The sequence below is a fragment of the Neofelis nebulosa genome, chromosome 7 (assembly GCF_028018385.1).
Source record: "Neofelis nebulosa isolate mNeoNeb1 chromosome 7, mNeoNeb1.pri, whole genome shotgun sequence".
Taxonomy (NCBI): Eukaryota; Metazoa; Chordata; class Mammalia; order Carnivora; family Felidae; genus Neofelis; species Neofelis nebulosa.
In genome coordinates this window covers 63412597-63552854 of record NC_080788.1, presented here as the reverse complement: position 1 = coordinate 63552854, position 140258 = coordinate 63412597, and the positions used below count along the sequence as shown (strand labels likewise).

The following is a 140258-nucleotide window of genomic DNA, read 5'->3' as shown; positions in this document are numbered from 1 at the left end:
TGTTCCTTTTTATTACTGAGCAGTATTTCATTTGTTTATCCATTTATTAATTGATGGACATTCGATTCTTTACTGTTTTGTGCTTCATGAATAAAGCTATTGGGGACATTCTTGTACAAGGATTTTTGTGGACATAGATTTTCATTTCTCTTAGAACTGTTGGGGGATGCTTGGGTGGCTCAGTCGTTTAAGAGTCTGACTTTGGCTCAGGTCACGATCTCGCAGTTTGTGAGTTCGAGCCCCTCATCAGGCTTGCAACTGTCAGCACAGAGCCTGCTTCGGATCCTCTGTCCCTCTCCCCCCTGCCCCCCTGCCCCTTCTCTGCATGCAGCTCTCTCTCAAAAATAAACATTAAAGGGCGCCTGGGTGGCTCAGTCAGTTAAGCAACTGACTTCAGCTCAGGTCATGATCTCACGGTTCGTGGGTTCGAGCCCCACATTGGGCTCTGTGCTGACAGCTCAGAGCCTGGAGCCTGCTTCAGATTCTGTCTCCCTTTCTCTCTGCCCCTCCCCCACTTGTGCTCTGTCTCTCTCTCTATCTATCTCTCTCAAAAATAAATAAAATGTAAAAAAAAAATTAAAAAAAAAAATAAATAAATAGACATTAAAAAAAAAAAAGCATAGAACTGAAACTGATGGGTCATATAAATATGTTTAACTTTTTGGGGCACCTGGGTTCCTCAGCTGGTTAAGCATTGGACTTCGGCTCACGTCATGATCTGGAGGTTCATAGGTTTGAGCCCCACATCAGGCTCTGCGCTGACAGCATGGAGCCTGCTTGGGAGTCTCTCTCTCTCTGCCCCTCCCCCATATGCCTGCACTCTCACTCTCAAAAATAAGCTTAAAAAAATAAAATGAATGTATAACTTTTTAAGAAACTGGCAGTTTTCCAAAGAGATTATAACATCTTACACTTCTGTCAGCTATGTATGAGAGTTTGCCTTCTCCAAATCTACTTCAGTATTTTGGTGGTGCCAGTCTTTCATTTTAGCCATTTTGGTGGGTATGTAATAATATTATGGTTTTACTTGTGATTTCCCTGGTGATTAATGATGGTGAGCACTTTTTCTCATGGTTACTGGCCTTTTTTTTTTTTATTAATAGATCATAGATTTTACTCTTTTTTTCTTTCTTTCTAGAGAATGCATGCATGACTGGGGGAGAGGGGCAGAGGGAAAGAGAGAGAGATGCTTAAGCTCTACACTGAGCATGGAGCCTGACACAGGGGCTCTATCCCACAACACTGGGATCCTGACCTGAATCGAAATTAAGAGTCTGACGCTCAACCAACTGAGCCACCCAGGCACCCAGTTATTGGCCTTTTAAATCTCTTTTGTGGTGTATTTGTTTAGACATTCTGCCCAGTTTTAAAATTGGATTGCAGGAGACCTTTACCTAGTCTGTGTACAAGACTTCTATCAAATAATGTGTTGCAAACATTTTCTTCCAGTTCATGGTTGCCTGTTTTCTCAGTGGTGTTTTTTGATGAGCAGACATTTTTCATTTTGATTAAGCTTAATGAATTACTGTTTTTCTTTTATGGTTAGTGCTTTTTTGTGTCTTTAGATCTTTGCAAAGATCCAAAGTTGCAAAGATACTCTCCTGTGTTTTCTTCTAGTAGCTTTATTGTTTCACTTTTTATGTTTCAGTCTATGATTCATCTTAAATTTATCCTTGTGTACACTGTAAGGCTGGAAAAGTTCTTTCTGCCCACCCCCCATCCCCCAATATGGATTTCTAGTTGTTCTGCCTCCATTTGTTGAAGAGATTTTTTTTCTTTTTCCCTACTGAACTGGTTTGGGGCCCTTGTGAAAAAGAAATCATTTGACTATGTGTGTGGATATTTATGGACTGTATTCTCTTCCATTGATCCAGTTGCTTATCCTTTCACCAATTGCATATTACATATTGTCTTGATTAGCTTTATATAGTAAATCTTGACTTAGGGTAGAGTGAGTTCTCCACCTTTTGTTGTTCTTTTTTAAATTTGTTTTGGCTATTTTAGGTCCTTTGCTTTTCCAAACAAATTTTAAAATCTTGTCTGTTTTAAGAACAGAACTTGTGAGGTTTTGGTTGGATTGCATTGCATCTACAGAGAAATTTGGAGGGTTGCTGATATTTATCAGTAGTGTCTTAGGTTTTATTTTTTCACCATTTTGGCAGGTAATCCCATCATCATGTCATACTTAAATCACCATATTAGTTTCATAATTGTAGTTCCTTATATAAATTCTTTTATTCCTAAAATGTTACTTAATTGATCTTTTTGAAGTCTTTACTTATCATATTTAAGATATTCTCCAATTTTTTTTTTTAATGTTTATTTTTATTTTTGAGAAAGAGAGAGTGCGAGTGTGGGAGAGGCAGGGAGAGAGGGAGACACAGAATCCGAAGGAGGTTCCAGGCTCCGAGCTGTCAGCACAGAGCTGGACATGGAGCTTGAACCCACAAACCACAAGATCATGACCTGAACTGAGGTTAGATACTTAACTGACTGAGCCACCCAGGCACCCCAAGATATTCTCCAATTAAAGAGTCAGTAGTAGCTTGAGCAGATGGAACCCAAAGTCTTTATTTTTAATTTTTTTTTTTTTTAAGGTAATCTGTATGCCTAACAAGGGGCTTGAACTCACAACCTTGAGATAAAGTGTTGCATGCTCTTTCAACTAAGCCAGCCAGGCACCCAAAGTCTTTAAATTTACATTTAAAACATGCCCTTCTTACTTCTCCAGATATCTCCACCTATTCCCAATACTAACTGTCTTATAGCTCAATTTCCTCTTGATAAACTCTCCCACTTTTACAACTTTATTCAATGCTGATTTCTTGGAAAACTCCACTTTTCTTTGAAATTTTCTGGTTCCTTCAGAGTCCCACCTTCTGATGCTGCTTCTGTGATACCTCCTTTTGCTTCTCAAAGGCTTTACTTTCCATTCTTGGCAACTGTAATATACTATACCACTTTGATTTTTTTTTTTTCAACGTTTTTTATTTATTTTTGGGACAGAGAGAGACAGAGCATGAACGGGGGAGGGGCAGAGAGAGAGGGAGACACAGAATCGGAAACAGGCTCCAGGCTCCGAGCCATCAGCCCAGAGCCTGACGCGGGGCTCGAACTCACGGACCGCGAGATCGTGACCTGGCTGAAGTCGGACGCTTAACCGACTGCGCCACCCAGGCGCCCCATATACTATACCACTTTGTATTGTGGGTTAATTTTTCATTTGTATACTTTGTCTTTTATTTTTGATGTTTGTTTATTTTTATTTATTTATTTTTTTAATGTTTATTTATTTTTGAGAGACAGAGCGCAAGCTGGGGAGGGTCAGGGATAGAGGTAGGCACAGAATCCAAAGCAGGCTCCAGGCTCCACGCTGTCAGCACAGGGCCCGACGCGGGGCTCGAACTCACAAACCGTGAGATTATGACCTGAGCTGAAGTCAGAGGCTTAACCAGCTGAGCCACCCAGGCGCCCCAATGTTTGTTTATTTTTGAGAGAGAGAGAGAGAGCGAGTAGGGGAAGGGCAGAGAGAGAGAGGGAGACAGAGAATCCGAAGCAGGCTCCACGCCGCTAGTGCAAAGCCCAACGTGGACCCACGAACCTTGAGATCATGACCTGAGCCAGAGTTGGATGCTCAACCAACCGAGCCACGCAGGCGCCCCTATACTTTGTCTTTCTTATTGGAGTATAAATTCCTTTGTGTCAGGAACTATTTTTGTAATTCTGACATAACCCTTTATACAGCTATTATTGATGAAACATTTATCTAAAGTGTGGTTTATTACCTAGTACTTCCCTCTGTTCTAACTGGTCAGTCTTAACTTAATCGTAGCCCTGCCTTTCCCAGCTCTTTACAAAGTAAAATTTTACGCTTTCTTTGAAGCACTCCCCAAAGTACATATTGGTATTATTCTTCTCTGACTGATGTTACCCATGGAATTTTACTTTAAAATTCTTACTTCTATGTTTGTGTGTGTGTGTATGTTTAGTTCAATACTACTATATACATATAAAATAATAGCTCTCATTTATTGAGTACTTATTCTGTCTAAGCACTTTATACTAAGAGTAATCAACTTAATAAGATAGATAGTTGCTACAGTAGTCCTGCCTTTTCTGTGGTTGCACTTTCCTCAGTTTCACTTACTCACTATCAACTGCAGTCCAGAATCCGACGACCCTCCTTCTGACATATTGTCAGAAGTCAGTAGTAGTCTAATGCTACATTACGGTGCCTACATCATTACCCTCACTTCATCTCATGATGTTGACATTTTATCATCTCACATCCTCACAAGAAGAAGATGAAAGATGAGCATAGTAACAATAAGGTATTTTGAGAGAGAAACCACATTCACATAACTCTTATTATAGTATATTGTTGTAATTGTTCTATTTTGTTATTGTTGTTTTTAATCCCTTACGATGCCTAATTTATAAATTGAACTTGTTCATAGGTATGTATGTACAGGAATGAAACAAAATATATATAGGTTTTGAAAGTATCCTGGATTTCAGGCATCCATTGGGTGTCTTGGAAAGTATCCCCCTACACAGAAAGGGGGGGTTTCTGTATTATTATCTCCATTTTACAGATGAAGAGACTGAAAATAGAATTTAAACAGCTTGTTTAATGTCACTCTGCTAGTGATGAGTGGAGCTGCATTTGAACCTGGGGAGTCTTGTTCCAGAGCTTTAAACTGCTGTGTAATTCTGTTTTTTGATATGTTGTCTTAGAATTTGTTTATCTAATTTCTACATGTTTTGTCCCTCCTGTTTTGTTATCTGGAAGAATCTTGATGATTTCTATTTTTCTTTCTATTTAACAAAGCCTCAAACTCCAGTGAAGTTATTTGAATTGATATTAAACACTTAAAAAAATTAATAAAAATGGAGGTGTGACATATTTATTTGGCTGTCATCGCTATTGCTTATGCTAACATTTTCTGTTTAAATTTCAGGGCATTTGAATCTGAAATTCGATTTTACACTGGAAATGATCCTCTGGATGTTTGGGATAGGTGGGTCTTTTTTATTTAACAAGGGCAATAGAAACTTAACAAATGAGTCCTTATGACCATACTTCTCAAATTAGGGTATACAGAAGTATGTCAGAACGCCAAATTATGGAAAGAGCCTAAATGTCCATCAACTGATGAATGGATAAAGAAATTGTGGTTTATATACACAATGGAATACTACGTGGCAATGAGAAAGAATGAAATATGGCCTTTTGTAGCAACGTGGATGGAACTGGAGAGTGTGATGCTAAGTGAAATAAGCCATACAGAGAAAGACAGATACCATATGGTTTCACTCTTATGTGGATCCTGAGAAACGTAACAGAAACCCATGGGGGAGGGGAAGGGAAAAAAAAAAAAAAAAGAGGTTAGAGTGGGAGAGAGCCAAAGCATAAGAGACTGTTAAAAACTGAGAACAAACTGAGGGTTGATGGGGGGTGGGAGGGAGGGCAGGGTGGGTGATGGGTATTGAGGAGGGCACCTTTTGGGATGAGCACTGGGTGTTGTATGGAAACCAATTTGACAGTAAATTTCATATATTAAAAAATAAAAAAAAAAGAAAAAAAAATAAAAAAAGAAAAAAATAAAAAAAGAAAAAAAAAAAAAAAAAAAAAAAAGAAGTATGTCAGAGTACAAAGTGGTGTCTTGGGGACATGGAGAGACAGAATAATCATAGTGTTTCTTTTTGAGGTGTTCAGGACTGAAGAAATTTCAACTTTGTGGCAGGCAGCTGAGAGCTACACCCTTTTTATCCCCATCCTCTTTATTTCCCAGAGGTATATGTTAGCAATATTTGGTAAAGCTCGAGGGATATAGACTTAGGACATGACATTGAGGACCTCTAAATAAACATACTTTCAATATATTAGATATTTCTGCCTAAGAAAGTCAAGAATGGGTCTTGGTGCAAGAACAAAAGTACACATTAAACTTTAAAATTATTTTTTTCCTTTCCATTCAGGTATATTGACTGGACAGAGCAGAACTATCCTCAGGGGGGGAAAGAGAGTAATATGTCAACATTATTAGAAAGAGCTGTTGAAGCACTGCAAGGAGAAAAACGATACTATAATGATCCTCGATTTCTTAGTCTCTGGCTCAAATTGGTAAGTCGTTCCTCAAGTGCCATCTGGGTTTAAAATATTAAACCACGAGGAGCTCCTGGGTGGCTTAGTCGGTTAAGCAGCCTACTTCAGCTCAGGTCATGATCCCACAGTTTGTGGGTTCGAGCCCCGCGTCAGGCTCTGTGCTGACAGCTTGGAGCCTGGAGCCTGCTTCAGATTCTGTGCCTCCCTCTCTCTCTCTGCCCTGCCCCCATTCACACTCTGTCTCTCTCTGTCTCTCAAAAATGAATAAATATTAAAAGAAATTTTAAAAAATAACATATTAAACCAAGAGATTTTTTTCTAGAGCTGTCTGGTACACACCAGAAAATGGCAACACTCAAGTCATTTAATAGATACTAAACATTTAGTAAAATACTCAATGTTTGTTAAATTGTCTCTATTTAAAGATAGATTTTAATGTAAGGGTTTTTTACCCCTTTAAAAGTGATCATAGGGCCATGCAGCTGTGCTGGCGGGGAGGGTGTGTAGGAGCCAACACATGGCAGTAGCATGATTGTTTGGGAACAAGTTTTGTTAGGTGATTCTGGTATTCCTTTGTCTCCTTTTTGAGAATCATTACCATAAAAAGGTAAATGTTTTTTATGTAGTATATTGCTACATCCAAAAATCTCTGCCTGACCACTTTGTACTGTCTCATTTGACATGTAGTTCTTTTATCTAGAAAATTTTTTTATGAAAACATCTTCAAATAAAATAATGATGTGGGTTTCCTAGGTATTTACTTCATTGATTTTATCCTAAAAGAGATTAGAATAAGTGATAAATATTTAGATTAGAATGTTAGATAATAGATAACTAGATAATGGATAATTAGATACTTATAAAAATAAATTATTAAAAATTAAAAATAGGGAAAAAATTAAAATAAATAAATAAAAATAAAAAAATAGGGGGCCACCTGGGTGGCTCAGTCAGTTGAGCATCTGGCTCTTGATTTTGGCTCAGGTCATGATCTTGTGGTTTATGGGTTTGAGCCCCACATGGGGCTCTGCATTGATAGCATGGGGCCTGCTTGGGATTCTCTCTCTCCCTGTCTCTCTGCCCTTCCTATTCTTGTGCATGGACTCTCTCAAAATAAATAAATAAACTTAAATAAATAAAAATAAAAAATAGGCGTGGCTCAGTCAGTTGAGCATCTGACTCTTGATTTCAGCTCAGGTCATGATCCTAGGGTCATGGGAATGAGCCTCACGTCAGGCTTCATGCTGAGCATGAAGTCTGCTTAAGATTCTCTCTCTCTCTCTCTCTCTCTCTCTCTCTCTCTCTCTCCTCTCCCCCTCTCTCTCTCTCTCTCTTTCTTTCTCTCTCTGTTCCCCTCTCCCACTTGTGCATTCTCTCTACAAAAAATAATAATAATAAAAATCTATAAAAATAGATAATTCTATAACACTAAATAATTCAAAATAATAGAATATTTACAACAAGTGTTATAATATAAAATACTGACATTTAAAATTGATAAAATTTCTGGCTAAAACATATCTCTTGAGAGCTTATCTTAAACTTCAAATAGGGACTCCTAGGTGGCTCAGTAGGTTAAGCATCCTCCACTTGTGCTCTATCTCTCTCTCTCTCTCTCTCTCAAAAATAAATAAACATTAAAAAAAAAAAAAAACGTTCAGGGGCACCTGGGTGTCTCAGTTGGTTAAGCATCCGACTTCAGCTCAGGTCATGACCTGCTGTTCCCAAGTTCAAGCCCTGCATTGGGCTCTGTGCTGACAGCTCAGAGCCTGGAGCCTGTTTCAGATTCTGTGTCTTCCTCTCTCCCTCTCTGCCACTCCCCACTTGCGTGCTCTCTCTTCCTCTCAAAAATAAACACTAAAAAGAAATTTTAAAAAAACCTTCAAATATTACTAATAAAGGAAATTAGGTAAATCCTGAAGGCATACCTATCTTGGTTTCCGTAGGACATTTGACATATTTTGGCATCATTATTGACAAGTTGGAGAAATTATCTTAGAAATATCAGTGATAGGAATTTATGACAAAGGATGATATCCAAAGAATGCTAAACAGATTGTTTGCATGGGGACTATGGTCCCTGGTAGCATGCTGATGGATTTTGTTTTTCATTCTATCCTATATAATACTCTTAACTTATATAATGTTCTTATGTGTGATTTATTAAAGGTTTGGACTAGATAAACCTCTAAAGTAACTCTTAATCCTAAGATTCTATGATTATATTTACTTGGAACTATTAAAAGTAACAATTGGAATAATTTTTATGTTCATAAATGCTAACCTGGTGCTGGCACTAAAGAGTAATGACACTGTCATAACATAAACAGCATAGTCTAGACCAGTGCTACTGAAAGAATGGTCCGTGGAGTGTTCAAGATAAAAGTTCCGAATAAGCATTTAGAGGTTTGGTTAACAAATTTGACATTACCACAACATCCAAACACATCATCATTTTTCTAGTGACTTCTATTTCTATTGTAATTTTTAAAAATACCAGTCAACAATGGAATGGAAACTTTAAACACACACACACCGAAACTGGCCCCTTTACCACAGGCAGTCTAGTCTGAGAAGTACTGGTCTAGACACCCCTCATATTCAAATGATCAGCAATAATTGGAACATAGTAGATAGTTAGCAAGCATATTAATCTATTTTGCTGTTTTTATTTTTTCCCTTATGGTCAAGAGGAGTAACAGTTGGGTTCTTCACTCTACTCCTTTCTTTTGCTTTGCAGAAAACTTTCTCCACTCCAAGAGTTATTTTTATAAGGAATGACTACAATCTAGCTAAGGAAAAATTTGTTCTTAGAAAATATCCAGGATTTTGAGTTAAAAGTATAAAATTGTTTTAGTTGGCTTATTAGGGGTTACCAAAAAGATTTATTTAACTTTTGGATATATTAATCTAACCATGTGGTCCTTTTATTTATGTTATTTCTTAAGTGATCTCATTCAGCACTCTGGAATAACCTGATCTTTATTGGCTGTTTTATGCTGAACCAGAGCTATTCAGAAAGCCATTAACAAGTGCAGTCAATGTTAACCTTTATTTATGTAGTAACAGATATCAAAGACCAGATCTGATACTGATAACATATTCAGAATTATAACTTTGAATCACCATCACATATGGGAAAACATCACTAATTGGGATAAGCAGAGAACTCCATTTACTGACTTACTACAAAATTAAACTATGAAATATTAATTGTTTTTGTCAAAGATATAAGTGGAGCATTTCATTTATTCAACCTTTTTCTACCCTGGTTAGGAACTGGAGATATAGTGGATAGCAATGTTTTGTGCCTTTGTGGAGCCTACTTTATTGGGAAAGACAGATGTTAAGCATTTAATTGTCACAAAAGAGAAAGAGAGAAGTATCGAGTTGTGTAGAAGGGAATACATAGAATGAGGACTTAACCTAGGCCAGACAATCAGGAGAGATGAGAGAAACTATATTTAGTAAATAAACAGGAGAAAATGTTAGCCTCCTTAGTAGTGTAAGAACTCCTAATTAGAACACTGAAATGCCATTTTTATATGAAATTAGAAACTTAAAATAGGTATTTTCTGTGAAATTAGTATTTGGGAATAATTACTAGCATTTTAAATTTGTATAACCCTTTTAGAAAGCAATTTGTTACTTTTTAACATAGTTCTACTTCTAGAAATTTATCTTAAGGGAATAATATAAAACATGAAAGGTGGTGTGCATGAAGATATTTGTTACAGGGGTACCTGGTGGGTGTGGGGGCTCAGTCAGTTAAGCCTCTGACTCTTAATTTCAGCTCAGGTCATGGTCTCATGGTTTGTTGGTTCAGGCCCCACATCAGGCTCTGTGCTGGCAGTGCAGAGCCTGCTTGGAATTCTCTCTCTCCCTCTCTCTCTCTGCCCCTCTCCCAATTGCATATGCTCTCTCGCTCTCTCTCTCTCTCTCTCTCTCTCTCTCTCTCTGTCTCTCTCTGTCTCTCAAATAGACTTGAAAGAAAATATTTAAAAAAAAGATATTTGTCATAGAATTATTTTCTATTTGGGTAAAGTAGAAGCTGTATATCCAAAAAATAGGGGAATGGTTAAATGATGGAAGATTACTAGATAGAACATTATTCATCCATCTGAAAGTGATAAAGAGTAAGCAGAAGCATGGAAAAATGAACCCTGAACTGCTAAGTGGAATTAAAATTTCCTTATGATTAAAACTTTATAAATGATAAAAATCCTTTTATGCTATTTAAAATGATATATGTTCCTTTTTTTTCCTTAAGGGAAAAAAAACTGAAGAAAATATGTCAAACTGTTAATGGTACAGGATTTTTTATTGACATGTTCCCCCACCTTCTTACTACTAGAATTGTCTGCATTATAGCTGGTCTTAAAAGATCGCTTGTAAAATGCAGATTTGACCATATCATTCCTTTGCTTAGAGTTCTCCCATGGGAACACACATGCATTGGGTATCAGGTAAATTTAAAATCGATTAGCTTGACATTTAAGACCTGTCACACCTTTTTTTCCCAAACTCCTGTCTTGTCTGATCCCCACAAACTTTTAGTCTTCTCTGTCTTTGCTTATACTATTTTCTCTGTCTGGAATGCCTTTCCATTGCCATTTTCTACCAGATATAAGTCTATTCCTCCTTGAGGGCCACACTCAAATGTCATACCTTCTTGAAGTCTTCTCATCCCTTTTTCTTACAACTTAATCTCTTCTGTCTACTTTTTAGGTCTTACCAGTATAGCCCTTATAACGTTATATTATAATAAATACATATTTTTTCAATGCAGAAACTACATATAGTAATGCCAGTGATTTTTTTAGCACATAATAGACAGTAAATGAATAGAAATTGGTTAACTCTTAATGCTTTTAATTTGTTACAGGGGCATTTATGCAATGAGCCTCTGGATATGTACAGTTACTTACACAACCAAGGGATTGGTGTTTCACTTGCTCAGTTCTATATCTCATGGGCTGAAGAATATGAAGCTAGAGAAAACTTTAAGAAAGCAGATAAGATATTTCAGGAAGGGATTCAACAGAAGGCTGAGCCACTGGAACGACTGCAGTCACAGCACCGGTAAACTTCTCTGGAGCTTGTCTTTACTCTTTAAAACTAATAAATATAAATAGTTGTTTTTGCATCTGAATAAAATGCTCCCCATGGCAAGTTTACTTAGTTACTATTTAATTTTTTAAAAGATCTATTTAAATATTTTTTATTTAACATATAGTAAAATTTGTTTGGTGTATAGTTTTCACAATCGAATAGGGACATGTAACCATTACTGTGACCAAAATATCCAATAGTTCCATTGCTCCATAGAATTTCTTTATGCTCTCCCTTTGTAGTTCAACACTTAGGCTCACTCCCAATCCCTGGTAACCACTGATGTGTTTTCCAGCCCAGTAGTTTTGCCTTTTCCATGATATCATATACATTGCATCATATAGTATGTGTGGCCTTTTGAGTGTGTCTGCTTTCATTTAGCATAATGCATTTCAGTTATTAAATTGGTTCTACTTTAAAGATGGATTTTATATGTATAGTCTGAATACCAGTCTTTTGTTAGATATGTGACTTGTAAATCTTTTCTCCCAGATTGACTGTTGACTATGTTTTTTCTTAACGGTGTTTTATAGAACAAAAGTTTTTAATTTCGGAGAATTCTAAAATCAATTATTTAAAATAAAATAAAATAAAATAAAATAAAATAAAATAAAATAAAATAAAATAAAATAAAATATTTTTTTTGCACTTGATCTTAGCCAAAAGGCCGAGAAGCGATAATAAAATATATATATATATTTTTTTGTATGGATCATGCTCTTGGTATGTCTGAGAGCTCTGTTTAGCAAAAAGTTGCAAAGATTTTCTCCTAAGTTTTCATCTTGAAGTTTAAAAAAAATTTTTTTTTATTTGAATATAGCTGATACACAATGTTACATTAGTTTCAGGTGTATAACATAGGACAGATTTATACCTTATGCTGTGCTCACTGCAAGTAGTTACCGTAGCTCTCCATACAAAGCCATTATAATAGTATTGACTGTATTTCTTATGCTGTACCTTTTATTCCCATGACTTATTCATTACATAACTGGAAACCTGTGTCTCCCTCTCACCCATTTGCCCATTTCCCCCTTTCCCCCAACTCCCTCCTCTGGCAGCCATCAGTTTGTTCTCTGTATTTATAGGCCTGATTCTATTTGTTTAATTGTTCTTTTTTTTTTCTTTTAGATTCCACATGAGTGGAATCATACAGTATTTCTCTTTCTCAGTCTGACTTAGATCACTTAGCATAATAGGCTGTAGGTCCTTCCATGTTGTATCAGTGGCACCATCATGCTTTTTTATGGCTGTGCAATCCATTATGCATATATATATATATACCTTATCTTCCTTATCTATTTGTCTATCAATAGACATTTAGGTTGCCTTCTATATCTTGGCTATTGTAAATAATGCTGCAATAAACATAGGTGTGCATATATCCTTTTGAATTAATATTTTCATTTCCTTTGGGTAAATAAACACCCAGAAGTGAAATTATTGGACTGTATGGCATTTTTGTGGTTAATTTTTTGAGGAACCTCCATACTGTTTTCCACAGTGGCTATACTTATTTACATTCCCACCAACAGTGTGGGAGGGTTCCTTTTTCTCCACATTGTCATCAACACTTTTATTTCTTGTCTTTTTGAATTTAGCCATTTTGACAAGTGTCAGGTGATATCTCATTGTGGTTTTGATTTGCATTTTTCTTTTTTTTTTTTTTTTTTGTCTATTTATTTTTGAGAGACAGCATGAGCGGAGGAAGGGCAGAGAGAGAGACAGAGACATAGACAGAGTCTGAAGCAGGCTTCAGGCTCTGAGCTGTCAGCACAGAGCAGGCTCGTGGTTCGAACTCACGAACCGTGAGATCATGCCCTCAGCCGAAGTCAGACGCTTAACCAACTGAGCCACCCAGGCGCCCCTGATTTGCATTTTTTCTGATGCTGAGTGATGTTGACCGTCTTTCCATGTGTCTGTTGGCCATCTATATATCTTTGGAAAAATGTCTATTCAGGTCCTATGCCCATTTTAAAATCAGAATGTTTGTTTTTTTGGTATTGAGTTCTATAAATTTTTGTATATATTTTGGATATTAACCCTTTATTGGAGATGTCATTTGCAAATATCTTCTCCCATTCAATAGGTTGCCTTTTTGTTTTTTGATGGTTTCCTTTGCTGTGCAAAAGCTTTTTATTTTGATGTAGTCCCATAGTTTATTTTCATCTTGAAATTCTTATAGTTTTACTTTTTACATACAGATCTCTGATCCATTTTGAGTTAATTTTTGTATAAGGTATTGATCAAGATTCTTTTTTTGCATATGAACCTCCATTTGTTCTTGTGCCCCTTGTTGAAAAGACTTTCTCCATTGAATTGACTTTGCACCTGTGTCGTAATCATATTTGAGGGGTGCCTGGGTGGCTCAGCCGGTTAAATGTTCCACTTTGGCTAGGGTCATGATTTCACTGTTTGTGGGATGGAGCCCTACATAGCACTCTGCGCTGGCAGTGCAGAGCCTGCTTGCGATTCTCTCTTTCCCTCTGCCCCTTCCCTGCTTGTGCTTGTGCTCCATTGTGCATGCATGTGCGTGCTCTCTCTCAAATAAGTAAACATTTAAAAAACTTATATTTGACATTAAAAAATTATATTTGTGCAGTTATTTCTGTTTCTCTATTTTGTTCTTTTGATCTATGTATTCATTAGTGTATATCACAGTATCTAGATTACTGTAGCTTTATTTGTAAGTCTAGAAATCAATTAACAGGAGACCTCCAACTTTGTTCTTCTTTTAGCTTCTTTTTAACTAGAGTTCCTAGGGGCGCCTGGGTGGCTCAGTCGGTTGAGCATAGGACTTTGGCTCAGGTCATGATCTCATGGTTTGTGAATTCGAGTCCTGTGTCGGGCTCTGTGCCGACAGCTCAGGGCCTGGAGCCTGCTTTGGATTCTGTGTCTCCCTCTCTCTCTGCCCCTTCCCTGCTTATGCTCTGTCTCTCTTTCTCTCAAAAATAAACATTAAAAAAAAATTTTTTTTTTAATAAATAAATAACTAGAGTTCCTTTGACTTTCTGTACAAATTTTAGAATCCGCTTTCTGGGATTTTGATTAGTATTGAGCATGAATTTGGTATAGTTCTCCTTTTATTTAGATCTTTGATTTCTTTGAGTAAGCTTTGAAAGTGTTTTGGGGGGGAGGGGCAGAGAGCAGTGTAGAGCCTGATGTGGGGGGCTCAAACTCTCAAATGGTGAGATTGTGACCTGAGCCGAAGTGGCATGCTTAACCGACTGAGCCACCCAGGCACCCCATGGTAGTATTTGTGTTTGAGGAATTGATTCGTTTCATCTATGAGTTTATGAGCATAGAGTTGTTTATAGTATTCCTTTATTTTCCTTTTAATGCCTGTAGGTTATGTAGTGACCTCCCCTCTTTCATTCCTGATATTGGTAATTGTGTCTTCTCCTTTTTCTCCTAGTCTGGCTAGAAGTTTATCAATTTTATTGATCTTTTTAGAGAACCAGCTTTGGTTTTATTACTTTTCTCAATTAGCTTTCTCTTCTTATTTTTATTAATTTCTCCTCTTTATTATTTCCTTCTTTGTGCTTTCTTTGAGTTTAACTTGCTCTTTTTCTAGTATAAGGTGACAAGTTAGATCAACTGATCTAGATCTTTCTTTTCTAATATAAAAAATTTCTTTTCAAGCACTGCTTTAGCTATCCCCCACAAATTTTGATACAATACTATATTTTTATTTTCACTCAGCTCAAAAATTTCTGATTTCCCTTATGTTGTCCCTTTGACCTGTGGGTTATTTAAAAGTATATAAATTTAATTAAGAAATATTCAGAGATTTTTCAGATGTCTCTCTGTTACTGATTTCTAGTTTAATTCCATTATGGTTAGAGAACATAATTTGTATGTTTTCAGTTTTTTTTAATTTATTAAGTTTTGTCGTATGGCCCAGAATATGGTCTGTCATTGGTGAATATTCCATGGACACTTGAAAAATATGTGTTTTGTGCTGTTTGGCAATGTAATGTTTTTTAAATGTTATTTAGGTCTGTTGTGGTCTTCTGTTTCCTTGCTGATTTTCTACTTATTCTATCAGTTACTCAGAGAAGAATTTTGAATTCCCTTTTATTGTGAATGTGTCTCTTCTTTAAGTCCCATTTTTTTGCTTTATATATTTCGAAGTTCTGAAGGATACATATTTAGAATTGATCCCTTTATCATGATATAATAACTACAGTATCTTTATCCTTGGTTATATACACTTTGAAGTCTTCTTGGTCTGATATTAATATAGCTACTCTGGCTTTCTTTTGTTTATATGATATATCATTTCTCTTTCTTTTTTTTTTTTTTTTTTTTTTTAACAGTTTTAGAGTTGTGTGACCATCACCACAATGTAATTTTAGAACATTTTTAACACCCCAACATGAACCCCATACTCATTTGTAGTCACTCCCTATTCCCTCTCACCCACTTCCAGGCAACCACTTACCTGCTTTCTGTTTCTAGGTTTGCCTATTCTAGGCATTGCACATAAATGGAATCCTGCATTATGTAGTCTTTTGTGACTGGCTTCTTTCACTTAGCCTAATCTTTTGAAGGTTCATCCCAGTATATTCATCATTGATGAACATAGTTGTATTATATATTAATATTTTATTCCTTTTTATTGCTCAGTAATATGTCATTCTGTGGATAGACCAGATTTTGTTTATCCATTCATTCATTAATGAACATTTAGATAGTTTCTATTTTTTGGCTTTTGTGAAATACTGCTGCAAACATTCATGATACAGGCTTTTGTATGGATTTTCTTTAATTTTTATCTTATCTATGTCTTTTTATTTAAAGTGGGTTTCTTACACACAGCAAATAGTTGAGTCTTGTTTCTCAGCTCTCACAGTATCTGTTTTTAAATGGTGTGTTTAGAACATTTACTTTAATTATTAATTTTTTTGGATTTAGATCTATTATTTTATTATTTGTTTCCAATTTGTTCTCTTTTATTCCTTCCTCTATTGCCCATTTCCTGCCTTCTTTTGGATTGTCTGAATATTTTTTAATATTTCATTTTAATTTATTTTATTGGCTTTTTTGTCTGTTACTATTTTTTTAGTGGTTGCTCCAGGGTATATTATAAACATGCGTAACCTCTAATAGTCTACTCAGAGGTAATATATTACCACTTCAAGTAAAATATAGAAGCTTTATCACCATATAGGTCCCTTTATCTTCCCTACTTTTTTGATACACTTGTCATATGTATTATTACATCTAAATACACTGAAAACCCCACTAGACAATGTTATAATTTTTGCTTTCAACAGCCTTACATATTTTAAAGAACTTTGGAGGAAAATGGTCTTTTGTATGTATAATTTCTCTTTCTTCATTCCTGAAGTCCCAAGTTCTCCTCTAGTATAATTTCTCTTCAGCCCAAAGATGTTTGGCCATTCATTTAGAGTGAGCCTATGGCCAATAAATTCCCTTAGTTTTTCTTCATCTAAGAATGTCTTCATTTCATTTTAATTCCTAAAGGATATTTTCAATGGATGTAGAATTCTGGGTCAACAGTTCTTTTCTTTTGGTATTTTAAAGATGTTGTTGCACTGTCTTCTGGACTGCATGATTTCTGATGAGAAATCTGTGGTCATTTGATTGGTTCCTTCTCTATATGTATTGTGTTGGTTTTCTCTGGGTGCATTTAAGATTTTTGCTTTTAACATTATTATTCAGAAATTTGATTATGGTGTGTCTAGGTGTGATTACCCTTGCATTTAATCCATTTGGGGTTTACTGAGCTTTTTGAATTTATAAATGTATGCCTTTTACAAAATTTTAAAAATTTTTAGCCCTTTAAAAATGTTTTTTCTGTACTTACTATATCTCTTTTTCTGGGACTTCAATTACACATATATTAGACCTTTTGATATTGTTCCATAGGTCCCTGAAGCTGTCTTTTTTGTTGTTTTAGTTTTTAATTTTTTAACCTTTTTTCTTTCTGTTCTTCAGAGTGGCTAGTTTTTATTGATTTGTCTTCAGGTTCATTTACTCTTTCCTCAGCCATCTCCAGTCTGATATTGAGTCCATCCAGTAATTTTTTTATTTCACATAATGTGTTTTTCAGGTCTAAATTCTCCTTTTGATTCTTTTTTATAGTTTCTGTGTCTCTGCTGAGAACTTCTGTTTTTTTATTCCTTTCAAATATTTTTACCTTTATCTCATGGAGCATTGTTATAATAACTGCTTTTAAATCTCTATGTGAAAATTCCCAGCACCTAGGTTATCTTGATATTGATATGTGTTGCTTGCCTTTTCCTTTGAGAATTGATCACATTTTACTGGTTCTTGGTCTGTCAGGTAATTTTGGATTATATCCTGGACATTGATCCTGATACTATGTTATTAGACTCTGAGTTCTGTTGTTTGATATTCTCTGGAGAACGTTGATACTTTTGTCTTAGAAGGCAACTAACCTTCAGATATCCTCAGTTCTTTCTTATGTAGATAGTGGTTCCATTGTTAGTTCAGTTTTCAAGACCTTTGGGTCTATCCCATGTGTAGGCTGCTCAGGAGTTAGTCTAGGACTTGGGTCATGGTTTATATCATAGTTCAGTCCTCAAAGCCTTTTCTGTGCTGCTTGGGGCCTGCCCTGTGCATACATAGCTCAGAACTGAGTCCAGGGCTTGTGCCAATTCATGTAGAGAATTAGGAGATCCCCTTCTTAAGTTCATCCTCTCTAATATCTCTCCCACATTCATTGGCCCGCAGAGTCCCCTTTTCCAAGTATTCTGGCCAGAAAGATGAGGTTTTAGCTTCCCACACCATCATGGCAACAATTTTAAACCACAAGAGAAAAAAGAAGAAGAAAAAAAAAAACAGGAAACAACCCTGTGTGGGTTGTTTCTTCAAGTTTGACTCCTCTCTACAGTCCACTTGCTTTTGTTTACTTTGCAGAAGCCTCAGTTGCTTTTTTTGTAGTTTGTTTAGAGTTTTAAATTCTACCCAGTGAGAGAGAGGCTACCATGGCCTTACTCCATTTTGGCCAGTACTCTCAGTTTATTCTATATTTTTTGTTTTTTTATTTTTTCTTTTTAAACTCTTTTGATAATACTTAAGGCTTTGGCAGCAGGACAGGAAGTTTAATCTTCAAACTTCTGCCAGCTTTGCTAAAGTAAAATGTCATGTGGGATACATCTTCATTTGATATGGTTTAGGAAAAAATGGTATAGAGGGGAGAGTGTGCATAGAGAGAGAAAGAGACATAGACAGTGACAAAATAGATGTGGCAAGATGTTAACAGTTGGTGAATCTAGGTGAGGAGTATATGGGTGTTCATTTACACTTGCAATAATTTGTAAGTGTAAGCTTTGTAATAAAATGTTGATGGGGAACTCTGATTTTAATAAATTCTTTAATCTTAGTCACCCTGCTCTGATCCTCAGATCAACCTAATGGTGCGCTTCAGAGTATGCTAATTGGTCAAACTTGGACATTTAAAGGGGAGGCTAAACCATTCTATTCCAAACCTTCTCTCTGATTTCAAGGTAGCTTTCTTCATTTCTGACATAATAAACATTTTCTGTGGGCTATTCCTCTATATTTCTTCTCCCTTGTTTTAACAAGTTAGATATTTGATTCTGTGAGTAGTGTTCATCTCCCCAAGGGTTAATTGTCCATTCTCTTACTTTAGACAATTTCAAGCTCGAGTGTCTCGGCAAACTGTGTTGGCACTTGAGAAAGAAGAGGAAGAGGAAGTATTTGGATCTTCTGTACCACAACGAAGCACACTGGCTGAACTAAAAAGCAAAGGGAAAAAGACAGCTAGAGCTCCAATCAGCCGTGTAGGAGGTGCTCTCAAGGGTAAGTTTGTTAAGTGTTATTATGGGAAGCTCTTAGTCTCGGGTGCTGGGCAAATTATGTAAAGAGATAACGTATAAATATATATGTGGATACTGTCCTAGTTTTCTGAATACTAGGTAGCAAAAAGAAGGAAGTCTTCAGAGAGCTGAGATCACAGTATGCAGTAAAACCAAAACATGTCAGCAATTTTGTGTCTTAATTAAGAAAAACCTAATATATAGGAAGCATCAAGAGTTTCTGAACTTGAGTTGTTAGTTGAAAGAAGATATTCAATAATATAGCTAGTATTGTCAAATTAAACTTACATAAAACCAAAGCCTCAGAGAATGTGTTAATATGGTCTTCAAGCTTTTTGGGGGCCAGAAATTAGACTCTCCTTTGTGCACGTAAAGATGATTAACCATGGGCTTTTTTTTTTTTTTTTTTTTTTTAAATTCACTACGTTTAGGGAAGTTTTAGATTTACAGCAAAATTGGGCAGAAAGTATAGAGAGCAATAAGCTTTTACTACATTTATAGCAGTTAGACCTATAGACCAGAATTTTGAAAAATCTCTAACTCCTTTCCTGGTATTAACTTACCATTATTCAAAATGTATCCTAGAATTAGTGTATAGGGAGTATATAGACCTAAAGAATATTTCATCCAGATCATACTGAAGCTTGGTTGTAATAAAGAACCCCATAACAGAGAGTACCACTAATAAATGGGCTAATTTGTCTTCTCTAGATTCAGCACATTGCAGCTTATTTGCATTGAGAGAAAAATTTTAAATTGAAAAATGACAATTTAGGTTAGGTTAATCTCTGAGAAAACTAGACAATGTTAGAATGGTGACTGAAGGAAGAGGTAGAACTTTTTAAAATATCTATAAATAAAAGATTGGAAGTGAGGGAAAGGAGGGACAGTATAAGTAACAAACAGAATGGATTCAAAAGTTAGTAATTCGATTCATTTAAGGTTTTAAAATATTATTGTTTAAAAAAATCTCTTTGTTTCTATGGTAGTAGAAGTAATCGCCTTGATTTGAGGAATGATTGGGTATACTTTATCTGGCATCTAGATTGATAATTAAAGATTTTACTTAAAGTTTTAATGTTTTTCTCCTAGCTCCAAACCAGAACAGAGGACTCCAAAATCCAGTTCCTCAACAGATGCAAAGTAATTCCAGAGTTACTATTTTTGATGAAAATGCTGATGAAGCCTCTAGAGCAGAGTTGTCTAAGCCTACAGCTCAGCCGTGGATAGCACGCCCTGTGTCCAGGGCCAAGGAGAACGAGCTGCAAGCAGGCCCATGGAACACAGGCAGGCCTTTGGAATACAAGGTAAGGACTTTTGGATCCATTGTATTTGCACACATAACACAGACTTCACATTTTGAGTAGAGAAGTAGTTTCAGCATCTCTTTTAATTCCTCTTGAATAATTAGGCAAGGTCTGCATATATTGTGTTAGAATGGAACACTATGGTAATTTTCATTTTCTTCTGCATCACCAGACTCGTGGCAGTACGGCTTCTGTGACAGCAGTACCTTCTCTGCTTCCCAGTTTTACTCCATATGTTGAAGAAACTGCACAACAGCCAGTTATGTGAGTTTGATTTCCAGACATTTTGAGGTGGAAATTATTAACAGTGAGCAGGGACACCTATCTTGGTTCCCAAGGGCATTTCCTTCTTTGTGGAGATGAAAGTAACCAGACACATTTTGTTTTCTTTCTTCTTTTTTTTTTTTTTAATGTTTATTTATTTATTTTTGAGAGAGAGAGAGAGAGAGAGAGAGAGAGAGAGAGAGAGAGAGAGAGATAAGAGAGCAAGCAGGGGAGGGACAGAGAGAGAGGGAGATACAGAATCCAAAACAGGCTCCAGGCTCTGAGCTGGCATCCCAGAGCCTGACGCGGGGCTCAAAACCCACGAACTGTGAGATCATGACCTGAGCCGAAGTCCAGCACTTAACCGACTGAGCGAGCCACCCAGGCTCTCCCTTATTTATTTTTTTTTTTTAAAGATTGTTTTGACCATTCTGGTCCCCTTGCAATTCCATTTGAATTTTAGGATCATCTTGGTAATTTCTGCAAAATAGCCAGCTGGGATTGTGATACAGATTGTGCTCTGAATCTGTAGATCAATTTAATGAATATTGCCATCTTAATAATATTAAATCTTCAGATCCATGGACGTGGTATATCTTTTATTTATATCTCCTTTCATTTCTTTCAACAGTGTTTCATAGTTTTCAGAATAAAATTTTACACTTTTTATTTATTATTTTTTTTAATTTTTTAAATGTTTATTTATTTTTGAGACAGCACACGTGGGAGAGGGGCAGAGAGAGGGGACAGAGGATCCATAGTAGGCTCTGTGCTGACAGCAGCAAGCCCAATTGTGGGGCTTGAACTCACAAACTGTGAGATCATGACCTGAGCTGAAATTGGACTCTAAACTGACTGAGCCACCCACGTTCCCCAAAGTTTTACACTTTTTAAAAAAATGAGTAGATGTTATTTTTTGAGCTATCTTAGATTTATAGAAAAATTGTACAGCATTCCCATGTACTTCCTCCTCAACCCTGCACACAATTCTACCTATTAACATCTTGCATCAGTGTGATTCATTTGTTGTAATTGACGCACCAATATTGATACATTATTAACTAAAGTTTATAGTTTATTAGTACTCATTCCAGTGTGTTCTACAGTTCTATGGGTTTTTCATGTGTCCATCATTACAGTGTCACATGAGTAGTTTCACTGCCCTAAAACTTCCCTGCATTCCAGTAGTTCATTTATCCCTCCCTCAACTCCCTGGCAACCACTGATCTTTAAATTGTCTTTATAGGGGCGCCTGGGTGGCTCAGTAGGTTAAGCGTCTGACTTCAACTCAGGTCACTATCTCACGGTCCGTTGAGTTCGAGCTCCGAGTCAGGCTCTGGGCTGATGGCTCAGAGCCTGGAGCCTGCTTCCGATTCTGTGTCTCCCTCTCTCTCTGCCCCTCCCCCGTTCATGCTCTGTCTCTCTCTGTCTCAAAAATAAATAAACGTTAAAAAAATAAAATTTAAAAAAAAATTAAAAAAATAAATTGTCTTTATAGTTCCGCCTTTTCCCAGAAGTCCTATAGTTGGAAAAAAAAAAACAGTATGTAAGCTTTCCAGACTGGCTTTTCTCAGTAATAAGAATTTAAGGTTTCTTCATGTCTTTTTGTGGCATAATAGCTCATTTATTTTTAGTGCTGAATGATATTCCATTGTATGGATATTTATCCATTTGTGGGAGGACATCTTGCTTGCTTCCAATTTTGGCAATTATGAATAAAGTTACTATAAATACTTGAGTGCAGAGTTTTATTTTTTTTTATTATTTTTTTAATTTATTTTATTTATTTATTTATTTTTTTATGTTTATTTATTTCTGAGGCAGAGAGAGACAGACCATGAGCGGGGGAGGGTCAGAGAGAGAGGGAGACACAGAATCAGAAGCAGGCTCCAGGCTCCGAGCTGTCAGCACAGAGCCCGACATGGGGCTCAAACTCACAAACCGTGAGATCATGACCTGAGCGGAAGTCGGTTGCTCAACCGACTGAGCCACCCAGGCGCCCCAAGTGCAGAGTTTTATATAGACATAAATTTTCAACTCATATAGCTGGATTCGATTTTAAGACTAAGTTTATCTTTGTAAGAAAGTGCCAAACTATCTTCCAAAGTGGCTGTACCATTTTGCATTCATTCATACCAGCAATGGTATGATAGTTCCTAATCCTCCACATCCTTGTCAGTATTTGGTGTTGTCAGTATTTTAGATTTTAACCATTCTGATAGATATGTTGTGGTATCTCGTTATTGTTTTAATTTGTAATTCCCTGATAATATATGATTGAGCATCTTTTATGTGCTTGCTTGCCATCTGTATATTTTTTTGGTGTCTAGTCACATTTCTTTTTAAAATTTTTTTTTTTTAATGTTTTATTTATTTTTGAGACAGAGACAGAGCATGAACGGGGGAGGGGCAGAGAGAGAGGGAGACACAGAATCAGAAGCAGGCTCCAGGCTCTGAGCCATCAGCCCAGAGCCTGACGCGGGGCTCGAACTCACGGACCGTGAGATCGTGACCTGAGCTGAAGTCGGCCGCCTAACGACTGAGCCACCCAGGCGCCCCCACGTTTCTTCTTTAAAAATTATTCTGAAATACTTCATTCTTTTGGTGCTATTGTAAATACAAATGTTCTCTTAATTTCATTTTCAGATTGTTCATTGTATAAAATACAATTTTTATATATTAATTTTATATTCTGCTTCTTTGGTGAACTCATTATTAGCTCTAATAATTTTTATGATAGATTCTTAGGATTTTCTATATGTAAGATCATGTTATCTGCAAATAGAGACCATTTTACTTCTTATCCCATTTGGATGCCTTCTTTCTTTCTTTCTTTCTTTCTTTCTTTCTTTCTTTCTTTCTTTCTTTCTTTCTTTCTTTCTTTTTTTTTAACCTAATTGCCCTGGCTAGAACTTCCAGTACAGTTTTGAATAGAAGTGGCAAGAATGGACCTTCTTATCTTGTTCCTGATCTTAGGGCAGAAGCATTCAGTCTTTCATTATTAAGTATGATGTTTGTGTGGGGTTTTTGTAGATGTCCTTTATCAGATTGAACAAGTTGAGGAAGCCTTTTAAGTATGTAGATGCTTGGACCCTAGCATTAAAGGTTCTGATTTAGTGGATCTGGTGTAGGGATCAGATATCTTTAGTTGTAAAAAGGCATATAAGGAAATAAAAGGTATATAAGTGATTCTGATCCATAGCCAGAATTGAGAACGTCTGCCCCATTTTGTGTGAAGTACTTTATGCTTCATTCTTTTCAAACCTATATTAGTACTCTCATTTTCTCCCCTTCAGCTGAGAACCTTGAACTTCACATTATTAATTCCCTAAATGCTGTATTCCTAACTAATTGTTTTTGGTGTGAAACAGTAGAAAATGGGCTGTAATGTAGAGGTTAACTTTCTTTCATTTGGTTTTTTTTTTTAAGTTTATTTTATTTTAAGTTTTGTGTTTTTTTTTTTTTTTTAAGTTATTTTGTGAGAGAGAGAGTGCATGCCTGCTAGCAGCAAAGGGGCAGAGAGAGAGGGGGAGAGAGAATACCAAGCAGACTCTGCACTCACATTGCACAGAGCCAGATGCGGGGCTCAGCCCCATGAACCATGAGATCATGACCTGAACTGAAATCAAGAGTTAGACACTCAACTGACTGAGCCACCCAGATATCCCTCATTCATTGGGTTTGATTAAGATATGATATTCACATTTATTTTCACCTATAAGGTATATAACCTATTTGATTACCCTTATGTTTAATTTCCTGCCTCATCATATCATTGTAGTACTCAGAACATAATTGTTGATGACCTGTGTGAATTATTTTTTAGCCTTTTTCCTCAATCTTCTTTGTTTTTATTTTTTGAAATCAATTATACATAGTCGTGCCACTGACATCGTTTCTATGTTCTGTCAAGACATAAAAGAAATAATTCATTTGATCTGTATGGTGAATAATAATTATTTTGCTTCCTTAGGACACCATGTAAAATTGAACCCAGTATAAACCACATTCTAACCACAAGAAAACCTGGAAAGGAAGAAGGAGATCTTCTGCAAAGAGTTCAAAGCCATCAGCAAGAGTCTCAGGAGAAGAAAGAGAAGATGATGTATTGTAAGGAGAAGATTTATGCAGGAGTAGGGGAGTTCTCCTTTGAAGAGATCCGGGCTGAAGTTTTCCGGAAGAAATTAAAAGAGCAAAGGGAAGGTATGTGTATTAATCTAGTTCACAGAAGAATTTCTTCTTAACTGCCCATTATTTTCTCAAGCATTCCCTCTATTCGAGTGAAGCAGCTCTGATCATGGTAACCAGAAACCTTTTTTTTTTTTTGCTAAGTCCAGTGGCCATTTCTCAGTCTTGATCTTTATTTATTGACCTTTTGCCTTCATTTGACACAGTTGATGAACTACTTCTTTATGAAATGCTTCTCTTGGCTTTTTCCTTGGTGTGTATTCCCTCTCAGTTTCCTTTACTGCTATTCTTCTCATCAGAGACCTCTTCTTGAGGCCCAGGATAGAGTCTTGGAATATTCCAGTTATCCTTTCTTTCTATAGGTATCAGTAAGTAATGTATTAAATACTATTTACAAGCCATGGACTCTCAAATTTATATCTCCATCCCTGACATTTCACCTGAACTCCAGACTCCTATTTAGTTGCTTGTATCTATTGGCTATTCTAATAGACATTTTAATCTCAACATAGCCAGAACAGAATTATTGATTTCTGCCACAAACTACACCCCAGCATGTGTACACACAGTATGTGTGTACACATACCATAGGCATCCCCATTTCAGTAAAAGGTAACACCATGCACCCAGATGGTTGAAGCCAAAAAAAACCAGAAGTCATCTCTGATCCCTCTTTCTGTACCATTCCCCGACATCTAATGGGTAAGCGTATCAACTTTACCACCAAAATATTCCCACATCTTTATCACCATTCTCATTATTTTTTTTAAATTTTTTTTACCATTCTCATTATTAATCCAAACCACCATCTTTTGGGTAGACTACTGCAACTAGACTTTCTGCACTCATTCTGGCCTTACCATAGTCCATTTTGCTCACAGCAGATGAGCATTTTATAATATTAAAATGATCTTCCCTGCTTACTGTTTTGTTTTTTTTTTTTTCTAATGTTTATTTATTTTTAAGAGAGAGAAAGAGCACAAGCCGGGGAGGAGCAGAGAGAGGGGGAGACACAAAATCCGAAGCAGGCTCTAGGCTCTGAGCTGTCTGCACAGAGCCCTACATGGAGCTTGAACTCGTGAACTGTGAGATCAGGACCTGAGCCAAAGTCTGATGCTTAACCGACTGAGCCACCCAGGTGTCCCTTCCCTGCTTACCGGTCTTAAGTAGCTCCTGACCTCCATCCCCCTACTCAGTCACACATTCTCACATCACCTATTTCATTTTATTTTTAACACTGATTTTCTTGTTAATTTGTGTGTGTGTGTGTGTGTGTGTGTGTGTCCCCTCAGGTTGGATGTTAGTGTCACATGACCAAGGACTTTGTATTATGCACCACTGAAATATAAATGCTCAGAGTTGTGCTTGGCACATCACAAATATTCTGGTTTTTATTGACTAAGTAAATGAATGAACAGAGACCTAGACCTCAATTAGAGGACTTTGTTCCATCTATATTATTATCTGTAATATTAGTGTGTTTGTTGAGGCCATGAGCTCCGAAGACAGTTTTTGACAATAAATTGCTATGAGGAATAATGCATCAGCCAACCTTACCCTTTCTAGCTGAGCTACTGACCAGTGCAGAGAAGAGAGCAGAAATGCAGAAACAGATTGAAGAAATGGAAAAGAAGCTAAAAGAAATTCAAACTACTCAGCAAGAAAGAACGGGTGATCAGGTCATTTCTCTCTTTTTTTTTTTTAATATAGAAAACTATGCTTATTGAAACAAATTTAAACAATATAAAAGCACAGAAGGTAAAAGTCCTCCCAAATCCATTCAGTTTCTGGTAGTTTCATAGCTATTAGTAGCAATTAAGTCCATCAGGAAAGTAATATAACAGATGAAGACTGCAAATGGAAATTGTGTCACTAGAAGTGACAATTTATTGACTTCTTAGTTACACTCTAAACTATTATTTTGTAGTTTCTGACCTTTAGCTTTTTGTTCTAGTCATGTTCCCCTGAATGGGGTTACCCAAAGAAATTTAGTAAATCTTGGCACTGCCCAGTTGAGTAAAACAGAACCAGTTTATACTAGGAACGTAAATTATTGGAAAGAAGTTTTGTAGTATAGATATTGTATATGGTTAGTGGATATCTAGGGGAAGAGTATGGTAAACCTAATTTCGGAGCTAACGCTTGAAAATAGGTAGAATTTTGTAGGTAGGAGAGACACATTGATTTTGTGTGTTTAATGCAAATAGCAAGAAGAGAAGATGCCTACGAAGGAAACAGCTGAACTGCAAATTGCATCAGAGTCTCAGGAAATACCAGGAATGGCTCTATCCAATTCTCTTTGTCCAGTAAACTCTTGTGCCAGGTAGGACCGCATTGGCGGATGGGATAATGCTTATAGGAGGCCATTTAGAACCAATCTTTGACTCTAGTGACTTGAAGTCTTTCATACTATCAAGACGTAACTTTTGCAAGTCTTTGTCACAACATAAGCTCTGATGCTGATGAAGGAAGACAGGGTACAGACTTTTTTCCATTAAAAAAATAGTATGTTTCTTAAACAATCAAATATAATTTTTAAAAGATAAAACCACCCATTTCTACCACCAAGAGATTACTGCTATTAACATAAGTATATCCTTCTGTGTTCTGTTTTTGTTTTGTTTGATGAAAATGAGAGTTTACTGTTTTGTAATCGATTTACACTGTTAATGTTATGATATCCATTATCAAATATACTTGTATAACATTTTTAATGACTGAAGGTTTTATCTTCTTAAAGAATTTGGATAGACAGTACCAGAATATTTCCTCTATCGTAGAGTGAGGATTATATTTGATGAAAACCCCTCTTGGACTTTTAAGATAATTCTTTCTGTGGGTACTTAGCACATGTTTTAAAACAAGTTTCTTTCCAGGGAGACTTCACTTGCAGAAAACATTTGGCAAGAGCAACCTCATTCTAAAGGTGAGTTGTATTTGATAATCTCATGAAAAACTTGGTGATAACAAACACATTATGTAATATGTAGTATATATTTTTCTTAATTATGGTAAAGGGAATTGTAAGAAAACAGAAGGAACCATGGAATTCAGTTATAAGCATATGATTTAGGATAGGATAGACATTTAAGAGAGTGTTTTTTGTTTTGGTAAGATTCCTCAATGCTTTGAAATGTTTAAATGTAAATTTAAATTTGTATTAACTACCAAATAATATTCCACCTTAGCTAGTGTATACTGAGCTATCAGTAGGATCCAGCAGCCGAGAAAGTAGTTTTTCGGAAGAAAGGAAAAAAAAGTTTAAAACTAAAGCTATTTTATATTCACATTTGTTCTCTTTTCACTTAAAAATAGTTTAAAAGTTGTAAAAGATAAATATCCACCTATAAGTAGTTTAAAAAAAAAAAATCAGATTGAACCCCTAATTTTAACCACCAGTTTGTAGGAAATACAAAACCTGGAGGAACATGTTAAACAACTTAAGGGGATGTAATTGATGAAATATATAGAGCATTATAGAGCAAACATTGTAGTTGAACAAAAAATTACTAAAACAACCAACAAACCCTATAGAATCAAAGTGTTTTAAGAGGCATTTAAGGGGCGCCTGGGTGGCTCGGTTCCTTGAGCATCCAACTCGATTTCAGCTCAGGTCATGATCTCAAAGTTGATGAGTTCGAGCCCTGCCTTGGGTTTCACACTGACAGTGCAGAGCCTGCTTGCTTGGGATTCTCTCTCTCCCCCTTTGCCCCTCTCCCCACTCATGAGTACTCTCCCTCTCTCTCTAAAATAAAATAAAAAATTTTAAAACAGGCATTTCAACCATAGTATATAAATCTCACTTTGCATTCCCAGTCCCAACTTTCTAAACAATTTTGGTAAAATGTGAATCTTCTGACTGGATATATGACACTCAGAAATATTTAATCCTATAGGTATGTTTTGAGATTATTCCCTTTTGAAAGATCCTCTCTCTTTTAGAAATATATATTGAAATATTTACAGATGAAATGATGTGATATCTTGGATTTGCTTTAAAATAATACAGAGCAGGGGCGCCTTGGTGGCTCAGTCGGTTAAGTGTCTGACTTCAGCTCAGGTCATGATCTCACAGTTCGTGGGTTCAAGCCCCACATCGGGCTTTCTGCTGTCAGCGCAAATCCCACTTCGGATCCTCTGTCTCCCTTGCTCTCTGCCCCCCCACTCCGACACTCATACTCTGTCTCTCAAAAATAAACATTAAGAAAATTTTTAAAAATAAATTAATTAGCCCTAGTGTTTAAAAAAATAATAATAAATAATAAAATAAAATAATCCAGAGCAGGGGCACCTGGGTGACTCAGTCGGTTGAGCGGCCGGCTTCGACTCAGGTCATGATCTCACGGTCCATGGGTTCAAGCTCCACGTTGGGCTCTGTGCTGACATCTTGGAGCCTGGAGCTGCTTCAGATTCTCTTTGTCTCCCTCTCTCTCTCTGCCCCTCCCCTGCTTATGCTTGTTCTCTCTCTCTCTCTCTCTCTCTCTCTCAAAAATGAACAAAAATTAAAAAAAAAATTTTTTTTTAAATAAAATAAAATAATCCAGAGTGAGGTTGGGTTTAGGAGGTAGTAGCAGGAGGTAGTGGTAGTGAATAAAGATGAAACACAATCAGCCATGTTTAGATAATTGTTTTTAAATGATCTCAACTTTTATATGTTTGAAATTGTTCATTATAAAAGATTACCTTTCTGCTTCCAAATAGCACGAAATATTAATTGACCTAGTTGTCTTGAAGAATAGGTGTTTACTCTTAAGAGTATAAATCTATTCTCTTTCTCTTTAGGTCCCAGTCTACCTTTCTCCATTTTTGATGAGTTTCTTCTTTCAGAAAAAAAAAATAACAGGTTTGAAGCTTTTTGTTTGACACTTAAAAGTCTTCTGTTATTACAAATGAGGGTTATTCTTACCTATTTTAACAGAAAAATTAATTGTTAAATGGGGTAAATTAAATTGTTAAATGTCTTTTTCTAGTCCTCCTGCAGATCCCCCACGGGTTTTAGCCCAACGAAGGCCCCTTGCAATTCTCAAAACTTCAGAAAGCATCAACTCGAATGAAGATGTGCCTCCAGATGTTTGTGTAAGGAGCAATATTCCTAAGTTAATATAAACCGACTAGTGAATTGTTTCATTCAATTCTCACAAAGCTAGGGTTAAAATTAAAATCACTGGCTTAAAATGTAAGCATATGAACAGACACTTAACATCATTAGTCATTGGAGAATGCAAATCAAAACCACAGTGAGATACTATATCACATGCTGTGATCTGTAGCAATGCAGGCTATAATCAAAGACAGAAAATAATAAGTGTTGGTGAGGATGCGGAGGAATGAGAACCCTCATACAATGCTGGTAGGAATATAAAATGGTACAGCCACTTTGGAAAACAGCTTGGCAGTTCCTCAAAATGTTAAACAGTTACCGTATGTATGACCCAGCAAATTCTCTCCTAGGTATATATCTAAGAGAATTAAGAACATATTTACATTAAAAAAACTTGTACATGAATGTTCATAGCAACATTATTTATAGTAGTCAAAAAGTACAAACAGTGCAGTGTCCATCAACTAATGCATAAACAAAATGTACATCCATACAATGGAGTACTATTCAACCATAAAAAGAAATGCCATACGGATAAATCTTATGATATAGATGAACCTTGAAAACACTTTGCTGGGTCACCTGGATGGCTCAGTTGGTTAAGCGTCTGACTCTTGACTTCATGGTTTGTGGGTCATGATCTCACAGTTCATAGGAATAAGCCCCAAGTTGGGCTGACAGTGTGCAATCTGCTTGGGATTCTCTGTCTCTCCTTCCCTCTCTGCCCCTTCCCTGCTCACATCTGTGCCTGCACACACACTCTCTCTCTCAAAATAAATAAACTTAAAAAAAAAAAAAAAAGGAAAGAAAGCACTTTGCTCAGTGAATGAAGTCAAACACAAAGACCACATATTGTATGATTCCATTTGTATGAAATGTCCAGAATGGGCAAATCCATAAAGACAGAAAATAGGTTAGGAATTTCCAGAGAGTTAGAAAGAGGGGGCTGGAGAGTGACTGCCAGTGGGTACGGGGCTTCTCTTTGGGGTGCTGAAAATGTTCTGGAGTTAGATAGTGGTGATGGTTGCACAACCTTGCGAACACATTAAATACCATGGAATACATACTTTAAAGGGTATGAATTTTTGGGTATGTAAATTATATCTCAGTTTTTTCAAGTGGGGAGAAAAATCACTGTCTTTGAAAAGCCTTTAGCATTTTTTTAAACCAACGTAGCAAAGCATCTTTGTTCTTTTTATATAAGATGCTTTTTGTGACATTTGAAGTTATGTGGACCATTTTTCTTTAGTAATGTTTTATTTTAAGTACTATGGACTAGTGACATGATAATCCTTAGGGTACAAAGACCCTGCTTAGAATTCAAGTCAAAGAACCTTTGTCATTGACATTTTCATTAAAGTTCTAGGGAAGCAAATCATCCCTCTCTTCAAATCAGCATCTGGAAACTTGTCTTGAGGTTGAAGAGAACTGATTGTTTTCTCTGAAGACTTTTAAGGGGAGATGTGTTCAGTAGCTCTGATTTAAAGCAATTGTTCTCTATATCCTAAAGAATGAATCCCTCAGGGTAAACATGTTTTTCTTTTTTAAACATGTTTTTCTTTTTATTTACTTACTTATTGAGGTACATTTTATATCCAATAAACTGCACAAATATTAATTATACAGCTAGATGAATTTTTACATGTGTGAATATCCATGCAGTCTCTACCCGGATTAAGATACAGAACATGTCCAGCAACCCAGAAAAGCCTAGGCAGTTGCTTATGGCTAAAGGTGGTGAGACCCCTTTCCATCTGTACTGAATTGGAGTTTCCGGGGATAAAGCCCAAGCAGGGATTTTTGTTTATTTTAAATACTTTCCCGAACAGTTCTGTTAGTCCGCTGACTGCTATGAAAAGAAGATGATGTGGGAGATCGATGCATCACGTACTGTGTCCTGGAAACACACCAGACAACACAGTGAATAGGTCGGCTGGATTTGGAGACGGTGGTTCTAGGTTCAGGTGCTCAGGGATGGACTGAATTATTAAAGGAGTCAATTTTAATATTTTTTTGTCTTAAGCCTTTTCCTTGAATTTTGTTAATAGGTGCCTACCAACGGGAGGTGGGGGGGGATGGGCTAAAGGGGAGATGGGCGTTAAGGAGGGCGCTTTTGGGGATGAGCACTGGGTGTCGTATGTAAGAGATGAATCATTGGGTTCTACTGCTGAAAACAAGACTAGACTACACTGTCTGTTCACTAACTTAAATTTAAATTAAAGAAAAAAAAAATAGATGCCTACCAGAATTTCTCCCCTAAGAAAACACTTCTATTTAAAATATCTAAACTAATAGGGCATATAAGTAGTGTTTGCATAAAATATATTCCTAGACCATAGACCTCTATCTTGCTTTGATCTTAAGATTTTTTAGCTACATTTATTGTTTCGTCTAGATGTACCTCTCACCTCTGTTTACTAACATTGAGTCAGAAATTCAAAGTATATGTCAAATTCATAACGATCTAGAAAATTAATATCTAGTATTCATAGTTAAATGAAATAGGCACTCTTATATACTGCAGGTAAATGTTATATAAAGTGATACATTGTCCCTGAAGGCAGCTTGGCAATATGTGTAAAGAATCTTACTACTTACAGCCTTTTTGACCTGATAATTCTACTTTTAGGAATTATTCCTCAGAAAACTAAGATGTTCCTAAAGATTTAAATGTATAGGGATATTTAAAGTAGTTTTTTTATAATAGTAAAAAATGGGAATAATCTAAAAAAGTTAGTTAACTTCTGATAGACCCACAGTGTGACTCTCATGTTTTTAAAGACTTTTTTTTTTTAATGTTTATTTATTTTTGAGACAGAGACAGAGCATGAACGGGGGAGGGTCAGAGAGAGAGGGAGACACAGAATCCGAAGCAGGCTCCAGGCTCTGAGCTGTCAGCACAGAGCCCGACACGGGGCTCGAACTCACGGACCGCGAGATCATGACCTGAGCCGAAGTCGGACGCTCAACCGACTGAGCCACCCAGGCACCCCTTAAAGACTTTTTAATGGCAAGAAAATAGGCTAAAAGTATAATGAGAAATAATAGTATATACTAGCATAGATGCTGTAATTTCACTTGCTATGGAACCCCTTTTTAATTTATTTAAGTAGGCTCTGTGCCCAATGTGGGGTTCAAACTCATGACCCTGAGACCAGGAGTTTCATGCTCCATGAACTGAGCCAGCCAGGTGCCCCTAAAACCCCTTATTTATTTATTTATTTATGTTTGTTTGTTTGTTTGTTTGTTTTATATAATTTATTGTCAAGTTAGCTAACATACAGTGTATACAGTGTGCTTTTGGCTTTGGGAATAGAGTCCCGTTAAACATCACTTACATACAACACCCGGTGCTCATCCCAACAAGTGCCCTCCTCGATCCCCATCACCCATTTTCCCTGCCCCCCCCCACACCCCTGTCCCCATCAGCCCTCAGTTTGTTCTCTGTATTTGAGAGTCTCTTATGTAAAACTCCTTTTTTAAGTGTATAGAATATGCTTATGCACGTAACCTACCAGATGTATATGGTAACAACAGTTGCATCTGGGGAGTAGTAATTGGAGTGGAGGTGTGGGGGTCAAGTGAGGGAGGGTGACCTTTTCACTATACATCCTTTTAAACTAGTTGATTTTTTAAACCATATACATGTATTACTTTTATTGATAAAGTTTATTTATTTTGAGAGCTAGCAAGTGCGGGAGGGGCAGAGGGAGAGAGAAAGAGAATCCCAAGTAGGCTCTGCACTAACAGCGCAAAGCCTCACTCGGGGCTTGACCCCATGAACTGTGAGATCATGACCTGGACCCAAACCAAGAGTCGGAGGCTTAACTGACTGAGTCATCCAGGTGGCACTACATGTATTACTTTTTTTTTTTTTTTTTAACGTTTTTATTTTTGAGACACAGAGACAAAGCATGAAATGGGGGAGGGTCAGAGAGAGGGAGACACAGAATCCGAAGCAGGCTCCAGGCTCTGAGCTGTCAGCAAAGAGCCCGACGCGGGGCTCGAACTCACGGACTGCGAGATCATGACCTGAGCCGAAGTCGGCCGCTTAACCGACTGAGCCACCCAGGCGCCCCTACATGTATTACTTTTAAAGGCAAAGGAATATTTTAAATATTTTCCATTTTTTATACCTTATGCTTTGTTTTCCATATTTTCTACTATGACCATGAATTATCCTGAGGAAATAAATTAAAATTCAACATTTGGCATAGAAGACTTAAAAGGTAGGAGGATAGTGGATTATCAGAACATTTTCTAGGCCAAAGTCAGGAGAAAAGTATTATTCCTCTAGTTCTTAGGTGAAATTGGTTGGGGAAAAAACATTGTCCAATATTTTTGCTTTGTGTGGAGAATCCTCAGTGTATTTTTTTGGTAATACGTAGTTTGCTGTTTTCATGATACAAAACCTTTTTCCTCGGATGTTATGATGTGGTTTTTAAGATCGTCTTTCCTACAGATTGTGATATGCTACTTCTGTAACCCTATGTTGAAAATCACTTATCTAACGTGTGTCTCGCTAAGTAAAAATGATGAGTGCTCCATATGCTGATTGAAGTATTTCAGCTAAACTTTATGTGGTTTTTATTTCAGGATGAATTTACAGGAATTGAGCCCTTGAGTGAGGATGCTATTATCACGGGTTTCAGGAATGTAACTATATGCCCTAACCCAGAAGACACTTGCGACTTTGCCAGAGCAGCTCGATTTGTGTCTACTCCTTTTCATGAGATAATGTCCTTGAAAGATCTCCCTTCTGATCCTGAGAGACTGCTGCAGGAGGAGGATCTAGATGTGAAGATCTCTGAGGACCAGCAGACCGCTTGCGGCATCACCTATAATCCAAGTCTCAGCATCAAGAAGCTCAGGTGATTGTAGGTTGCACAAACCAGATTGTTTGAGTGATCTTTTTTTTTTTTTTTTTTTTTAATTTTTTTTTCAACGTTTTTTATTTATTTTTCGACAGAGAGAGACAGAGCATGAACGGGGGAGGGGCAGAGAGAGAGGGAGACACAGAATCGGAAACAGGCTCCAGGCTCTGAGCCATAAGCCCAGAGCCTGACGCGGGGCTCGAACTCACGGACTGCGAGATCGTGACCTGGCTGAAGTCGGACGCTTAACCGACTGCGCCACCCAGGCGCCCCAATTTGAGTGATCTTTTATTCTGTGTGTGTTTGTCAGTGATAGTGATCATTAACAAGCTCTTACTACCTGCCAGGTACTGTGCTGAGTGCTTGCTTTACACAACAGTAGGACTCCCCATGAGAAAGTGTCCATGGGATTTAATAACTGATTTGAATATGAGGGTCAGAAGAAGTAAATTGTGATGGTTATGAGACTGAGAGGCCCAGGAGGATTATGGTGTCTTTGGGGGAACTTGGCAAAGTGTACCTGTTGGGGAGAGATTTTGTTTTGCCTTTAAAATCGAGTTTTAAATAATGGTAGAATATGGTACACCTGGGTGGCTCAGTCGGTTAAGCAGCCGTCTTTGGCTCAGGTCATGATCTCTCCTGTTTCACGAGTTCAAGCCCCATGCCAGGCTCTTTGCTGACAGCTCAGAGCCTGGAGCCTGCTTCAGATTCTGTGTCTCCCCCTCTCTCTCTGCCCCTCCCCCACTCATGCTCTGTCTCTCTCTCAAAAAAATTAATAAACATTTAAAAATTAAAAAAAAATAGTAGTGGAATAGCTGGATACACTGATTTCAGATAAGCAAGTAGAAATGTACTTTTTTAAAGTATCTTTTAATGGAGAGGTGGCAATGAATAAAGAATGGTATTGAGGGAATGGCATAAAGAGCCGTGGGCTAACTATATTTAAAAGTTGGCAAATGTAAACAAATTTTAGTTTTAGGAATATTCTTTAATTTGCCAATTTATGCTTTTAAAACTGCATTTTCAGATTTTTTTTCCTAACAAACTTTTTATCACATTTGCTAGCATTATCTTGAGTGATTTGGGTTTCACTTTCTCTTTCTTGACCTTTTCTTATTGAAGAGTAAAAAGTCCACAGATAGGATAACCAAGAAGAAAGTTGGTATCTTAGTCAATGTTTCCCAGTAGTTTAGAATAGATGTAGAGTAGGCATTTAGTATGGATTAAGTGAATAAAGCATAAATTTAGAAAATCTAATGCTGAGTGTTGCTTGTCAGCCAAGGTAGATAAAGTCACCTAGATTCTGATTATGAATCTATATCTGTTTCAGGAAAATAATGGACTTTGAAAATTAAATTGAATTAAAATGAATATTAAATAAAATAACAAAGATGAGTTAATATATATTATCCCTGTGAGGACTGACTCATTTGTGGTTCTTTCAGCCCAATTATCGAAGACAGCCGAGAAGCAACACACTCCTCTGGGTACTCTGGGTCTTCTGCCTCAGTTACAAGTTCCTCCTCCATCAAATGTCTTCAAATTCCTGAGAAACTGGAGCTTACTAATGAGACTGCAGGTAGCTTCATATGTACCACTTGTAAACAAACATGCATCTGCATTCATGTCTAGTGAATACTTATTTATCTCAGCAAACTGATCTTTATGTTTTGTTCTCTAGAAAAGTTACCATAAATTATGAAACTTCTAGAATGAATCAGTACCACCTGAACAGCATAAAGACCTGAAATATGAGTGCTGTTAGGTTAGCAGTGTTGACTGTGCAATCTTGGTTTTGGGTCCTCCCCCCGCCCCTTCCGCCACTGTTTATAATACACATTGAGGTTTTGGGGTGATCCCTTTGTCAACTTTTTTTTCTCCCAGACAACCCTACTCAGTCACCCTGGTGTCCACGGTATCGCAGACAACTACTAAAATCTCTATCAGAGCTGAGGGCCTCAGCAGAATTTTTTGTAGAAGATAGACCAATGCCCAGGTTGGAAATAGGAAAGGAAATTGAATTAGGTAAGTATCATTGGTAAGTGGGTTTTTTTGTATGACAGTATACAAGTAAGTGATTATTTGTACTTGAGCTTGACGTTTGAGCACAATAAATATTTTTGGATTATAAGAAACAGCATTATAGGGGCTCCTGGCCTGCTCAGTCAGTAGAGCGTGTGACTCTTGATCTCAGGTAATGAGTTCAAGCCCCACACTGGGGGTAGAGTTTACTTAATTAAAAAAAATTACTCATCCTTTAAAAAAACAAACAGCATTGTAGCAAAATGAAACGGCATTATAGAGTTGACACACTGATAAGTTCATGTCCCAGTAACAATAGAGATTCTGTCTTCCCCTCTTTCAACTTTTAACAAATGATTTTGAAAAGTATTCTCGATGCTGCTAACTGGCAAATACAAAGTGCCTTTAGCCCTTAAACCAGGAAGTAAAAGTTAAGGAGCTATATACATTCACAATGATTTTTAAATGGAACCATACCTCTCAACAGGTCATGAGGATTATTGCATTAAACAAGAATACCTAATATGTGAAGATTATAAATTATTCTGGGTGACACCAAGAAACTCTGCAGAGTTAACCATAATAAAGGTGGGACTGGTTCTTTGTCATTTCAATTATCTTGTAAAAAAAAAACAAAACAAAACAATGTGGGTTGAGGCAGTGATTGTGGCCCCATGGTACCATCAAATCCTTTGAATAGTGTATCAGCTTCCTGATAGAAAAGTCAGTGAGACACCAAGAAATCACTCACCATTATATGTCAGGATGAGATATCAAAAATGAGAGGCTATTGTGTAAATCTCTTAATATGTCTAAACATACTAAGTATTCTATCATTGTTATCTTTTTTAGGAAATATTCTGAAATTTTCTGGCCTGCTCCAATCTGGATAAGTGACATTCTGTGTTTGACACGCACACACACACACACACACACACACACTCACTCACTCATTCACTCACTCACTCGCTCACACTCACACAGTATTACCTTGACATTTCCATTCACCATTATCCTAGGGATTCATGTTACCTCTTTCTTACATTGGATGCCCAGTAATACTGGCTCCCATTTTTCTTTCTTTCTTGGTTTAAGGCCTCATATTTTAGTAGCTTCCTGAGAAAGGATGCATGTGATATACATTTTTTTGAAATCTTTCATGTCAGAAAATTCTTTAATCCACATCTTTACTTGATTGGTAGTTTGACTGGATGTTACAATTCTAGGTTCAAAACTTTTTTTCCTTAGAATTTTGAAGATAGGCTTTATTATCTTTTGACTTGGGGCCTTGCTTTCTAAAGTCTTTTGGCATTCTTTGTGTGAGACTGTTTTTTCCCTCTCTGGGAATCCTTGTAGGATCTTATGTTTGTCCCCAGTGTCCTGAAATTCCACAAGTATATTATGTTTTGTTAAAAACCTATTATCTCCCGTACACTAGACACTGGATGGCCATTTTAATCCCGAAACTCCTTCAGTTTTGAGAAATTTTTCTTCAAAGAATAAATTATTTCTTCTTTTAAGTCTTCTCTGTTCTCTCATTCTAGAATTCTTTTTATTAGGACATGGAGTCTCTTAGAGATCCTTTAAAAATCTTATCTTTTTTCTCTTTTTCTCTGTCTTTTTTTTTTTCTTTCTGGAATGTTTTGTCAACTTTATTTTCAGAACTTTCATTGGATTTTTCATTTCTTTTGTCATGCGTTTGATTTGTAAGAGCTCTTTTTTATTCTCGAGTTTTTCTTCTTTGTAACATTCTTCATTTCAAAGGTGGAACATTCCTTTTCTCTCTGAGTATATTTATGATGCTTTAAATTTTTTTTCTCCCTGCATCATCTGTTTCCTTTTGTCTGTTTTGAATTCAGTCTTTCATATTAGAAGCTTTCTTCAAGACTTTGACTTTCTATTCATATATAAGCATGGGACTCTAAAAGCTCATTTAAAGCTCTTTGATATAGAACCTTGACATTGTTGGGCCTCACTGTAAGAAGAGTTCACATGGCCATTCAATAAATGCCTCAATCCTTGAGGTCTTTTCTTTTAAGCTGATCAGACCCTTCAGAGAAAACTTCTAATATCCTGCCTTGATCATATAATCCTGGCTGCTGGCTTCCTGAAAACTAAGTGGGAAAATTAGTCTGGAGAGTGGAGGGGTGGAAAGGTTCATCTTAACATTTGATATATAAACTTTTTCCTCTTCCCCCCAACTCTTAACAATGCCTGGTGTCCTCTAGTCCAGAGCCCTTCTGTTTTATACTCTTTAGGGGTTAACTTTTGGTCTTCTAGAATGGAGGAGAGGCAGTTAGTCTGGGCTACAGGAGTTACTCCTGTACTTCTAACCTCCACGTTAAGTTACTCCTAACTTCCACGTTAATGGAGTCCATCCACTCCTGTATTGGCTCCACCTCCACCCTTACTTCTGTAGGTGATTGGTGCCATCAGTTTTATACTGTGGGGAGATGGTCTTGTAGCATAAATTTGGTTGCTCTTAGCTTTCTCCACTGCTAGAATCAGCTTTCCTTGGGTCTGCTAAGTGGATTGCCTCATACTGTTCTCCTTCCAGCTTCCAGAATTTGTTGCTGCTGTGTTTTTTTATTATAGATTTATGACTTTTAAAACATTCTTTTATTGTTATTTCTGTTGTAGTATCATAAGGGCTGGAGGGAATGTTTTCAATCTGCCAACCATAACCATAGATTCTGATAGCTCTTATTTTTAAAATTTCTTACAGGTGTCCTCTCAACCTGTCCCATGGGACTTTTATATCAACCTCAAGTTAAAGGAACGTTTGAATGAGGAGTATGATCATTTGTGCAGCTGTTACCAATACCAAGATGGTTGTATTGTTTGGCACCAATATATAAACTGCTTCACTCTTCAGGTTTGAATAATATATAAACATATTTGTGTTCCATTTAGCAAATGAATTTAGTGCAAGATTCCTGTTAATCTTCTAGAAATAGATCAGTTAAGTTATAAATTAAAGAGTGCCTGGGTGCCTCGGTTGGTTAAGCTTTGGACTCTTTAATTTCAGCTCAGGTCATGGGCCCACAGTTCTGAGATTGAGCCCTGTGTCAGGCTCATGCTGGCTGTGAAGCCTGCTTAGGATTCTCTCTGCCCCCCTCTCTCTCTGCCCCACCCCTGCTTGTGTGTGCTCTGTCTCTCTCTCAGAACAACAACAACAACAAAATTATAAATTAAAAGCATTGATCATTTTCCTTTCCCAAGTTCTCTTGACCAAGAACTTCTTTGGTATTTTTTTAACTTTTTATTATGTCAATTTTCAAACATAGACAAAAATAGCATTGTGCAACGACCTAGTCATCTAACTATGATCATCATCAGCTCATGACCACTCTTATTTTAAATTCCTGGTGTGATAATTTCAATATTCTTTCCATGTCTGGTTTTGATGCTTGCTTTGTCTCTTTAAATTGTGTTTTTTGCCTTTTAGTATGTCTTATAATTTTTCTTGATAGCCAGACATGATGTACTGGGTAAAAAGAACTGCTATAAATAGGCCTTTAATAATGTGGTGATAAGGTGTGAGGGGAAGGAAAGCATTGTATAGTTCTATGATTTATGTTCTTTTATAGTGAGCCTTTGCCTCTGGACTGTGTACTTCACAAGTATTTCTCCTCCCTTAGGTGGGACAGGATGGCTAGAGTGGGCTGCAGTTGGGTATTTCCCTTCCACAGGTCAAGTAGGCTCTGAGAATACTCTAGCAGGTTAGGCTCTGGTCAACTAGTTTCTCCTGAGACAGAGCTTTTTAAGAACAGAGTGCTCTGGCCTGTTTCAAAATGGTTCCTTTTCCACTCCCCCTCTAGAAGCACAGAGAATTTTTCTCCAATGTTTAGTGTGAGAACCGGATCTAGTTCCTAGACATAAAACTCACAGAAGTGTGAGGGACCTTCCCCACCCCCTCCCATGCTTATAGATCCTAGAAGAGTTGGTTTTTCAGTCTGTTAAGATTTTTACTTGTTAGGACAGAGTGGCAACTTCCAAACTCCTTACATAAGGAATGGTCTATTTTTGCTACTCTTGTTTTGTCTATGCTATCCCCCACTAGATTATATTTAGAACCCAAATACAATATATCATTCTATTCTTTGGAATGTTCTTAAGAAGGTTTTGTTGCATATTTTGATGGTAATATGAATTTTCTAAAATGGTTGGAATGAAACTACCATTTATAGAGCACCTATTATGGGCCCGGCTAATCCTTGATGTTCTTCATCCATTATTTCATCAAACCCTTACAGCCTCACAGGAGAGCAATGTTGTTAACACTGGGACAAAGACCCAACTACAAAGGAGCCCAAATTCTAGTAGAGAACGACAAGGAAGAGTACAAAGCAGCAGGTAGCAAGGTATTAAGTTTAAGTACAGTCATCCCAACTTAAGAAGTATGTGAATTTTCTGTCCTTTTGTTTCCAGGATCTTCTTCAACACAGTGAACTTATTACCCATGAAATAATAGTGTTGGTTATTTATAACCTTTTGACAATAGTGGAGAAACTACACAGAGCAGAAATAGTCCATGGTGACTTGAGTCCAAGGAGTCTGATTCTTAGAAACAGGTTGGTCCTTTTCATTCCCTTATAATTCTGTCAACTTTCTCTTAAATATGATAGTTTCTGGGGCGCCTGGGTGGCTCAGTTGATTAAGCGGCCAACTTTGGCTAGAGTCATGATCTCATGATTTGTGAGTTCCAGCCCAGCATCAGGCTCTCTGCTGTCAGTGCAGAGCCCACTTCAAATCCTCCATCCCCCCCTCTCTCTGCCCCTCCCTAGCCCCATCCCCACGTACATCCACGCATTTTCTCTGTCTCTCTCTCATAAATAAATGTTTAAAAAAAATATATGACTAGTTTCCAATTCCTTTTGCCTTTTGATAAATGCCATACGGAGGAACACAGTATGTTAAGAGTTATTTGCTATCTAAAAGTCAATAATCATTTGGAATACTTTAAAAGAATTCAAAGAAAAAATACATTGAGGAAACATATTAATTCATAAAAAAGAATTAACCTCTCAGTATTGTGATGATTACTGTCTAGAAGAGATATAAAATATGAATATTTGGAGGAACGTGAAGTAGATTGTATAGTCTTTCTTTGAGTGGGGCCAGTGCAGATCTAGTGAAGATTTTAGCAAAACTGAGGCACTTCTTGGTTTCAAAACCAAAGCTTAATTAAGTCAAGCCAGACTGAGGTAATTGTCAAGAGAAGTGGGTAAAACCAGAGTGCAAATGCAAACTATGCCAAGAAAAAGGGCTTGGTGTTCAAATTAAAACCAAGTTTAGACATCACGTTCAAGGAGTGAGCACAGAGCAAGAAATATATAGTTTTATGATGGCCAAAAAATGTTGTATCTTGAACCAAGGAAAATTGGGAGCGAATGTAAATTTTAAAGTAAAATCTATCATTCTGTGATGGGATTAGTCAAAGCCTATATTTAAGAATATAGCACCTATCACTGATAGTAATCAGGGATTTGAAGGAACTGAGAAAAGCAGAGACAAAAGGAACACATGAAAATAATTCATTCTTCTCTGTCACATGTGTAGTTCTTCTGTTTATTCGGAGAGTAGCTTTATTGCATGGAATGGCTAACAAAGAAAACATAATTAATAGTGAACTTAGTGTTTAAAATTGTCTTTTTTTATTTCTTTTTTGTTTTTTTTAAAAAGTAAATAACAGTTGGAATTACAGATAAGAGTAAGAGAGAATATGGTGTTCGTTTAATAAAAACAGGATAGTTTACAGTAGAGGTGGCATTTTACAAAAAAAAACTGCCTTATATTGTTGTTTCAGTTAAATTCTGAGAAAGAGGAATCTGAATAACACTTGGAAAACCTAATCTATATAATGAACAAGAAGGCCTATGACATCTATAAAAGCTTATTTCTTCCATCATAATTCTTATCAGTGTGTAAAACATTGCTCTTGTATGTATTACTGTGTCTAGTGAGACAGAGGATTGCACTCTACTTTCAGTATTTATGTTATGTAATAAACATAGTATGATAAATGTTCTGTGGTGGGTATACATTATGGTTTAGATGTACTTTTGTCACTGGACTAATCTCAACATTCCCCACTTAAGGTGGACACATCTGCTGCTCTTACAGGTGCATTTTCATAGCTAACCACTGGAGGGAGCTGTTGGCATAGCTAAGAGTCACCTGCAGTACCTATTTTTTTCTTTTCCTTTTTTTTTTTTTTTTTTTTTTTTTTTTTTTAAGACCGGCTCTGCAGCTTCTTTCATGGCCTATTTTTATTATCTCTTTCTCTTAAATCTGGGCTTAGAATCCACGATCCTTATGATTGTAATAAGAACAATCAAGCTTTGAAGATAGTGGACTTTTCCTACAGTGTCGACCTTAGGGCGCAGCTAGATGTTTTTGTCCTCAGCGGCTTTCGGACTGTACAAATCCTGGAAGGACAAAAGATCCTGGCTAACTGCTCTTCTCCCTACCAGGTAAGTGTAAAAGAAGCCTGAGCAAATATGGAAAGGGTTTCTTAATCTCTTTCTTATCTACATAAGCCATGAAAGCTAGTGTTTACTGATATTGTCTCGCCTGGAATAGATGACCTAGTTTTCAAATAGCACCAAGTCAAGCAAAATGTACCATTTTTCTATCACAACATTGAAGACTGTACACATACACGTGCAGACACATGACTAACTCAGTAACCTAAATGGCAGGGCCATTTCTATAGCTTATCTGTTGTGTGGTCTTTTATTAGACATTTTCTGTAATCTTTGTGAAATAAGGAGAACAGTCTGCTCTGTGTATGTCAAAATTGTTGTGAGGATTAAATGGAATAGTGTGTATAAAAAGAGTATTATAAGTGTAAAGTGTTTTATATGCTAGCATTGTATACAAAAATTCCTCTGACTTGTCTCTGAACATTTGGCATTCGCTGATTGAATATGTAGCATGAACTTGAACTATCATGCGAACCACGTTTAGATCACAGCTAGAGGCCATGCAAATTCAGTAGGTCTACAAATTTGAATTGGACAGTCAGATATTTTTGTTCTTCAGGACAATTTTGTTCTCATCTTTTATTCTTAAGGCTAAATCCTAGAGTTAGCTCTGTTGATCACTTCTTTGGGGGAGCTTCTCCCTTTATGGTAAGGGTAGGGAACAGTCTACTAAAATGTATGTCATAAGATAAGCATTATAATAACTTTCAACTTTCTACATAAATAAGTTGCCATGATCGTAGCAGAGAATTATTTTAGCTGATGGTGCTTTTTGTGATTTCAGGTAGATCTGTTTGGTATAGCAGATTTAGCACATTTACTATTGTTCAAGGAACACCTACAGGTCTTCTGGGATGGGTCCCTCTGGAAACTTAGCCAAAATATTTCTGAGTAAGTATTGGTGATTTCAGGGTCTTTGCCTGTCCACATAATTTTCTCTTGCTCTTGGATGCCCTCTGCTTGGGCAGCCTTAGTTTTCTTATTCCAAATGCCATAATTCCGTTAATTTCAACTGGTTTCCATTAGAATATCAGTGGAGGATCTAGTGCAGGACAAAGGAATTGCTAATTAAAAATAAGAATTAAACTATTCAGACTTCAGGACATCATTCTGTACCTAGATGTATCATAGAGACTGTGACTATGATAAGGAAGCCTCTCAATCTAAAAGTGTTAATAGAAACATTTCATGAGAATAATTTTCTAACCAATTGATGTTAGTCTTATACTCCTTTTCAGTAGCTATTGTTATCAAAGTTAATAAGCATTTCTTGAAGAGAACTAAATTTCTAAATTATATACTAATTTTAGGCTATTTAATGAATGGTCAGAACCAAAGCAGAGAACTGAATCTCCTTAGAGAAGTAAATGCTCCCTTAATAAGAGCTGCTTGGTCTTAGAACCTTAGTATTCCCTTAAGCCTACTCATAAAACTTATTAAATATCCCATGTTCCACTTTAGCTTATCATAGCTAATAACTTCCCAGAATAAGCTTCCCAATCTATCACTTATTGGTATGTTCTTTGGCTTAAAAAAAAAAAAAAAAAAGACAATGTTGAGAATTTAACACCCCTTCTCCATTCTCCCTGCTCCCAACAAATTGAATTATGTATTTTTTTCTTATTTAAATCAGAATTTGGCCAGTCTTACTTGTCTCTTAAACATGCTTTAAAAATAGGCTTTAAATATAATGTAAGACCTGTAGGATAAATTCAGGTATCTCTAGTTGGTTATGGTCCTAGGTGGGTCTAATACAAACAGGTGGCATCAGCTGGGGTTTCCTAATAACCCTGCCTTACACAATAATAGAAGCTTCTCTGATTTAAAAAAGTTACAAACATCACAGACTTAAGCAATAGTTACTTCAGTCAAGCTTAGTATTCTCAGAAGATTGTGAAGATAATAAAACACTGGGCTGGAGGAGAGGGAGAACTGCTGTCTCTGTAAGACCTACCTAGACTTTAGGAAAGTTAGAGAAGAGAAGCAAAACTCATATTTCTTCTATTGTAGAACAGTGCTGCATCTTAGTGCACAGAGGAAATTTATAGATTCAGATCAGAGACTTTCTCTTTACATGCATTGTATTATTGGCTTTCCCCACCAGAGTAGTCTTTTTTTTTTTTTCCACCTTGTGCTTTGACAGGACTACTTGAATGCGCTCTAATCCTAGAGTTGTAGCTATTACCTTAAATTATTTAGTGCATAAATGTACCACTGATTTAAATCCAGAGTTCTTTTATGTGCCTAATCTTGATGGAAATGGTTTTATATATTTTTAGGCTAAAAGATGGTGAATTGTGGAATAAATTCTTTGTGCGGATTCTGAATGCCAGTGATGAGTCCACAGTGTCTGTTCTGAGGGAACTTGCAGCAGCAATGAATGGGGTGTTTGACACCGCATTCCAAAATCACCTGAACAAAGCTTTATGGAAGGTAGGGAAGTTAATCAGTCCTGGGGCTTTGCTCTTTCAGCAAGATAGGCAGTCAAGTCTCTCACAGATTCCTGCCTAAAACCAATGGTTGTATTATGGAACACATTTAGGTACACTACCAACACATTTCTACTTTTTAGTAGAGGTATATTTCTAGGTAACTCGCATTTTTTACAAGGCCACTATTCTTCGCCTTGTCTAACTAACAAAGAACTGTTTTATTCTTAATGGGCTCCGTAGGAATGGGTACCTTATTGTCATTTAACACATCTGTCTCTACTTTTCCCTGTACGTTTTTCTTGTGTAATTTGTGACATGTACCCTAATGGTCGCTATGTATTTTTAAGTAATAAAATAGTATTTGTTGAATTTGTGCTTCTAACATCTAATCTACTTTTTGCCAACTAAGATAACAAATGGCTTGATTTTGCAGACAGGAGCTGTTTTACCATGGGAATTTATATATATCCTAGACATGGAACTGCTATGATAGAATCATAATAAAACAGAATAGCCAACCATTCCTTCGGGTGCTCCTCACCTTCCACTAAGTGGCCTAGATTTAAAAGTAGATAAAATTATTTCTGTAAGGCCAAATTTCTTAAATTTCAAGCAGCAAAATTGTTCGTTTTGATTCTATTTTAATGTTTTCATTTTTTATCCACAAGACCCTTTTGTGTGTTTTATATAATCCAGTGGTGCTGCAGCTCTTGGGTCTCTTGATTAGGATTACGGCTGTTAGAAAGGAAGAGAGAAGGTTTTGAACAGGGTGTAGCAGCCTTTTAGAAATGGAATAATCATTCTGTGACATGCAGAATGACTTGGGGCTCAATGAAAGAATGGAAGCAAGTTTTGTCATTTGGAAGATTTGAAGAGATAGAAGGGCAGAATGAAAAGATAACTTTGAAGCATGTACTAATTGGGGAGAGAGTAGTTCTAGATGAAGTATTGGACCCCCAAACAGAAGCACGAATTATACCTGGCCTTAGGCATAGGGAGGAAAATTGGAAGAATGGGGCAATGAAAATGATCTGCTTCATTTCTGAATATCAAAATTCTCAAATGTGCCTCCCTCCATGATGGTGCCTGATTATTTCTGTGTGTGTGTGTGTGTGTGTGTGTGTGTGTGTGTGTGTGTTGACTCTAGTTGTCACTGTTACTGCTCTAAGATTGCTGGAAAGCAGAAAATTCTAAGTATATCTCAACTAAAAATATTTAAGCGTATATAGTTAAAGCGCTGAAATATGACTTGAATCTGAAAGATAATCAACTTAGAAATTTTTGCTTTTAACCAAAATACAACTTTTCAAACATTTTTATGGTCGCTTTTTGTACAACTGATGATGTAAAATTATGTATCTTTATCTTTTGTGTAATTGGACCCTTCTACGCCTCTGCTCTCCTCATTTCTCAATCCACCCCTTTGACACATTAAAATCATTAGTCTGAGGCTGGACAGTAAATTTAGATTCTTTCTTAACATAGGCATAGCTACCATCTAGTGAATTCTTTAAGAACTTTAACAGAAAGCCTGAAAAACCACTGGTCTATAGATAAAGCTTTGTCTTTCAAATTCCACTCTGAGAAGAAAGAGGAGAATCTGAGGAAGTTCCATTGTTAGAGAACCTGCAACTGTTTTGCCAGCTCTCCCTCCTTTCCCCAGCCCCTCCAACCCCAACCCTTCGTTGTAGAAGGAAGAAGACAGTTAGGACCTGTGATGTCCCTTTTTTGTTTTTTTTAAATGTTTATTTATTTTTGAGAAAGAGAGAGACAGAGCATGAGTGGAGCAGGGGCAGGGAGAGAGGGAGACAAAGAATCTGAAGCAGGCTCCAGGCTCTGAGCTATCAGCGCAGAGCCTGACTTGGGGCTTGAACTCACGGACTGTGAGATCATGACCTGAGCTGAAGTCGGACGGTTAACTGACAGAGCCACCCAGGCGCCCTAGGACCTGTGATGTCTTAGTTTTTTCTTTGCCTGAGCATACAACCACCAAGTGGGCATATTTCCATTTCCCTTGTGTTTTATGCTTGTTTTCGTCTTTGGAGAAGGAAGCCTATCTTTTGGCAGAAGCTTCAAATGGTTCTTATTTCTTGTCTTACTAAGGCAGAAGTAGCCTAACAATGGACCTGGTAGGGGAAATAGCTGAAAAGATAGGGTTTTTACTTTTGAAAGAGACCATGGAATGTATAGTGCCTCACCATTCACAAAGGGTGCATCCACTCATCTTCTACCACTGTTAGAGCCCTCATCTTCCAGTGCCAGTTGAGTAAGAAACTTTCCACCCAAGTCAAAGTGCTCTAACTGATGCCAAACCTGAATCTGGAAATAAAAAGGTTTCCTATAGCAGTAAGACTTTAGACTGTTGGTTGAGCTGTTACCTCAAGGTAGATAAGAAAGCCTTCCAGATGGTTCGCGCAAGCCTCTTTGAAATGACTATTGTTGATGTGTTTAAAGTTTTTAAGCAGACACCAAAGAAAGGCTTCTTTTCCATTGCATTGGAAAGGTGGAGTTCTTCCTCCCAACTGCACCAGCTCTTTTTTTTTTTAGATGACTTTATTAACTTAAGTAGCGATGATCCCATTAAGGAGATTACAATTTTTTTTTAGTTTATATACTCATTTTGAGAGAGAGAGAGAGAGAGAGAGAGAGAGAGAGAGAGAGAGAGAGAGAGAAAACATGCACGTGTGGGAAAGGGGCAGAGAGAGGCGGGGAAAATCTCCAGCAAGCTCCCTACTGTCAGCACTGAGCTGGACACAGGGCTTGATCTAAGGAACCGTGAAATCATGACCTGAACCAAAATCAAGAGTCAGAGGCTCAACTGACTGAGCCTCCCAGGCACCCCTGTACCAGCCCTTTCTAACATGCCAAAATTTGCTTCCAGTCTGGCTCCTAAAATAGACTTCCCTAGTGAGGAGGATGTATTTTAAAAAATTGTTTTTAAGTTTATTTATTTTGAGAGAGAGCAGGGAAAGGGCAGAGAGAGAGGAAGAGAGAGAATCCCAAGCAGGTTCTGTGCCATCAGCACAGAGACCAAGGTGGGGCTCGATCCCACAAACTCATGAGATCATAACCTGAGCCAAAATCAAGAGTCAGACACTTAACTGACTGAGCCACCCCGGTGCCCCTAAAATTTTTTCTCTTAATATGGTCAACTTTGACCTTAATGAGGTCCTTCATTCCACCAAATTTAATAGGATAAAGGTGGCATTTCAAATCAGTATGGGAAAAGGTGGGGTATTCAATAACTAGTGTTGAAACAATGGATTAGAGTTTGAACTCTAATCCTCTAGTGGATTCTGTACCTCCCAGTGCACTGTAGCTTTCCCAGATTTCAGTCTGCACTTACCCTGTCAGCCGTGTGCCCTTGTGCAGTGAAAAAGTTGCACAGCCACGTGCAGTGGTCCTGCCTGTTTCACTGCTTAGCTGCAAAACAATTTTAGATAGATCAAAATGTTAATGTAAGAAAATGAAAATATGAAATACTAGATGGCTTTGTAACCTTTGTCTTTGTGGCATAAAGCTAAGATAAAAGCAAGAAGATTCCTATTTATTACTATAGTAGATAAAAACCTAAATCTAATATGACTACCTATCTCTCGCCTCAAAAAAAAAACAAAAAAAAAAACCCATAAACTGAAACTAGGAAAAATTACTTGCAACATGTATTTGCATCATCTTTCACTTGCATTACCTCAAGGTCTCATAACTGATCTCTATGCTTCCCCACCCACCTCCATTTATAACAGAACACATATCACAGCCTATGAGACCCTACCAGTTTGAGCCCACTATTCCCTGACCTCTTCCCTGACTCTGCTTTTCCTCACTCACTCCTCTCTAGCCTGTCCACCTCCTTGCTTCTCCCTAAACACTCCAGCTAGTTTATCTCTTTATGGCCTTTTTGCTTACCATTTCTTCTGCCTGTATCTTCACATGGATTATTCCCTTACTTCCCTTTAGGTGTCCTCTCAAATCTCCACCTTACCACAGAGGTCTTCCCTGGCCATTCTATACACACACATCTTGCCACACACACTGCTGCTACTCTCTGTCCCTCTTTGCCTTGCTTTGTTTTCTCCAAAGCATGTATCACAACTCTGCGTGCGCGCGTGTGTGTGTGTGTGTGTATGTGTGTGTAAATTTTTTTTCTATATCCCGCTACTAGAATTTAACTTTCTTAAGGGCAAGGATTTACTTGTTTCCTGTTTTAACCCCAGTGCCTGAACGAATAAAATATGACAAAGCACTATTTAACCCTAATGTACAAACAAACTCTTTAAAAATTTTTGAAAACCAGTAGAAATAGACAAAGGACATGAACAGTCCACTAAGAAACATTTTAATGGCCAACTTACCTGACATGTTCACCCTTCATTCTGAATTAAGTAAAATGCAAAATAAACCTGTAATTTTTATCATTCACGTAGAAAATAGTTGAAAATTGTGTTTGTTAGTGTGAGGGGAAGCAGATACTCATTTATATTGTTAGTTGGTACAAATTGTATGTTATTAGAAGGTGATTTGGCAATATTTATTAAATTTAAATACTCCCTCCAGCTGAGAAAATTTTCTAAGAATTTATCTTAAAGAAACATTGGCACAGGTGCTCAAAGATAAAGCACTGTTTATATTGTTGTCTTCCTTGCTTCCAAGGCTCATTAGTCCCGAAAGGATGATCAATATGACAGACCCCAGGAAAATGTGAATCCTGGAACCAATGCAGAGGTGACGTCAGACCATTTTTGTAGATTGTAGGGGTGCCTTGGCTTTGGTGCTGAAAGCCAGTCTTCCAATTTGGCATGAGTCCACAGAGATGGCAGAAACCTGCATTAGGCTTTGAGAGATTAATTCCAGACATTTTCAGCTTAGGTTAAAAAAAAAAAAAAAAAATGAAGGGAAAAAGTGATTACCTTTGGGGAGAGTGTACAGGAGTGGAGAGAAGACAGAATGAAGGCTTTTACTTTTCAATTTGTGTGTTTCTAAACATTTTGAATTTTCTGACCATGTACATGTATTAATTACTTTTTTATTTTTGTCTGTTGTCTAAGAAATTTGATGGGCCATGGTTTTGTCTTTTCCCTTCTTCTATTGAAAAATAAAAAACCTGGGGCACCTGGGTGGCGCAGTCGGTTAAGCGTCCGACTTCAGCCAGGTCACGATCTCGCGGTCTGTGAGTTCGAGCCCCGCGTCGGGCTCTGGGCTGATGGCTCGGAGCCTGGAGCCTGTTTCCGATTCTGTGTCTCCCTCTCTCTCTGCCCCTCCCCCGTTCATGCTCTGTCTCTCTCTGTCCCAAAAATAAATGAAAAACGTTGAAAAAAAAATTTTTAAATAAAAAACCTATGGCGCCTGGGTGGCTTGGTCGGTTAAGCATCTGACTTCGGCTCAGGTCATGATCTCACAGACCGTGAGTTCGAGCCCCGCGTCGGGCTCTGTGCTGACAGCTCGGAGCCTGGAGCCTGTTTCAGATTCTGTGTCTCCCTCTCTCTCTGCTCCTCTCCTGTTCATGCTCTGTCTCTCTCTGTCTCAAAAATAAATAAACGTTAAAAAAAAAAATTTTTTTTAATAAAAAATAAAAAACCTAATAAGTGTTAGTTTTTTTTTTTTAATGGGAAATTTGGGAAGTTTATCATCCAAATATCAAAGTGGGATTAATTTGAAATTAAAATGCAAGAGTAAAAATAATTATATATATATATGTATATTTTATTATTATTATTATTTGAGAGAGCATACACACACAAGCAGAGGAGAGAGGCAGAGGAAGAGAGAATCTTAAGCATGCTCCACGCTCAGCACAGAGCCTGACGCAGAGCTTGATCTCATGACCCTGGGATCACGACCTGAGCTGAAATCTAGAGTCAGCTGCTCAACCAAAAGAGCCACCCAGGCACCCCTAGAGTGAAAATAATTTTAAATCATTGAAGAGAATCTATCTAAACTTCTTTTTTTTTTTTTTTTTTAATTTTTTTTTTTTCAACGTTTTTTATTTATTTTTGGGACAGAAAGAGACAGAGCACGAACGGGGGAGGGGCAGAGAGAGAGGGAGACACAGAATCGGAAACAGGCCCCAGGCTCCGAGCCATCAGCCCAGAGCCTGACGCGGGGCTCGAACTCACGGACCGCGAGATCGTGACCTGGCTGAAGTCGGATGCTCAACCGACTGCGCCACCCAGGCGCCCCTAAACTTCTATTTTTAGTGTGCTAAAAATTAATATATATTCAAATGTTTTGTAATTTTCCATTAGATATATGATTTCCATGATTACCATCTTCCTTATAATTTCCTATGTCTGTGAACAAGGAATTGAATTACATAAAACTTGACTTTTTTCAAAACAAAATTTATTTTATGATTTTCATATAAACACTTGAGTTTCCACAAACTTGACATTATATGATTAAGAAAGGAACAGACAGACCATGATTGAACTTAGGCTAAACTTCTATAAACATATACCTCTTTTTTTTAATCAAAGAATACCACTACCAATAATCTTGTTCTTTAGATGCTCCTGTGGCAGACTTTCAGCTGCCCAAGATATTGTCACAGAAGTTCAAATTGGCCTCTCCACGGGAAAGGAGTGGTTGCCCAGATTGCTAGTTTTCAAACTCCTTGTGAACAAACTATGTGTCTATTAATTTTATATACTCCCAGATATTAGCACATGGTTGCCAACAGTAAGCCGTGAATTAAAATGTTGGGAAAGAGCGGCTATGAATTCAAAAACTAGTCAAACCGGAGCGTTGGTGAAAGGGAATAAAATCTATCATAGGCTCTAGATATGCATGAAATCATAATCTCACTTTCTAGTGTGGCACCTTATGTTTCTATAACCTTCTGTTGTAATTGACAGCTGACCTTACATTGTGATACGCTTCATTGTCCTGTTTACTCCTTTCACAATTAAATGTTATTTTCACAGGTGTATTCATTCCATTGGAATGTGTACTTTATTTCCCACGTGTGTTTAATGCAGCCTCACGTTCATTTGAAACAGTTATGTGAATCAGCGTATGCTGCAGTTTCAAAGTAGTTTAATCTTACTGGCCTGGTCATGTGATGCATTTTTATTTAATTGCTTCAGTCCTGCAATTAGCAAAGTGAGGATGACATTTCATAAAAACCAAATACCCATTAAAATCTGTGAACAAAAAGAGGAACATACATTTATTTGTTTGCTTTTGCATTTTTCAAATAAAATTGAAAAAGCTGGTAATGCTAGAATAAAATAATAAAACATTGGAAAGGTGACACATGAAGTTTCAATGAGATTGGCTCATTCAAGGAAATGAGCTAAGGATGAGCGCGTGTGCTCAGTGAGCCGAGGAGTCCCAGCAAATCAAGGGGGTCAGGCGGGCAGAAATAAGAGCTGGGCAGAGTAGATGAAAGTTGACTAGCGGTGCTGGGAGAGACCTTCCACACATCAACTGTACCCCATCACAGAACAGTTAAGGAAGCCACTCCACGTGCTCAGGACTCCCCCAGAAAGTCACATCCAGTATCTTAGCATGTGGACCAATGGTTGAGGTTCCACCACTAGGTATAGGCCACTAGGGGCCGCCCGGTAGCTCCTACCCGAATGTTCCCCTACCGCATTATATTATTAGCCGCCTTGAACAGGCATATGTGCATGCCTTGCCTTCCTCACTCAGATAAGGTCTTTGGGACAAGATATGTGTCTTTTTTTTTTTTTTACACTTAGAACCCCCATGCAGTGCTCACGTTATAAGGGGTCAATCGCACAGGCCCGGGGTCTGCTAGTACTTTCTCAGGATTGAGGTGGCTCCCTGCCTATGGTGCCAAATCAAACATTAGCACGGGGATGCTTGGGTGGCTCAGTTGGTTGAGCGTCCAACTTCGGCTCAGGTCATGGTCTCATGGTTCATGGGTTCAAGCCCCGCATCGGGCTCTGTGCTGACAGCTCAAAGCCTAGAGCCTACTTAGGATTCTGTGTTCCCCTCTCTCTCTGTCCCTCCCCCGCTCGTGCTCTGTGTCTCTCTCTCAAAAGTGAATAAAGATTAAAAAAACAAAACAAAAAACACTAGCATGGTGGTTAGAAATGCTGCCTCTAGGGCCGGAATGCCTGTGCTTGAATCCTGGCTGTGTGGCATTGAACAAGTTACTTACCGTTTCTGAGTTAGTATTCTCTGTAAAATGAAGACAGCCTGAGTGTCTACCGAGTATTGCAAATTAAAGTTTCTAGTACCCGTAACTTGTAGATACTTGTATTGATTTAGTTCTTATGTTGCTTGAGCAATCTAAAGTTCTCTGGCATCCTCTCAAGTAGATTGGGATCCCAGCCAGTTGGTTGGAGCTTTACTGTCTTAAAAGTCAATTTATAGTATAGCATATAGCCAAATCTGTAGTAAGATAAAGGTAGGTGAAAGAAGCATGGTGTCTGTAATCTAAAGATAAGGGGAAAGGAGTTGTTCCTGTTGGAGGTGACCTTCCGGGAACCAAATCTTTGTCCTTAAGACAGGCTCAAGATCAGCCAAGTACCAAGCTATCAGGAAGGTCCGCCTGGTCCCCGGTCTTCAGTCCACAAGGTCACTTCAGTCTGCAGGGTCTCCCCCAGCTTATAGCTCTCTGCTGCTTCCGTGCTGTGTTCAAAGCACAGAATCCTTAAAAGGCTACCTCTGGTCAGTTTGCTCTGAGGCATCAGGCAGTGTTGGTGCCCTCGGTGGTGGAAAGCAGGATGCAGATTTCTTTCCCTTAAGCTGCTGACAGATGCCACTTACTCTTCTCTCTGACCAGGGGAAAGAACACCCGGCTTAGGGAGCAGGGCCTACTCATCCCACTTAAGGCCAAGACATTCAGTCTCTTTCTGATGCTCCTCCTGCTACAGTTTAGGCTTTTAGAACGATTTCTATTTTACACTCTGCTACCAACTTCTGTGCCGATGAGCACCAGATGACCACTTGCTTAATACGAAAAAGAAAAGGGGGAACATAGGGAGCCCTATAAACTCAGTGCAGAAACTAGAAAACCTGGGCTCAAACCCTAGGTCTGCTTGCCAGCTACTTGATCCGGCCAGGTCAACGTGCCATCCAGAAACAGGTGCTGACGGCTCCTACCCAAAGGGCCATTGTGAGAATTAAAACCCAAGATGTGGTTGCTAAAGATGAAAGTTGCTTGGCTCATAGCAAGCAGCAGATTCCTCTGCATCTCCCCAGCAGGAGCCCAGAGCTGCGTGCACAGGAAGCAGCTGGAGCTGCTGTGATCCATTGTGGAGGCTAAGCCACGTTGGAGACTGGAGACTCCTGACATTCTTATTCACTCAGGCCTCCAGCTGCAACCTGCTGACGCCTGTTTTACTCTTTGTTGAAACGTGTTCATTTACTCCTCTAGGGCAGCAAATAATCTCTTGGAATGTGTCAAAGAAGATTAGCCAAGAAATATTTATTAAGCTCTGCCAGTGTTCTGTATTAATGACAGGTACACGAAGGGCATAAAGGGACGGAAGGACGCTTACTCCCTTCAGGGAGTTTATAAGTTAGTTACAGAAACGGGATATTACAGGTTAAAAGCCAAGAGATACACGGATAAGTCAAAGGACATCTCCAAGTAAACAACCAAGAGTCAAAGGAGTGGAGAATATGTGTTTTAAGACATTCAGAGGAAGTGAGGGCCAGCCTAGGCCGGGGGGTCCTGGCATGGCAGGGATTGGAGCCAGTTTATATCTGGTAGTTTTCGGCTACAAGTCAGAAAGAAACAATCCAAAATTTCGTAAGGGGTGAGAGTAACTGTTATCTCCCATAACAACAAGCGCTGGAGCTCAGCAATTCATAGAGGACCCAAGTTGCTTTTCCGCCATCTTCAGCATGTCGGTTTTTGTCCCCAGGCTGGTCATCTTATGGAACCAGTTAGCTACCACAGTTCCAGGATCAACAACTTGGAGCAGCACAGGAAAACTTTGCCCAAGAACCCTCCCAGCAAACCTCCCTTCTTGTTTCTTAATAAGATTGTCATCTATACGGGGCGTACCTGGGGCCTAAACTAATCCCTAGCAAAAGGAGGGAATTAGGAAGATTGGTTCAAACTAATCAAGATTCACTCCTGGGGCTGGGCCTGGGAAGGGGCCCTTCCCTGAGCACACAAGTGTAAAAGTGTACATCCGTATAAATTCAGTTTCTTCCAGCAAGTAAAAAGGGGGATGGATTCAGAGAGGCAAACGATAGTGTCTGCCACGTGGGTGGTGTTGGGAAGAAAAAAGGAAGCATTTGGTAACAAAATAGCATCCTGGACTCTGGAACAGATTGCCTGAGTTCAAAGCCCTGCCCTGTCACTTAGTGACCTGAGCAAGGAAGTTAAATTCAGGAGGCCTGAGTTTTCTCATCTCTGAAATGGGATGATAGTTCCTACCTAGAGTGTAAACGTTGTGAGGACGGCTACTTGTCTTGTTCCCTGCATTACCCTCAGTACCTAGCACAGAGCTTTGCACCTAGCAGGTACTCAATAGATCTTGGTTGGAAGGGTTCATGAATTAGAATGTTGTGAGGGTGGAATGAGCTGATACATGGCTAGGAAGGGTTTAGCACGGGGCACAGACAACAGATTGTGCCCAAGAAAATGAGCTTTTGGCCACGTTACAGAGACAATGGGAACCCTCCTCCACACATGTCCTTTTGCTGCTTTGTGTCACCTGGGTGCCAGATTTATCACTAAGCCCTTGCTCATGCAGAAGCTGTGGTGCATCACAAAGGCTCTGCTCCTAGCGGACGGGGCTAGGATGACAAAGGCCAGTCACATCTTCTGCTGGAGACAGGATAACGCGAGTCCCATACTTGGGGCTCTGCAGTTCGTAGCTCTGACCGGTTTCTGAGCTGGCCTTCACATTGTGGTTAACTCCTCCGGGTCAATCCCCTGACCCCGCCCCAGCCACTGGAACCAGCTCAACTCACTTCTAAGGCCCTGTGGCCAGAGGGGAGGGGGGCCTATTTCACTCCGACAAAGCTTTCCTTTTGGCCTGTGTCTCAAGAGAGGTCCCAGCTGGTTTCTGACAGAGGTGGGCCAGCCCCTCTCATAGAGGCTGCTCCCAGGAAAGGCTCATCCTGTTTCTCCTGAGGGAAACTCCTGCAGGACAACAGCAGAGTCCCTAGCCAGGGTCACTCCTAATCCTTTTGAGATCCTGATCTGTCCTTCCCTCTCTCGTGTCTCCTAGTGCGTTGTGACAGGGCATAATGGCAAGAAGGGAAGACCATACAAAACGGTATCTGCCTTCTGCCCTCTCAGGCCATCTGCTGACCCAGGCCTCTTCTCTGGGTCTGTCTCCCTCTCTTCTTGACTCCCCCGGTTGACCCAGAGGCAGGGGCACTGTAGGGACGGAGGTGTGGGGAATGCTAACCCAGTTTCTCAGGGAATCCTCCTAGTCTTCCCTCAGACTGCATTATGGTCCCTTGGCCTCCTCCCTACTCCCCTGCCCATTGGTATCTGGGTAGGTTCTGCAGTCCAGACCGGGCTATTGGAAGGCCTCATCATTCCCTCTTCTCTTTTAGGCAGCACTGGGCCAAGGGTCAGGGTCAGGCAAGGCTGTTAGCCAGCAGCAACAGTAACTCCACCTGGGCTTCTCCCCTTTGCTTTTGTTGAGGAAGAGTTCCTAGAGAAATTCCCTAATCTGCAGGCCAGCCCGCATTCCTACTCCCAGGAGCATGGAGAAAATTCCCCTGCCAGCCATCCGTTACATACCTTGCCCAGCCCCCAGGGCACCTCCTTATCCTGGGTTTCCCCTATGCCCCCGCTCCCACCCACACAGGATGACAGAGGAGCAGGGCCAGAGAAGTGGGCACAAAAGGGACCCAGAGCATTCCTATCTGACAAAGCCCTGAGGCTTCCTTCCCACCGAGGACCCCCAGGATTTGACCTGGTCATCCTCCCCTTTGCTACCAACACCCTGGAGGACAGGCAGGTATCTTGGAAACCTCTGCTTCCCAGGCACCCCACCTGCCATGCAGGGCCATTTGGGAAAATCTCTTGCAGGTGGGCCTCTGCCTCTGGTCTGGTTCTCTTGGAGGCCCGAGGCTTAGGGGCCCCTCTAAGGTAGTGCCAGTCCTGGAGTGCAGGATACATACACAGGCCTCCAGTGACAACACTTGCTCATTAACTCAAGCCCTTCCTTTCCGGGTAGGGGCTGGAAGTGGGAAGAATTTGTCCCTCCCTTCCTGGCCCTACAGTAGAGGTGTTGACAAGTGTAGGCAGGTGGAGACAGGCCTGCACAGCCATTAGGAAGTTCTTCGTAAAGCACCCTGTGTACACGCAGCACAAAGGGGAGGCAGGAAGTGTGAGGGAGAACCTAAGTTTCTAGAAAAATTTGCCTGTTAAAAGGAATATTTACCACACACTAGAGCCCTAGGCCTGGTTTCTGAAATGTTTTATCCTTCGGGAAAACCCAGGATGCATTGGTTCATAAAAACGTTAGGACTTCACTGTCACGTGGCCTTTCCGAGCCGCGGTGATTTGCTGAAACCATGCGGTCAGTGGGACACTGTCGATGTAAGCAGTCATCCCAGCTGAAGCTGACGGAACCAGAATAGCGCAGTTGAGGCAAGTTACTTTTGAGGCTGTGAGCATATCTCCACCTTCGAGAACAAAAGAATAAAGTGAAAAATTTTCTTGAGAAATTATAAGGCCATCGTCTTGGCAGATCCATATCGGCCACAGCTCTCAGGGAGCGGAGATTCAACGGCAGGAACGCCCATGGTGACAGCACCGCCACTGCCTTTGAACCACAGATACGCCACACACTCAGGGCTTGAGCTAGAACAGGCCTGTGTGAGCGGCAAAGGGAACAATCCAGGCCTGTGGGGAGGGAAAGCGGAGTTCCAGTCCTGACTGCCTCTCATCTCCCCTGCGGCTGTGCTGAGTCACTCAGCCTCTCTGGGCTGCAAGTCTTCGCACCTGTAGAAGTGGGGGCAGGGCTGGTGATTCTAGAGTCCCTTTCAGCTCCACCATTCACCGCGTTCTAAGTAAGGATGGCTGGAGCACAGAGCCTCTTCAGATGTTCGTTCATTCAACAAAGTTAACAGAAGCATTTACCATGTGCCAAGCACCACGCTGGGTTTCCTGCCCCGGAGCAGCTCACGGCCCACTGGGACTAACAGAGAGGTGGCCCTGCCGGGATAAAGAAGGGCACAGGACGGACCCACTGGCCCAGGAACAACTGGGCATCCGCCCACCTGTGCCCTGCAACAGGCAGTCCAGCTTTGCAGGGTTTCTTCCAATGGCTGGCACGTCCCTCCTTCCCCTTCTACAACCTACGAAAGGAACAGATCTAAGTTTGCAGATAGTCTCGCCAAATCAAGGAGTCATGCAACATGACAGAGTAGAGGTACAGGTCTCAGTTGACGCAGACCATCAGTTTTCAGAAGCCTATGGACAGGAAGAGTAAAAGAGTCAATGCTCCCTGATTATCACACTCAGGAATTGGAGATGAATAGAAAAAAACAGCAAAGATTCTGCCTCGAACATCAGCTGGTTTTTGGCCTCTGACACCCATTCCCCTTTCCTTCAGTAATAGCATCCTAGTTTTCTTCCCCACATCACGTGTGGTAACAGAAGCACCGTCCAAGCCCAGCCTCCCTCCCCTCTGCCCATGACCTAGCCTGCCAACTAGGAACAGAGGTGCGCTAGGTGGAGCGTGCAGTCGGGGCACCCTGTACCCAGGTTCAGGGGAGTATGGAGACTACAGAGTCAATCCTGATGCCTCAAGCGCTGGCTTCTGCCCTGGACTTGATTCTCCAGGCTTCTCATCAGTGCTGGGTGTTAGTTACCTGACAGCCATCAAAGAGTTCCTTTCCTGCTCAGGATGGAGGTGGGGTCGGTTCCATAGCTGGTAGTTGGAGGACCTGACTAACCGAAATTTTTATGCTTCATGCCATGAGGTCCAATACAGTGCAGTTCAATCAACATGTCTATGTGTTCAGCTTCAGACCTTAGCCCAGGAGGTGACTGGGGGTCATGGTTTTGGAAGCTTAACCCGCCACCATTTGGTGGGTGGATAAGGGTGAACAGCAAAAACACAGTCACGAAGGTGGAGGAAAAGATTTAATGTTTATGAGCAGTCCCTATGCCAGGAGCTCTGTTCATTTAATTCCCACACCCTGTGAGGCAGGTGAAATCATCCCCATTCTATGGATGAGAAAATTGAGTTCAGCTGATTAAATAACACACCAAAGGTCACCCGGCTGATAAACAGCAGAGCTGGGAGGTGACCTCAGGACTGTGAAAACCCAGAACCTGGGCTTTTAACCAGACACCACATTGGTTCACTATGGAAGATTTATGAAAGAGTTCTCAAAAATAATGTAAGCAGCTTAGTGTCACCTTGGCTCTAAGGGGCCAGCAGTGAGAAGAGCCAAGGAGAGCATCTCCTTCCGACTGTCAGCAACTGGGCACTCAGAGCAGGAGGTGGCTATGGGGGGGGGGGGGCGGGGGGGTGGCACCTGCAGCAGGGCAGCCAGACGTGGGGTCTGGGGAAGCGTGTCCAGGTTGACGGTCAAAGCCACGGAGAGGATGGTGTTTCAGCGAGTGTGGTAAGAGAGGAGCAGGGGGCCAAGCCAGGAAGGCTGGGCTCCACCTGGTGTACTCAGAGGTGCTGGCCTGCAGGCACCCAGAGGAGCTCAGGCTGCCTACATGCACACGACCCTGTTCCTCAAGGGTCCAGCTGAGTGGCTGGCTTCGGCCCCTGCCAACCCAGGAGCTGGCACCCACCCTGCCCATCACCCACCCATTGTATGCCGCTCTCCCGCCCTTCACAGCAAAACCAGCTGAGACCCCGAAAGGGGAGTTTGGCCCAGTTGTGGCCAGGTCAGCCAGTTCTGTGGCGTGGGGAGCCTGGGTGGGAGGGTCTGGCTTCTGCGGGGCTGGGGGAGGCTTCCACTGAGGCTGGCAGGCAGCCCTTCCCTTCCCTCCCCCTCAGTAAAGGAAGGCAGGAAAAAACGTGTTTTTATAAATAGCTCCAGCCCCAGCTGATTTGTAAATTCAGTGGGTTTTTTGTGTCAATGACATCACCCTCCTCCCCATAGCAACCCCCGACGATATCAAAATTGCCAAGCAACGTTGGAGCAGCTCAGCGCCCCAAACGAGCAGGTCGCTGCCTGAGGATTTAATGGAGAAATCCCAAAGTGAGCCTGGGTGCGTGGTGGAGGAGGGGCGTGCTGCGGCTGGGAAGGAGGCCGGAGCTTGCCGCCCGTGCAGCCTGCCAGGCAGCCTCAGGCCAGCTGGCGCTCCTCGGCCAAGGCCACGCTCCCTTTGACAGCCCTGTTGTCGACAGCAGATGGGGGAGGGCACTGCTCCCTGGCTGATGTGCCAGGAGCTGGGAGCAGCCATCCAGGTGACTAAGCCGGCCCACTGGCACTGAGTCACCTGCTGGCCCGGAGATTTCTTCCTTCTCTTTTGCATCTGATTATTTTGGGAGCTGGAAACTTGGAGCTGCACCTGAGTCCCGCCCCTTCTAGTTCTCCCCTCTCTACCTTGGGCTGTGAGGAAGATGGGACCTATCAGGAATCTGCTGCCACCCCCCAAGGATATGGAAGATGCTGTGGGGGCCCGAGGTTCCGAGAGAGAGATGCTGGCCGGCAAAGTGCAATAACAGATATGGTGATCAGGCTGCTGTGTCCTCTGGAGGTGTCGGGAGAGAAGGGGAGACTGGTCCGTGCTAACTGGAGTCCTCCTGGGCCGGCTTTGAACTCACCTCTCACAGGATATTGCTGTTCATGAGTGGCTTCTAGGGTCAGAGTGGCATTTGGAGAGCAAGGCTGGATTGGCTTAGGCTGGCCGGGGCAGGTAGGTGGCTCTGTGCTGGGTGTGGCCCCACGTGTGTGTGAGAGCATGTGTGTCGTCCCCCTGCTGGGGACAGAGAGCAGGACTTGGCAGCAGTTCATCCTGATGCTGGGCCCACCCAGGCCCTGAGACAGGTGCTGCGGAAAAGGGACACCAAGCGCCTGGCTGTACCCAGGATGAGGAGCACCTCCAGCTCAGACACACCCAGGCCCTATCTGAGTCCGCAGGACAGAGACACGGGAGGACTTCAAGGTAGGGAATGGTCCAGAGGGGTAGCCCAAGGATGGAAGCCAACCTGCCAGGGGGTCAGACAGCACACTGGCTGCCCCCTCTTGGGACAGCCCCGGGTCCTAAGGAGACAGCCTCCTATCAAGGAATTCTGTCACTCGACCACACGGCGCCAGTTAGCACCGATGGGTGTGCTCTGCTGAGCGCATAGGGACCGGCCAGGACATGGCTTCCCTGCACTCAGGACCCAGCTGGGGACCACCCGTGGCCCAGGCCAGACCCCCACAGAGCATGCTCCGGTGTGTCAGGCAGAGGGGCGTGGGCCACCTCCCCCCCCCCCCCCGCCTCCCCCATACAGCTGGCAGCCTCACGGGCACACCGGTGAGTAAGCTGCCAGAGGGAGGAGGCTGTGTGCCCACAGAGGCAGGACGACACCATCCAGGAGCCTTCAGGAGAAGCGGCTAGGCAAGAAAAGCGCTGAGGTTTTTCTTCTTCTTTTCCTTTTTCTCTTTTTTTGCCTGAAGGGAGTGCCGCTTCCCGGGCTCCAGACAAGCACCAGCCTGCAGTGAGGAGCTTGAGGCCCAGCGGCCCCGAAGAGCGGCCACGGTAAGGTCCCTGCTGCCGCTGTGGGTTCGGGCTTCCCGGGCGGGGCTGGGGAGCCCAAGTGTCGGGCTGCCCACCACCTGGGACAGGGGGGGCAGCAGCCGGCTGCTAGGATCGGTAGCCCCGCACCCCAGCGGACCTGCCGCTCCCTTTCCAGACTGATTTTGAAACAGCCCGACGCAAGCTGATTTCCTATGGCTTCCTGGCCATAGGAAGAGACGCTTGTTTCTGCTGTTTCTGCCTTTACCTCCCCCTCTTGCTGGGCCGAGCTAGTGTGGTGCCACCAGGATGGCCCTCGGGAAGGCCCCTCTCACCCCACCACACCTGGGACACTCTGCTCACCTGTTCGGCCCACAACTATTTATGGAGTATCACTGGGACCCAGCTCCCAGTCACACCCTTCTGCAGAGCTTGACCTGGCAGAGATGCTGACTCTGAAACTTTGGAGTCAGGTCAGGTTCAGGGGGCTGCCTGGCTGAGCACCATCGCTTCTCACAGGCCTCAGGCTCCCTGCCTCTGCTGCCGGGTTAATGACCTGGTTGGCTCCCGGGGGTCAGGCCCAGTGCGCTTGGGGTTTAAAGTGCTAGGGCCCCACCAAGAAGCAAGGCTAATACCGCATATGCAGCTTCTTCTTTCCCTGGTGTCACGCACCGAGGTTGGAGGGACCTGCTTGCGGTCTTCCCCTAAGCCGGTTCTGGTGGGAACTGATTAGGGCCGCCGGACTCGGCCCCCACAGAAGTGCATCTGGCTCAAAATAAGGCCTTTGGGCCAAGCAAGGGGTCCCCTCTGCAGCCTAGGAGTGGCAAGCCCGGGAACCGCGCTGGCAAGGGTGTCTAGTCAGCAAGGCATTGGAACTTAGGGACAAAGCTTCTGGAAGCACCTGATTGGGGTGGAAAACTCCATGCACCCTGATAATGGCCGCAAGGTGGGAGTGTGGGGGCTCCATAGACCTTCCAGTCCCCCAAAGACGGACTGATTCTTGGTGAGCTGACCTCTCTGGGATGTGCCAGGTACAGGGAAGGTGCAGGCAGGTCTGAGGTCTCTAGCCACAGCAAAGCCCACTCAGCACAATTCCCAAGGATGACCAAGAATGCCCTCTGTCCTAGAGGAGCACATGGGACTAGAGTTGGGATGAACCCAGAAGAGTCTCCCATTCCATTAATCCCCATACCTGGCTCCAGTAGGAAGAAAACGGCCCAGCTGAGGGGGTATTGCCTCCTTACAAAAGGTGACTCCAAGCCTAGGGGTCTCGAATGTATGCAGAGCTAAGCAGCAGCCAGTACCCAGAGGCTGTGGAGTGCCAAACAGCAGGCTGGCAGAGTGGCAGCTGGCTGGGCTAGGAGGGAGCAGAGGATAAAGGCGAGGGCGTAGGAAGCAGGAGAGGCAGCCTGGGTTTTAGGCTCAGGAAGGGCTCTGGGGGGCTGGCTTTCTTAAACCTGCCCACCTGTATGGGAGGGCGGGGCAGGGAGAAGGTGGAGACTCTGAGGGACTGTGTTCTGTATGCAAACAGTCCCAGAGATGCCTGTAACGCACTCTTTCCTGGGTGCAGAAGGTAGGGGGGATTTGTGGGAAACTGTCTTGTGGCCCGAAGCAGAGCCCTCCCCATAGGATTTTCTCCACACTGTAAGTGGGAAGGCCCAGGATTCGGGAGCAGTTCCCGACGTGGGCAGTACTGCAAACCTCATAAACAGGCATTCTGCCGCCTGCCCCTCAAAGAGGTAGGCTAGCCAACAGGTTGGAAGAGAGCATGGAAAATGGAAGCTTTAGAAGCAGAAAGAGCTCTCAACTTCCTGAAGCCCAGCTGGCCCTGCTGCCCGAGGTGAGCAGACTGACTGGAAGCTGTCTGTCCCCTTCTGAGCTCTGCCTCAGGGCCCTCTCGGGGCTAAGGTGAGATGTGGGGGATGTGAGATAAAGGGGAATTTGTCTTTTCTTGGCCAGATGCGGGCTCCAGGCAACACTTGGTGATGGCGCTTGGCACCTGGTTCTGGCTCACTGGCTTGCAAGCAGGGAACAGGACTGCCTGACTACAAAACGCCACGGGTGGTGGGGACAGGGTGCAGGGGAAAGTGCTGACAAATGAAGGACCAGGCCTTTGCCTTGGGGAGCTTATAGCTCTTCCCCGTGAGTGGAAAGGGCAGCTGAGTCTGGGGGCCACCCCACCAGAAAGCAGCTGAGCTACAGATCAGCCATGATCAGCAACAGGTGGCAGCATCCTCTTGCCCACCCTGGGCCCCAGACTCATTGCTGAAGCTGTCGGCCGTGACCCATCCAGTCCAGAACATTTATAAACTTAGACCGATGCTGGGAGATGGTTCTCAACATAGAGCTTAACAAAGATGGACAAAGACAGATTAGCTGAGAAAGTGGAGCAAAAGAAGAAGCCCCTTGAACAGTAACGGGCAGAGGACGCACGCTCAAGGAGAAACACAAGTGCAAGAAGAGGGAGAAGGCTGGAAAGAAATGCGGTGCCACTCCAGTTTTTCCCAAATAGCAAATTGTCTGTCACTGAGTTTCTCTAAGGAATGACTGGAGTCTGTCGTTCAAGGAAACCTGAGTTTCCTTCTCCATCTGAGATCTAGTTTCAGGCCTCGAGGACTTAAAACAGGCTGTAGACAGTGAAGGAACCAAGAGGCCTGGTCCCACTTCTCTCTGCGCCTGAAATTTTGTCACGTGTTGGCCCCGATTCCTTGAAGAACTGTATACTCATGAGCCCCATCTGAAAGCACAAACTCGGAGGGGCTTCATGCAGGGGGCCAGACCTGAGACCCCAGGGGACTTCTTGATCACTCTGGCAAATGACTTAGAAATGCCCAGGCACCATAAGGTTCAGACTCAGAGACTTTTTGCTTTTTCTGCCAAAGTTCTATGGATTTAGGAAAGTTAATCCGGGTTCTTTCACCTGAAAGAACAAGGTAAAACCAAAGCACAGCATACTTTCATATGCTGGGGGGAAATCAGCATGCAAAAAAGGGTTCCCCCATAACTGCATGGAGCCACATTAGCCCCAGCAAAGGGACACTCATGCTGGCCAGCATTTTCTATAAAACCTCATTGTAACACATCATTCAGTGCAGAGACCCATGTCTTTACAGAGGGAGGACGATGGCCTTTTTTGTACATCTGTGGGTTTTCTGTGGCGACCATCCCCCCTCAGAAGTGCTCCCTCAGTCAGCAAACACTAGCATCTTTCTGCTTGGCTCTGGTTTGCCCATGTCAAAGCACTCAGGCCCCTGTGCCTCTGGCTAACAGGATGGCGGCTGATGTGTGTTCTCTTGCACACTCAGGCTGCTCAGGATGTGGAGAGGGGGGCCTCTGGGTGCTCAGAGAAGCAGGTCCAGAAAGGTCTGGTCAGCTAGTGAGTTGTTCTGATCTCTGGTACCAGTGCAGCAGGGACCCAGCCCGCTTCACCTCAGGGCAAATAGCTACCAGCCGGTCACCTTTACTCAAGGCCTCCTGCTGTCTGCGTGCATGTCCTAGCTCCTGAAGGCTGCAGCAGCAGCAGAGTTAGAACTGGGAGGACTGGTTCTCTGGTTCAGCTTCCTGGCCTGGAGCCTTCGGCCTCCATTTTCTTTCTTTTAGCTTCAAATGAGGAATTGCACAAGAAGGCACAGAGGGTGGAGGGAGCCAGGGGGCCATTTATTCCACAGCCTCATGTGCTTCCAGAGTGCAGTCTGGGGTCAGGGGGGTGGGGTGCAGAGGAGGAAAGGACTGCTCCCAAAAGGAGATGGCCATCTTAGATTGCTAGAGCACATTCAAGCCAAAAGGAGTCCCTAAGAATGTCTGATCAAGCCCCATAATATTATAGAGGAAGGCAGAGGCCCAGAGAAGGAAAGTGGGTCCCGAGATTACATAGCTAACTGATGGCAGAGCCTTGGTTTCAGGCTTTGAGGGTCCCCACTTCCCAGTCCAGGATTCTCTCACTGCCCAGACTGCCTTTCTATCTGCAGTAACATCAAAGGTGACCCTGCAGGCAAGGGCAGACAAAAGCTGCAGAGGCTTGAGGAGACAGCCTGACCCAAAACACTAGGAGGCCAGAGGGGGCCTGATGCTCCTGTGTGCCTCCTGCCCTAACAGGGGACTGGCCCTGCCACACACACACACACACACACACACACACACACCACCTGGGCTGCCCTGCTCCTGCAGCTTATTCAACAGGCAGCCCCAGCCCCAGCTCAGCCCATGCTCACTCATCAGCACCCCCCAAGGAGAGGCTTTGCCCCTCCCCCGCAGCCTCCCCTCCTGGACACTCTACGATAAACAGATCCAGCTAATTCATAAATGGATTGACTCAAGTTCTCCTTGTCCCAGGAAGCATTTTACATTTGAACCATAAGGCTGGCAGTGTCTTAAGCCAAGGAAGAAAGGAATGATGAATGTGTCTAGGAATGAGAGATTCTGGGGCAGAAGTCAGGAAAACACAGGAGACCCTTTACTTCCGGTACTTACTTACTTTTCACCAGCATATCCTCTGACCACAGGCAGGAAATTAAATGTCCAATGGCCACCATCACAGGTCAGATCCCAGAAGCAAGAGGCCTGTTGCCTGTCATCTGTCACCCTGTTACCAGGCCACAGCTGGACTTCTCTTTTCCACTATAGTGGGTCTTGCTGGAAGGTGGTGTGTCTGGGATCCAGAAAGGTGGAGAAAGTTGGGGTCTCATACCCTGGAGAGGGACAAAGCCAGGACTGGGGGCAAGAATGCAAGGCCAGGAGCGGGCATGCGTGCAGAGCTCCTGTGGAGGAAAGGATGGGCAGACAGGAGGAGCTTCCCCCACATAGTCCATCATCCCGGCAAAGGCGGTTATGGCAGCCACTAGTGAGGACATGCCAGTGCACACCAGGACCCCGCCATGTAAGTGTTCACATAAAGTTCCCATGGGCCACCATCCCTGTGGTAATCAAGGTGTGGGCCAGAGATTAAGGAAGGAAAGACCCTGAGAAGGGATGGCAGTAGCCGCCTGGGCCCCTCCAGGCCCCTCTAAACACAGTCCAGCCCAGTCAAGCCGCAGTTAGATAGGCCACGCCTTCTAACCCTGACCCAGGGCGGATGCAGAAGGCAGCGTTCTAAGAGCACTGCAGCTGGATGGCCAGTGCTGCCAAGAGGTCACACAGTCCAGAATGTGTGGCCTTTGTGCACTTAGAGTGAAGGTGTTGCACCCAGAGGGCTGTGGATGGGGCTTGAGCAACCAACATCATGTTTCCTCAGACTCTTCCCTTCCTGGGGCTCTGGCCTGTGCTCTTACCCAGTCAGGCACAAGCCTTCTCCTCCCTCCCCCCCACCCCCCCGCCCCTGACCTTCCTGAAAGTCAGGCCCTGGGATCTAGGACATGTGTGCCGGTCATGGCCATGCCCCAGCCTCAGACCAGGGATGACTGCTACAGGCTGAGCGGAGAGAGGAAAGACAATGAAGGGTTTCCATTCAAGCAGCTTCCAGCTGTTAGTTCGGGCAGCAAAAATGCCAGCCAGAGAGCTGAACTGCCAGCAACAGACATTTGGATGGAACTTTGGAGCCCATTAGGAGCAAGGGCTGCAAAGTGATCATAGTGAGAAGATATTAAATGAATTCATCATGTCTCTAAAGTAAGTCCTTGGCATCTAGGTGGCTCTTTCTGTTTCCAGCCCTGCCCAGAGTAGCTCATGCCCCCATGTAACTGGCAAGGCAGCCACAGCCTGCTGTGTCCCTGCTTGAGCCCCTTGAGGTGGGTGGACAGTGACCTCTGCATCTGGTGGCTTGCTCACATGACCAGGCCCCTTGGGCACTGCCAGACAAGTTCAGCCTCCAGTGTCAGTTTGCGTTTGGGGTGGACAGGCCTATGTACTCCCATTGGCATAGGAAACCTAGTACAGATGCAGAATCTGAGAGAAAGGCAGGCAGAGAGAGGCTGGAGGCCTCTGGCTGTGGTGGTTTCCCTCTGCTAAGGTTCAGGATGGCACAAGGACACATCTGCCCAGCAGCTGGGCAAACACCTAATTGGGCCCAGACAGTGCTGCCACCTAGGGCTAGGGTTTTCTCTCTTGGATATGTAGTAGATAGACCTATTAGGTTGATGTAGTAGCAAGTTCTCCTGGAGGATCCCTGGGATTCAGCCCCTTTGGCACCAAAACTGGGCTCTCGTGCTCCCTGTGGCAGCTGGGTACATACATGGAACAGGGGAGGGAAGTGTCCACCTTGCTCCCTTTAGCAGCTACGAGGGCTGTGGGTCAACAACCTCTCGCCCTGACCGGGGGATGCAGGTCCTCGGGACTCTGGTTCCCCAATGCTCTGGACCTCATCAGTCCATCACCTTCCCAAGACAGACGGACACTGTCTCCCCTGTTCTACACATCAAGAAACCGAGACTGAGGCATGCTGGAAGCCTAGAGAGGCAGAGGACTCCAATCCTGCAAGAATCCATGGTCCCTTCGGAGGGGCCGTCTCCCTCTCCAGCCTAGCAGCCCCAAGGGCTCGGCAATGTCAGCTCCCTCCATTCACGCTCCCAGACCCCGCCTAGGGCATTTGTACCTGCCTCCTGGCCCCATCAGAAGAAACACGTGGGCAGTCCCATCAGGTGAGGGGCACTGGCCCAGGCCATCCCACAAGCAGGAAGGGACAGGGGTTGAGCACCCTGGAAGACACAGAGAGGAAGGGGTCTTTTCCCAAGTGTGCCTCTCTCCTAGGGCTGAGGACTGCAGGGCGAGTGCGCAGCCACCCCTCCTGGAGCCCAGGCTCCAGGAGCTCCTCCAGCCAAGTAGCAAGCAGGCACGCCGGCACCTGCTGCCCCAGTGGTGCTGCACGTGGGCCTAATAGCACCAGGCCTCGTCCAGGTCTGCGAAGGACAGACGGCTTGATGTAAGGACTTCAGGCAGTGTGCTGGTTCATGACTGGAGAAACCTAGCACCTTGCTCCTAGCAGGGGACTCAGTGATAGGGTGAGTGAGGTGAGTGAGGGAAACTGAAGCCCCCTCCGCCCCACACGCCCAGTGCCATGTGGGGGTCCTCATGCTCTGATCAGAAATGGTGCAGGGATATTCCCCACATACGCTCTGTGTCACATGACTGGCCCTTGCTGGGTGGTGGTCAGGGTTGGCACAAGGAGGCAAATGTTCCCCCACCAACTGTTCACTGACACTTGACCCCACATAGTCAAGTCACATCAGACAGTCCTTGGAACTAGGGACCTCTGGGCAGCGCAGATAAGAGAATGGGCTAGGGGCAGATGCACTTGGGTTGAAATTTTGGTTCTACGCTCAGTCACTACAAGACCTTGAGCAAGTTCCTTCACCACTCTGAGCCTGTTTCCTTGTGTGTAAAGTGAGAATATAATAGTATAGTACTTCTGTGCTGGGCGGTTGTAAAGACTTGAGTGAGATAGTATGTGGGAATGGCTTAGCATGGGGCTAGCCCAATGGAAGCATTCACTAATTGGCAGGCATTTTATTTCTATTATTAGAGGAGGGCAGATTCACCTAGAGAAACGAGCCCTGGAAGGAATAAGTGAGCTTGTCAGCAATTCTTGATCCCCAGGAAGCTTCTCGAGTCACAGAGCAGAAAGGTGCAGGGGAAGGATAATGTGTTTTTGTTTCTAAACCACAAGTAGATCCGTATCTTTCCTTTCTGGCCCTAACCTGGGCTCTCAGCCCTGGCAGTAGGTGCTCGGATGTTACAACAGGCCCCACAGGCTGAGAGCCAGCTAGCTGGGAAGCACTCGCCCAGCCCAGTGTGCCCACCCCGATGCCCTCTCAGACAGTACTGCTTGGCCAATGCCCCAGAGCTGGCGAGGCTCCAGCAGCATCGCCCAGGGTGAAATGTCAGCTTTCAGTGTCCCTGGCCAGAGCTCCTGCCCCATTTGTAGAATGGCAGCACATGGACAAGCAGAAGGCCTATGTCAGCCACCGGGGCTCTTCAAATAAGGGTGTGCCTGGTCCCTTTCTCTGTGCTCAGCACTGCAACCTGGGAACAGGGCCAGAGGGAGGCACATGGACGCTGGAGGAGACACTGTCCCCCAGAGTGTTCCTGCCACTGCCTGGGCAAGGCTGAGTCAGGCGTGGATCAGAAGAGGATGGGGTGGGGATGGGGGTACTCACATACCAGAATTGACCACTCAGGATCCATTCTGCACATACCAGTTGTCCCAATTTGCAAATGGTCATTGAACCCAGTGCAGCAGACCCACCTGTAGATGTGACTCGAAGTGCAGAAACTTGGGGTTGGGATGGGTCCAAGAGGTCTTGTCTAGTATCCAGGATAGGAACCTTTTCTCTAGCATATCTGACGGATAGTTATCTCGGTTCTTGCATACCTACAGTGATGGGGCATGCATTGCCTCCTATGTCAGTTATATTTGGGAGTCTCCACCCTCCTCCAGCTCCAAACCCCATCTCTGCTCCCAAAGGGCACCAGGGTTCCCTAGACTCACTCCTAAAGGGTGAGGATGGGACTTGACTAGTAGCCTTTCTGCGACACCCACGCTTGGATTCAAACCAAATCAAATACCAGTTCAATTCTGATAATATTCTAATGCCCACACTTTATTGTAGCTCAACAGTTCAAACTGCTTGGGGCTCTGGTTTGGGTATAGAAGTTATTTGTATTAAAAGAAAATTCACGTGCGCATTTGTGAGTCAGGAAAAAATCTTTTAGGGTGTTGATTCTAGGTTCAACAATGCAGCGCAGTTCATTCTAGCTTGGTTCACCGTTCATTTCAAATCCCCTACAACCACTTCCCCAAACCCTCCCACCCAGCACACCCTGCTTCCAGTAGCCAGCAGTCAGCCAGTGCTCCTACATCGCTAGGTACTTAATCTGTGGGGAAAGCCATATGTGTGTGTCAGCTGCCCCTGCCCTGCCACATGGCCCCATCAGCCTAGGCTCAGCAGGCAGCTTCCTGGAGGGGGAGGGCCACAGGAGATCAGGGGTTGGCTCATGAGGTCAGGCCTCAGTGTTACCCTGTCAGAGGAAAGAGAAAGAATCCACTTGGGAAAGACACAGAGAGGAGGAGGGAAGACAGAAGGTAAGGAGAGGAGCAGAGTGCATGGAGGAGGGCAGCGGGGGTACCAGCCATTAGCTGCCCAGCTTCTGCACCACTAACCCAGGGCTCACAGGGACAGCATCTCCGCAGGCACCACCATTATGCTTCCTCCCCCCCACCCCCCGGAAGGGGGGGCTGTAGTGTAGCCAGACAGAGTGCAGGTGTTTGGGGCTGGCAAATTCCCACTAGCCACCTTAGCTTGATTTGGCAGGAGGCTATAGTAAACCATGCATAAACAATAGAGCCTACATGTAAATGCTTTATCTATAAATTGCACTGATATATCTAAAGAAATCAGTGAACAAAAATGATTCATGGCAATAGGACCTCGATTAATAACAAAAGTTTGAGGCACCCAACAATGACAATAATCCCAGCACTGTCCTCAGTCCCACTCTGTGACACTGGTAGTCACCCAGCCACTGCTTGGGGGCAGCCATTTAGGGTCTAGATATACCGAATTTCCAAGCCAGAATGCCCTCAGCATTCAGTCAGATACAGCCCTCTCTGGGGGCCCAAGTCTAGAACAGCAAGTCCCTTGTGTAGGGAAGTGACAGGCACACGACCCCTGCCCCTCACCCACAACAAACATACCCTCTAATTCAAAAGAAGCAGGGTAAAGGGCAAGCAGGAGTGAGCCATTCCCAATGGCCATCATGCTCCTAGGCCAGGGAACTGCTGGGGACTGCTGCTGACGGCCAGGGGAGGCCGGCTCTGTAACCAGGCCCATTCTCTGGGAGGACAGGGCTCTTGGAAGCTCTCTTTTTCCCAGAGGTCCCCTACCAGGGAATCCTGAGGCCACAGGTTCTCAGAACTGAGCAGGTTCTGACAAGGGAATTGGAATCTATTTAAATCCTGGCTTTCCTGCCTGCTCAAGAGAACTACCCCAAAATAGTCTCAGGGCTTTGTCCAGATGGGACTGACAGGCCAAAATGCCAGATTTTAGGCCTCCAGCTGAGGCTCCCCAGGATGTGTAGGTGGGTGCACTCAGCCCCCTGCACCTCTGAATATCCGGGAGGAGTCGGCAAGGCGGCCTCCAGATGTGCATCTGCAATGCAAAATAATGAGCTAATTACACAGCGAGGCGCTCAGCGGATAATCCAGGTCAGGCCTCTGCGCGGCCGTCCAGGGGGCCATGGGGCCACCGGCAGGTCGCAGCGGGCCCGACCGAGATCAGGACCCCGAGGCGAAGTACCGGCCGGAGCCGGGGCAGAGCGCTTAGAGGAAAAGGCTAGAGAAGGGGGACGCCCCTCGGGCAGACAGAGGCTCCTGGCTGCGGCCCCGGCACCCCTCGCCGACTTTTCCCGGGCTTTGTGTTCGCCTTGTCCTACCTGAGGCCACACCCTGAAACCAAACTCGCGGCCAGGTGAAGCCGGCGCTGCACAAACAAGTAAGTGCGGCCTGTCTTCGTCGTTCTAGGCGCCGAGGTCCTTCCCGCGGAGGGCGGGCCCGGCTCCCGCGGCCGCTTCGAGCTCTCCAGGGACTTCCCGCTCGGCAGGTGGGTGCCCCGGCCACCCCGCGAGGCTGGCGACCCCTCCCCGGGCTGGGGCCGGGACGCGCGGACAGGTCTCCCCGCCCGCACGGCCCCCTTTCCCCGCGCTTTCATTCCCCAAAGTTCAGGGCTGGCCGGCGCCCTGTGCGCGCAGGAGCGGCCGTGGGGAGGGCGCCGCGCGGAGGGGCCCTGAGCGCCAGGACCGAGAGCTGGCGCAGCTGGGAGCGCGACCGACCTCCGCGTGTGCGCCGGCGCTTCCGGCCTGGCTGCCGCGGCTGCTGAGGCGCGGGGCTGGGGGATTCGCGTCCCGGAGGGCACCCCACTCCCGCCCAGGAGGTGGGGCCGGTGACCGCGCCGGCTCGGAGCGCGGTGGGAACAGGGGCCTGACGCGGTGCTGCGCCCACTGCCCCTCCTCCCCGTGCTCTGCGTGGGGAGCCCGCCACCTCCCTTTGTACCTGAGATGGTGGCTCGGTCGGGAGGCAGGCCTGGGGCGGTTCCGAATTCTGGCCAGTCGCAACATCCGTGGAGACATGTACTACATATTTCACGATGAATTTCTGATCTGTTTCCACCCAGGCCTCGGACTGCGGGCCAGGGAGGGTCCTCAGTCTTCCCTCTCCTCGGTGCCTGAGAGCTCTGCCCACTGAAGGGTGAGGATTCAGGAGGAAGAGCAGGGGAGGAAGGCAGCCAGGAGGTGAGTGAGGAACCTTCAGCCCTGGTAGGGTGTCCAGTAGCCTTCTCAAGACCTCCTTGAGAGACAGGCTGGAAGGGTCAGTGGGCAGGCAGGTGTCCCCCCTGGGATGGCCCATTCTTGGTACTGTCAGGCAGGGGCAGTGGCCCTTTCTAGGTGCCATTTCTCAGTCCTTAATGAATGTGCATTGCTACTTACACCAGCCCAGCCCACATGCCCCACCTGCCCCTGACCCAGCCTCTGCTGTCACCCGGTGTGATGCCTGTCTGGGGCAAGTCAGTGTCACCACTGTGAGCTTGGGAAAGAGGCTCCCAAACAGGAAGGGCAGTAGCAGGCCCCGTGTCTGTGCTGAGCAGGCCAGGAGGCAGCTCCAGGCAGAGGTCCTGTTTGGCCAATCCCAGCCGCTAGCTCATTCCCCAGATCTCCAACCTGCTAAAATCCATCCAGCTTCTCTCACAATGGGTGAGTGGCACCCTATCTGGGATGTAGACGCTGCTAGGAACACCAAGGGCTAAGACATAAAGAGCTTCCGGGGTGTGGGCTGTGTTTTCTGTGTCTTGCCCTATTCTGGTGTGTTTTTTGGCTCCCCTGACTTGTTTTTCTAGGTAGGGGAAGAGAGGGAGGTCAGGTCTATGTCTGCCCTCGGGTCTTTTGGAACTGAGCAGCATATACTATCATACTGCAAGTTCTCCTCAGGCCATACATAGGACAGTAGCTGAGAACACATTTGGAACCAGAAAGAGCTGGGTTCGAATTCTGGCTTGGCCTTTTATTCCCTAAGCAAGTTGTTTTACTTCTCTCTAAACTTTATATGAAACAGAGCAGTCATGCCTTCCTCATAAGACAGTTGTGAGAAGCCACAGTGATAAAGAATAAATGTAGACCACCCCCAGCAGTGAGCCACCTCCCAGCCTCCAGTATTACTTTGGAAATGTTAAACTACCTGAACCCTCCCCTCTTGGAGAACTTGGAGAACGGTCTGGTTCTGTGTCAGGAGCTTGTAAAGGGCTTAGAGCAAGCCATGAGAGTAAAGTAAAAGTAGATGGTCCATACAGGGCAGGTAGTGAGGTGGCCTAGGCAAGGGGCCATTTCTGGAAGAGGGTCCAGCTTTGGAGACAGAGATAGCAGTATGTTCTGTACATGTCACAGGTACTCACATGTCCATGGGTGCCCCTGGACACACTGTTGCCACAGGGCTGCCTAGGACAGAGGGGGCCTCTGCCCTCAGCGGCTGTGTGATCTGGGGCAGGTCATTTGACTTTTCTGGGCACCAGGCATGTTAGAAGAGCTTGGAGTCAGAGACATGGGGTTTGAATACCAGCTCTGCCACTTACCATCTCGGACAGTCTTACTCTCTGAGCCTCAGTTTCTTCACCTGTAAAACAAAGCTCATAATATCTACCCTGTAGGTCATGACCATTAAATGCACTAATAAAAAGCACCTAGAACAGGGTCTGACACGTGCTAGGCACTTTACACCTGCACGTGTGTAGTACATTCCAGAAAGCTTTCCACCTTCCTCTCCCAGCCACCTTCCATCTTTAAGATGCACCCAGTAAAGCAGGTGTGAGCCATCTCACAGTAATGTGAGTGTAAAATGAAGAGAACAAGACAGAGACATAGAAAGTTAAGGGCTGTAAAACATAAGTCTTTTTGTGTGATTAGGGGCCTTAATCCTGTGACTAGGGGACTCTAGAGGTTCTTCTGGCTAGGCCCCAAGGACTCTGTGATGAGGGCTCAGGCCCCTGCATGTGGAGGCTGCTGAGAAGCTGGAATACTGATAGAGATGCCTGGCCTGCAGCCCTCCCCGGAAGGCCATTCTTCACTCTTCCCTTGGAGATAACCCCATGCCCAGGAAAGCCCAGTGCTGTGGATTCTAAGTACACTGAACATAGGTCAGAGGGCTGCTCTGGCTTGAGCCGCTGCTGGACTGCAACAGAGATGCTGGCCCCCGAGGTGGGCCTGAGTCAATATTGACCTTCCTGGCTGGCCAGCCTGGCTCTTCGGCCTCTCATTCAGTTGGAGTGTTGACACAAGAGGTTGAATGAGATTTATTATCAAATTCTTTTCAAGAACAGCTCCTGTATCTCTCCCCTGGGGATTCACTGGGACCTGTAGTGTGGGAATGGTGACAAGAGCAGGGAGTCCAGACATTTTGGCTTGTGTGCATAGTGCCCTCTGCCTTGCATTCTCAGCTTCTCTCTGGGTCTGTCCAGTGGGACAGCAAAACCTCAGGGGACTGCTCAGCATCCTGGGGACACTGTGCTTCGAGCAGTGGTGGTTAGGGGCACAGCCTGGGTCTAGGGCCCACCCATCCTGCAGGTGACAGCTGGGCAGAAGTACAAATGGAATTCTTTCCAGCCCCTTCCCCCTAGTGAAACTTCGGGGGGCCAGGAAATGGTGCTGGGATGCCACCTCTCCCGACTCACGTTATGTGACGAGGGGCAGATGGCAGGCCCAGACCCCTTCTAGAGGCTGAGGGAGGATAGAGATCAGCTTCATAGAAAGGATGAGCAGCAAGGGGACAGAAGGACAGAGGGCAGGGGCCTCGGGAAGGAGGAAGAGCCCCCATCACCGAATGTATTCAAACAGGGCACAAGAGCAGGTACAGACACCTCCCTGTCAGGAATGCCGAGTGACTGAAAGTTGGCCAGGGAAGGAGGGGAGGCCAGACTCCTCAAGAAAGTCCCATAGCACGTGCATCACCATCTCTTCTGTTGCGCAGTGAAGATCAGGGTGGGGTAGTCTGATGTGTAGCCACATCTCTTCGGAAAAGCAAGCCACACTGCATGAGACTGAGCATCTTGTTTTATTCACCATGGTCCCTAGAACCCGGAGCAGAGTCGATGCACAGTAAATGAATTTATTGAATCAATGAATGAATAACATAATTTTATATCTAAATGAACTCCAGAAGGTAAGTTTTGAGAAAAATATTCCTGGCCAGTAAGAATCCTTCAGTGAAAGGCTGGCTTCTGTCCATGGTCTTCTCAATCAGGGGGCCAGTGAGGCCTGTCATTCTTTACAGAAAGACGTGTGGGATGACAGTTCCCAAAGAGTGTTATAAAGAGGGCGGACAACCCATTGACAAATCTCTGGGTGGAAGGGCCCAGCCCTGGGGGTGACACGGTCCTTTGAAGGCCAGTCCGTGACTGGGTGGTGGCAGTAGTGGGGGTACCTTTCTAAGTGCTGTAGAACGCAGGGGGCTTACCTCTATGTCGGCGCCATGATTCTACAATAGTTCCTTTCCCAAGGCCTCATGAATGGGCCTGAGAATGACACAGGGTGTTGTGCTCCTGCCTGCAGCAGTGTTCACATCAGGTCGGACAGACACAAGTCTCCCCTTCTTTGCCGCTCTCCTTGGACAAATGACTTAATCTCCGTAACATGGGTTTCCTCATCTGCATAATGGGTACAGTAATAGTCCTGCCTTATATAAAGGCTTGTGGTAAGGAGATCCTGTCTGTGACATGATCAGCCCCGAGCCTGGTGCTTACAGTCCTCACTCCCTGAGTGATGACTGACTGAGTGGGTATTTACTAAAAATACCTAAAATTGCTCCTTGAGTTGCAGCAGGTACTGTTTCTCTCCTCACCGTACCTGGAGTAGTGAGCTGGCAGAGGTGAATGAGTCCACTCCCTGGTCACCACCAGAAATGCTACAGCCTAAGAAGGAGGAGAGCAGGCCAAGGTCACATGAAGGAACTTAAAAACCCCACGCTCTGGGGCCACGCCGAGCCGGCACTCAGCTCTGATAAGCAGACACTGAGCCTCCCTCAGCGGAAGCCCACGTGTCTCTCCACTCTGGCTCACTAGCACTTGGAGTGGGGCCCAGAGTGCAGCTGCCTTCTCATTTCCCCGTTGCCCATGAAGGGGAATCCCACCAGCCTCATTCCTTTTAAAAAAATTTTTTAATGTTTATTATTTTTGAGGGAGACAGAGAGAGAGAGAGAGACAGAGCATGAGCGGGGGAGGGGGAGAAAGAGAGGAGGCACAGAATCCGAGGCAGGCTCCAGGCTCTGAGCTGTCAGCCCAATGCAGGGCTCGAACCCACAAGCCGTGAGATCATGATCTGAGCTGAAGTCGGACACTTAACCGACTAAGCCACCCAGGCGCCCCTCCACCCGCCTTATTCCTAAGAATTTACCAATATCTCAGGACTGACAACACCCAGCCAAATCCTGCCCCCCTCAGAGTCACTGCAAACTCCTTTGGACTCACTTTCTGGAAGCCACCTTCCAAGTCTGCTGCCCATTTTTGTGGATTCCTTCAGTAGGCTACAAGTCCTTCCCTTGAGAGGGATTTGATGTGTGGAAACAGCCAAAACCCACTCAAAGCTGGCTGCGGAAGGTGACTGTGTTGGACACACCCTCACCACTAGCGAAACAGCTCGGTGGGCCTGGCCCTCCCTGCTGGCAGATGGATGTCTTAGAGAAGCAGTTTGTGAGGGTCACCCACCCACTGCAGCTGTCCTGCTTGTCCCCACTGTGGACTCTAGACCAGCCTAGCCACAGTGCCTGGCTCTGGGGGGTCCACCACCCAAACCCCTTCTAGTCATGGAACAGTAGCATCAGCCACAAAGCTCTGCCCAGCACTCCTTGAGCCGAGCCTGCAGGTTGCCTGGCTTTAGGCTGAGACCCTGTGCTGGAAAGAATACACTCCTGCTGCTTCTGTAGCTCTTCTCATGTATGCCAGGCCCTGATATACCAGCCATCACCATGAGCTCTTTGGAGCGTTTTACCCACCCCTTGTAGGGCAAAACCAAAACCTGGTTCCAAACGAAGTAAGGGTCAGCCTGCAAGTCAGGACGGCCCTAATCCCCTCTGGCTTCTGACTCACAGATCAGCCCAGGATAAAAAACCTAGCAATCTTGATAGAGGGAGCTGGCCCTGGCTGCCCCCCTTCTCCATACTCCCATGAGTTTACTCGGGCTGCTCGACCCCATGCCTATTCATAGACACCCCCAGGAAAGAGACTAAAACAGCCCAACTCCCTTAGGTCAGGCATGGTGGACAGAGCAAGGGCTTTGGAACCAAATGTAGGTTCAGACCCCAACTCAGTTATTTCCTGATTTTATCCCGTTGGGCAAGTTATGTAGCCTCTCTAGAGTTATGTAGCCTCATCTAGAGTTGTGGGTAATAATGATAATTCCTACCTCCCTCCGGTTGTAGTGAGAATTAAGTGAATTGATCCTTGGAAAGAGCCTAGCACATTTCCTTTCTGGCTCCTGCTTCTCTGACACGACAGTCATACCATACCCGTCAGTGACGCTGGGCCTGTGGCTCCCTGAACTCTCCCACCAGCTCCACCCTCGGGTTTACTGGGTGTGGCAGCATTTCCTCCAGAAAGCCTCTGCCAGGAACTGACAGGCTTCCCATCTGCCAGAGTCTGGCTGGAGGAAACAGCCTCAGCAGGAGCTGTGCCTGGAGAGCTTCCTTCTCAAACTGGTTTGGGCAGGGTTCTTTGCTCCTGGTGCTGGGCATCCCCCTCGGGTCCAGTCAGGGGCCAGCCAGCCAGCAGGTGATATCTGCGGACATTCAGAAAAGGAGAGTTCCAGGGGTGCCTGGGTAGCTCGGTTAGTTAAGCATCCAACTCTTAATTTTGGCTCAGGTCATGATCTCACCGTTCATGGGTTTGAGCCCCTCATCACACTCTGTGCTGACAGTGGGGAACCTGCTTAGGATTCTCTGTTTCCTTTTCTCTCTGCCCCTCCCCAGCTCATACACGCATGCACTTGCTTGCGTGCTCTCTCTCTCTCTCTCTCTCTCTTAAATAAATAAATAAACGTTTAAAAAAGAAGAAGGAGGAGAGGAGGAAAGTTCAAAGCATTTCTCAATCACGAGGATGGATCCCAGCCTAGAAAAGAACCCTCAGCCTCTCCCTCCCCTGTAGGGGGATGAGGTGTCAGACAGGAGGTGCTGGGTCAGCAAAGGCCACCCTGAGCCTGAGCTGGTGCTCTGCTTCTGCCCAGTTGCCCTTCAGAGTGTCAGGTCCAGGGGGTTTCCATTGGGTTAGGCAGGAGGAAAGGCAGGGGCTGGCTCTCAGAGGAAGAATCCTCCTCCTCCCTTGTTCCCCCTCCCTCCTCAGGAGTATCTTCTTTGAGGAAAGCCCCTCTGCTGGGTGAATGGAGTGTGGATGCACAGAGGTGGAGATACTGGGATGGCAACTTTAAAGGCTGGCATGGGCTGATTTACCACTGCGGCCTCATGGTTGAGGCAGCAACCACCTTCCTTCAGCCCCTGGGCCCTTGGTCTTGGGTCAGAAGGTAGGAAACTGGGGTAGAAAATGGAGATCTAGAAATGGCCAGTCGAGGCCCCTGTCTGGGCAGGTGATGTGCTCCAAGGACACAGGCCCTACGGAGAGATGCAGGATGTCTTTGTCTCAGGTGTTTCCACACCCAGTGACCTGGCAACATTGGACACTTGAGTGGATGAGTACGTCTCTTAGAAACTCAGTTCTCATGATCACTCTTTAAACATGTTTTGTTTTCTTTAGAAGGAGATCTCGGAAAGGATCCCCCACTCCTAACCTTTGCCATCAAGAATTAGGCTTTGGACAAAGGAAACCTTGGTAGTTCCGTTTGTCTATGGGACCCATGGGTGTGAAGGTTTTGGCCCCAGCAGACCAGCGGCTCCAGGAGAGCCCACCAAACTTGGGACCCCATGCAGTCACCCACACTGGACCTGGGGCAGGCAATGGCCTGTCTGTGGGTTTCCCCTTCTCCCGTCCCCCCATCACCGCCTCCAGCTTATTATTTTACCTTTCACATCTAGATCTGATTCATTTCAGGATATGACATGAATTAATTTTTTTTCCATATGGCTATCTAATTGCTACAGCTACGTTTATTGAAAAGATCATCTGTTCTCTACCATATTGCAATGTCACCTTTGTCATAAATTAAGTGACCTTATATGACTGGATCTATTTCTGGATTCTCTCTTCTGTTCCATTGGGCTATTTGTCAATCCTTGTGCCAGTTCCACACTATATCAATTTTTGTACTATTATAATAAATCCTTGATATATAGTAGGGTAATCCTTCAACCTTGTTCTTCAAGATTATCTTTAGTATTCCTGATTCTTTGTTTCTCTGTACATTGTTGTTTTTTTTTTTTAATTGGCTTTTTTTTAGAGTTTATTTCTTTTGAGAGAGAGAGAGCATGAGAAGGAGAGGGGCAGAGAAAGGAAAGAGAATCCCAAGCAGGCTCCACACTGTCATCACAGAGCCTGACGGCTCGAACTCACAAACCGTGAGATCATGACCTGAGCTGAAATCAAGAGTCGGACTCCCAAACGACTGAGCCACCCAGGTGCCCCAAAGCCTGTTTTTCTCCTTGTGTTTGTTTGTTTGTTTGTTTGTTTTTAGAGAGAGAGACTGTGTGAGTTGGGGAGGGGGAAAGTGGTGGGGGGAGAGAGAGAGACACTGTGAGAGAGAGAGAGAGAGAGGGAGGGAGAGAATCTTAAGCAGGCTCCATGCTCAGTACAGAGCTGGACACAGGGCTCAATCCCAGGACGCTGGGATCATGACCTGAGTCAAAATCAAGAGTTGGACGCTCAACTGACTAAGCCACCCAGATGCCCCCTTATGTTTCCTTGTACATTTTGTAATCAGTTTGTCAATTTCGACCAAAAGAAATATGTTGGGATGTTGACTGTGATTGAAACAAATTTGTAAGTTAATTCAGAAATAATTGGTATCTTTGTATCAATGAGTCTTCCAGTCTGTGAACATTCTTTAATATCTTTAATAATGTTTTATACTTCTCAATGTAGGGACCTTGCACATATTTGATTAGACTTATTCCTAGGTATTTGACATTTTTAATGTAAAATGGTAAATGGTATCTGAGGGATTGTTTCCATGGTAACGCTTCTGATAGCAAATGACAAGGCTTTTTTTTCCCCTCCTGAGGCCATTTCTCCAACTTTTGGACACCAACTGGGTATTCAACAATTCAATTCAATTCTGACACTACCTGGAGTCCGCACAGACCCCACAGGCTCAGTCCCACAAACCCCCCTGCCCCTCCCCCCACACACACTGCAGATGCCAGTTGTGAGTCTTGGGCCACAGGTCAGGCTTGACCAACTGGCTATAGTTGAGTGTTCCCATGAGCCCCTTCTCAGGTTCTATAATTTACTAAAATGGCTCATGGAACTCAGGGAGGCACTTTACTTACTATTACTCATTCTTATAAAAGATAAAACCCTTGGGCGCCTGGGTGGCTCAGTCAGTTAGGTATCTGACTTCACCTCAGATCATGATCTCCCTGTCACGTGTTCGAGCCCCATGTTGGGCTCTCTGCTGACAGCTCAGAGCCTGGAGCCTGCTTTGGATTCTGTGTTTCCCCTCTGCCCCTCCCCTGCTTGCACTCTCTCTCTCTCTCTCTCTTAAAAACAAATAAACATTAAAAAAAATTTTTTTTTAACTTAAAAAAGATACAACCCAGGCACAGCCAAAGGAAAGAGATACATAGGGCCAGGTATAGGGCAGGACCGAGCTTCTTCCACGCCCTCTTGGTGCTTCACCCTCCCAGAACCTTGACAGGTGCGCCAACACGGAAGCTCCCTGCTTCCTGTCATTTAAGGGTTTTTATGGAGGCCTCACTGCACAGGTATGCTTGATCAAATCATTGGCCATTGATGAGTAACTCAATCTCCAGCCCCTCTCCTTCCTCAGAGGTGAGGCAGGGCTGAAAGATTCTTTCCATTTGGGATTCCAAGGGTTTGGGGAGTTGTGTGCCAGGAACAGGAAACTAAAATCAAATATCTATTTCCCATTGTACCCTAGAATCTTTAAAATTTTATTTCCAGGGCACCTGGATAGCTCAGTCAGTTAAGCATCTGACTTGGGCTCACTGTTGGCTCTGCTGTCAGTGCCAAGCCCGCTTCAGATGCTCTGTCCCCCTCTCTCTGTGCCCCTCCCCTGCTTGCACTATCTCTCAAAAATAAACATTAAAAAAAATTTTTTTTATATGTACATGGAGCTGACCCCATGTACACATTTAAAATTTTATTTTCTATTTGTTTGTTGTTGGTATGAAGAAATACAACTGATTTTTTTATATTGACCTTAAATTCACCTAATTCCAACAGTTTGTATGTAGTCCTTTCTCGATTTTCTATGTAAACAAATCATGTTGTCCCAGATAGTGTTAGTCTCACCATACTTGGGATGAGTCTTAACAGCCTCTCTTTAGGTGGGGGTTTCCCACTAGCTCAGTGATTGGCTTTGATTATTTTATTTTATTTGGACATGATGGCCTGATTACAACAGCCATTTTCTTTCTTTCTTTTTTTAACTGTTTATTTTATTTTTGAGACAAAGAGGGGGGAGGGGCAAACAGAGGTGGGGTGGGGGGACAGAGGATCTGAAGAGGGCTCTGTGCTGACAACAGTGAGCCTGATGTAGGGCTCAAACTCATGAACTGTGAGATCATGACCTGAGCTGAAGTTGGATGCGTAACTGACTGAGCCACCCAGGTGCCCCTGGCTCTGATTTCTGACTCTCTTCCCCCCTCCTCTAAATCCTGAGTTCAGTTCATTGCTTCCAGCTGTTCCCCACACCCACCACCACAACTCTGGGTCCTAGGACTCTGTGGTGTCCTTTTTCCTCCAGCCTTTCCTGCTGCCCCTGGGAAAAATTTGTTCCCAGGAGGGGACCCAGGAGGGGGATACTAGAGCCATTTACTATTTGCTAAAGATGCTGTCCTTGTGCATTCCTACAGAATGCACTCAGGTGGGGCTGCGGAACTGGGGAGAGGGATGTTCTGGGGATAAAAGTATTAGCTGGCTCTTCTTCAGTTCTAGGGTGCATCCCTACATCTGCATTTAAGTTCACATAGTGAGGCAGGAAGGTGGAACCATCAGTGAAGCTAATCTAGGGACAAAGGGTCTGTCTGTGAGGCTGTAAGGACAGAACTGTTGAATAAAGACTCTGGGGGCCAAAGGCTGAGGGGCAAGAGGATGTTTTACCAAACCTCAAAGTGTCTATATAATGGAGAGGTGATGAGGTGCCCAGACCCTCAAAATTAGGTGTGGTCCTTTGACCAATGAATCTGTGAAGAAAGATATTGGACATCTTTTCCGGATTTGTATCTGCTCATATCCCAGTATCTGCAGGGCCCTGAGTTCAGAGACAGAGACTCACAGAGAGGTAACATGGCAAAAGAAGTAGCCCCTGTTCACTGGGATGTCTGGTCACTTAAGCCTCCCGAAGCCCCGCCCCCCGCCCCCCCCCCCCCCCCCACGAGGCAGCCTTTATTAACCCTGTTTTGTAAACGAAGAGCCCTGGGACACAAATCATTTGGATAGCTTGCTCAAAGCCTCCTCAAATTAGTGGGAGACTCCCTACAATTCACCTGCAACTCAACAGGTCTATTTCATTCCAAAGGCCTTGGTCCTTGGGGGTCCCGCACATGTGGCTTTGTCTAGAGGGAGTATTAGGTAAGCTCCCAACATTAAGGTCCCATAAGTTGCTGACACTCCAAGAGGTGTGACATAGATTAACTCACATGTGGTGAGTTCCTCGTGGGAAAGCTGTGGCTATTCAAGCCTCCTTGCCTTTCTGAGTGGGTGCCAGCTGCCTCCCAGATCCGTGACCTCCTCCAGAGCCTGCTAAAGTGACTAGGAAAGTGCTATTTCCGGAACAGGAGCCAAAAGAGAATGCCACGGCTCTGTATCCCAAATCTTTGGGGGGAGGGGTTGTTTGTTTTATATACAAGAACTTATGTTTACTGCTAACAAAAACAAAACCAAACAATACCAAAAAAGAGAGCTAGGGGAAGAGAGAAAATGGTCAGAAGCACAACACCAAATCTCTGGATAGATGAGTGATCCAAGCATTCATTTCAAGAAACAAACATGTCTGTTTCTTGAAACTTAGAAGTGGACTTTCCAGGTGACATTAGAGCCCATTCAGTGTACTTGGCCCCAATAAAGAAAAAATTAAAACAAAAACAACCCCAAAACCCCACATTGAGCTGTTTTGAGCCACTTCAGATACAAAAGTATTCAAATGAGCCATCCTGCCCAGTCTCCCTGAAGGCAGGCTGGGGTCATCACTATACCCTGGGCTTCTAGGCTCCCCATCTCAAGTCTGAGTGCCCATGTCCCTGGTAGCTGTTGACATTGCTCACAGGGCCTTAGGCAAAGCCCAGATTAGCAAGGAGAAGAATGGAAGTTTGGCTACAAGTGATGTTTTGCACAGAGTCCTGAGACTCAAGGGGAAAGGTCCAAGCCCGGGGGGGGGGGGGGGGGGGAGTGCTTTCTTCCCTGGGGAGACCTACCCCTAGTACAGTTGTCCTCACCCACACCAGCCGTGCCCTTGACTCAGGACCTTTCTGGAATGAGGGCCAAGCACTTGGTGACCAAGAGGGCCCTTTTGGGGTCCCTGATCCTATGATACGTGGTCCCAGACTGGATAACACGTTGGTTTTTTTATGAATGTTATTTATCACATAAACAGGGATTCTGTGGTTGAACCATCCTGGGACAAACAGGAGTTGAATGTGATCTGAAAGAAAAAACAAAAAACTTTAACGTGCTGTCAGATTCGACTTACTAGTTTGTTTAGGATTTTCCTTTTTATTCACAGGTGAGATTGGTTCAGCTTTTCTTTTTCTTGTACTATTCTTACCTGGTTTAAGAGTCAAGGTTGTACGTACATGTTTCATAAAATGCATTTACCTGCTTTCTTCCCTCTTTCCCCTCTTTAAATCATTTGACAGTGGAATGATATTTGTAATGGGCTTTGGATCTTAGAAAAACACACCCCCAGAGTCTGCCTGCTCGGCAGGAGACTTGGCACAGACAGGCAGAGAGACAGACACCTCTTTCCCTTGTTTGTAGTCTGTGTTGGCTTATTTCTGGCACTTTTGTTGTTTCTGGGACTGCTTTGCTGGGAGCTGGCCATTTCCCTGAGGAAGTAGGGCTGAGAGGTGAGGGAAGCCCTGGGCTGGGGGAGGGAGCACTGAGAGAGGGGTGGGGGTGGGGGTAGCACCCACCTATGCTTCCCTGGACCAGGCTCCCATGAAGCCCCTCGCTGGAGCTCAGCCTGACCCTACCCACACAGGCACCATGTTCCGAAAGAAAAAGAAGAAACGCCCTGAGATCTCAGCCCCACAGAACTTCCAGCACCGTGTCCACACCTCCTTTGATCCCAAAGAAGGCAAGTTTGTGGGCCTCCCACCACAATGGCAGAACATCCTGGACACACTTCGGCGACCCAAGCCTGTGGTGGACCCTTCTCGAATTACTCGGGTGCAGCTCCAGCCCATGAAGGTAAGGGAGGCGGCAGCAGGGATGGTCCTGCAGAGTCTGGCCTCTCCCAGTCCACAGAAGCCCGTGCCTGGCAAAACCACAAAGGCACCTGGAGGAACCACCTAATTACCAGCTATCGATTAGCTAGCTGTTTGCGTTCCCTGCTAATCAGCCTCACCCTGGATGAGGATTGAATTTCCAGGGAGGGGGAGCCTGGGGCGTCCCTCTCTGCATGCAGGTTGGTAGGGTTGCCCGATTTAGCAAAGAGAAATACAGGATGCCCAGCAAAATTTGAATTTCAGATAACAACGAATAATCTTTCAGTATTAAGTGTATCCCAGGCAATATTTGGACCCGCAGCCCCTCTGGGGCTGGGGCTCCCAGACCAGGGGGATTTAGTTGTGTGGGTCAAGAAGGGCAAGAGCGTGGTAGGGGCTGGGGTCAGGGGCCCTGCCAGGGTTTGGAGGCCACAAAGCCAGTTAATGTGGAGGAGAGCCCTAGACTGGCCACTGCCTCCTCAAGAAGCTCTGTGTGTCTCCCACAAGGCCACAGATAGAGCTAGAGAATGACAGCAGACCCCAGGCAGGGTCTGGACCCTACCTCTGTGCCCCCTCGGCTCCTGAAGCTCAGATGCCCACACCACTTGGCGTGCTGACTCCCTGTCTGCCCTGCTGGACTGTGAGCCCCATGACAATAGGCCTTCTCCCTGTATTTCTGCCCCCACATAGGCCCAACCTGCTGTGGACCCTGGTGAGTGACTGAAAAATTAAGAAACAGCTAGATGACACAGCAAGCGAGATCCTCAGGTGTTTCTCCCGAAGGCCCCTGGGAAGGCTGTCTGATCTGGTCCAGAACCACCCCTCCCTGCCATGAACTGGCTGCTCACCCACACTCTTTTCCCTCCCCTACAGACAGTGGTGCGGGGCAGCTCAGTGCCCATGGACGGCTACATATCAGGGCTGCTCAACGACATCCAGAAGTTGTCGGTCATCAGCTCCAACACCCTGCGTGGCCGCAGCCCCACCAGCCGGCGGCGGGCACAGTCCCTAGGGCTGCTGGGGGATGAACACTGGGCCACTGACCCGGACATGTACCTGCAGAGCCCCCAGTCTGAGCGCACTGACCCCCATGGCCTCTACCTCAGCTGCAACGGGGGTACACCAGCAGGCCGCAGGCAGATGCCGTGGCCAGAGCCACAGAGCCCAAGAGTCCTACCCAACGGGCTGGCCACCAAGGCACAGTCGCTAGGCCCCACCGAGTTCCAGGGTGCCACACAGCGCTGCCTGCAGTTGGGTGCCTGCCTACAGAGCTCCCCACCCGGCGCCTCACCCCCCGCAGCCACTGGTAGGCGTGGGACCAAGGTTGCCAGACATGGTTCTGAGGAGGCCCGGCCACAGTCCTGCCTGGTGGGCTCGGCGACTGGCAGGCCAGGCGGGGAGGGCAGCCCCAGCCCTAAGACCCAGGAGAGCAGCCTTAAGCGCAGGCTGTTCCGAAGCATGTTCCTGTCTACTCCTGCCACAGCCCCTGTGAGCAGCAGCAAGCCAGGCCCTCCCTCTCAGAGCAAGGTAGGTTGGGATGGGCCCCGTCAGCAGAGCCCAGGAGCCTGGCCTTCCCCACTTACGGGGTCAGGCTAGGGAGGGCACAAGGGAACACAGTGATCAAGAAGCCAGCTCAGCCTCAGCTGAGGATTCTACCCTGAACCAAGTAAGCCCTGGTCGTCCAAACCTTAGCACAGGTGAGTCCGGTTCAGGCTGACTCATTTTCTGGGGTGGGGTGGGGGCCTCAGAAGGGCCTTTGGTACATCCCAGTTTACATTCTTGCCCTCTGCGGTGTGTCTAGATGGGCCACACTGGCAGGCAAACATCTCTAACCATAAACCCAGACTTTTCCCCGCCCCCAGCACCCAGAGCCAGGTGCTCTGGTGCTGGACAGGGGCAGGGTCTCTGCCTCCCTCTTGTCAGCTTCTTTCCGCCTCCGCCCCCTGCTTGCCCCAGTGCTCTCCTCAGGTCCTGCTGAGGTTCCCTGTCCAGACTGCTTCTCCCTAAGGCATCAGGAATGTTCAGGTTTAACCCCTTCTCCGGTGAGAATGCTTTCCTTCCTCCCCTTTTCCTTTAGTGGCCGTTTGAATGTTCTCTAATGATTTATTTGGAGTCCATGTGCCCTGTGAGAAGCTAGAGCAATAAGCGTGCCTGGGCCGGGGAGCAGCAGGAGAGCTGACTTTTGGCATGTGTGACAGCCTTAAATCCACATGTTTTTCCTGTGAAATAGGAAACAGTGAAGGGAACCCTAACGGCGACATTTCTTGACAGGCAGAGGAGACTGTTCTTGCCCTTAGATGTCCTGGCCGTAGTGACAGCACCAGCCTTTCTCATTAGGCAGAATAACAGGATGTACTCAGAGAGGGTAGGACGAGTCCCAGGTGTCTCGAATGAGTCAGGGAAGGAAACGGTGAGAGGGCCCTCGGGTTCAGGCCTCTTGCTCCTAAAGGTTTCTGGCATCTCTAGCTCCTTCTTGAGGGGCCAGTGGAAATGAGCTCACATTGCAGCACCGAGGGTGGGGAGTCAGACCTAAAAAAGTCAGACCTCCCCTCCCTGGAGGGCTTTCAGAGCAAGCCTGGCTCCTCCCATGTTGGTGGTACATGAGTGTGGTTCCAGCTTGGGGAGTGGCCTGGACCCTTAACCTTTGCAAGTCACTGCCAGCCCAAGGCATCCAGGGAAGGTTCTGGGCTTTGTGTGCTCACTGGAATGAAGGATGTGGGCTGGGCTTCCATGTGGGGTGCGGGTTTAGGGGTAGAACAAATGAGATGTGGCTTGATGTATCCATATGAAGAACATGTCTGTGAGCTGAGAGGTCTCTGGAAGGCCATCCCCTGGGGAGACACTTCCTTGAAAACCAAGGTGGGAGCAGGACAGTTCACGCTGCCCAAGAGGTGAGAACTGGTACTTGATTGCTCTCTGGCCTCTCAGGAGTCCTGTGGCAGGGCTTCGGGGGTTTGGGAAAAGGGGGTGTCAGCCCTGGGCTGGGCACTGACATGCATGTTTCTGAGCTCCTGCCAGCACCCCACAGCAGGGATCAGGCTGTCCACCCAGCCTCTGTCGGCCCGTCCATCCTACATACTTTACCAAGGATCTCCCATAGGCCACCACTGCTGCATGTGTGGGGCTGTCCCCTGCACCAGAGGCAGGTGGTAGTCATCTGCAGCTTGGAGATGCCACAGTTCCAGATCCAGGGGAGTAGTTTCCTTCCAGGCACCTTGGGCATGTATTTCTAAATAAATATTTTCAAGCCAGGCCTCTAAAAGGCAGGGCTGAGACTTCCTCTGAGCTGCTCTGGGCCATAGCTTCTCAACCCCTTCACTATTGACATTTGGAGCAGATGATCCTTTGCTGTAGGGGCTTTCCTGTGCATCGTAGGATATTTAACAGCATCTCTGGCTTCTACCCACTAGATGCTGGTAGCACCTCTCAGACGGGATAACCAAAAATCCCCCCAGACATTGCCAAATGTCCCTTGGGGGATAAAATCAGCCCCAGTTGAGAACCACTGCATCCGGCTTCCTACTCCACCCCTACAGCCCCAGGAACCACCAGACCAAACCAGCAGCCAGCCTTCCGCACCTCAGCACATCCCAGGGGCTGGCTCAGGAAGCTCACAGCAGCTGTCCATGCACTGGTGCCCTAGGAGGTCAAGCCACCAATTGTCACCTCCAGCCGGAAGAGGCTCCAGGAGGGTCTGTGGCTCTAGGGCTTTTGTACCCAGCCCCAGGGAGCTTGGCCTGCAGTCACTCACTTTGGCTAAACAGCAAAAGACCTCAACCCTGAGTGGGGGCTGGAGGCCAAAGAGTTAAGACAGGAACTTGGGGGATTTAGGAGTGGTTCCACTTAGAGGCAGAAAGGCCAAATCAGAAGACCTCGAGAATCAGCAAGCCTTGGTTAAACACCTACTGTGTACCCTGTACTCTGTTAAATTCCAGGTACCTCCCGTAGGACCACAGCATAGGGGTAGGGAGTTATGCTGACCAGGGCCAACATTGGCCTTGCTCCTTACTACCTAGTGACGCTGGGCAAGTTACTTAACCTTTCTGAGCCTGTTTCTTGTCTACAAATACAGATAATAATAGTACCCATAGGATAATAAAACAAGCCCCAAGGTTGTGAGAATTAAATTAGAAATGCATTTAAGGGCCTTGTCAGAGTGGTATACCCCCAATAAATGGCTTTATTATTTTTAAAATATTATGACATGGCCTTTGCCTCTGAGGCACTTACAGTACAGCCCCTAAGCCCACGGCTGGAGAGCCTGGCCCTGTCAGCATAGCCGGGGAAGGGAAAATGAGGCATCATTGTAACTCTACTCATGACTCTTCTGGTGGCTTCCCGCCCAAGGAGACGTCTCTATCACACCAGGAACTCTAGAGCCCACAACAGTGAATTCCATCTTTTGTCCCCCTTTCTCTTTCTTGGTGTGGCTTAATAGGTTTCCTCTGATTTTTTCTTGTGGTGACATTAAGTAGAAACTCCCTTCTTGTGGAGACAGGCAGCGAGGCCAACAAAGGGACCAGATGCTGCTGAGGTGAAGACTGAGTCCAGGTGCTGGGTCCCTACCACCCCCTATCCCATGTTCCAGGCCACACTGGAGCTGGGCTCTCAGCTGGATCCCTACTGTATCATCCACCCATCTACCCCTGCACCGTTGGTGCCTGAGTTCAGCCAGCACCTGCAGCAGTGTCTCCACAGGGGCCTTGAGAGCGGCGGGGGAGCAAATCCCCTCCTAGGCCCCTCCACAGGGCTTGTCCTTACCACGCCCACTCCCCTCCCACCCCCTCACCCCACCCTCCCACCCCGCCCCGGCCGACTGACAGCACCCACTCAACCACAGAGCAGAGATAGCCTGTGTGGGAGACCAAGAGGCCAGAAGGTGAAGGGAATCATTTTACAGCCTTCCTTAGAAATCCAGGTAGAGAGAGCAGCTGTAGTTGTTTGTAGGCCCTCCAAACTCTGTCCAGCCCCACCCAGATGCTCAGAGAGCATGTTTTCTGTGAACCATACCTCACAGGCCAGCAGACAGCCTTTCTACAGGGCCTCAGGGGCTACCTCGTGATTGGTGATCCTGTGATGTAGTGAGCCATGCAGGCTGAAGTCTTGTGAACCATCTGCTCCTGGGACATGGCCTCACAGCCTCAGCAGTGGCCCTGCCCCCTCCACTCCTATCCCAGTCCTCCCACAGTCTCCCTGAGGCCATGGAATCACAGACCCCCATTTGTCCAAAGCTGCCCCAAGTGTGTCCCACAGTCCTCCTACATCAGAGCCCAGGGGCCTCATTAAAATGCAGGGTCACTGCTCTAGGGAACCTACCGAGGCAGAAATCTGCATTTTATCCAGCTCCCCAGATCACTGTGCATTTATAGAGGAGACCGGGGCTCAGAGAGGGTGAGGTGCCTAAGACTCATCGCTGGTCAGAGCAGTGTAGTAATGAAACCTAGGTCGTGACCCCCAGTCCAGAGGTCTCACTGCTCCAACCACACAGAGTGGGGAAAGGTGGGTGCGGGCCAGGTGCTGGCAAAGACGTGGGAAGATCTATTTACTACCCAGATGTGCTCAGTGGGCAGGATGGAGTAGTCACAATGGGTGCTGGGAGGTTCTCCTGGCTCCTTCACTGTGTAGGCTGAACCCAAGCACACTCTGCCACAACTTGGCTCTCTGCCAGCAGGGGCCCTCGCACACATGCTCACCCCTAGGCAAGACCAGGGGCTGAGTGGGGTGGTGTGAGCGCTCCGAAGCCTGGGGAGAGGGTGCTGAAGAGGTTGACAAGGCTCTGCTGAATGTGGTAGGACCGAAGGCCCAGACTCGGGGTCCCTCAGCCCAAGCTGAGGGCCTGAGATTTCCTGGAGGTCAATGGAGCTCTGGGGACCTGGACCAGGACCCACTGGGCACCTAGGCAGCTGCTACATGATGGGTTCTGAGACGTTCCAAGAAGTTCTCTGCAGCTCCTCAAGTGTCCCTCGTTAGGTAACTTTGGCCCTTTCTGGGGTGCCCCTTTTAAAATCATATAATGCCTGGGAAGAGTCATATTGCACATCACCAGCTCCTTGGAGAGACCCCAAGAATGGGACCCTTTCCTGCTGGGCTGCCAGGAGGGCTTAGGACCTGAAAGGCAAGGAACCTCAGAGGCTTCCAGGGCTGGGGCTTGGGCTCACTGAGGCCCAGTCTGCCACTCAATTCCACTTCCCCTCCTGTCCCACCAGAGGCCATAGAGATAGGCCCCTGCCTTCCCTTCCATGTGGGGGTTATCAGCCAGGAGTTTCATGCTTGGGAGCAGGTAGAGAGGCTGCTCTGTGGAGCCCCTAGGAAACCTCCCCACCCCTGGCCCCAGGGCTTGGGTTTGGCTAGACCTGCCCTCCTGATTCCAGATCTCTAGCCCAGGAAGCATACCTGAGAACACTCAGATGGTAACACGGCTCTATGGTCCTCTGTTAGGGACACACTCTCACAGCATAGACACGCAGACTCCCTGCTGTCTGGCACAAGTGGGGTTATCAGAGCCCATGCTTGGCTTCCCTGCCCTGTGCTGGGAGCCAGTCACAGCTGCCCTGCTGTCCACACCCCCACCCCACCACCCAGGGCCTCTTCCACCCACATGGCCCCTTGGGTGGGAGCGCCCTGGGAATGAAGAATGCCTCTGACCCAGATTCCCCGCACAGCCCAGCAGCACAGAAGGAAGTCGGCCTCTGGATGGCCTCCCAGGGGTCTGGCTGTCAATTACCCAGGAAGAAATACCCGGCAGAGGACACCCCAGGGACTCTGCTTTCTTCAGCTTCCCAGGAGTGGCAGAATGGATGTAAAGAGCTGCTGTTGGACTGCTCACCTGGGAATGCTGGGGGCTGGGTTGCCAGGCAGGACCAAGCTTTGGCTTCTGCTCCGTTTGAAAATCCTTGCCTGTAGCACCTACCCTATTTGGTCTGACACCCTCTAGACCTGCCCCTGTCCAGAGGTCAACCCCTGCTTCTGGAAAGGTCACAGCAAACGCTCCCACAGTCAAACCCCTTTCTGTTTCTTTTTCCCTCCCTGCAGCCCACCTCCTCTTTTCGACCGCTGCAGAAAGAACCCACCCAAAGCCTGGTGGCCAAGGCCCAGTCCTTGCCCTCAGACCAGCCCATGGGGACCTTCAGCCCTCTGACCACCTCGGATACCAGCAGCCCCCAGAAGTCCCTCCGCATAGCCCAAGCTGCCGGCCCACCCCCAGGCCGGTCTTCCCCCGCGGGCTCCCCACGCACCAGGCAAGCCCAGATCAGCACCAGCAACTTGTACCTGCCCCAGGACCCCACGGTGGCCAAGGGTGCCCTGGCTGGCGAGGACACGGGTGTTGTGACACACGAGCAGTTCAAGGCTGCGCTCAGGATGGTGGTGGACCAGGGTGACCCCCGGATGCTGCTGGACAGCTACGTGAAGATCGGCGAGGGCTCCACGGGCATCGTCTGCCTGGCCCGGGAGAAGCATTCAGGCCGCCAGGTGGCCGTCAAGATGATGGACCTCAGGAAGCAGCAGCGCAGGGAGCTGCTCTTTAATGAGGTGGGAGGAGAGGGCAGGATGTGGCGGGGCGCTTGGGATGAACATCTGGGAGCGGGGGCAGTGGGGACTGTGCCTGGCACTCAGGCACCCCCACCTGTCCCCCCCAGGTGGTGATCATGCGAGACTACCAGCACCTCAACGTGGTGGAGATGTACAAGAGCTACCTGGTGGGCGAGGAGCTGTGGGTGCTTATGGAGTTCCTGCAGGGCGGCGCCCTCACGGACATCGTCTCCCAAGTCAGGTGGGCAGCTGCGAGGGCCGGGCAGTGGGAGGGCCGGCTGCCCCCCCACTGTCTTGGAAGGAGTATTGTGCAGCCTCAGGCCAAGGACACTGGGGTGCCTGTCACGTCATTGTGAGCACCTCCCGTCTGTTGGGGTTAACAGACTCATGGCGTTCAGGAGAGTGGTTTGGGGAACACCAGAATGTCTCCAGCCTAAGTCCAGGCCCATTTCCACCAGGGCCCTGGCCTGACTGGACCCCCACACATATTGCCTAGGAGCTGTGGGGCCTGGAACCAGGGGCACCTAATCTGGCAGCCAGCTGCCCCGCAGCCCCGCCAAAGCTAACATTCTCTTCTGCCTGTGGCCTTCCCTGTCCAGGCTGAATGAGGAGCAGATCGCCACTGTGTGTGAGGCCGTGCTGCAGGCCCTGGCTTACCTGCATGCCCAAGGTGTCATCCACCGGGACATCAAGAGTGACTCCATCCTCCTGACCCTGGATGGCAGGGTAGGCCCCTCCCTCCCTGGTACACCCGCGTCCCACCCCCTGCTTCCATATTCCCAGCTCGGCTCCTGCTCCACCACTCACTCCCGTTTTTCCCCCTCTCACCTCAACCGCAGGTGAAACTCTCTGACTTCGGATTCTGTGCTCAGATCAGCAAAGACGTCCCTAAGAGGAAGTCCCTGGTAGGCACCCCTTACTGGATGGCTCCTGAAGTGATCTCCAGGTCTCTGTACGCGACTGAGGTAACTGGTCCTTCCATCCCCAGTCCTCCCAGAAGCAGCTTGGGAACAAATAGCTCTTGTGGCCCTTGCAAAGACCTGCCCCCACTCCCCAAAATAGCCCTAGTTTTCAGATTCCTACTTAGTCAGTACCCTACCCCACTGCCCATCACACCCTGCCCGCTCTTAGATGGGTCTGCTCTCACTTGTGACTTTGCTTCTCGAAAATGCTCCGACGGCAGCTCAAGGGCAAGGTGGGGTATGGCCGGGCTTCCTCATGTGTGATGGCCATTCTCAGAGAATGGCTGACAGCTATGTCCCTGCAGTCAGTGGGCACTCATGCAGAAAGGAACTGACCACGAGGCAGGTGGCCAGGAAGGATGCCAGCTCACCGAAGAAAGCTGGGGCCAGCTGCTCCCATCCCCCCGCGGTACACTGCTACTGAAGGGTCAGCTCTGGTCAGTGGAATCAGGGACATTCTCTTCCTGCAGGTGGATATCTGGTCTCTGGGCATCATGGTGATTGAGATGGTGGACGGGGAGCCACCCTACTTCAGCGACTCCCCAGTGCAAGCCATGAAGAGGCTCCGGGACAGCCCCCCACCCAGGCTGAAAAACTCTCACAAGGTCAGTCAGTGCACAGGGTGTGCCCTTGCTGACCCCATTCTTCCTGAGGCTTGGAGGACCAGAGCCTGGGCTCCCAGGCCAAGCTTCTCCCTTCCACAGAAGCCAGAGGCTCCCAGAAAAGGCTCTTCTTTCTCTGCACAAAACCTGCACCTGGGTGTGGAGCCACATCTGTACACAAGCCTCTGTGGTCACTCAGACAAGTTTCTGCCTGCAGGCAAATGACAAGAGCCTGAGAAAATGGAAAGCAAGCCTTCCAGGAATCTAGAGAAGCTAGTTGAGCAGGAACCCCTCTACCCCACCTGGCAGGGGAGCCATACCAAGGCACAGTGTTCCGAGTCTGTCATAGCAAATTGCCTTGTCCTTCATTGGTGCACATCCTGACCACATCTGAACCACAGGTTTTCCCTTAAAGGTGGTGCGTGTGTGTTTAACCCTTTTCTGTCAAATCCACCCAAACTCACAGGCCTTTACCAGTGGACACTCCTTGCTGGTGGGCAGGTCAGTACAGGGCAGCAAAATGGCACTGCCATCTCGTGGCCAGAGCGAGAAATGTCCCAGAGGGGTGAAGCCCAGTCCCTGAATAATAGTTCTGTGGCCCCACCACAGCTGGATGGGAGAACAGACAGGAAGACACCTTCCGAGACAACTGGTCCTTGGAGCCTGCACCACCAGCCCCAAGATTAACATATAGGGGAGATTTCCAATTGACTAATTCCCCAGAGGAGGTAGCCTTCTGTAACAGCCCAAGATTTAGCTTAATCCCAAGATATTGGCACAGAATGAACTAAGATAAGCCCCTGACTTAGACTCTAAGGCTTAGAGCAATAAAGAAATCTTCCTTTTCAGGTCCCACTTTGTTTTTTTCTTTTCTTCCAAACACTTCATCCCTGACCTCTTTCTTATCTTCACTAAAGACATGGCAAGCACATTTTATCATTAGTCCATTGGGCAGATGAGAAAACTGAGGTCTAGAGAAAATTGCAACTTTCCCAAGATCAGGGATAGACCCAGGACTGGATCACTAATATGAATCCCATGCTTCTCCCACAGAGCCACAGAACCTGAAGGCTGAGAGCCCTGAGAAGCAGGGTGAGGAATGGGCTATATTTGGAGCCCAGCTTCCCAGGACACCAGGCTTCTTAATTCCACTGCTCAGTAGCACCCCCTAGAGGTGATCTAGCTACTTTTCCTGGACCAATGCCAATTTTCTTTACCTATCCCATAATCCAGAAGGTACTGAGCCTGGGAGCTACTACCAGGAAGTAAGAAACGAGAGAATTCAAGACTTTCAAATGATGGTGAGGCCAGGCAGACAAGTAACCCCGAAGCCACCCCATGCTGTGGCTTCCTCTCACCGATGCCCTGTCTCCACAGGTCTCCCCAGTGCTTCGAGACTTCCTGGAACGGATGCTGGTGCGGGACCCCCAGGAGAGAGCCACGGCTCAGGAGCTCCTGGACCACCCTTTCCTGCTGCAGACAGGGCTGCCCGAGTGCCTGGTGCCCCTGATCCAGCTCTACCGCAAGCAGACCTCCACCTGCTGAGCCCGGGGACACTGGGCAGCCAGCCTGCCGGCGGGGCCTGCCTGCCTCATTCTCTCAGTATTCTCTCCAAAGATCGAATGTGAAAACCCACCCACACCCTTCTGTCCCTCAGCCCACTGGGCCAGGCCGGACCTGCCCCTCGGTCTCTCTCCCTCCCAAGAGAGTCCCCAGTTGCCTTTGGGATGGTGGAGACCCCCTTCTACAGAATGACCCTCTGTTATTTGCACAGGGATATTTCTAAGAAACGTGGAGACCCGCACTCCTGGCCACGTGGCCAACACAGCAGAAAAAGCTGCTGCGGTTTTTTAAAGGTAGTTGTACATTAGCATCCCAGGCCACCGAGAGGGCAGACTGCCTGTCTTTGCCAGGATACTTGCTGTTCTCAGCTCCAGCTCTAAACCCTGGGGTCTCAAGAGGGCCACAGGGAAGGTTTCTATTGCCTGAAGCCGTCTTCCTCCTTTACGTCTGACTTCCTGAAGGTACGGTCCAACCTGCACCTGTTTCCCGACCCACCTGCACTGACACCACTCTCCCTGCACAGTCTGCTCCAAACTGTGAACAGCCTGCTCTCTGGCCAGGGGTGGAGGAAGGGCATTTGTCTGGGTAAAAGAGAAAGAATGCGGTTGGTGGTAAACATAATCTCACTTTACAGGATGGAGAGAACATTGTGTGTGTGTGTGTGTGTGTGTGTGTGTGTGTGTGTGTGTGTGTGTGTGTGAAGTGGAGGACAGTCACCCTGACAGCCTGGCTCCCTTCAGGTCACTCACAGGTCACCAACTTCAGTAAGGCTTCCCATCCTTTCTGCCACTAAATTCTACCAGGAAGGGACCTGCTTTCTTGGCCTGGCTTCTCACCTCCTAAGTCCCATGTTTCTACCTGAACAGTGAAGAGAGCTGACACATCCCAGGGGCTTCGCAGATTTCCAGGTTTCTCCTGTACTGTGGAGTCTGAGAGCCAGAGATGGGAATGGTAAAGGAACAAACTTTGTTTTGCCTGTGAGCTTTGTCTCAATAACCAGGTCATCAAGGACCCATTATTTTCAAAAATCTTGGTCTGAGGGAGATGAACCACCCCCTGGGGCTCCATCCTGTCAAGAAAATGGACACCCCCTTTGTGCAAACCATCTGCCCTAGCTGCCTCTTCAGACATCTGTCTCTTTGTCCCCCTTCCCTCCCCACCTTCAGGGATGTTGTGAGTCAGGGAATCCAGGGAAGAACTCCAGGTGTCAGGACCCTATCTAGATAATATTTTTAGATTCCTCTGCTCCCTAGTGGCCTGCTTTGGGCCCCCCCCCAAAAAAAAAACTTGCAAGGACTTTTTTAAGGGTCAGAGTTTTAAAAACAAAAGCATCTTCCCTAGAAACTTTTGTGAATTGTTTGCACTTGTGCCTGTTTTAAATTAAACTGAGTGTTCAAAACCTCTGGGCTGTTGTCTCTGACAATGGAGCCAGGCTATCTTCAAGCTGGACACTTCAAGCAGCTGTCTGGTGTGCCCCCTCCCATATGAGCTCCCCAGCGGTCACTCAGTCCACAGAAAACCCAACTCCCTGGTGGCATGTGGGCCCATGAGGGCGGACAAGAAGGGAAACGGGAAGCGAAAGGCCCTTGGGACTGAAAGAACTGAGAAAGGGACAGAGCTGTCCTTCCCAGGGGAGAAGAACCCAGCCAGGAAAACAAGGGCCATGCGCTCTGCTTGCTGGTACCACAGGGGCTCTGCGGGCAGCCACTGGAGCTGATGGCCACTTTCTGCACCGGCGTCTCCCTGCTCCCTTTTGCTTCCCACTCCAAGGAAAGTCAGAGGCTGCTTTCCTCCAGCTGTCCATAGAAAGTGGCCTGGAACTGCTTCCAGGGAGAAAGCAGTCTGCGTTTCTGTTCTCAGAACTGAGGGGTTGTGGAGCAGCAGTGCAGTGACTGGAAATCAATACACCTTGGTCCTAGTCCTGCAGGTAGGGGAGGTAGATGGCATGATCTTTAAGCTTCTAGCTTTGACACTGATTCCAGCACTTCCTTCCTGAGAGTTCATCCTACCCCCACCCCCAGGGTTCACTGAAACCTCTTACCTAGCATCCAGGAGTCACACAGACTCCTGCTCCTGCTCCCCTCTCCTGCTCCCCACACCAGCCCCACCTGGAGAGCTGCCCTGGTCTCAGGGTCCTGGTCCCACCAGCTCAGTTGGAAGCAGTACCTGAGTCCTTCCTTCAGGAGGCGGCCACAGTGCACGGTGGAACAGGCAGGGATGGAGGCTGACAGAAGGCAGAACCTTCACAGGAAGCAAGCACACCCTCTTGTCACTCCATAGGGAGCCCAGAATCAGGAGCAGTTGGCGAGGCAAAGAGAGGCCAGTTCTTGCAACTGAATAATACTGGATTTATTAACTATTCTTCTGAGTTCTAATAGTCCTTCCACCGCCCAGTGTCATTCCAAAAGCGTGTGCGGACGTCATTTGGCCTCCCATGCAGCCTAGTTCTGAGTTTGATGTTAGGGTACTGAGCTCCAGTGGCCTGTGTGACTCTTCACAATGATGAAAGCAACAAGGATTGGAAAAGAAAACTGTTTAGAAAGGTCTCTTCTAAAGTGAGCGAGCTAGAGAGGACCCCAGCCTCAATGCCTGGGGGCTGACAATGAGAAGGAAGTGCAGGAGAGCAAAATGTGCTGAGATGTAGAAGTTTTGCACAGAGCTGGGACTAGTAAGTAATCTGCAAGAACAGAAAGTCACACACAGTTCATTGCAGACAGGAAAGATCTGCTGTGGTCTTTTAGAAACAATGCTTTCAACCACCAAGCCCTTGGCACCTCCATGGAGAGGAGCCCTCATGATTGTTTACTCAATAAGGAAGGCCCAGGGTGACATTCAACCAGAAAGCCACAGGTCAGCAACATTTGAAAGATGACAGCACCATCAACCTAATGTTCACCCCAGACCTTACAGTGTTTTGAAGAAGTCAAAATACTTGTATTCTTACACCATTAAAAACACTGTGGAAATTAAACACAGTCAGAAAGGGAATAAGTGAACAAGCAGGGATCGGCCGGAGTGGGGGGCGGGGGGGCAAGAGTTTGTGCTTGGGATGTCCAGTTATCCCCCATCCCACCCCACCCCAGATCCTCTCCACCTGGCTTTTCAGGTGCTTCTGTATCCTTCACCCACCACCCAGACAGTGGGACTAAGGAGAGGCAGATGTCTGGGGAGAAAGGAATGAGAGGAGGGCAATACACCCCCAAAACGAAAGCAAATCTCATCAGAAGAAAACAATGCAGGTCCCAAGGTTCAGAAATTATAAAGAAGGGGTTGGAAGCCCCTGTTTTTCAGAAGAGAGCAGGAACTCTCTGGACTTGGGAGCCTTAATTTGGAAGATCTTGGGGTCCTTAGTGAAGAAGGGTCTGGGCTTCTGCTACTCCAAATCCGGGTTTTTTGTTTACTGTCCCTCACTCCACTGCTGGGAAATGGCTTCAAGTATCCGGATTTAATATACTACAAGAGTAAGGGGAGTGCATGGGTAAATGCACACGGAGGGAGAAGTACATTGCCGTAATCCCAAGTGAAACCAGAAAAAGTCTGAACCCCGAGCCAGGGCGCCGCGAGGTAGGCGCAGCGCTGCCACCAGGGGGCACCAGAGATCACGTCCAGTGCGGGGTGGGGTGGGGTGGGGTGGGGTGGGGTGGCTGACTTTTGAGGGGCAGAAGGATTGGGAAGGGGTCTGACATCTATACAACGCCCACTCACCCGCCCCCGACCCTGCCCCAACTTCTCAGCAGAGATCATTCTCTCTGGGCAGTCCCCTTAGAGTTATGGTGAGAAACCTTTCGTTCTGCAAAGGCGTTTTAGATCGACGCCTTGAAAAGCCCCCACCTCAGACGGGTGAGGCGCTGCACGCTCAACCTTCGGGGTTCACAAAAAAAGCCCCCAAGCGCAGCCATCCCGCGGGCTGGGCGCACAGGTACCTGTGCTAGGGTTTCCGCAGGGTCCTAGGGCACGCGTTCACCCGACCTCCTAGAATCCCCCTCTTAGGCCAGCACAAAGAGGAGGCAGGGGAGGGGAGGCGAGGAAGGACCACGCCGGAAAAGGGCTTTTAACCACCTCTCCACGGTTGCCACTGACTCACTAATCTGCCCAGTAATGAAGCTTTGCCCGGCCTGCGTCCCACGCGCTGGGGCAGAGGCAGGGGTCCTTGGTCTCGACCTCCAGCATCCACCATCCGCCCTGCCCTCCATTAACAGCCCAGCGAGAAGCAGGAGCCCTTTAACAGCCCCCTTCCAGCTCTCGCCAGAGTTTGATGTAATTTAAACCCGGACCTGCGGCTCGTGTGGGCTTCCCGACTCCCTCGCGCCGCCGTTCAACGTGGCAAACACTTCAGTCAATTATCCCCCTCGCAGAGCTTCTATTTAAAGAGACATTGTCAGGTTCTTAAGCCTCGGATCAGACCCGCTGCTTTCTGCTTCATATACAAAGACTCAAAACACGAGTTCTTTGAGGATTGGAAGAAATACAATTAAGCCAAGCCTTCGCAACCGTTCCACCCTGCGGGAGCACCCACATGGCACCCACATGCGGGACGGGGGAGCTGGGAGGTGGTGGGGGCGGGGAAGTGCCAAGTCCTTTCATTTCAGGCCTCTAACAGTTAGCAGAAGTAAGGCTGGGTCACGAGAGACACGACCTCAAAGATAAAACTCGAATGCCCCCGAGCTGAAGTACAGGCTGGCTCAGGTGCTGGGAGCTGGGCTGGGTAGGGGTTAGTGTGGGGCAATGACCCCCCATCATCAATGAAGTTGAATCCTGGGTCGGCCAGAGGCACAGGGAGCTGGAATCACCCAGGAGCTGTTTCAGGAGACAACCAGCATTCAATACCAGGGCCTCTGCCACCCCCAAATATGCTCTCATTGTCTCGAGGCAGAAGTTTCTCCCCAGAAAAATGTAACCTTCAGACTCCTTAACAATCAGCCCTCCTGTCCAGAAGGGCTCAGAGGCCAGTCTCCTTGCTCTCCTTCTCCAACACTTAAGAGGAAGGGAGACTTAGGTCACGCGCAGCATTACTGTCTTATCACTACGCAGAGGAGGGAGGCTAGGCCTTTGTTCTACAAGTCAACTCTTCTGCTGCCTGGCTACTAGGGTGTGGGAGACTGGCCAGGAGGAAGTGTCCAGGCAGCAGTCCCGCAAGACTCAGAACTGAGCCTTAGGGCTCAGAGTAGGGGGTCCATCTTCCTGGCTGGAAGGCTGTAGCATGTGGAACCAGTCTTCTACTCTTCCTCTTCCAGGACAGGAAAGGTAGGCTGTAGGGAAGGCGAGAGACCTAGGCAGGGAATACCAACAAGCACAAAAAAGAAATAAAATAGGGGCTCTTTTCAGAGAGAGGGTTGGTAAAGGTCTTGCCTTGGCAGTGGGGGACAGGTTCTGGATCACAGGCCGGGAAACTGCCAGTTAAATGAAGGACCTGGAAGAGAGAAATCCCAGTGGAGGCGAGACATTAAGAGCAGGGGGAGCAGGGCTCAACCTCGACGCTGTTTACCGCTGAGAGTGCAGCACCATGGCCTCTGTGCCTGCCTGCCAAGGCTGAGGCCCAGGCCCCGAATGGGGCAGAGCGTTGGCCTCTAACTCTGCGCCGCTCTCGGGCCCTGGTGCCTCCCCGACCAGGCTGGGGATGTCTGGAGCTGTGGAGCGTCGGCGCAAACCCAAACGGCCAGAGCCCGGGCCGCCCTCCGGGTGGGGGCTAAGGCCAATGGGGGCTTGCACTAAGGTCGGAGGCACTCCCTCCAGCACCTCCTGCGAACGCCACCTCCCGGTCCCCGAAGACTGGGGCGACTGTGGTCGGGCCATCAGGGCTCCTGCCCGCAGACGAGCCGCCTCCTCCTCGGTTACAGCACCCAGCGCCAGGCTCATGCTCCGGCCCAGCTCGGGCCTGTCGCTGCCCTGCGCTCGGTGCCGGCCAGAGCCCTTGCCCCCTGACCCTGCCTCGCCACCGTGACCGTGGCCGCCGGCCGCTCGCGCAAAGCGCGCCAGGAGAGGCCGAGGTAAGCGGCGAGGACTGGGTCGTCGACGCTCGGGGCTGGGCGCGGGAGCCGGACGGCCGGGGGGGCTGTCGGAGTTGGAGCCCCGGGCCGCGGCGGCGGCGGCTGCGCGGCCCCAGGGCCCGGTGAGGGCTTGCACGCAGGTCCCGTGGCCGCGGGCGGCGGCCAGTTGCAGCGCGGTGAGACCCGCTCGGTTGGTGCGGTCGAGGCGCAGGCCGAGGCGGCGGAAAGAGCGCACCAAGAACTCGAGCACCGCCCCATGGCCGCACGCCGCCGCCCACATCACTGGGCTATTGCCCGCCGAGTCGGCCGCCTCCGGGTCGCCGCTGAACTGCACCAACAGCTGCACGGCGTCCAGGTGGCCGCGCTCGCAAGCCAGGCTGAGTGCCGTGCGGCCGCGCTCGTCCCGCAGGTTCACTGCTGCACCCTGCTCCAGCAGTAGCCGCACAAAGCGCGCGCGCAGCGCGGGGTCCGGCAGGCCCACCGCCACCATGAGCGGCGTGCGGCCCTGCTCTGCGCGGCAGTCGATGATGCTGCGGTCCAGCGCATCCAGCACAAAGCGGGCCAGGTGCACTTTGCCCGCCTGCATGGCCTCCAGGAAGGTGCGCGTACCCGCTCGGGGGCACAGGTCCTTGGGCTTGAGCATGACCCCGGCCGCCGCTCCCAGGCGGCCCAGCAGCTCCGCACGGGGGCGCCCCTGTTCCCGCGCCCCGCCGGCCTCTGGGCCCCGCTGGTGCTCTGGTTTGGCTCCCTCCGCGCGTGGGCGGCTGCAGCCGAGGGTCCTGATGTTCCCAGTCTTTTGCTCCCGCGGCTTCCGCTGCCCCGCCGCTCCTGAGCCGCACGCCTGGCGTCTCGCTGCTCCTTCCCTGAGCTTCCCGCCTGGAAGTGTAGGTTGCTCGCTACTCTGAGCTCCGCTCCTGGCCCGCTACAAGACTACGAGAGCGAAAGCTCGGCCCCTTTCTGTCTGTCCCGCTGTTTTCCGCGTGTCCGGTGCCCCTCCGTCCCTCGTGGCTTGGAGCCGCGCCACTCACCCGCACCCGAGGCAGCCCCCGCTCCCCTGCTGAGACGGTGGCGCCCGCCGAGCGCGCCTGCCTCCAGCCCTGGCGGGGCGCGCCGCTCCTCAAGCTGCTGGCGCCGCTCCTCCGCCTCCTCCCCGCTCGCGGGGGCCGGGCCGCGCCGGGGCGCTTGCTCCTTACTTGGGGGGCTCAGCGGCGCGGGAGCCGCCGCAAGCCTGCACACCTGGCTTTATAGCCTCGGGGGTCTCCATGGCAATGGCTGCCCTGAAAGCGGGCTGAGCCTTCAGGGCAGGAACGCACGCGGCGGGGGAGACCGCCCCTGACCCCCACCCCTTTGTGGGCCACGAAGTCGGGGAGCGGCTCCTCCTCGCGCTCCCCTGGGGCTGCGGCGGCAGTTGTGGGGCGGGGGTGGCGGCTGCTGCTGGGGGCCACATGCAGCAGGCCAGGCCAATCCCAAAGTCACAGTCGTCTTTCCTCGTCTCCCCGCCCTCCGCCCCCCCCCCCCCCCAGAGTCGGTGCTCCTGGCTCCTTAGAAACTTGGGACCTCGGACCCGTCGGGGAAGACGGAGGGCTTCTCTCTGCCCCCAGCGGTCCGGGTGGAAGGAAATGGGACCCCAAGAGGGCAGAACTGGACCATAAGCGAGCTGGGAGTTGGCGGCGAAAGGCGAACTGGAAGTAATTGCGGGGCGGGGGAGGGGGTATCTGCGCTGCGCACGGGGTGGGGGGGGGCGCTCATTCTGGCTGAGAACTGCCACTCGAAGTGTAGCGAATCACGCACTCACACACAATTGTTCTTCCCGCACACGCTCAGTCTGAGCGGGGGTGGAGGGGAGAGTGTGCTCTCCAATCTCCGACGTCTCCAACCCCGACCACGCGCCCGATTGCCAGCTCCCGGCGGCTGACAGGCACCGGAGGGAGGAGCCGAGACGCACGGCCCGAGCCGGAGCCTGGAGTGCTGCAGCCTCGTGAAGAGTTCCCTGGCGCCGCCACCCCGGAAAATGCGAGGGACAAACACGCAAGGCTCCCCTACGGTCCTCGCCTCCCTCCTGAGCACAAAACCACCCCCAGACCACAGGGCTCTGGTTTTGACTACTAGCTGACCCGTTTGAAAGGGAAGAAGAGAGCTCGAGTCAGGGGGGTGTGGAAAAACCACGGCAACCCCACTCGCTCCTGAGATGAAGGGCCGAGGTGCTGAGGCCTTGGTTGAGGGGAGTCTGGGCTCCTCAGAGACGCTGTGGGGTGGGAGTGGGGGGTTTGGCTGAGAGGGTAGGTGTGTGTGTAGGGGGGATGAATAGGGGGAAGAGAATCAGGTACCAGCTTCAGAATTTACTGAGACTTTTCATGAGCCAAGTATTGTGTTCGCAGTTGCGGGGAAACACAGAAGTTCAGTTCTGGGTAGAAGAGACCTTCCCTCCCAAGCAGGGAAGACAAGACCCGGACAAAAAAGTAGAGGCTATCACCAAGGGCTCAATACATAGGTTAAATACAAAACTGAGACAGTGCTCAGAGGAAAAGGTGGAGTTGTGGGGAGGAGAAGGCTCTGGAGGAAGTCTGAAGACAGGACTTCTGAGGTGGTCTTCAAGCCTGTGGGGGATCTGGCTGCTAGGAAATGAGGAAGACATTCCAGACAGGGTTACTGAGGCCAGGCCAGGAAGCAAGAAAAACACCTATAGGGGACAGTATTGAGGGCTGCTTTACGGAGAACCTTCCTATAGAAGACAGGAAATTAAGGGAATCATAAAGGTGTCCTGAGCATGGGCAGAGCATTGATAGTATGCTTTGCAGCAGGAGCCGCCTGTGGAAAGGTTCTGGGCAAGAAGAGGATTTGCCCTTCCAGAAAGAAGACAGTGGGCTCAGATGGGTGAGTGGCAAAGTGCACATTGGGCCCTGCACTCCAGGCTTCTTGCCTTTCTCCAGCTCCCAGGCTTCAGGGATGCCCACTGGCATCCTGAGCCCAGCTATGGGGCTGGGACTCCCACACCCCTCTGTTCTGGGCAGTGGCGGTGGTGGTGTGTGTGCATGTGATATATACCTGTACACACTGTCAAGCTCCCACTCCCTTTATCTTCTCTCATTCTTTAATCCCTCTGCTCTGCCCATTTTCTCTCCTGGTGTCACAAAAAGGGCACAGCATTTGACATTGGAGTTAAGTCACAGCTTGAAGGCATTTATTAGCAGTGTGGCTCCAGGCCTGCATTGTCTCATCTGCAAAATGAAGCCGACAATACTAGCCCTGCCTACTTCTGGCAAGATCAAACTAGAGAGTGTCAGGGAAAGAGCTACATGGTTATTCAGAGTGTAGAAAATCCAAACTCACCCACCCCAGACATGGGGGCCCCTCCTGGGGTGTCGCCTCAGGGTGAGTATAGACTCTCCAACCCCAGTGGGGGTGCAGGAAAGCTCTCCCCCTCCTCAGCAGAAGAAAGGCTTTCCTTCCCTTCATGACTCAATTCCCCTTTTTGCAGCATGAGGGAAATTGCTTTCTTCCCTCCTGTTTCCAGAGTCGGGGAAGGAGGTAACCCTGGAATCTGCATGTGGCAGGCCCGCCTGACAAGCCAGGCAGCGACACACCCCAGGTAGAGGAGAGAAGCAGCGGGAACATGGAATGGGTCACTGCTCTGTCCTAAAGAACCATGGACTCCCTCCTCATTGGGGCTTCCGCCTCTGTTCCTGGGATGGATGGAGACAGTTCCAGGGAAGCACAGGAGTCAGAGGTTCCTGTCAGGGCCTCCACCCTGGCTTGGCAGACAGCGCCATGCTGGCCACTCTTTAGAAGGAGCAGCCAGTGCATTTGCCCCATCTGTCATCACCAAGCCAGCCAGGCCTGTGGCGGGTCTCAGGCCCTGGAGCCCTAGCTCTGACTTTTCCGTAGGCTCAGTAGGTTCTGAGCAGAAAAGAAATAGCAAAACTGGCGGGGGGGGGGGGGGGGGAAGAGCTGAGACGGTGCTGCAGAGCAGAGGCCCCAACAGCCAGAATTAGAAGCTGTCGCTTAGGGAGCTGAAGGCTGACAAGAGATGGAGCTGAGGCAGGGAGCAGGCAGGCACTCCACACTCTCCTCCCCTCCACCTGCTGAGCCTCTTCCCCCCGGGCAGGCCCCAGGCTGGCAAAAGAGCTTCCTCCCAGAGGCGCTAGGCTCAGGTCTGCAGTCTGTCATTATGTCTGCAGCCAGCACCCCTCCCAGACCCCTTTCTTTCCCCCTCAAGTGTCACCAGCCCCCTCACCCTGTCATGTTGCACCACCTCAGCAGGGTTGGGCCAGGTGGCACACGCCTGGGAGATCCAGAGAGCCGGGGAGGGGGTGGGGGGTGCAGGGGGTGGGGTGAGTCAGCAGGGGACTCTAGTATCTGAGTCAGCAATGGGACTGGGAAGGGGCGGGGACCCTTCTCTTCATGTAAAAGGTGAAACTGAGGCATGATGAATGGACGGGGAACCTTGCCCCAGCCCCACAGATACACAGCAGGAATTCACCAGCTCAGGGCCCTGAGGGAAGGCATCAACCTCTCCTCTGCACATCCCCTACAGCCAGAGATTAACTCATCTCCAGGGCCCAAAGACTATGACATTTTCCCAGGGGGACACCTTGCCCTTTTTCCAGAGGACAGAAAGCAGGGAGGTGGGTATCTGGGGCTGGCCCCCAACCTGCTATGCAGAGGCCTCTCCAAGAGGCAGGATTGCTTTTCCTTCCCTATTCCTGGGCTTCCCAGCTCCACACTGGGGCCGGGAAACTGCCCGGTCTGGCTGAGAGGCTCGGGGAAGGCAGCTTCTCCTTCCCCTCAGCAGTCTCGGCCAAAAACAGGGGACTGTCCAGTTGACTCTATTTGGCACTGGCTCTGGCTTATGCCCACGTGCCTGGGTCAGTGAGCTCGTCTAGCCTGGATCCTCATCCCTACACGGTTCTACCCCTGGGCTGGCAGGGAGATGGGGCAGTGGAGTGCCCAGCAGGAGAACTAAAGACAGCACACTGCTCTAGGGTACAAGTGTCCCACCCTTGGCTGTATCCAGTGTGTATGCAGGCTGGACGTGTCAATGACAGGCCTTACTGCTGTGAATGAGCAGGACCCCTAGTCTCAACCTGCAACCCGGGAATGCTGAGATCCCAGAGGTCCAGCCCCCAGAGGTATGTAGGGTGGTGGCGGTGGTTGTTTATTTTTCGAAGGCACAGGTGCTCAGAGCTAATGGCATTTGTTATAACTCTCTGATAAGAAAACAACCTCTTCCCAGAATCAATCCCCACCTGGCTTCTCCCAGGCCAGTGCCTATTCCCATTTGGGATTTGGGACCATGCCACAGATGCGGCGAACAGCTGCCCACAAGCCCCTGTCGAGCAAGTGTTGGGTTCAACCATAACTACCACGGGGGCCTAAGAATGTGATCACTCTAAGTCTGCCTAAAGGGGCCCAGGTGGCCTGGAGGTTCACAGCTCCCCAAGAGGGTGGGGGGCACCTTTGCAGTAGGCTCTTCTGCTGCAAGCCCTGAGGGTGGAGACAAGGAAAGCCCACATCTGGGGGCGGGTGGAGAAAAGGAGTGACCTCATTTTCCAGTGGTTGTGGCATCAGAGCTGCCAGAAGGGGAAGTGAATCCCCTTCGTGCCCAGAGGCAGGGCCATTCCTTTCCACTGGGCTCTGGAAGGCACTTCATCCTGGGGTTCAGCTCCCAAAGGGTTTTTTTTATTTTATTCCCCAGGCTGTTTCATTTCAGGAGCATACTACCCCTGCCTCCCATTTCTTAGCTGTAGAGCAGAGACCAGGCTTAGGCAGGAAATATTGGGACAGGGTTCTTTTCAGTAGCAGTAAGAAGGGGAAAAAATAAATAAATTTCATAAAGGCAGGAGAGAAAATGATACTGACCTTGTCAGGCAGCCTGCATAGGGGTGCATACTAGGAAGTAACCACCCCCCCCCCAGGCCTAGAAGAGTGTCCCAAAGGCCTTCCTTGGCCCCTCCCTGCGAGCCAGAGGCCCAGTGTCTCAGAGACCAGACATCTGAGGCAGCTTTTCCATGTCAGCCTCCCGTCCCCCACAGGCAGGAGGCCAGGGAAGGGACCTCAGCCTGGGATCCCGGAAGCAGCTGTCCCCAGGGAGCTTGGAGGTAGTGCCAGGCTCCACATCAGGGAGCTGACAAGGAGGCCAACTCAGGACAGGTCTGAGATGGGGCCTCACAGCAGCAGGGTTTGGAGTTTGGTCCTGCTTGAACTAGAGGTGCTAGAGTGGAGGTTCCAGGTGGCCAGACCTAACCCTCCAGGTGAGAACAGTGAGTCCGGAGTGGGGCACCAATGGTTGCTCACTAGGAAAGGTGGAGTGCGGCCAGGACCCCATTTCCTGCCTCCCAGTCCATATTCTTGTGCCCTCAATGAATCTGTGACACTCATTCAGAGGAAGAAGTGAGGGATGAAGAGCAGGAAGTCCGACTGGAGAGGGCCTCTAAACCCAGACAGGCCCCTGCCCTGATGGTACCAGGTTCCTGCCTCCTTCTCCAGCTTAGCTGGAGGAGGGGGCTCCAGAGTCCAAGGGAGCCCCAGCTTCTGACAGCCTTAGAATGCGGGGGCCTTTCCTCCCAGGGGGATGGAGCCACATCCCAGAAAAGAACGAATGTCCTTACAGAATGTCCCAGTGGGATGGGGGCATCAGAGGCGACTCTCCTGGGCATCTGTCTTTGCTGTGAGTGGGTCCTGCTCACACAGCTCCTTGAAGGCCCCAAAGGATCTCTCAGGCTTGTCCTTGGCCTCAGAGGGGAAGCAGTCCCTGAGGCAGGTCCTCACTGACTCCTTCACCTCGGCCTCCAAGCCCTTCATCCTGGCCTCATACTCTGCCAGTGCCTCCTGCTGGAACTGTGGGGACAGCAAAGACCACCACCTGTCTCAGAAGGGGCCAACCGCCCACTCTCTGGACAGTCAGACAAGGAGATGCCCAGTCTGTTCAGAGCTCCCAGGAGACTGGGGTGGGAGGTGGAGGGTAGCGGAGACCATCAGGGAACCTCTCAGGGAAGGGGGTACCAACCAGGCAAAGAGATGTATAGAACTACCTCCTCTTAAAGGGCCCCAGGACCCCGTGGGAATCGGGGCCTGTGGTCCACCAGTGAAGGCTGAGTCCCCTTCCCCTCACCCCATCCCCTGACTGGCAGCTCCCCGGGGCAGGCCAACTCTGCTGGTGGCCAGTGTAGTGGTCCCTGTCACCTGCTTTTCCATCTCCCGGATCTGCTCCAGGCAAGCTGCCTGCTTCTCCTCCAGCTTCTCCTGGTGCTTCTCCAGGTTCTCTGTCATCTGGGTGGGAGTGAGAGGCAGGGAATCAGGATAGCACAGACAGGCAACCTGGCTTGGAATCCAGCTACAGTCCCAGTTAACCAGCTGTAAGACTGGGGACAAATTTGTTACCCTTCAAACAGTTCTTTCAAATTTGTAAAATGAATAGTGTGTCTTGCTGGATTGTGCAGGAGTGTATGAGACGGTTCAAGTCAAGTACCTGGTTGAGAGCCTGGTATGAGGTCAGGTCTCAGTAAAAGCGAGCTGTGTTAGTGTTGTTAATGGTCCTGGGGGGGGGGGGCGGTTAGGTCCATTCTCAGCAGGGTTTTCCTTCCTTTTCTGACTTCTCGGAGCCTCAGGAAGCCCCCCTCACATCCCATCCTCCCCTGGCCATCTAGCCCCTTAACATTTCCATCCAGGGTGATTGGCCACAGACAGATCCCCTTAGGCTGGTACCCCACCCTCCCACAAAGGCCAGAACCATGGGATAGCCTGGGGACTCCTCTTCCTCTTTATTGCCTCCTCCCATCCCTAGCTGCAGGGCCTGCTCTGGACTGTGCATCTCTTAAAGGCAAAGTAAAGGCCTGGGACCACCCCTTCCCTCCTATGTAGTGTGTGTGTGTGTGTGTGTGTGTGTGTGTGCGCACGCACATGTGTGTGTGTATGAAGGACACAGCTCTTACACACCTGCTTGATGGTTTGCACCACCTCCTGAATGTGAGAGTTGTTAATCTCTCTCTTCAGCCTGTTGGGGTGATCAGAGTTTCAGAGAGGGCAGGGGGGCCCTAGGAAGAGTTGAATGAGACCAAGTCTCCTCAGGGTGTAGACAAAATGAGAACTCCACCCTAAGAGCAGAACCAGCCAGAGGGGGTAATCATGGGGACCTAAGGAGGACTTGAGGGGCCACTGGGAGCTCCAGGGACTGTCTGAGGAAAGGGCTTCCTCACTGAAGTGCACTGTCCTACAAGGTGTGTGGCCGGGGGGGGGGGGGGGGGGGGGGGGGGGAGCTACTGTCCCAAGGTTGCACCTCCCTCTTTGTATGATTGGTTTTCCCTTAAATTCTCCTTTCTGAGAATTTTGATTCTCCTTTCTGATGGCTTCTGTGTTTTGCCTAAGGAGGACACTCTGATCAGAGGTGACAGAAATGGGATTAACTTTCGAAACCCAGGGGACAGGCACATCTCTGGAAAGTAAGTCAGGATCCACTTGTAGACAGGCCCCCTCCCACCTGGAGTGGTCCCTTCTCAGACCCGCCCTGGAGTCTGAGGCCTGGGCCTCCCTCCAGGGCTCACCTTTCTTGAGCCATTTTGTCCGAGGTGACTTTGACCATGGCCTGGATCCGCTCTATCCTCTTGGCCTCCAGCTTTTTCTTCATCTCTTTGGTATCACTGCAGAAAGACAAGCATCAGGAAGATGTTCTGAGGGGCCTGAGCCCTCCTGGGAGATAAGAGTCAGGCATGGGCGGGAGGCAATCATACGTCTCCAAGGTCTCCTTGAGGGTCTTCAGCTCCGCAGCCTGCTTCTCTCTGGCCAGCTCCATCATCTTGGCGATTTGCTGCGGGAGGTGCGGAGGGGGGGGGGGGGGCGATTGTGCAAGGATGGGCTTGGCTAGAGGAGCCCTTTGCTGTGAGGCGGTGGGGACCGGGTGGTGTTGGTTGGGTTGTGGCTCCCTCCCCTCCCCCGCCCGGGCACCTCGGCCACGTGCTGCTCCTTGCGCTTCAGGATGCACTCGTACCGCTCCTCGCCCTGCTGCAGCAGCTCCAGCTCCAGGCGGTCCTTCAGCTCCTGCGCGCGCGCGTCCGCGCCCTCGGGGCCCTCGCGGCCCTCGCTCGGCGCGGCCCCGGCGGCCTCCTCGCAGAGCGGGGTCCTGTGGAGGCCACGTGTGGGGACAGGCCCTGAGCCCGCCTCGGAGGGCAGGGCCCGCCGCCGCCGCCCTTACCTCTTCTTGCGGGAGCCCTTGCTCGCGCCGAGCCTGCGGCCCCCGCAGCCCCCCGGGCCCGGAGGCCCCAGCTCGGCCAGCTGCGCCGCGCCCCTCTGCAGCAGCTCCTCCCAGCGCCGCGCGCCGCGCCGCTCCAGGTCCCGCAGCTCCTTCTCGTGCCGCCGCTGCAGCTTCACGACGCCCTTCAGCTCCCGCAGCTCCTCCGGGCTGGCCGTCCGTGGCTCTGCGGGGGCCGGGGTGAGGTGCGCCGCCTCCCAGATCCCCCCACCCACCCCCCAGGAGTCTAGGACCCTCCCCAGACTCGTTCCCAAGATCACTCGGATTCAGCAGGCCTTACCCGCAGCTTCTTTCACGGCCTCCTCCCTGGCCCTGGCCCTGGCCCCGGCTGCTGCAAGAGCCACAGCGTGGGCTGAGAGGTGCGGGACGGGGATTAGTTCTGTAGCCTACTCTCCCCTTCCTGGGGGGTGGGGGGGGTGGCATTATGGACCCCCTGTAGCACACTTTCCTGGTGCTGCGACTTCTCACACAGTTGTTCCCATCCCAGGTGAAAGTCTATTTTTGGGGGATGCTGTGGGTACCGCTGGAGAGGTCGAGGCCCTTCGAGTCTGTGGGAGGACCCTGCAGTGCTTACCTGCAGACCCGTTGCTCAGTGGGGCCAGTGCCCCATTGACGTGGCCGGCGACTGGACTCCCGGGTGGGAAGGGTTTCTGTGTAGGGAGAGCAGATTCGGAACATAGCACCAACATCTCTTGGTCTTTCAACCTAGGACTCTGCCTCCTCCCTCATCTTCCCTCCCAGAGGACAAAGCTCCTGAACCAGGCAGCACAGACCTCAGGCAGAACTCCTATGGCTTCCTTAAGCTTCACAGACTTCTTATCGTGGGCACTGAAGAACTTGATGGGATTGGCAAGAGCCACGGTGAGATCTGGGTGCAGAGGGGCATCACTGGCCTGGTATGGAGATGTACCTGGAAGCCTCCCCCATCCTCACCTACCCCAGGATGCCCTGTCCTGCCCCACTCTGGAGGCTGGCTTGAGGAGGGGGAGGGGGAGTGAGTGGATCCCGGCTCCCAACATACTAAGGGCCTCCTACCTGCCCAGGTGTCAGGTACATAGTCCTTCATCTCCAGGAAGACAAAAAGCGCAGGCATGGTAAGGGCCATGTTGCTCTCGCTGTGCAGGCACAGATGGTGGTAGCCTGTTGGGCATGGCAGGGTGGGCAGTAAGCCATGCTCATTGCTGCCCAGCACTGCACAGGAGCAGCTAGGTACTCAAGACTCCTGGCTTTAGAGTCAGAGAGGCCAGAGCCTGAGTATGATTCTGCACCTTCCTGGTTGTGTGACCTTGGGCAGATTAGTTTAAATCTCTGAGATTTTCCTCAGCTGTGAAATGGGGTGACTAGGGTCTACCCATGTGGTTATTGTTAGCATTAAGTGAGAACGTGTTCTAAGCCCTAACTCATTTTAAGTGCCCAGTAAGTATCAGCTACTTGGGAAATTGCCCCAGTAGTTCCAGAATATTACAGACATTCTGATAGGTGGGCAGAGGCCTCACCTCTGTCAGTTTCCTATTCTTGCCACATTCCTTAGGGCTGATAACTTGAGAGGGTTAGGTAAGGTCTCAGGGCCACCTCCCTGAAGCAGCCCCACCCTCTGGACAGGCTCCTAATACTGGCCTTCGTCTCAGACTGGCTGACAACAGCAAAGAAGGACTCCATCCTTACCAGAATTCAGGGCATTAATGGGGATGATGCGGTGTCCAAGAAATCTGTTGCCTTCCTCCATTACAGCCACCCTGAGGGAGGCCAGCTCAGGCATCAAGATCTAAGGAGAGTTCGGGACAGGACAAGCTAGGAGGTGGCCAACCTACCCACCTCCCTAGCTTCAGAAGTCTTAGTGTCAGTGTGAGAACATGGCAGGTGTTACCAGATTTGGCACACTCTAGGCCACACACGTAGGCATCCTCTCAGCTCATGCCATGGCTGGTCCACGCAGGGGAGAAGGGCTGGGTATGCAGCCCAGGGCTCGGGGGTCCTGGTGCAGGCAACCCTTGACAGCCTTGCCAATGAGCATCCAATGGGAGCAGAGCAAAAGACCCTCACCATTCTGTGGCATTCTGTACCCTCGACTGGGAGTTCACATTTCTGCCTCTCATCCTAACATGAACATACACACATACACACACACACACACACACACACACACACACACACACACACATGCACGCACGCACCTGCTCACAAATTTCTGTAAACGCGGATTTGGGACTCTTAAAAATCAGGAAGCCATGGGGGGAGGGGAGGGGAGGGGAGAGGATGAAGGAAGTCCCTTTATTTAGTTCCTCTTTTCTATAAGTAGAGGCCAAGAAGTAGGGACAGACCCCAGCCCCTGCCCTAGGTCCCCACCTTCTCAAAGACAAAGGGCTCCTCCTTCCAGACAGGATTGATAGAGTTGGCACTGGGTGACAGCTTGGTGCGATAGCGCCTCTTGGGGTCCCCAGGAAGGCCAAACAGCTCCACTTCGACATAGGTGCGCACACTGCGTTCTGACAGGAACTGGCCAGAGATCACCTAGGGGTGGGGGCCCATGGGAGGCCGGCGTCAGCTCCCCCACCCAGGCCCTTCCCTAGCACCTGGGGCCTCCAGCTCCTGTGGCTAAAGCATCCATTCTTGCATACTATGAAGAGCCCCATTCAGCTGGGGCTGTGTGGCTCAAGGGTTACAGCTAAGCTCTTGGCGACCAGGTGTTTCCAGCATTCAGGGAAGAAGTGTGGGCCTCCCCACCTCCCTCCCCGGGCAAGGAAGGAACAGCGCCCTCCCCCAGGGCCTGGGGCTCCTGTGGACCCACTCTGCCTACTCTTCTCCCCTCCCCCATCCCAGCCTCAGCCCTTCCCCTTGGTTTCCATGGGGACCGAGAGGCAGCTTCCAGTGCTGAGGAGGAGGCAGTTTCCAAGGCAACTTGCTACTGCACGAACTGGCTTGGGCTGAAGTTTTCAGGATATCAGGGGAGGGGGGTTGGGAGGGGAGGAGTAGAGCTCTCTGTGTCTTTCTCCTCAAGTCCCCAGCCCTCCCGGCCACTTGTCCACCTCAGGGCCTTGCCGTAATGGAGAGGGTGGTGGCTACCACCACATCGATGCGGTCCACTGAGAAGGGGTTGAACTGCTTGTCTGGCCGGCGCATGAACTCATGCTTGAGGAGGTAGCCACTCTGCCCATTGAACTCAAACAGCGCCATGTTCTGCTGCATGGGCAGGTCTGGGGGGACAGGGGCACTCAGTGAGGAAGGCCCGGCACTCGGTCTGCACCCAGTCTCTGTGTCCTACATTTCTCAGCCTCTCCTATCTTGTGAATGGGGCGCTTGGGCTGACTGTGAGAATGAGGGTCTCTCATGACCTAGCCTGTTCCCTTGGGGTGTCTCATCTCTCAGGAAAGCTCCACAACCTGGAGTCAGCAGGAACAAAGCCACGACCAGACCACAGCTCGCTGTGGAAGTTGAGGCCAGCGAAGCAGGTGTTTCGATGGGCCCATTCAGGCAGAGCAGCCAGAACCCACGCCAGCACCCTGGCACCTTCACGTACATACCCGTACACGTGCAATCATATAGGCATGAGCTAATGCATTTAGATCCCTGACCGCTCACACACCTGCACGTGCTCCCACAGCCTGAACAAACATCAGGACACTGATGTTCTAAAGACACCGAGCTGTTCTAAAGAACCCCCCCTCCCCACAGGGATGGGGTGAAGGTGGGAGAGGCAGGGGGCAGGAGAAGGTTCTCAGGGGCCTAGGAGTACCCTCACCCATCGTCTGGAAGTTGAGGGCAACCATCTGGCAACCAGCATTCCAGAACATCTGGGGCATGTAGTTGGAGGAGTCCATGCGGGTGCCCTTAGGGTAAATGCGGCTCATCTGGCGCTTGTTGTAGCTGTCTCGGAGTTTAGGAGCCCGGCCAAAGGCCGCCCACACCAGAAGGACCCAACAGCTCCTTCTGGGAGCCCTGTCCCCAACCCTCCACCCCCACCAGGGACCCTGGCTATTGAGGCCTCAAGGATACTCCACAAACTGCACCGAGGCCTTGGAGAGCAGGTCATAAGCCTTGAGCTCTGTGAAGGAGGAGATGACATAACTTCGGTTCTTCTCTGTGTCGGAGAGAAAGGGCAGGGGGCCCATGTCAGGCTGTCCTCCTCCCTCCTCCCTCCCCTCCCTTTAGGCTAGCTCCCTCCAGCACAGAGATCCCTTCAACGCAGCATTTCTACTGAGGGCCAAGGGCTTAGGGGGCCAAGCTGATGTGCAGATCCATGTGGGTAACGGTGTGCTGGGGGCAAAGGGTATATGTGGGAGACGTGCACAGGGATGGGGTGTGTGCCACAGTCCTGCAGAGTGAGGGGTGTGTGCCCTGGATGGTACAGGAACATGCTGTGATATGCAGACAGTGAGCATGCAAGTTATATCTGAACATCAGGGCTGGGGGCAGGGGAGGGAGGATATACATCAAGGATCGGACACGCCATGGCTGAGCACAGGTGAGTTTGCAGGGTGCGGGTCCAGGAATGAGGAGTCAATGTTGCAGAGGTACACACTGCACAAGTGTGTGCAGAAAGAGGTGTTTACATGGGGGGGCACGCCCAGAGGATGAGGGGAATGCATTATGCCTGTGTCAGGAGAAGTTGAACAGCATAGGTGTGCACAGGAAGGGAAGGGTGCAAGGGGCAGATGTGCACTGTCCCTTGCCTCTGCCTTTGGCCCTGCCTGGGAGTTCTCCTGCCTGGGGTGGGGAGATAGGAGGTGGGGGAGGGGACAGGGCTCCTGGGCTTGGGCCAGCCCGAGGCTCCGTTCATCCCTGAGAGCCACAGCACCTGCAGAAGGCTGCAGGAGCCTCAGGCCAACAGGGCTAAGATGGCCTGTCATAAGTGGCCTGCCTGTCACGGACACACTCCAGAGCATTCTGGTAGGTGCCAAGTTTCTCACTACAGTGCCAGCAAACTGGGAGCCGCTGCCACGTAAACAAGCCCTTTGCCTGACTCCTCTGCTGGCTATTTATAGACAGGGTCCCCAAGTCCAAGGAAGTGGGGGGGGGGGTCCTTCTTCCTCTTCTCCCTACCCATCAAGCTGCTCTGCTGTCAGGATGCACTTCTTAAGGGCCTTCTCTTGAATCTGGCCTCGTCTCCAGCTTACCACCTTCTTCCTGCTTCATGCTTACTTACGGGCAGAGAACTCAAAGGAGATGAACTTGGTGGGTTGAATGTAATTCACTAGGCTGGACATCTCCTCATAAGCTGTCACCTCCAGGCCCGCTGTGCCCTAGGGAAGAGAGGGGAGGGTGGAGAAGGGGAGGGCAGGTACAGAACCCAGGGAGGTGCCCCCTGCCCGCACCTGGAGGGCTCCGCAGAGGACACAGCAGAAGGGGCTCGGGGCTGCCCTCTACACACCTCGTCCGACTGCATCTTCTTGATCTCTTCCTCATTCAGGCTTCCCGACTCCTCCTCCTCTTCCACCTCTTCCTCCTCCGGCTCTGTTCCTTCTTCACCAGCCCACGCTGCCACACGCAGCTCCGTGAGCACTGGGGCCTGGGGACCCCATACATCCCCTCCAGGCCCAGCCCCTCTCTCCCCCTCCAGATGCTCCCCCTCCCACACCCCCTCTCCCAGGCCGCCTCACCTGTGCCCTCACCCACAGAGGCACTGGGTGGGCAGTCGCCCTCAGCCTCCCCACCCGGCTCCTTGCTGGGGGATGCTGGGCCAGAAAACTGGTTCTTTTTGTTCTTGATGAGGATCTTGCCTCGGAGATCCTCGGGGCTGGGCAGGGGGATGCCTGGTTTCAGCTGAGGGAGAAGGGAGAGGGGAGAGGGTCAGTACCGACTCCTCCCCTTCAGGGTGCAGTCTCAGCAACTCTGTACCCGACCTGTGCTCCATCTGGCCCGCCTGCTTCTCCAGCCTCTCATCCCATCGTATCCTGTTGTGTGCTGTGCTCCTGCCTGACCCAACGTACGCAGTTCCTCAGACAACACTCTTCTTGCCCAGCTGCTAGAATACTCTTTCCCCACCCTCACCAAAATAATCCAGTTTCCCCCTCAGATTTCAGCTTAGCCATCCCTTCCTCCAGGAAGACTTCCCTGATCCCCAAGTACTTCCATAGCAGCCCCTGGTTGTGACGACCTGGTTACTTGTCTGTCTCCCCACCAAAAGGTAAGCAACCTGAGGGCTGGAACTGTGTCTTTGTCACTAACATAGCCCCAAAGCCCAACACGGTGCCTGACACATGGTAGATGATAAGATTCTGGTCCCACAATCTTCCCAAATAAACCCCAACATCTTCTGGGAACATCTGCCTCCTTAACCTGGCCTTGACCTTGCCCTGGGCCCCCAGCCCCCAGGCCCAGATGCCCCACAGCAAATTCCACTCACTGGGAACTTTTCCAGGGGCTCTGTGAGTAGCATGTCCCCAAACATCGTCCGGCAATACTCAGCCATCTTGGCCTGTTGGCGGGGTCTGCAAGGAGCAGAAGTGGGTAGGTTTCAGCAGCTCTACCCCCTTCTTGTCCATCTTTTTGGGCCCCTGACCTGGGTCATCAGGGGCACAGGAGGTCAGGGAGGCAGGGACACAGACAGGAGAGCCTGGGGTCCCAAGGAACTTATAAAACCCAGGAGAGAGCTGGAGGGCATGGCTAGAGGTGGGGGACAGTCGGGAGAGGGCAGCTACAGGCAGGAGATGGGACAAGAGAGAGAATGAGGCCGAACAGGTCTGATACGTACGAGTCCACATGGTTTTCAAATGACAGGATGACAGGATAGGGGGAGGTCTTAAAAGCACTTTCTGCAATGGCTTCAATTGCTTCCTGGAGGAGAAGGGGGCCCAGCCGAGAGGAGGTCGGTGCTCCAGGCCTCCCACCCCCAGTGGAACCCGTCCCTACTCCCCAGTTTCAGGACACACACAGAACTGGAGGGCCACTGCTGGCCCTGTCTCCTCTGGTCCCCTCTAGTCCCTTCACTGGTCAAGGCCTCCCACCCCCCCCTCCTTTCAACTGCACCCCCAGAGAACTTATGGCCCAGGGCCCTTCCCTAGTGCCACTGCCTCCAGCTTCCACACACTGAGTCTGACCTTGAAATAGATGTCTGTGGTCATGGTAAAGCCGTGGGTGATGATGGGCTCCTCGTCAGGGGGCCTGCCCTTCCAGCAGTCCAGCTCCACGCAGCGACAGCCAGCCAGCAGCACCTGGCGGTACATCTCTGCCGAGGAAAGGCCAGAGAACTGGCCAGCTGCACCAGAGCAAAAGGGAGAGGCGGGGGCTTCACCAGAGGCCGGTCCAGCTCGTCCAAGCCTTCTCCAACACAGTCTGTCCTTTTGCAGCCTGTGGGCGATCCCTGCGAGGGATGGATTCAGGGAACAGGAGCAGCCCCCGTAAAAGGAGAAGTCACAGTGAGGTCACCCTGGTCACCTGTCAGGTAGGTGTTGTGTGAGGAGTTGATGAAGTAATGGTTGAGTGGCTGTGTCATGTCTTGGTAGAGTATCAGCTTGTCCTGGGCCAGCACACTGTTCTCCGGCCCACAGAGAAACCACACCATGCCCTCAGGTGACAGCTGGCCTGGGGGGCAAGGGAAAGCTGTCAGGGCTGCAGCCCAGCAGCCAGAGCAGGTCAGGCCCACAGGGATGAGGGGCTCCCTTAGTCCTCACCCCTCTGCACGTTGATTGCACTGGGCTCGTACTTGTCGATGAGGCCCCGCACTTGGTCAGGCCGGGCGGGCGGAAACAGCAAAGAGTTGAGGCGGGAGTCCCTCTGTTTCTGGTTGATGAATTTGGTCAGGTGCTCCTTGGTCATGTAGGGCTTGGCCTTGGCATGGCTGCAGGCCAGAGAGGTCTATAGCCCCTGGGCCGGGGAGCACGGACCACCGCCTCCTCCAGAGAAGCCACCTAATTCCCAGCATGGCAAGTGGGATTTTAGCCACCACCCCTTCCCCATGCCCAGCCCAGCTAAGGAAGCTCACTAGGAAGTGAAGATCTCATCTATTTCTGGCCGAGGACAGAGGCTCATGAGGAAACTCTTGTAGACGGATTCTGGGAAGTCCTCAGGATTGATGGCATCATTCTGGGGGGATAGTCACCTGATCATTCCTGTCCCACCTTCTCAGTGCTAAGACCCACAAATGAGGCCCAGCCCTGCGCAAGGGGGCCTGTCAGAGGGAGGGCTCAGGGCGGGCCGAGCAGCATCAGGTACACCCCCAAGCACTGGCTTCTCAAGGTGCTGGTTGCTGAGCAGAAAGCATGCTTAGCTGGTTTGCCTTGCCTCTGAACTTGGACACAGGCTAGACCCTTGGCTGGGGCAGGATCAGAACTAGGGATGACCAGAGCAGGGAGGAAACAAGGTTAGCAGCAAGTAATGCTGCTGCCAGAGCAGTGAGCTGTCTTTGTTTTTTTTTTTTTTGTTTTTTTTTTTTAAGTGGAGGACAACTTTTCCAAAAGACGCAACTTGAATATAAACAGTGCGCGGAACAGCAGGGCCCCCAGATGCACGAAGCAAAAACCAACCGAACTGAAGTGAGAAATAGACAGTTCAACGATAGTAGAGACACCAAAGAGCCCAAGGAACAATAACAAAAAAGACAAACTGGACTTCACCCTAATTAAAAACTTTTGTGCTTCAAAGCATACCATCGAGAAAGTGAGAAAGTCCACAGAATAGGAGAAAATACTTGCACACCGAATGTCCGGTAAAGGGACAACTCAACCAGCAAAGAGACAAATAACCCAGTGGAAAGACAGGCAGATTTGAATAGACATTTTTTCAAAGAAGATATGCAAATGACCAGTAAACACATGAAAAGATGCTCAGTCTCATTAGTCATTTGGGAAATGCAAATCAAAACCACAATGGGATACCACTTCACTCCCACAGGATGACAACAATTTTAAAAAGACAGACAACAACAAGTGTTGGTGAGGAAACTGTAACCCTCGTACATTGCCGGTACGATCGTAAAATGGTCAGTCGCTTTGGAAAACAATCTGGCAGTTCCTCAAAATGTTAAATAGACAGTTGCCACACGACCCAACTATTCTACCTCTAGGTATAGAGAATTGAAGACATATGTCCAGGCAAAATCACGCACACGAATGTTAACAGCAGCATTATTCAAAATAGCCGAAAAGTAGAAACAGCCCAAATGTCATCAACTAACGAACATACATAAGCCACATGTGGTCTGTCCAAACTACAGGATATTACTCAGCAGTAAAAAGGAATGAAGTACTCATGCGTGCTACAACATGGAAGAACCTCGAAATCCTCACGCTAAATGATTGAAGCCTGACATATTGTATCTTCCATTTACGTGAATGTCCAGCTTAGGGATCTTTATAGAAGCAGAAACTGAAAGTAGACTAGTGGTCTCCAGGGATACTGTGCCTTTGCATTTCATCCCAGAAAAACCCAACCCATGTCTTCCAGGATCATACAGGAAGGCCAACATCAGTCATAGTTTGGAGCAGAGGGTCTGAACAAGAGAGCCAGCCCGTATCTCCCTAAGCCTGGGTCTTGGACCCATCAGCTCCAAGCAGAGGTAGGTCAGTGGGTCCTAGCAGGACACAAGGAGAGCTGACAAATAAGGGGGACTTAGCCAAGGTGGGAGCTCAGGAGGCAGGAGAACAGGAGAGGGGATGTGCAGCAAGCAGTACCGGCTGCAGGGCCCTCTGCAGGAGCCCATTTCCACCCTGTCTTTAACCCTATGCTTGCGTTCCTGTGACTGACTACATCAAGGAGTCACTAGCTGTGCCTGGAGGGGGAGTAGTCTTCCAAGGACCCATGTGGACAGGTGATCGATGAGGTCTTTGTTTTATTTATTTATAACATAACAATTTCTTACCAGGAGACAAAACTCCATGGGGTGCAAGCAGTGCCCCCCATGGGCACAGGGGACTGAGATCCACTCCCCTACCCAGGCAGGAACACTGGGCTAGGGCTGCATCTGCCCAGAGGGCTCTTTTTTGGTAATCCACTTAAGGCCCCTCATGGGGTGACCCTGCATACAGCTTGTAATTTTAAATTATTTAGCCAGAAGGGGAAAAATGTTTTCCTGTGTTAAGCTAAAGGCTGTGTCCTGGCAGCTTCAATGCTTGGTCTGTTCCTCTCCCCACACTGCACAACTAACCCCTTCCCCATATTTCAGACCCCTGCAGATTGTCCCCATCCTTGCTGACCTTATCTCCCTCCTCTAGGTGAGAACTTTCACTCTCACCTTTCATTCCAAGGCTAGAATGGGGATGCACCCACCTGTTTGCCCTGAACACAGTCTACCACCCACTGCCCGCACAGCCACCCAGGAGTAGGCGGTGTAGACCAACCTGTTCTGGATCCAGGCACCTCACCCCCACTGCCCTGGTTCTGTCTCTGTGCCTAGTATCAGAACCCGGTGCTCTAGGGTTAACTGGCTTTTGGGGCTGTTGGCCGGGCTGTGCCATCATCCCTGCCTTCACCACCCCCGACCAGACCTGGCCACACTGGGCCTCTTGTCACAGCCAGCTCAGGTGAGAGGGGGTGGGCTGGGGCAGAAGAACCACTCACCTTGCCTTTGGGGAGGTGGCAGGAACTGAGGGCAGCTTCTACCCGCTTGCGGTCAGCAGGAAACATCTGGAAAAAACTGAAGGAGCAGAGAAAGGCACCAGGCAAAGATAGGGGTCAGACCTGGAGAGGAAAGGCTTTGAGGAGCTGAGCTGAAGTGTGGGAAGAGATTTGGGGAAACTCACTTCTTCACAGGAATCTTCCCTTCGGGATTGAGCTGCATCTTGAGCTTTACCAGGCTGGTGGGGCAGAAAGCATCTCACTTAGGCCCTGGGGCTGGCACACTTAACCCCACACACCAAGGCCGGGCAGACAGGCACTTACATTTTGTCCAGGAAGGTGCTGCGAGAGGCATTGGCTGTCAGCGGGTGCTTGACCAGAGCCAGTACATCTTCAGCCCAGTTCTGCAGGACCCCAGGGCACCGCAGTCACACCCCTGACCACACAGGTGCCCTCACCCCCTGCAACCCTGGCCTGTCTCACGGGAAGCCCAGGCTACCCCAGGTGCCCACCCCAGGCGAGCTGTGCCCCCACCATGTACCTGGCCCACGTTCTCCTTGTAGGAGACAAAGTTGTGGAAGGTGAGGTCCACCATGTCAGGGCCAGACACCACAGTGAGCGTCTTTAGCAGGAAGTTGTTGTCAGGAAAGTCCATGTTGAAGACATCCCGGAGCTTCTGGCTCTGCAGCAAGCAGCGACACGGGAATCAGAAGTATGCCCCCATCCCTGCCCACTATGGCTCTCCTTGTCCCTCCCCCTCAGCATTTGAACTATGGCCACCCAGGGTGGAGTCCCATCCCCATCTGAGGAGTCATGGGCCTCCGCACCTTCCCATCCCCGACTCCAGGGGCCGGAGTGGAGATGGAGAGCCCACAGGAGGAGATTAACCTAGCCGCAGGGCCTGGGAGTCCTGTGTATTTTGTTTGCCACTTTTCATTTGAAGATGAATTCTCAGGTCCCAGTCTCATGGAACCCAGCTTCCCACCAATCCCTTCCTCCACTTTTCCTACTGGCATTAGGCATATATAGGCAAACCAGATGGGGAGGGGGTGGGCACAAGCAGTACCACCCAAACAGTCCAGGGTGCTCTAGGGGCAGGAACTGACCACACGACATGTCTGTTTATGGTACCAAAGCTCTGGAAAGCTCAGGAGCAGCCATGTCCCTTCCTCCGCTCTGGGATGAGGCCCTGCTACCCAGTTTGGGAACTCTTCCCCTTGCTCCAGAGATTAGGCTTCCCATACCCACAGGGACTCCTGCGTTGACCCCACAGAGCTTGTGGCCATGTTGAGCCTGGGATGCCACTGGGCCCACCTACCTTGGGTATCTTGGCAAACTTCCCAAAGCGAGTATCCCTGATGCTGGTGATATCCAGAAACTCTATCTCCTGGAGGGTGTCCCGGTAGGAGCAAAGAAGGGATGAGAACAAAAAGGTCAGTCAAGAATGAAGAACAGAGAGGAGGGAACTTCCAACACCCCTTCACATCTTGACCAATTGCCTTCTGTAGAAGCCAAGACTATCTGGGGTGGCCTGGACCCTACCCTTCCCTTCTCACCAATCAGGTTCTCCCCACTCATAGGAGCCTCCTCCCTTCCTCTGTCCATTCCTTCCCTGGCCATTCAAGTTACTCAGGACATATAGCCTGTGGTCTTGCCCATGCTATCCTGGATTCTCCCCAGGTTCCACTCCCTTCCCTCCATCCAGGTACTGAGACCCTATTTAATCTTTCTGAGCCCCCAGTTTACCCAGAATAACAGGTAGAGAACCCGCCTTCAGTGGCAGTTCTTTTTCCTTTCTCTCTCTTTCTCTCCAAGGGATGCTAAGTCTGGAACATCTTGGCCCAAGGCAGCCATGGTTGGAGTGACTGCATCCTGCCTCCCAAAGCAAATAGCCTCCGCCCACAGGAGATCCCCCAGAGCCACCCTTCCAGGTCTTTTTGTATTCCCTGAGCATTCACACCTCCACCCCTACATTATCAAAAGGTTGCTTTGACTCAACAGATCAGCAGGAGCTCAGGGCCATGGTAGGTAGGGGCTGCTTCACCTTACTCTGATATGTCCAATATAAGTAGTAGCCCTTGGGATCCACGCGGAGGATAACCGGGGAGGCTATTGTGGTTTCCTGTAGACAGAAGTGGGGAGGGAAGGAAGGGAGGGAGGGAGGGAGGGAGGGAGGGAGGGAGGAAGGAAGGAAGGAAGGAAGGAAGGAAGGAAGGAAGGAAGGAAGGAAGGAAGGAAGGAAGGAAGGAAAGAAAAACAAAAGACAAAAGGGGTTAGCTGTCTGCTCTGAGACCTCAGGCCAAGCTTCCCTGGCCCAGGCCAGGGGTTTCAGAGCTCACCATCTCCCCTCCACAAACCACTCCCCACCAATCCATCCAACTGTCCCATAGACACCAAGTGCATTCCCACCTTCAAGCCTAAGAACCCAACCCTGCCTGAAATACCTTCAAAGAGCACCCCAAGTCTCTCCTCTTCTGAAAAGCCTTCCCAGAAACATGCTATAACAGTGTGTGTGTTCACACAGCTAGAAGCCTATCCAGAAAATCCCCAAGGGCTTATGGACTCCAGGGAAACAAGCCTGTGCTGTAGCATAAGCTAGACCATAAGTTTATGCGCTAGACCATGAGCTTAGTGCTTCGTGTTTGCTGAAGAGCCAGTGAATGGCTCTAAATTCTTGTTCCACTCACAGAGCACACAGGCTATCTTTCATTTTAATGGTCTTCGTATGCATATAAAACAAGATGATAAAATTGAAGTTTCGAATAAGGCATGGTAGTTGCTGCACACCAAATCACACCAAATGCAGAATTTTCAAAGGCAATGGTCAAAACAAGGTTCTCAGGTCAGGGGTGGTTAGAGTATGGGGAAAAAAAACAATTTGGGAGGGGGATAATTTTAGAGAAACCTGTGTTGTGAACTCCATTCCCTTCCCTCCCAAAGGGAGGGTTGGGGGGGTGCTGACCCCTCGCTTTAAACCTAGTGAGGGGTTTCAACTGTACTTAGAAAGCTTTGGTCACCCCTGCAGTTGTGGGGCAAAGCAGACTGGGGTCTGACTCCTGCCCAGGAAACCGAGTGTCAGAGGCATTGGGACGCTGGTTGTGCTAGATAAACCCAAAGTTCAGAGTCTGTTGGGGCAGTGAACACAAGAGTATGTGCTGAGGTTTAGAGGAGGCCTGTGGGAAAGAGGGACAGAGTCCAAAACCATAGGAAACTGAAAGTGGTAACTGGATTCCAAGGGGCTGAAGAAGTAATTTTGAGCGACCTTCTGAAATAGAGATGGCAGAGGGACCCTTACATAAGGGACCACCAGCTCAGGGAAGGAGGGTCTCCTCACTTTGAGGAGAATCTTCAAAAGTGTCTACTAGAGAAAGAATAAGCCTAACATTCTGCCAGGCTCAGAAAGCATGAGCCAACTGATGATGGCATCTGTTCATGAAGGACTTTGGTCCCCTCTCCCTCATCTCTCCCTGCACCCATGGTCTGGAGGGCTTGGTGGAAGATCAGGGAATCCTGCCTTCGCAGAGCACATGCAGTCCACCTAAAACCATTCCTAGAAGGAGGAGGGCAGAAGATGTCATCCAAAGTAAGATTTGAGTTTTGAGTTATAACTAGTTTCCGAAATAAGATTGGGTATTATGAGAAGTGACCATAGGATTGTCTGTTCCCCAAGAGTAAATGGAATCTCTTGTGACTGGCTGAGTTTCCCTCCATGGGCAGGAGAAGAGCCTTTCCCACCAAATACACTGTAAAGGGACCGTGGGAGACAGAATTAAGTTGGGAGTTGATTACATCTTTTGCATTGTGCTTATTCAACATGACATGACATACTCAAGTCATAGGCCAGCTGGGCCAAAGGCAGTCTGAGCAGAGCCCTGTCCCACAGGTGCATGTGCCCCGTGACTAGGCTTGGGAGATTCCTGCTCATGGAGGTCAGGCTCCTGGGGTCATGCTGTGCCCTGCCCCAGGGAAGGGAGGGGGGCAACCTGCCACATAGGTACTGGCTTGCAGAGAAGGCCAGCTAGCATGTCCCCCCCCCCCCCCGCCATGGCCCTCTGCCCAGTCAAGTTACACACACTTCCCAGAGGAACCGAGAGAGGCCACTTCACTTTTCATTCTGAGCCACTTCCCCCATTCCACAGTCTCCTGGGACATGTCACCACCATGCCACATCCCCCACACCACTTCTAGAGAAGCAGAAAGCATCTAGCCAGGGCCTCCTACCCATAGTCATGGCAACCAGATTATTCAGCCTAATGTAGAGCCCCAGGCTGCCTTAACTCACAGACCCAGAACCCCTTCATCCCACCTGTAAGAATGAACCAGCCCTAAGGCCCCCCGCCCACACATACCCCTGAGCCTTCCAGTTCCCTTCCTGGGATCAGCCCACAGTGGCTCCAATACTGGACCCACCTAGCAGCTTCACAAAGGACCCCAAATTAGTCTCACTGCCCAAGAGAGTCCCTGGCCTGTCGCCACACATTTTCAGGGGCCAGGAGGACCAGAGTCTGGGAAGCAGGTCCCAGTCTGGGAAGGAACAGACAGCGGAAACAAAGATACAAGGCAAAGCAGTGGTTTCCCCCTTTCCTTGCAGACAGGCGGGTGGCAGGGAGCCCGGCTGAAAACAGCCAGCAGAAGCAGAAGTCAATCAGTTCCTTCCCAGCAGAAGCCTCCAGTTCTCGTTTAGGGTCCCCCGGCCTTGTGTAGCTGCCCCACGGCAGCTATGGGAAGAGTGGGGCTCCCCTGGGCCAGGGCAGGGCCAGATGGGGAGGAGCAAGAGTGCACCCTCTGTGCCAAGAATAGGGGCCTGGCTCACCTCTGCTTCTGCCCCTGCCTCAGCTCTGGGGCACTTTCTTCCCACTAGTACTGAGACCAGGAACAACAAATCCTGCTTGTCTTGGGGGCTTTGGGGAAGGACAGACGCAAACCCAAAGAAACTCCCTCCTGTGACCACCCAGGCAGCCCATCCTCTTCTTACATCCAGACACAGAGCCCTAGCCCCTGCAGTCCAGGGACACACACTCAGGGCCACACACCCTCACCCCCAGGTTTGTTTATCCAGGCCATTGTGTCAGCTGCCTGGCCAAGCCACACAGGCGCCTGGTCCCAGAAGATGTAAACCAACCCACCCACCCCAACAAGGCCCCTGACAACAGGGCTCCCACCACCCCAGTGCCCCAGCAGCCCACGGCCCCTGCCCCACTCACATCGTCCCATTTGATGAAGCGCTCCCCTTGGCTCAGATAAGCCTTCACCTTGGGGGGCAGCAGGACAGGGTTGAGCAGAGACATGCTGCTAAGCGTCCCTCTTTGGAGAGGCTGGACAGGCACCCGTGGGTAGGAGGAGGGAAGGAAGAAAGGCCCGAAGGAGGAGAGCCAGCCGGGCTGGGCTCACATGGCACCCGCCCCGATCGAGCGGGTCCGGAAGTCTGGATACTCTTTTAGCCCACGGGTGGCAGTGGCTGGGGGCAGAGCTGAGTGCTTTGGCCAGAGGCCCATCTGTCTTTTAAATCCGTCTCCTCCCCCCTGCTTTCAATGGGGGGCTGTGGTCACTGCTCCTGCCCAGGGAGGTTAGGCTCCCCTCCACAAAGCCCCCGCCCTCACCCTGTGCCTCAGCACTTCCTGCTCAGGGCTTCCTTCTATGTGCTGTTCAGGACGGAGGGGCGGGTCTTGAGAACTTGTCATTTTGGAGCTGGGGGCCTCAGTCCCAGGAGTAATCTCTGGTCAGATGCAGGTGAGGAGCTGGAGAAGGAACAATATGGGGACCCCCCGGGGATGCTGTTGCCCAAGCAGGGCCTGAGGGGAGGGTGTAAGTAGCTCCCCAGGGGAAGGGACCTCCACAGAGGTGGGCTCTAAAGCATAGGAGGCTCTTCCCACAGCTGAGGAGGCTGGGACCACCCTGGAGGTGGGTGTTGAGGGTGGGGCTGGGCACAGCTGGGATTTGGTGGTTTGAATAAGCAAAGTTTGCTGCACACCCAGCTCTTCTTTCTCAATGCTTCCTCCCATGAAAATGAGGTACAAGTGAGGCAATCAGGCCCTTCGCCCGCCGCACATACCTCCTCTTGGCCCTCTGGGCCTGGCAGAGGTCTAGAACCCCCACAAACCAAACATAACCCTACACACACACAGCAACCCTTGTCACCGCCTCCAATGTGCTCTCTTGCCCAGCTCTCTCCTCTGCTCTGTGCCCAGGGCCTGGGGTGAGAACACCAGGGGGCAGGAGGCCACTTGGTGAAGCCTCAGTTCTGGCTGCCTGCTGAGGGTGCATGGACCTAACACTGACTGGGCCCAGGGAGCTCAGTCCCAACCTCCCTCAGCCAGCCCACTTCCTCTTGCCTAACCTACTCCTCCTTATCACCCTTCTTAGCTTAGCTGGGGGAGCAGGGAGCTCTGCCCAGGACTTCCTTCCCCTCTGAGGGCCTGGCTTTCTGCCCCAGGTCCCATGTGAGCCTTTGTTCCGCCCCTTAACAACTGTGGGGCACTTACCCAGGCCCTAGAACTGCCTCTGCTGGCCAGTCTGGGCCAGGGCAGGAGGATGGGGGCCACTGAGGGCTGGAGCTAAGGGGATTCCCAGCACAAAAATAATCCCCGGAAAAGTGATTCTAAGGCTACTGGAGTGGATCCTGTAACAAGGCCCGACAGCCTGTGGAAGCCGTTCTGGAACTGCCCTGTGCTTCCATGCCCCACTGCCTTCAGGATTCATCCTCTGTCCCCTCCCTCCAAGCCTTCCGTCTGTCATCACTCCTCCCTCCAGCCAGCAGTGGGCCCCCTGTAGGGCCCCTGCAGTTCCCATTCCCTCCCTGGGATCAGGTTCTCTCTTGGTCTGTTTGAATGCATTTTGCAAGGGAAATCCTTGCCCTTTCCCAAAGACCCTACACCTGTCACCTGCAGCCACCTCTCGTCCTGCACCCAAGTCCCTCCCTCTTGTCTGCCTGGAAAGACAATCCCCACCTTCTCCCTCAGCCTGGGGAGAGACAAGAGACAGGCTCCTCTCATTTCATGAGATTGGAGGTGCCACAGGAAGGCAGGGATTTCAGTACTCCTTACTCTGATCCTTTCAATCTTGGGCTCTGAATCCACAGAGGCTCTAATCCACAGAAGAAAGCCTCACCCATCTTCTCCCGGTGATGGTAGTGCCTGGACCCAGTTCTTGAGACCCCCAATTGTAGCTTCAGCGGGGCCTGTACTCTCCTGCCCTCATCCTACCTAGCGGCCCTCAGAATGCAAGAAGACCGGGCAGCAAGGAGAGCCAGGAAAACCTTCATCAAAGAGGACTTTTTTTTTCCTTTAAAAATACATTTAGGTTTCCTGCAATGTGAATTGACAAAGAAAAATACCGTGTAAGTAACGGTAGAGGGGATATGGAGAAAATCAGGGAGGTCACACGAATAACCAGTTTGGGAAATGTGGCTCCTGGGCTGAGCTGAGTAGTAGGCACCCCACGCTGCCTGCCAATCTCACCCCCAGGGCAGAAGGTAGAAGGGCAAGGATGCCCCCTGCTGGGCGCACTGGAAAGCATGTGCCTCCTAGGGAAAGGCTGGGGATCCCGGGAAAGCCGACTCAGGGAAGTCACTGGAGGGTCTGTGTCATGGTGACTCACGGAGACACGTTCGCTGGGGAGTTTGGCATGTGTGAGCTTTGGCGGTGAGAAACTACACTCAACAGAATGCCTCCCAAGGAGATGCTGGTACCTAGAACCCAGGAGGCAGGCAGGTGTCGAATTCTCTCGCTCACTTGGCACTTTTGGGTGGGGACCTTGTGCTGTGGTTCTCCAACCTGTTCATCAGCAAAGATTAGTAGTGGAAGTTAAACTCCGATCTCCAGGTTATAGCCAAACAAGAGAGTCAGATGAGATTGGTTTCTTACCTGATGCCATGACTTACCGGATAAAGCAACAAAGTTCAAGAGCCTGGAGATCTATGGTGCATTTTAGGCCAGTGGTTAGCTACTTTGGGAATGAAGATGCCTTGGTCGTTGCATTCTCTGGGGCCTATTTCCCAGTCTGTTATAGGGAGCCACACTCAGTCTCCATGAATCCAGCCACTTACCAGCTGGTTTATCTTGTGATACTTAACCTTCCTGTGCCTCCATTTCCTCACCTATAAAACAAGGATCATAATGCCTCCAAAGGTGGTTGTAAGGATTCAGTAATATGTATATCCAATACTTAATATAGTGCCTGCAGTTGAGCTCGATAGTATTGTTATTATTATTTATCATTATTATTTATTGGCAGACACTGGCAGGGGAAATACAATTTCTCGTCACTTCCTCTGCAGTATATATGCTGTTCTTTCCAAAGCAAGTATCTTCACTGACTTGCTTTTTGGACTGCTCTTTTTTCTTTTTCTCAGCAGTTTGTGTGGGTCAGGGGCTGACCCATCTTCAAAGGGCAGGCAGAGTTAAGGGTGCACCTGGTTATAGACTTGAAGCGGGCTGTCTGCTATTCAAGCAGGCAGCCTGAACTCATGAAGTCATGGGCATGAGGACTCAAATCGTGGGCAAATGCCAACCTCCTGCCACCTTTAACCACCACAGCCTCCACAGCCGATGAGGCAGGTGTGAGAGTGAGGAGCTGTCCATCAGTCCAGCTGAATGTCCGGCTGTGGCTCCAGATCCAGCCACCCTCTGCACGCTGAGAGCTAGATGTGGATGGAGGCCCAGATAAGGCTGGGAGGCAGGTGCTGAGGTTCTGATCCCTTGGGGAGGAGAGGAGAGCTTGTTAAGAGTTCTCCGCAGAAGCCCAAGAGGAAGACATTGCCTGTCTTCCCAGGCCAAGCCCTTCTGGAAGCATAGAAAGAACCATCTGGGACTTATAATAAGTCTCATGGGCGTTTCCCTTTGAAGTACCATTTTGGATCAAAGTTACCTGAAGGTATAGCTGAGTGAACACTGGGCCCAGCCTCAAACACCCAGATTTTAGTCTCAACCAGAGCAAAGGTTTGCTGTGAGATCTTGGCAAGTTACCGGAGCTCCCTGATCCGTTAAACTTTTGACTATTTCTTTTTTTTTTTTTTTAACATTTATTTATTTTTGAGACAGGGAGAGACAGAGCATGAACAGAGGAGGGTCAGAGAGAGGGAGACACAGAATCTGAAGCAGGCTCCAGGCTCTGAGCTGTCAGCACAGAGCCCGACGCGGGGCTAGAACTCACGGACCTCAAGATCATGACCTGAGCCGAAGTCGGCCGCCTAACCGACTGAGCCACCCAGGCGCCCCTACTTTTGATTATTTCTAAGATTCCTTCCAACTCTAAAAAATCTTCTCTTTACAACCAGAAAGGGCAACCTCGTCATTTTTATCTCCTGCCTTTCCTCTGAGAGGTGACAAACCTAGAGGCTAGCACTGTAGATGGCAGGAAAAGATTGGCTCCTACCCCAGAAGGATGTTCTTGGACACAGTATTTATATTCTCTGCCTCTGTTTATCTATCTGTGAAGTGGACCAGTTTTTATAAGTGTGATGGAAGTAAGCTGGGTGGGCATATGGTTCGCTGCACACAAGGAATGCCCTCAGAGCTGATGGGTGGCTCATCCTTTTCCCTGTGCTGGTCCACCTTTTTATCAGGGCCTGGGTAAAGCCACAGTGAACAAGACCGTGGCCTTTGTGAATAGCAGAAAGCCAGTGAAAACAGGGAATCTGTTGGGAGCTACACTCAGGATCCCAAAACATCCTAGCCTGCTCAAGCAACAGCCTCAGCCTCACAAGGTAAAAAGAACAGGGCTTAACTGAGAGATCCGGGCTTGGCTCCAAAGCACCAACTGTACAAGGACAGGGTGGGGAAGTGGCGGCTTAGCAGAAGCATGTGTGAATAAAACTGAGGGTTTTCGCTCACAGCCAAGTCCATAGGAGTCAAATGAAAAGCTGCTAACTAAGCGGACAGACGCTTGGGCTGCTAAATTGAAGTCAAGTATTGAGCCCAGTGATTCTCCATCTTGATATTAATCAGAATTGCCTGGGAAGCTCTAGGAACACTGTGAAACTTGCTGCATCCAGACCCTCTGATTCAGGACCTGGTGTGGGTAGATGAGGGAGGGAAGGAAGGTGAGGAGTTTGGATTTCTGAAGAGTTTTGCCCTTGGTTCCAGTGTGCAGCCAGGGCTTGAGGACCAAAAGAGACTCAGTCCATTCTCATTCTTGGCATGCATGTCAGACCACAGCTGATGTACTCAGGGACCCAGTTTTGGCTGCTTTATCGTGGGGGAAACACACAAGCTGGAGAACACTGGTGAGGGGCAACCAGGATGTAGGAAGCACACAACACACGGTGAGGACTGTTAGAGAAAAACGCAGCACAGAAGACACAGGCGGTCCATGAGGTCCACCTTCAAATGGTTAGACTTGTTCTCTGAGGTCCTAAAGGTTATATCTTAGGTGATAGTCTTAGGTCAGGTTTCTTATGAAACATCATGAGACAGAGATTTGCTTGTAGGAAGTTTATTGGGAGGTGCTCCGAGAGGCAACACCGCACACCTGCAGAAATGAAGGACTAGGGATTGATGGGGGCGGGGAGAGAGAAATTGATCAATGATGCAATCACAACAAGGGACACTCCAACAGGGAGCTTTAGGGTTGAGATAACCCTTCAGAGGCAAGTTGAGATGGCCCCAACTGAGGCAAGAGAGCTCGTCCTTTGAACCCCTACATTGGCCATCTACATTTTCCCTAGGAAGGGCTCATGAAGTCAGGCAAGGCGGCTTCTTTTGGTGGCTTAAGGAAATGCCCAGGAAGAGACTCATTTGTCAGCCATTACCAGCCAACCCTTCTGGCAACTTGGGGATAAGCTTCTCTGTTCCAAAGGTGGGATCTGGGTAGTGCATCATAGCAACCATGGCAATACCTACTTTGCACAGCTCAGACCTATTTGCTCCACATGCTAAGCTCACTCTACCTGGAATAACTCCTCCGGGATTCTGGTGATTGCTTTCCCTGGGAAACTTACAAGAAGGTAAGTGGAATGACCTATAGCCCCTACTACTGCAGCTTGTCACTTAGGTGACATAAGTGATATTCAGTGTCCCCCACTCCCCAACCATTACCCATTCTAGATTCTCTTTACCTTCAGCTTGTACCTGTATGTGTCCAGTTGGCTTACCTGGTGAAATGACTCAGATCCTCATTCCTAAGCAATATGAGCCCCTAGTCACCATGTCCTTCTCAAACCATGCTGCTAAATTTGTCCACTGATTATCAAAATTGGGCAAGTGTGTACCAAGAGATACCGTAGTGGATGACCTCGGTGCCAAACATATTCTTCCCTGACCCGCTGTAGCAGCAAATCTATCTCCTCCAAAGGACCAGGGTCAGGTCCCTCTGTGAGGATGTGGCTCCTTTTTTTACCTACTGCTCTCTTGGCACAAGTTGTTTGAAGGACAGAAAGCAGTCACACTTAAAGCTTATGGGATTCTTGATTTGTCCCTTGGTAGAAGTGTTCTACCTCTGGGAACCAGATTCTCTAAACCTGGAGAGCCTGGAACTGTAGGAATAGGAACCACAAATTTCCCCCAAAAGGGTCACTGGGAGTGATGATAAGTGGGTTATTCCTACTTTCACCCCTTGTTTTCTAGACCTATGTATCATAGCCATTGGGAAATAGCACCATATTATAGTTACTGAATAGGGTGCATGCTTCCTTCTGGAGGATGGTGTCCCACCATCTTTAAAATGGGCCTTCAGCTACACCTTCGAAAGGCTGCTCTTTTACTCTATCAGCTCTACTCGCCAGTGGGTGGCAAAGTATGTGGTAGGTTCAGAAGATTCCACGATCCTATGTCCACTCTTTTGCCACAAAGTGGGACTCTTGGTCTGATACAATGTTATGTGAGATTCCACGTCAGTAAATCAAATACTCTTTAAGTCCTCAGGGAGTGGTGCTGGTTGAGGCCTCTAACAGGAAAGAGAAATCCATGTTCAGAATATGCTGATTCAAGTAAAGGTTAATCACCAACCTTTCCAGAGAAGGATAGTCAACTTGTTATCGAGCTGTTGGTTGGCCATCAGTTGCTGGCAGGTTGAACATTTGGCAGCAACAATTACTGAATCAGCCTTGGTGAGTGGGAGCCAATTTTGTTGGGTCCACCACTACAACCATAGACAATATGCCATCTATGCCAACATGGCCACTTTATCCATGTGCTCATTGCGCCAACCTGAGTGGTTGATGACAGAAGCTAGCAAACGTTAACTAGCCAAGTCATTCTATCCATTTGGTTATTCAGCGTCTCCTCTGTGGCAGATGCTCTCAGATGGGCATTAACATGCAATATATAGATCTTCACACTTTGTGCTCACTTTCATAGATACACCAACATGCCTCTCCCCAAGACATTGTTTCCAATCTCCCAGTGTTGCTCTTTCTAGGCCTCTAACCAACTAACCGAGCCCATTTGCTACAGCCCATGGTCCTATGCAAAATTTTACGTAGGGCCGCTCTTCTGGGGAGCCGTGAGGATCCAGGTCCCCAGATATCAATGTAATTCGGACACCGCATGACCTTAAAATGTTTGGCCATTTCACTTTCCCCATTGTACAGTTACCCTAGTAAATGTCCATGGGTCCCTTTGGGGAAGGACTAGTGAAATCATTGCTCTACTGCCATAGTATTACAAAGGCCTTCCCCCTAGAAACTTAACCTCTCCTTCAGTCAACAGGTTCTAGATCTGAAAATTGAATCAGGTCTGGAAACTGGACGAGGTATTGTGACTTTTTTATTAGAGCAACTGCCATCAATCTCCTGGCCTTTAACTCTTGATTTCTTTTCATTGTACAGCTCAGCAATTTTGTATGTGGTCTACAGATCCTTGGAGGTCCTTGAAACCATTTCAGAGACTTCACAAGGTCAAAATATTTGCATTATAATACTAAGATGTTATTTGCCTTTTTAACTGTCTAGACACTTGCACTGATGGTGTAAAAGCAATGGTAAATAAATCTTCTGGCACCTTAATAAACCAAGGCAGTGGAAGCAAACTATTCTTGAAACAGTTTGTTCTTTTTTATTATGAAAGACAGAAAGAAAGAAGAAACAAAGGAGACAAAGAGGATGGAAGGAGGGGAAAAAGGAAGGAAAAAAGAATCAGTTTCACTTAAGAATGTCCTTAATAGGGGCGCCTGGGTGGCGCAGTCGGTTAAGCGTCCGACTTCAGCCAGGTCACGATCTCGCGGTCCGTGAGTTCGAGCCCCGCGTCAGGCTCTGGGCTGATGGCTCGGAGCCTGGAGCCTGTTTCCGATTCTGTGTCTCCCTCTCTCTCTGCCCCTCCCCCGTTCATGCTCTGTCTCTCTCTGTCCCAAAAAAACAAAAACAAAAACAAAAAAAAAAAAAAAAAACGTTGAAAAAAAAAAGAATGTCCTTAATGAAAAAAATACTATCCTATAGAAGAAAGAGAGAGAGAGAGAAAAGAATGTCCTTAATGAAGCAATAAAAATTGCTGAAATTTATTAAATCATGACCCTTAAATACATGTCTTTTAAATATTCTCTGTCATTGGGGCACCATCTGGCTCAGTCAGTGGAGCATGCAACTCTAGATCTTTAGGTTGTGGGTTCAAGCCCTGCGTTGGGTATAGAGATCACTTTAAAAATAGGGATGCCTGAGTGGCTCAGTAGTTAAGGATCTAACTTCAGCTCAGGTCATAGTCTCACAGTTTGTGAGTTTGAGCCTTGCATTGGGCTCTGTGCTGACAGCTCAGAGCCTGGAGCCTGCTTCAGATTCTGTGTCTCCCTCTCTCTCTGCCCCTCCCCAGCTCACACTCTGTCTCTCTCTTTCTCTCTCTCTCAAAAGTAAACATTAAAAAAATTTTTTTAATAATTTAAAAATAAAAATAAATATCGTCTGTGATTAAATGTAAAGTACTGTACTGCACACAGAAGTAACGGGTCTCGGGGCGCCTGGGTGGCTCAGTCGGTTGAGCGTCCGACTTCAGCTCAGGTCACGATCTCACGGTCCGTGAGTTCGAGCCCCGCGTTGGGCTCTGGACTGATGGCTCAGAGCCTGGAGCCTGCTTCCGATTCTGTGTCTCCCTCTCTCTCTGCCCCTCCCCCGTTCATGCTCTGTCTCTCTCTGTCTCAAAAATAAATAAACGTAAAAAAAAATTTTTTTTTAAAAAGAAGTAACGGGTCTCTTGGGCACCTGAGTGGTTCAGTCCGTTAAAGTCCGACTCAGGTTGTGATCTGCTTTGTGAGATCAAGCCCCTGTGTCAGACTCTGAGCTGACAGCACACAGCCTGCTTGGGATTCTTTCTCTCCTTCTCTCTCTGCTCCTCCCCTTCTCTCTCTGCTCCTTCCCCTCTTGCACTCTCTCCCTCTTTCAAAATAAATAAACATTAAAAAAAGAGAAAAAAGAAAAGAAGTAATGTGTCTCTCTTATGAACCACAGAGCAACTGAATCACCAGCTGAACTAACCCATTTTATTCATGGAACACCATTTTCACTTGAAAGAATGACTGACAGATAAACTCTGATTATTTAGACTTTGTTATTTGGCAGATGTTTTCTCAAACCCAAACCAAGTAAGCCTGTCACTTTGAGGAAAACAACCAACAGTACTTACTAATGATAAAATTTGAGGTTTTCAGCAAAAATTAGAATTTTAGAAAATTTGTACACACTATCATGAGTTGATAGAGTCCAATGCTTAAACTTTTTCTGATATTAACAAATATAATTTTTACTATTGTATAATGAATTGTATCAATGTTTGAAAGATCTATACAATCCAATGAAGCAATATTTTCCAAATGACTGAAGTGGGATGTTATAAAACCATGCATGGGAAAAAGAGCCATTCATACTGCAGGGTAGATTAATAGACTTTAATATGATCGAGTACAAAAAATTCATTGATATAGTTTCATATTCTAAATTACAACTACCATTTAAGAAAATACTACTTGTTGAGTTTTGGTGTAGTCTCAAATTATGCGAAAAGGCTATTAAAATGCTTCTCTCTTTCCTAACTACATATCTGGGTCAGGCCAGATTTTCTTCATATATTTTAACCAAAACAACATATTGCCAGTAGAAGCAGATATGAGAATCCAGCTGTCCTCTATAAAGCCACACTTAAGAGATTTACAAAAATATATTTAAAAAGCCACTCTTTCACTAACTTTTTCTCTCATACAATGTAGTTATTTTTCATATAAATATACTATTGATGTTAACATATAATGGGCTAATTATTTTTTTAATGTTTATTTTTGAGAAACAGAGAGTAGGGAGGGGCAAAGAGAAAGAGCGACAGAGGATCTAAAGCGGGCTCTGCGCTGACAGCAGAGAGCCCGATTCAGGGCTGGAACTCACCTGTGAGATCATGACCTGAGCTGAAGTCGGATGCTTAGCTTAACCCACTGAGCCACCCAGGCACCCCTGGGCTAATTCTTTTTTTAATGAGTTGATAAATACTTGACGAATTTCTCAGTCTTATTTCTAATATGGCAAATGTCAATAGAAGCAGCCCACATAAACAAAAGCTCTTTGGAGATGCCAGTTTTCAAGACTGTAAAGTGATATTTTGTCCAAAACATTTGAGAACCACTGGTACAGGTACCATTACGGGCTGCCCACCTAGCTTGGCCCAGGGGTGCTATGTTCTATTCATCAGCTGCCTAGCTCTACTGTTGGGACCCTCCACTGCCACTCCTCCTTGCTGCTCACCACAGTAGTTGTGCCAACCTCTGGCTTCTGTTGCGTGGTCCTATCATTCCCATCGCTATCAAAGAGCCAATTCTGTAATGGCCTCTTGCTGTCAGCCCTGGCCTACAGAGGACAGCCACACAGCTTCTCCCAGTGCATTCTTCTTTGCTTTGATAGCCAGAGTATCCCCTGGGCCTTCCTGTGGAACTGAAGCAGGTTTCTGGCCTTCCATAGAATACCAACTACAGCAGGCTCACTTCTTTGAGCTTTTTGAACATCTCCATCTTCTGCTATGGCAGTTCTGGCATTTTCTTTTCCCTTAGCCAGCCATTGTCTTTTTCCTATCTCCCAGGATCCATGTCAGCGTCTTAAATCCTATTTTGCCCGAGAGTGCTCCCATATCAATAAACTGTCTTTTTTTTTAATATTGTTTTATTTTTTTTTAATTTTTTTTTAACGTTTATTTATTTTTGAGACAGAGAGAGACAGAACATGAACGGGGGAGGGTCAGAGAGAGAGAGGGAGACACAGAATCTGAAACAGGCTCCAGGCTCTGAGCTGTCAGCACAGAGCCTGACGCGGGGCTTGAACTCACGAACCGCAAGATCATGACCTGAGCCGAAGTCGGACGCTTAACCGACTGAGCCACCCAGGCGCCCCTTTTTTTTTTTTAAACTTAGCATTCAGATTTGGCTCCCCACGGATCCAGCCTGTACATCCTCTCCTGGCTCATGCCAGTACAAGTTGGCTACTTTTGTAGCTCCTTTGCAGGTGTAGCCCTCTTCCTTTCCTATCTGTCTCCTGAACATCCCTGGCTGGGTTTTGTTGCAGCTTTGCCCTTACGTGTTGGTCTTGGAGGCCAAGAGAGAGAGGCAGTTTCCTTTGGCACCTGAGAGCGATTCCCAGAGACAGTGGAAGCTGTGAGCCATCAGTAGCCAACACTCCTGGCAGCTGGAAGAATGAGTGCCTCGGCCCCCATCTGAGGTTACCCTCACTACAGAGACAAATTTAAGCTCTGCCTATGAGGCAGAGTAGTGCAGGGATGAGAACCTAAGACCTTAGAGTCAGAAAGGCTCAGGTTTGAATTCCATCTAGCTATGTGACCTTGGGCAAGTTACTTAACTTTTTTGAGGCTGTTTCTTCATCTCCAACGCGGAGATAAATAGTAACTACCTGATAGGTTGGTATGAGACAAATGAGATGAGGAACCTAAGTGCTTAATATGGTGCCAGCACATACTAAAGCCATGGATGTTGCTACTGTTATAACCGATCAGACCTTTCCAAAGCTGAAAAGGCTGCCTTATGGAACAGACAATAGGTACACCATCATGGAGAGTCTTTTAGCTGTCGCTGGAGAGGACTCCATAGAGATGGTGTGGAGGATTCTCTAGGGTCCATGGGAGTATTCACAAAAGATGACCTTGGGGCCCATTCTGTCTCCAAGCTGCCTTGATTCTCTGATTTCTCTGACTGCTTACCCTCGGTCGGGGAGAGGCACTTAGAGAAGCATATTCACTTTCAGGCCACTAGGGGGCCATTTGGTTGCCTGCAACAGGAATACACTAATGGTTTCTTAATGACTCAGGCACCAGGGAGATCAGGCTCAATTATATCTGAAAGCATTTTGAGTTCCTAGGGTAAAAGACACTATGTAAATCCAGATAATAAATAGGACTTATTGATGACAGGTTAAAGAACCTGGCACTGTTTCGTTTGGAGAAGAATAGGGTGAGAGGAACTGAATGAGGGCTTTGAGTCTATGTATTCCTTAGCATAGAAAAGAGTGACAGGTTATTTTCCTAGCCCACTGGGAACGAAGCAAGAAGAAAGTTTACTTTGCAACACAAGAAATGCAGAGTGCATCCAAGAAAGAGGATGGAAGGAGGCTTTGGGTTGGCCTTACCTGAATCTTTCCAAATAATTCACCTTAGTACAGTTCATCTGATCAGTTCTGCCACGAAGACCAGAAAGCAGGGAAGAGAAGAGAGGACAACATCCAGAGACAATTCAGAGATTTTTAACTTAACAGGTTACCCTGCAGGGAGGAGGGGGGGTGCCTCTGGCCAACCTGGAAGCAGTATAGGGAAGGAGCAGTTGTCTTTTCCCCCATCAGCCCACAAAAGGCAATAAACATTCCAAATAGTTGACGTCCTTAAAATTTCTCAGAAAGTACAAAGGCAGGCTATTCCTGGAGATAGCATCCAGTTGACCACTGCTAGTGACAGACTCACACCTGGATCTCAGGAATGAGAGAGAGAGAGGCTGGGTTATAGGCCTGTGGTTTAAGCAGTTGATCAACACACTTAGTTCTGGTAGCCACTTGACTTCTGTACAGCTGAGGTAGCAGGGCACCGGTGCTAGGGAGGAGCTTCCTTATAAAGAGGCAGGTGTTGGGAAGGCAAAGGTAGGTCCTGTTG

The 140258-nt window shown here is 47.5% G+C and overlaps 4 protein-coding genes and 1 long non-coding RNA gene across 22 annotated transcripts in view; 3 read left to right on the top strand and 2 right to left on the bottom strand.

Moving 5' to 3' along the window:
• BUB1B (BUB1 mitotic checkpoint serine/threonine kinase B) overlaps positions 1 to 45828 on the top strand; it is a 51242-nt gene extending 5414 nt beyond the window's left edge. Inside the window, exons 3-23 of one of the 2 annotated variants that reach the window (XM_058738213.1) lie at positions 4962 to 5021; positions 5983 to 6127; positions 10995 to 11191; positions 18867 to 19036; positions 20146 to 20360; positions 20533 to 20624; positions 24598 to 24827; positions 26379 to 26491; positions 27020 to 27135; positions 27689 to 27738; positions 29595 to 29655; positions 29786 to 29888; positions 34510 to 34784; positions 36233 to 36366; positions 36672 to 36812; positions 37297 to 37397; positions 39535 to 39684; positions 41241 to 41383; positions 43114 to 43285; positions 44082 to 44188; positions 45577 to 45828. In XM_058738213.1, coding sequence (XP_058594196.1) covers positions 4962 to 5021; positions 5983 to 6127; positions 10995 to 11191; positions 18867 to 19036; positions 20146 to 20360; positions 20533 to 20624; positions 24598 to 24827; positions 26379 to 26491; positions 27020 to 27135; positions 27689 to 27738; positions 29595 to 29655; positions 29786 to 29888; positions 34510 to 34784; positions 36233 to 36366; positions 36672 to 36812; positions 37297 to 37397; positions 39535 to 39684; positions 41241 to 41383; positions 43114 to 43285; positions 44082 to 44188; positions 45577 to 45808 — 3007 coding nt within the window. In that variant the 3' untranslated portion in view covers positions 45809 to 45828. Of the gene's footprint in view, positions 1 to 4961; positions 5022 to 5982; positions 6128 to 10994; positions 11192 to 18866; positions 19037 to 20145; positions 20361 to 20532; positions 20625 to 24597; positions 24828 to 26378; positions 26492 to 27019; positions 27136 to 27688; positions 27739 to 29594; positions 29656 to 29782; positions 29889 to 34509; positions 34785 to 36232; positions 36367 to 36671; positions 36813 to 37296; positions 37398 to 39534; positions 39685 to 41240; positions 41384 to 43113; positions 43286 to 44081; positions 44189 to 45576 lie in introns of both variants that reach the window. The other variant, XM_058738212.1, reaches the window with a different exon arrangement.
• A 14936-nt stretch (positions 45829 to 60764) lies between these two features.
• PAK6 (p21 (RAC1) activated kinase 6) lies at positions 60765 to 97890 on the top strand. Of its 8 annotated transcripts, XM_058738219.1 has the most exons (14): positions 60765 to 61510; positions 62260 to 62341; positions 72768 to 72846; positions 73417 to 73534; positions 80666 to 80843; positions 85130 to 85191; positions 85607 to 85815; positions 86706 to 87359; positions 92865 to 93362; positions 93470 to 93603; positions 93962 to 94088; positions 94202 to 94327; positions 94795 to 94929; positions 96304 to 97890. In XM_058738219.1, exons 7-14 carry the CDS (start codon positions 85612 to 85614, stop codon positions 96469 to 96471), a joined length of 2046 nt encoding a protein of 681 aa, XP_058594202.1. In that variant the 5' UTR covers positions 60765 to 61510; positions 62260 to 62341; positions 72768 to 72846; positions 73417 to 73534; positions 80666 to 80843; positions 85130 to 85191; positions 85607 to 85611; the 3' UTR covers positions 96472 to 97890. The 8 variants fall into 8 exon arrangements, with proteins under 8 accessions (XP_058594202.1, XP_058594203.1, XP_058594197.1 ...); XM_058738220.1 differs by lacking the exon at positions 80666 to 80843; XM_058738214.1 differs by lacking the exons at positions 80666 to 80843; positions 85130 to 85191 and adding an exon at positions 85001 to 85129 and having other exon boundaries at positions 85558 to 85815.
• Positions 97891 to 98671: 781 nt separating this feature from the next.
• ANKRD63 (ankyrin repeat domain 63) lies at positions 98672 to 104362 on the bottom strand. The gene has a single exon (XM_058738223.1). The coding sequence runs from the start codon at positions 103117 to 103119 to the stop codon at positions 101971 to 101973; it is 1149 nt and encodes a 382-aa protein (XP_058594206.1). The 5' UTR covers positions 103120 to 104362; the 3' UTR covers positions 98672 to 101970.
• A 642-nt stretch (positions 104363 to 105004) lies between these two features.
• PLCB2 (phospholipase C beta 2) lies at positions 105005 to 127822 on the bottom strand. 10 transcript variants are annotated; one of them, XM_058738204.1, is made up of 33 exons: positions 127416 to 127821; positions 124256 to 124333; positions 123530 to 123598; positions 122753 to 122893; positions 122536 to 122615; positions 122397 to 122450; positions 122215 to 122290; positions 119642 to 119742; positions 119331 to 119497; positions 119095 to 119241; positions 118758 to 118915; positions 118412 to 118494; positions 118064 to 118148; positions 117318 to 117480; positions 117089 to 117195; positions 116864 to 116960; positions 115714 to 115798; positions 115460 to 115584; positions 114760 to 114914; positions 114067 to 114231; positions 113386 to 113485; positions 112756 to 112860; positions 112494 to 112588; positions 112295 to 112370; positions 112001 to 112072; positions 111664 to 111886; positions 111417 to 111591; positions 111203 to 111279; positions 111017 to 111112; positions 110412 to 110469; positions 109659 to 109745; positions 109085 to 109313; positions 105005 to 105156 (listed from the first exon to the last, which is right to left on the bottom strand). In XM_058738204.1, exons 1-32 carry the CDS (start codon positions 127497 to 127499, stop codon positions 109110 to 109112), a joined length of 3588 nt encoding a protein of 1195 aa, XP_058594187.1. In that variant the 5' UTR covers positions 127500 to 127821; the 3' UTR covers positions 105005 to 105156; positions 109085 to 109109. The 10 variants fall into 10 exon arrangements, 9 of the variants coding, with proteins under 9 accessions (XP_058594187.1, XP_058594186.1, XP_058594188.1 ...); XM_058738203.1 differs by lacking the exon at positions 105005 to 105156 and having other exon boundaries at positions 105636 to 109313; XM_058738205.1 differs by lacking the exon at positions 105005 to 105156 and having other exon boundaries at positions 105636 to 109313; positions 112001 to 112051.
• On the top strand, positions 119006 to 120480 carry LOC131516763 (uncharacterized). Its single transcript, XR_009264224.1, has 2 exons — positions 119006 to 119101; positions 120095 to 120480. It is a non-coding gene; the product is annotated as an uncharacterized LOC131516763 (long non-coding RNA).
• Positions 127823 to 140258: the final 12436 nt, after the last annotated feature.

Bases quoted from the DNA above. Each gene is read 5' to 3' on its own strand.
- ANKRD63 (XM_058738223.1), bottom strand. From the start codon at position 103,119: ATGCTCAAGCCCAAGGACCTGTGCCCCCGAGCGGGTACGCGCACCTTC.
- PAK6 (XM_058738214.1), top strand. From the start codon at position 85,564: ATGAAGCCCCTCGCTGGAGCTCAGCCTGACCCTACCCACACAGGCACC. The intron at 87,360-92,864 runs GTAGGTTGGGAT...CCCTCCCTGCAG, and splicing joins GCCCTCCCTCTCAGAGCAAG to CCCACCTCCTCTTTTCGACC. The intron at 94,328-94,794 runs GTAACTGGTCCT...CTCTTCCTGCAG, and splicing joins GGTCTCTGTACGCGACTGAG to GTGGATATCTGGTCTCTGGG.
- PLCB2 (XM_058738204.1), bottom strand. From the start codon at position 127,499: ATGTCTCTGCTCAACCCTGTCCTGCTGCCCCCCAAGGTGAAGGCTTAT. The intron at 117,196-117,317 runs GTGAGGCGGCCT...TGCGTGTGGCAG, and splicing joins CTCTGTGGGTGAGGGCACAG to CGTGGGCTGGTGAAGAAGGA. The intron at 114,232-114,759 runs GCAAGGCCCTGA...CCCCACCCCTAG, and splicing joins CCACCACCCTCTCCATTACG to GTGATCTCTGGCCAGTTCCT.